The following is a 121,896-nucleotide window of genomic DNA, read 5'->3' as shown; positions in this document are numbered from 1 at the left end:
CAGTTTTGAAATGGTCTTATTTTCTAGAAATGATGCAATGAACAAACAAATAACCTTGCCCAGCTTGCTTTTAAACTCTTCCACTTCAATACAATTTACTCTCGACTTTGTTCTGCTCCGTGGAGAATTTATTTTGAAATATATTTATAGGAAGTTACATCGTTTCCAGTTCTGTGTGACTTGCTCTCAGGTCCGTTGAGCTGCAGCAGAGCAGACGAGAAACCATGGAGCGCAACAAGACGCGCTGGAGAGGTTCCACTAGGCGACGGGGAAAAGTCAGTTTGTGAGCTGTCCGTAAATCACCTTCAGCTGCAGCGGCCTGATTTTCATTTGCCAACAACTCGCTGATTGAAGAGGAGAGAAAAGCTATTGGAGTGGACACCAGCAACCAAGGAACGACAGGAAAATACGATTAAAAAACACTCAAAAAGGAGAAGCGGGATGCGCGCTGGATGGAAATGCTCTTATTTCTCACACACTTACTAAATTATTATCTTGCGCTGTCATTTGGGTCACGTCTCTGTTGAGCGCTGAGTGGAAAAAAAAGAAGAAGAATCAGACAGCTTTGATGTCTGAAGACATTTCACGGAACATTTACTTTTCTTCAAGGAAACTGTGAGCGAAGCTGAGGTTTTGTAAAGAGAGCGGAACAGTTACGAACCATGGTGAAGTTTCACAACTCGGACCTATGGATAGCCTGGATGGTCCTGTTCTGCATGGACGGTAAGTTTGTGATCCCACTCGCACCAGCACGCACATGGTACATCAAATAATAACAATAATGATACAAAAAATAACTCAAATTAGTAAAAAATAAAATTAACAAGATATATAAACATGACGACAGTAATGATAATCATAATCATAATCATATCGCAATGTTTTTGGACCAAGATGACAAACTAAAAGTACCGACTACAGCTGACTTCCGCCTGAACCCCAATAATCATTACGCCCCCCCTTGACTAAAAGTGTTGACAGTGCTCATCCAATTTACGAACAGGTTTTACGCACCAGGCACTAAATTGTTCTAGTTTGTTCAAACCGTGAACGAGCCACCGAACAACACTAAAACGTGGCACAATTGTGAGTGAGTGTAAGTGTGTGTGTGTGTGTGTGTGTGTGTGTGTTTTGAAATAGAAACGGAGCAGACGGTGGAAGGTTGCGCCGGTAATCCATCCGATTAACGAAAGCATGGTGACCAGGAGGCGCAGGAAAGGCTGGAGAGACGGGAGCGCATAGCCCCGAAGCAAAACTACATATGTAACATATCTGTGGGGATACTATTGTGTGTGTGTATATGTGTGTGTGTGTGTGCAGTATATGAAGTATGTGTGAGTTTACGTTGTGTATTCTATCTTAGTTTTTCGTAAATATTGCACAATTCCCCTCTAGTATTCAAGTTAAAAGAAACTAATCCCATGTGTTAAACGCCCTTTTTAAATATTATATTAAGAAGTTCAATCAAAGAACCTGTTTTGAGGTCAAATCATCAAATAGTTTCTGCTCTTCTGCTTAGTTTGACTGTAATCATTTCTAAAATTCGTATACTTTTTCTTCTGGAATAGAACAAAAACCAAGTGTGTTTGGCAATCAAATCCCAACTGAGCCTCATGCCGGGACACAAACATGTCCGCTGAACCATGAGACACACACACACACACACACACACACACACACACACACACACACACACACACACACACACACCACTCCTGACGCTTTAATTGAAGTGTTGAACAGGACATTTATGTGAGATTGAGTCTGTCTTTCTATTGCCAAGACGTTTCACTCCACTGCCTTTTTACTTAGCTGGAGTTCCTTCTGCGGCGAGGGGCTATGATGTCACCTTCACTCAGGGTTAAGGCCCTTAGACTGATGACGCAACCAAAAGACAATTGAAAGAAGGAGTCTATTGTTTTCATTCTCCTATTTCTACACAAGCACACCTCCATTAAACTCAAAAGAAGCAAAGTTAGATTAATCAAAAGTGCTTTTATTTGTCTTTAAAATTTGCGGCCAAGTCTTCTTCAGAGCTCAACTTGCTTCTGTGTGTTAGTCCAGCATTTCTTCCCTCTCGCCGGTTGTTGCTATAAATAAATACTGATGCAGCAAAGTCAGTATTGATTGTGGTCGCTTGTTTTGGCTGAATGTATCGACCTCCACTTTTGGCATGTCAGACATTGTCACTAACATTGATGCCGTCGGTTCATTACAGCAGATGCCCGGCCTGTCTTCGCTTATGATTACGCAACAGAGTCTTAAATCACGGGAGTTGTACCTCTCAACGCTTTGCACCTGTTCGTCATTTCTCATTGGCTGTCAGGTCATCTCATATTTAATACATCAGTGTCTCGGCGTTGACGTGCACAAGGGAGTTGAGTTGAAAGAGAAAATGAAGACTGAGCAAGATTTTGAAGAGGAAAGAGATATTTAAAGTGATTTGTAGATGCATCAGTTCATATCCGGTTCGTCTCCTCTCCTCTCCTCTCCTCCAGTCAGCATCAGTTTGAGGACACGCCACGTCCTTCTTCACGCCATTAATCCTCCCAGGTTACACATAAATATTGTATCCGTCCTTCTCAATTAGCAATGGGGCATCTTACAGGAAAAGGAGAGTCGGTGTGTGTTTGAAGTCTCAGAAAGTTGAAAAGAACATTTTCGACATTAGAATACGGGGGAAAGGAGCTCCATACTAATGAAGTTGCCGGTTTAGTCTTTGTCAGAACCAAGCTCCCCCCCCGGCAATACCAACAGAGCTGCGCTGCCGATGCCCCAATTTAACGATTTACCCAGAACAGCCCTCCAGGGTGAGGAAGGGACCCGTCCTGCGCTCCAATCAATCCAGCAAATTAAATTCATGTTGAGGTTGGTGGCCCTGAACTTTTCAACCACTGCGCCAGTGCTTGTCTGCATAATACATCTTATAGAACGTTTCACATTTGCATTAAGTGAAATTTTGTCAGGATTCACCCAGGCAGGCTCATATCTCTGCCCCCGTCCCACCACTGTGTTTTGGATATGTGGAGTCCGATGAGGAAGGGTGGAGGAATTCAAAAGAAAAAACAATATGGAACGTTTCTCAGGCTCATTGAGATTCAGGACGTTGACGTTTGCATCAAAGCTGGGTTCTTAATCCACTTTCTCCACTTGTGCTTGGGGCAAATTGCATTGCGTGCCGGGTGTGTGTGGCCTTCAGCGTTTCGCAGTCACTCTGCAACTCAAATGCGACATAGGCTGCAGGTTTTGACTGCTTTACTGCTTCTGCGCGCTCTTCAAAGTCGCTTTCTTTTGCTTTTCAGTCGGTCGTTGCAGATAATGAGAGACAAAGCGAAGAATGTGACAACAGCGAGATTGCCAAGAGGTCAAGAGAGCGTCGTAGCTCAGTGAGCCGTTTCAACACACACACACACACACACACCAAGTTTCTGTAACCAACGGTGATCTGACTCACACAGGAAACTTTTTAATGAAGTGCAACTAGAATGCCTCACCACGATCAAAAATCCTCCACTTTGCGATAATTTTATCTGGCAAATTGATGCATAAGTATCGTTTTCTCCTCCTCTTTCCGCCTGCTGCTAAAAAGGAGCAGCTGGAACGAGAAGGTTGAGCAGATGGATGTTTCCACCTCGATTATTCTCCTCCCTAAAAATAGCTTTGCAAAAAAAAAGAGAAAAAAATTGAAAGACCGTCGAGACCGCTCGCGAAATCCTATGTGTGTGTGTGTGTGTGTGTGTGTGTATGTTTGAGTGACAGAGGTGGGAGATGGAACTTCAGAGGACGGAGGGCTCAGAAGATGGACTGCGGTGGATGGCGGCGTCCTGGGGATGCAAATTAATAAATGATGGGTCAGATTCGGTCCCACGGTCTCTTAAGCACACGTTCAACTAGGCCCCCCAAAAGAGTGTGTGTGTGTACTGTACAGGCTGCACGGCAGACGGCCAAACATCTGGGGTAAACATCTGATGTGGTCAGTTCACAGAGGGTTGTGCGATTGGGGATTTGCAGCTTTGAGGTTTTGGGGCTAGATGTTACCTTTTAATCACAGCGGCAGATGATCATTAATGTAGCGGAGCAGGTGGAGGGAGACGATGCTGGAATCTGATTCGTTTTGGGGGGGGAAGTTATGGCGTCACGTGTTCCGACTGAAGCTGAGCCTGAGTCGCTTTGAATTCTGGGTCGTCCACCTTTTGAAATGAAGTGTGTTCATTTCTGATGCGTCGTCCTGCGTCGCTGCATTGTGGAGCAAAAGCAAGTGGATTTATTATGCTTGCGTCTTTTAACACAGGCACATAAATCAATGTGAGTATTGTTATTTATGCAGTGATGAAAATGAATCATAGCTGAGGTGTAACAGCCACCAGATTTGATCAGTTTGTACCTCAGCCACAGCTGGATCATTGTGTGTGTGTGTGTGTGTGTGTGTGTGTGTGTGTGTACCTGCACACAGTCACCTTATCTGGATAAAGTGATCGCAGTGTTAGATGATAGAAGCTGAACTTTGTGCTTTGATATGAGACGATTTGTCGACGATTTTGACTACAAAACACGATTCCAGTTTGCACAATCCCCGAATCTGTAACATTCAGTTACGTGTTGAAACATTTAGATCACGTAAACAACTTCTTCTAGCTTGATTTTTCTTTCTAAAGTGTGTTTGGGTGTGTGTGTGGCTGCGTGCTTTGAGCCCAGGGTTTATGCATATTTCAAGCAAAGGTCTTCTTCATGTTGTGGCACCCTGATGTTCCTCTGATTTAACAGCAGCAGTTATTTGCTTTGCTGGCACTGAGGCTTTGACATGGAACTTCACAGTCCTCACACACACACACACGCACACACACACACACACACACATATATCACATCTGTTCTTATTTGGTGTGTTTTCTTCTTAAACCAATGATGTGTACATTAGACATTTTTGATTGTTTTGAAAAAATGTAATATGCTGAATATCCTTCCAACTCTCTCCAGTTTCCAACTCTGTGTCACAACAACACTCCAATTGTTTACTACTGCACAGAAATCTGTTGTTTACTACATATTGTTTGTATGAATAAAACATCAGTTGAATAGATATGAATTGCATTTCAGTCATATTCCACCGAAGAAACTATTAGAAGAACACGAAGGATGCTAATATGGCTGGTATGGGTCTTTGAACACATCGTGAGAGAAAGCAGCTAACTACTGAGAAGAGAAGAGAAGAAATAGCTCTTATAATCATGTGCTATAATTGGGTTGGAATTGTTTTATTTGTCATAAGAAAGATGATCGACAATGATGCCCCCCTGGATCCAGACGGGCACCAAAATGAGTCCTTCCCTTATCGACTCCGCCATGATTGAGCCACTCAACTGTGGCAGCCAATTATAGCCAAATGGTCAGAAATCACACAAAATTAAAGGTACAATTTTCATCTGGTTTAATTCAAGAACTGTAGGAGGGTGATAGAAACAATTCAAACTGGACAAAATAGGCATGGACTCTTTGGATGTGTGAGTGCGGTTAGACTCAAGGAATCCAGGGATATTGATTGTATCACACAGAAGTGGTGATCACAGCAACGCAATGAGGACGGCAAATTAGTGGATTCCTTCCTGGATTCCAACCTGACCACCAAGTGAGATCCATCAGCTTTTTGTTTTTGGAGGTATGACTCAGACTGACACATACACAGACAGAGGTAATAGATCAAGCAAAGCTATTAGTGTAAGACAGTCCGTAGTCACAAACTGGGGTGTGTGACATTGGTCATTTTCTAATAATAACTATTGTCAAATCTTTACACATAAATAGATGAGTTTGAGTTTTGAGTATAAATCAGAGTTATCCATCTTTTCGTCCTTACCCTCTCACTGACTTTTCTCTTAAACAAGCCCTTCTGCAGAATTAAGTCAGTGTGCGTGTGTGTGTGCGTGTGTGTGTGCGTGTGTGTGTGATATATTGCAGCTCTCAGTCAGTGTCTGCTGGAGGCTCGTTATTACAGAGAATCATTGTAAGCCTTTATGATGTCAGATCAATGGCTAAGGTAATGTTCCTGTGCTCCCCTTATCCCACAACGGTGTATGAACCAGGTAGTGTGTGTTTGTGTGTGTACATGTGTGCAAATAAATTACACTGGGTCGCAGAGAATGGAGATTTCCCTGGGTTGTAATCGTCCTCATTAGTGTGACCAACCAATCACAGAGCGAGGAGGTTTGATCTCCAGGTCCCAGGCTGTTAGGTTCCACTAGACAAGATTCAGTGAGGTCATTGATAAGATTCAGTCTGTTTATGTGTTCAGTCTTTGCTGTAGCCAGTGAATATGTGAGAAGCCTTAAATGTGTTTTAAAAATAGACTCACTCTTATTGCACAGTGACATAGTTTTGATGTATTTTTCATTTTTACATTAGCTGAACTTTCCTATATTCAATTCCATGCCGCACTGTTTACAGAATTGTATCAAAGCTTTTTATAGCTTTGTCGCTGTGTGTGTCGTTAGATTCTGGAAAAAAGGGTTTTTACAACAAAAGAAAACATAAACAAGCTGAGAGAGCATAATAGCATTATATTATTATGAGACAACTTTCTTGTTATCTGGGGTAAACAATAAAAAAGAAAAGAAAAAGGCTGACATTGCGCTTTCTGCTTCTGTGTCCAAGTACATTTCTTGAAAGCAAATATTTGGATTGTAAATGATTCTGATGCAGAGGAAATCTCATCCATCCGTCTTCCTGCACTCACACAAAACACAACAAGAGAATCAAACGCCATGACAGACAGCTGCATGGAACGTTGAAACGGGAAATCCAGAGGAAATTGGAGTTTTTACATGGCTGACACGAGTCCTGGAGCGATGACTATTCATAGGTATTGTCACTGCCGTCCCCAGAGCGCTGTGGCCTTACATCGCTAATTTGAAATTGATTGTTAATTGATCCACTCAGCAACCAAATGACCTCACAGCACTTGATAAACCCAGCTGGTGAACCCCGCCAGTCGGAGAAATTCAACATCCTGTGATCTGCACTTGATGGCACAATGAGTGTTTTTTTTCCCTGACAGGGCCTCTAAAAATACAACAGCGGATAATTTCACATTTTGAAAGAAAAGTGCGGTTTTGAAACCTGTCGTCGTGCATGACGGCTTCGTCTCTGTGTTTCTGTAATGGTTACTGTCACTTCTAAGCGCTTGCAGAACGAGCGCTGGCGGAAATGACTTCAATGCCTTTGACTTTTAAAAGCTTGTGGAGTTCAGAGGTCTCACGCATGACGGAGGACAAAATAGAGAAGCAGTCAGCTGTTGGAAGCTCCTACAACACTTCATGATGTACTTTAATGTTCTGTGCGTCTTTGTCTTTGTGGAAATTTCTGCCATCGTCATTTCCACCCCTCCATCATTAAAGCCCTTAGAAATGTTGACACCTCACTTTTCAAGATGTATTAGATGAATTAAAGTCGAATACACTCTGCTTCCTGTGTTGACGCCACTGTTAATGGAGTGAAAATGCAGAACACTGAGGAGGGAATACAGGGAGGCAAAGTGAAAGGAGGACAGATTCTCCTGCATTAAATATGCTTCAGGCTTTTCACCTCCATAGGTAATTCATAAACTCATTTTTGCTGTTTTACATGTTTCCTTTGTTTCTTCTCTTTCTTCTGTTCTTGGCGTCTCTGCTCAAAATCTCCCTAATCAGCAGCGTCAAAATCGTTACTTAGTGTAATGATTAGACAATTGCAACTAATAACCACTATTATAATAACATCCGTGTCCATATTTGCTTTCAATTTAAAGGTTAGATTCACAAGTTCAATGCTTCAATTCCGGAATACTGGGGGAATATTGTACAAAAACAAACATTTGAAGCAAAACCTTGATGTGATTCAGGTGCAAGTGGTGCTTTAGTGCCCCCTATAGGTCATATACCATAAAATTTGAGAGGGTTTCTGCTGCAACGGTCTTGAAATGGGCAAAAAGCAAATATAGAACGAGAAAAATCTGAGAATATTAAATAAGATCTGAGAGACTGTTTGCTAAATTAGTTGTGGCTGTGCAGTTACCAGTTAACAAGCAAGCAAGCAAACAAGACAGGCAGTTTCCTTCACAGGGGTCCAGCCATGATGAATGTGTGTGTGGTGCAGCTAACACCATGAAGCCCATAGTAGTAAGCGGCGGGTCAGGACTGCACATGTATAAACCATGACAGCGTTCCCGCCTGGTTAGTGAGGGCAGCACAATGAGACGTCCCCCCCCCCCCCCAGGAGCAGAGAGGCTAACTCGGGGTGGTGACACACTTTCCCTCGCAGCAAATGTGTGTTAACTGCCTGAATCGCTCCCTGCAGGAAACGGCTGCGAAGCCCTTCTTCTTCTCCCACAGCTTCATTATCAGTCCCTCCTTTGTACGCTGCCCCGGAGCTTCTCTCACTTCTGCCATTGCTACTGCTATTGTTCGTCTGCATTCTCTCTCTTTCTCTCTCTCTCACTCTCGCTCTCAGGCATCAATCTGAGAGACTTTTGTGAACACACATCCAACATCTCTCTCTCTCTTCCCCTCCTAACTTCCCCTTTTTCTGTGTCTCTCTCCCTTTAGATTTCTCCCTGCGCTTCCATCTCCGTTTCTGCCATTTACTTCACTTCCATCATCTCTTTGTGTTCCAATTCCCCTCTCTCCCCTCATCCGCTTTGACTTGATATTTTTCTTTATCTGTGACAATCTTTCGCAGTTCTTTTCGCTGTCCTCCCACACACTCGCTAGACACACCAACAAATGGCTTTCCAGGGATGAGGCCGAGACTGGAAAGTGGTGCCCGTCCTTGTAGACAACAAATGGGCATTGAAGAGGGGGGGGGAGAGAGAGAGAGAGAGAGAGAGAGAGAGAAGAGAGAGAGAGAGAGAGAGAGAGAGAGAGAGAGAGAGAGAGAGAGAGAGAGAGAGAGAGAGAAGAGAGAGAGAGAGAGAGAGAGAGAGAGAGAGAGAGAGAGAGAGAGAGAGAGAGAGAGAGAGAGAGAGAGAGAGAGAGAGAGAGAGAGAGAGAGAGAGAGAGAGAGACCATCTGTGCATTGTTACAGCAGACTGAACCTTAACATTGTCACTGTCATATCACATAGGACAGGAGGGGGCACAGGTGGTACTCTGACAAACAGGGGAACACACACACACACACACACACACACACACACACACACACTCTTGTACACTCACTGTGCAGCACAAACACTATATGCATACACTGTTATTTATCTATGTGTGCATAAATACATATAATTATAGGTATAATTGTTATTTACTCTCATTTGAACACATTTGCGTTGCCTTTTGGAAGCTATACAGTGGGTGAGATGGATGTCGGGTGTGTGAGAGGTACAGGAGATGTAACTGTGCAATGTGCAAATGTGCAATTTGTTTGGCATGTGTGAAACTTGTGTGTGTGGAATCACAGTGACTGGAAAAGTTTCCCAAAAAGGATACTTTAAATTTGTGTCACACCACTGTCGTTCCCCACCAGTCCACCAGCTGTCACCACAGAGTGTCCTGCCTCTGCCCCATCACCTGAGCTACACACCTGTTTCCACACACACACACACACCCCAATGTCCCCCAGATGTTACCAGGTCATCTCAGCAGTCTTGTGCATGTTCTTGTCTTCTTTTTTTGTCATCTAACTGGAGTCCGAATTGGCGTCATCTCCTTTCTCGCTCATTGACCTTTAGCCCACAGAAACTTTGTATCTACCTGACAACGTGTTGACAAAAGCCAAGTGAAAACAAGAAAGGCACTTCTTCAATTTTTCCAGACGGACTTAAACTTCACCACGTGGGCGGTGTTCCTTTAGCAGCAATATAAGAGCGGTGGATATCAGGGGGGCACCATATGCTGCGTTGCCCCCTCACCTCTTAATCCATGACTGTAGTATCTTATCTGTTCAACCTCCCTGAAAGCCTGTAGAGTATGAGGGTGGGGGCAGGGAAACACTGTCCATTAGACACACACACACACACACACACACACACACACACACACACACACACACACACACACACACACACACACACACACACACACACACACACACACTCTCTCTCTTTCTCTCTTTCTCTCTTTCTCTCTCTCTCTCTCTCTCTCTCTCTCTCTCTCTCTCTCTCACACACACACACACAAAGCATAAGAATGCACGGACACACATACTTACACACATACATATGAACACTATGACCCTTCACCTCAACATCCCACAGGCATTAAAACACCAGGATATTACATGGGCTTAGAGTGACTGTTAATGCTGCATGGTTGTGTGGTCACAGACCCTAACTGTGTGTGTGTGTGTGTGTGCTTGTAGTCTACTATACAACCCTTTTATATTGTACATTTGAGCTCTTAAAGGGTCTTTAAACAAGTGTTAGACAATAATGGACTGCCCACATTACACACCACAAATACAGAAAAATCAATTCAGAAACTACTAAATGCTTTGGAGGAATTAGTTACATTTGTAGTGGTGTGATAGTGTGTTTGTGTTTGTTACAGCGAAGGAAAGCGCCGACAACACCCAGCAATGCCGGGACTCTGACAGACAATTGAACTTGAACTTGTTTCCGTTTGACACACACAGTCACACTCACTCCACTACTGATTATGTTCGGCCTATTCGATGTGGTCTGTGACCTCACCCAGATCCGTTTGGTGAAATTTTGTATACTGAAACCGAGGCAGATCTTCAGTTAAACGCCATAACGTTTCCTCCATACTGCTTCATCCTATCATCAAACTTTCTTATTTCCCTCCCTCTGTCAAATCTCTGCTGCTGACCACTGATCCTCTCTCAGCGTGCTGGCTGAGAGGTGATGTGTGTGTATAGAACAATGTGTAAACTCTTGAGCCAAGGCCCAAATCATTAGGCTTTGCTCCAGATTATGACTGTCAATTGGTGTGTGACCCTGGTTTATAGATTATAGATAGATTTGGATTTATTTCAATTGGTTCACTGAGACACCAGCAGAATGTGACACACACCATACACGTCACACACACACACACACACACACACACACACACACACACACACACACACACACACACACACACACACACACACACGCAAGCGTACTTTGTGTTGTATTTGTTAAGCATACCTTGTCGCAAAACGTCAAAATTAAGGTTTTTAGGTTAATTTAGTTCATCACAAACCTATGTTTTTGGGATTTGACTGCCTGGTAGAGCTGCGATGTGAACCTGCCCTTGCAGAGCTCTTTTCCAAACCAAGGTAAAGGAAGGAAATGTGTCTCATTTGAAATACGCCGCACTTGTATTAAAAGATTTTCACAGCTTTAATGTGGCGAGGTGAAGCTGATTTCAGCGATACGGAACTGGGGTGGAAAAATGCTCAGCTGCTTGTTCATTTCCTCTTGATTCCTGTGACAGCCTGTGATTGGAAGGCATGACGGGTATACCAGGGATGCTGAGATTAGATCAACATGACTGTGTGCACTTGTTTATTTCGGAAGCAGCAGCCCCACTAAAATATGTTGCTGTTATAATTGCTGAAGTTTCTTGGAATGGTAGTTTGTCGTAGTTTTACAGGTTTGCACTGCTGGTAGAGTGATAGCCCGAGAAATAGAGTAATACGTGATTGACCCCATGTTTAACAACTAAATTCTGGTCTTAGCAACAGCCAAATTTAAGCCAGTAATGAAAGTGGACAAATAGTTCAAATATTTCTAAAAAACAGAAGCTTTTGAGTTATATTCTCAGTTTGCAATGAGACATTTGCTAGAGTCAACTATGCTACATCAACTGTTGTGGCAATTTCTATTAATCAAAGTGGTCCAGACAGAGTCAAACTTGCAGTTGGGTTAGTTTATTGAGTCTCAATACACAGATCATACAGAGAGCAGGGCTGTCTGCAGGAGAGTGCCCCGAAATGTGAGTGTGTCATGTTTTTGTCTGTTTTTTAGTGGGTGTGTTTGATTGTGTGATACGTGAAATCAGTTGGGTCAGTCGGAAAGGGCAAAGGTGGGGGTCGACCTGCGTCAATGTCTGGCCTAAAGAGGAAGTGTGTATCTTATGAAGAAGGGTGAGTCGAATGATCTGATCAGGGATTCAGTTGGAAGTGTGTGAGTCGTTAGTAAGATAAATGTGAAAGTTGTTGTTCAGAAGATGTCTTGTGACATTCCGAGCAAGTGACAGGTCCACGAGTGTATCCAGTACATTTCTATTAGTGTATGAAGCAAAACAACAGTTAATATAGTATTTTTCCATTACACAACCAAACCAAGTATTAACAAATGCTAAATTAGGAGGTAAGGTTGTTTATCATCAACTCTGCTGTGAGCGTGTAATGCTTCATTGAGAGTGAAGAAACTTTTAAATGAGTATCTTCTTTTATTTTTTAGGAAGGTGAGTTTCTCTGTAATTATGGAGGACAAGTGGATCTCTGTTCTGTCTTTTCTCAAACCAAAAGAGCAGTGCTGTGTGAAAGTATAAAGAGTTTGCATCTTAGATAACAATTCAAATTGATGGGAAATTGCCAGGATTGAACGACACTGTTGGGCTGTTGGGCTTCAGACCTGCTGCTCCCACAAACAAAGTCTCCTGTTGTTATTTTGTTGTTGACTGCACCTACACACACACACATACACACACACACACACACACACACACACACACGGATCTACACAATGTCAAACAACCCAATTAAGTACCATCTAGTCAATTGGGGCAATTATCCCAGAGACTATTAAGTCGTTTTCTCCCTGTGCACTTTCACAACTGTAATTATGGCAAAGCAACAATAAAGTGCAATTACAGGGCGCTGCTGTTGCTCCGAGGTGATGTCAGTAAAGATGGAGAAAGGGTGCTGAGCGATATAGAGAGATTCTCGAACGCCACATTAGATTCAGATAGGTAGGTGCGAGATGGCGATATAAAAATGGGCGAGTTTAGAGAGAGAACGGGACAGAGTATCCTCAAAGGAACCTGGGGGATCTGTGAGTCTCAGTCTTCATAAACATATCTCATAATCAATGGCTGAATATCAAGTGATCCATCTTCTCTGGCCAGTAAACGCTTGACATTTTCCCTTTATTAAAGCTGTGAGATGAAATGTAGGGTTTTAACAATGACATGTCATGATCAATGACTGCATTGTTCAGGGCTGGAAGGTGCTTTATTAACACAGGCACATTGTCCAATTCCACAACGCTTCCTAGCATTTTAAAGGATGATCTGCCCCTTGAAATCTGGATCCCCGATGCCAGTTATGCGTCATCGTATCTTTTGAATGTTATAATTAAACAGAATTGGATGCGATGATGGTTTTGAGAGCTGTGGCTTTATTTCTATACTGTTGGGTGACGTGGGAGAATGCCGGTCGAGGGGAAAAACGGGAGCGATGTGTGTGTTGACTATATTAACTATGGAGCACAATGGAGAAATTGCTCTTTGTTAAAATGAGGATGAGTGTAGAATAGGAGGGCCCATTGAGACTGCCATCAGTGCACGGCACATCCTCACGAGATGCTATTCAACATTGTTATAATAAAACTCAGCTTAGATAAAAGCCCTATGAATACCGGTTGTGCGGCAGAGGCGAAGCAGCCGCTATGTAACGGATTACACTGCCACCGTGAACAGCGGGGGGAAAAAAAATGACTCCAGTTTTAATTAATCCCTGTTTAAATTAGGATGAAAAATTAATACCGCACATTTGCTGTGGAAGTGAGATGAGGCGTAAATGATACAGTGTTTTACAGCTATAGTTAGGAAAGCATCACAGGGTCGGGGATGGTGTGTGTGTGTGTGTGGGGGCGGAGTATCTCTGGAGGATCCCTGAACTGAGCGTGCGGGAAATAACTGAGATCAGTTGGAAGTAGGTGAAGGTAAAGGCGAAGAGGTCAAAGCGAAGCCGGCAGAGGATGCGTGCGTGGCTGAGAGAGCGAATCAGCCGAAAACCCAGGCTGATTTCACACCTGACTGAGCAATATACAGAGGTCTAAAGCTGAGGTCAGACATGAGAGCCGGGCAAAGTGGGGAGGGGGTCACGCAGGGGCGCGGTGAGAGGTCAACAGGCTGGGGGCTGGAGAAGAACTCGCTCGCACCGAAGACCTGAAGCTTCTGTGCCCTCCATGAAAACTGGTGCAAGACCCTTAGAGATGAGGATGAGGTGGAAGTAAAATGTACTGAGGTATCTAAAGTAAAAGTACTCCGCAAATGGACTTCTGTGTCATTATGTGTATTTTTTTACATTACAGTTGTTGAGACCTTGGAGCAAGTTCTGATGAAATGAAAAGAACTGATGTGAAAAAGAGGACTACAGAGAAAAAGGGGAAACTAATGAAGAGCTACACCTTTGATCCAACACCTTAAACCAGTAACACAACTTCAGACAAACGCTTTCCAGCAGTAGCTGTCATGCCTCAGTCAGTATGAAACAGGGCCTAAGTTCCTATCCACTTCTAATGAGGTAAGGAAACAGTAGAAGAGATTAGAAGAGATAAGAGAAGAAAGGCTGAGGTCTAGAGATAACACAGTGACGCTTGTTGACATGAAGGCCTCTCCTCTTTATCTCCTAATCATCTGTCCTAAATCCCCCGTCTCTTCAACCGTTTTGTACTCCCTCTACCCTTGCGGTCGTCCCTCAGTGTTGCGCTTCGTGTTCAGCGGGCATATAGTTCTCAAAGCCTCAAGTACTCAATTTCCCCCTCTGTTTCATTTCCTTTCTTCCTGTCCCCCCCCTCCCCTCCTCCCTCCCCTCCCTCGACGGCCTTTGGGAGCTGTGAATGAATATGAAAAGAATCCTTTATTTTTTTACAGTTCATTTGTGCTGCGTTCTCTCTTCCTCCCCTAGCCCGGTGGATACTCAGGTGGGCACGAGTATTAATAGATTTCCTCGTCCGTGACGTCAGTTGAAAATCACACATGCGCCTCTTAACGCTCAGATGGTGTTTTATGTGAGTTCGGCACATCACTCTCAGCGGTTATCAGTCACAGCTCCGATGCACTTGTCAGTAACGAAAGCAATCTCAATTTTTTCCCTCCTCTCGCCTGCATCTGTTAGACGTTATCATCCACTCACTCAGTCATTCTCGCTTGTTCTATCACTCTGTTTCTGTTTCTATCCTCCCTCTCTGTTCCCCAAATCATTCTGCTCTTTAACATGCTTGTCAGACTGTTTTTCACCTTCCCTTTCTCAAATTCCCTACATGTGTCCAACCTCTTCATTACCATCCCTCTCTCTTTCTCTCTCTCTCTCTCTCTCTCTCTCTCTCTCTCTCTCTCGCTCTCTCTCTCTCTCTCTCGCTCTCTGTATACTCTCCCTGAAAGCTTTGTGGGGTCCGAAATGCTAAATGCCAGTCTGTCTCTGCCAGGCGCCCGCTTAGTGCCGGTCGCCTTGGTGATGAGACCGGGCGATCGGGCCGTTCTGTGCCAGACACTGAGCGTTTTGTGATGATGGCCTGCGCGTTTGTGTGAGAATGTGTGTCATGGGTACATTACATTTGTGGCTGTCTGTGTATTTATGTATACTGTATGTAAGGGAGACGGGGAGAGAGGGAGACAAGGGGTTGAACGGGGGGACATGTATTCACTGGCTCATTATCATGTGAATGTTTTATGTTTCCTGTCACTGTGCCTCGGCCAAACAAGGGGCCCCCTTGTTTTCGCTGCCAGGGCTCGAGCCCCAAAGCGGCCAGGCCTCAGCGTGGTGTAGTTCTGTGCTGGCGCAATTGGACAGGAGTTTAGCTCCACACACACATCTTGTTTCAGTCCATCTGTGCTGACATCCCAGGTCGAGGATATCAACAGCCGGCAAGGAGTCAGTCACTTGGAAGGGACTGGCAGACTGATGGAGTGATTCCAGTGACTGGTGGTGGTTTTGCCTTACGCAGTGGTTTGTTCACTTTTATAAAAGAATAATCGGAAAAAATAATACATTTGGATGTGCAACACAGAAAGAATAAGTGAAACACAATGCAGTAGTTTGAGGAAATTACATCATAATCGTTGTCTTCACCACGTCGCTTTGCCAGGGCAGTTTTCTGGCGTTTGGCATGTGTCATCAGTCACGTTGCACCATTAGGTAACAGACAGAGGTGTAGAGAGGCCAGATGGCTGAGTTGCATGAGATTTTAACACTTTAACCTCCTATAGCTTTGTGTGTGAGCATGTGTGTGTGTTTGTGTATGTGATCTAGTCTGGATTGTCGCTTTGAGTATTGTTCAATCTTGTGATTTGTATCTTATTTTTATTCTCTAAGTAGGGAAAAGGTTTTTTTTGTTCCTTACAGCAGTAATAATATTGTGTTTGCTGTAATTAAAATCCCAAGAGCTTTTAGACACACAGGTGGAAGAGACCCTAATTTAAACCTGCATTCTTTGGGGAACCAACAAGCAAATGGCCTTTGCCGTCTTCATCATCATTTGCTCACTAATAGTCTTCAACAGGGTTGGTGTTGCATGGTTCTCCAGCTGTTATTGATCTGTCTGACAGAGACTAATACTCTGGTACAGCCTGTTGCCTGTGCTCTCAGTGCTCACTGGGACCAATTTAGGGACCTGGATAGCCCAGGGGTCTCACACTTACTGTGTGGTTTACCGCAGGAGCCCCTGTGGCCTTACACACACGACGTCTTCAATCTGTCTGTGTCCGTGTCTTTGTCTGCGTTCATGCCTGTGTGTGTGTACGTGCATGAATGTTGAGCTGTAAAATCTGTGAGCTGTGGAATGCATTTTAAGTGTAAATGGCTCAGTGGATATGAGTTATGATGCATGTTTGTCTGAACACTTTATGTACACGGCAGTTACCTGCAAATGGCTGCTCTCATATGTGGGGTAAGGCCTCATGTATTATGAAGGCCACCAGTTATTAACTGGGGTATGAACTCAGGTTGAGCTGGGCTGCTGCTGGGGTTGATAGGGAGACACCCTTTAGGAATTGCTACAATAAAGGCCAAACCATTTGAGGCAATTTGTTTTTACCTGTTTATTTATTTAACCTTCAGGTATACAGGATAACTCCAACATCTGGGCTGTACTACAAAGGGAATACAGACCTCATCAGGCTTAATCTGTACCACAATGCTGATAATCAACCACTTTGTTAATACCGGCCTTCTTAATGCGGTGACATGTGCGTTTCATAAAAAGGAAGTTGTCTATTGGAACAAGATGGAATGGTCATGTGCTGCATATTTCACAACAGAGGAGTAAATGATTAAATTACAGGCATATGATATGATTGATACAACACTGTTCCCTGGTAAGCTTACTCTGTTTTGATTGGTCAGCTGTGTTAGGCCTTCATTAGGTGTTGGCTGAACGTTTGCAGGCCTCATACTTAGTGGTTGGTATGTGCAGTAAGTGACGTAAACATGTCACAGAAGAAAATATAGTGGAATTTAGATCATTTAAACAATCTGGCAGACCACCAAGGGGCTTTTTACAAGTGCCATAGTTAGATAAACACTATTAAAAAAAAAAATCCCATCACTTTTTGGTTCCTGACATGGAAACTTAATAAGGGCTGATAGAAGGAGAACACTGATCTTGCTACTTCTTCTTCCAGAATAGAAGTGAAACGACCTCGCGAGAAAAGCATATGTGCATCCTCCAAGTTGGCGCCACCAGTTTCCTGCTCTTATATGTCTGTGCCAGATTGAAGAATTTGCCGCCCCAATGGCTCTTATTTCCTTCACACTTATTCCAATCAAAACACATCACGTGGTTCAAAGACAGAAGGCTCGGTAATATGAACTGTAGGTGTGAGTGTAAGCATGTTTAAAACAAACACAGAGGAAAGAGTGGTTGTGTGTGTTTGCATCGGTCAAATGTTTCATTGTCACTTCTTGATTATCTCTCTTCTCCTCACTGAGTGTCTCTCTGTGCATGTGTGTGGTTTTACATCTCTTTTATCTGGGCTCATTGGACAACTCCGCCAAGGGTTCATATAGTTCACACACGGGTTTAATTGACCTCGAGAGACGTTTCGCTCTTCAGTGATAATGAATGTCTGTATTATATTAACACCCATTACTCCGCGATAGCCATAGATTTGAGATTTTGGACACTAGAGTTCTGAGGTGGCTCATTATTTAAAAAATCACACATTAGGACCTAGTTATCCCACAAGTTGTAATATTTTTGATGACTCTTATAGATGTAGTGTGAGACACAGAATGGAAGCAACATAACAGTGCGGTTTGTTACTCACAAAGCTCAAACTTGGTCGAAGTGATGAGCCTGGGATAAACCCATTACATTTAGGTGGTTATTCCAGGATTCCAGGATTTTGTTTTTTGGGTGGGGGGGGGGGGGGGGGGGGGGTGTATTTTTGTCAATATGTAATAATAAACAAATCTTCATCAATGCAAACTCCACACAGAAACACCCAAGCTGGATATGAAGCTGTAACCTTTTGACTGTGAAGCAAGTGCACTGTCCCTTGAGTCACTTTGACATTTCAGGACCAACAAATCACAATTTGACTGTTTCTACAAGCTACGCCTATAAACCAGTGCACTTCCAGTTAAGTGAATTAGTCGAGGAGGGTACATTTAATCCCTGTCTCTTTGGCCTTGGAGGAGGTATGTGCTCTAATGACTGTTCCCGAAGTAATATCCACAACTGACACGTACAAAATGACTCATAATGACGAATTATACAAATTATGCTACTGTGAGTAATCACTCTACCCCATTTTCTTCTGGAAATTTGTTATCTCCAAAACAGAGCTCTTTGTTTGTTTTATTCACATGCATATACATTATATATGAGCATTATTAAAAGGTTTGATCATCAATGATTAATCGTCTTTGTGCTGTAATGTAGGTTAGGGCCCAAGAGGCTACCCAGCTGGAACATAAAACAAACAAATCATTCTCTATAAAGGAAAACATCTTTTAACACATTCTCCACTGTGGCTCGCATTGTAATGACCTGAGTTCCCTCTAACGGAGAGAGCTGACAATGAAAAACGATCACTGTTATAAAGTCGTGAGAGGTTTTTGGTACTTGCGTTTAATTTAATTTTTCAGCGTTCTCAAGGACAGAGCGTGTGTTTTTGTTGAAGTGAACACAAACACACTCCACTCCAGTCCTACACAATCAAACACACATACTAATGATGTTCCCCTGAAACAAACAACTTGATTAAGACTCAGGAGGGGAGAGAATCAGGTGTGAACACCGTGGGTCATGAAATCATGTGTGAACGTACGCCAGTGTTTTTTTTGTTTAAAGGTGCAATTTGTGCGGATATAAGAACGGCTCCGCCTCCTGCGGGAGATGATTTGATGTTATCTCCAGCGTCGTTTGTTCACTACCCATGATCCTCTTCGGGCTGAGCACGCAGGTTGGAGGAAATCAGTGTAGGTACAGTGTACCTGTGGGAGCCAATGCTTGTGTTTATTCTTGAAGCTTCATTTGCTCAGCTTATATTAAGCAGTTCCACTTCTCCTTAGAGGTTGTTTCCCACCAAAACAGGAGGAAAGCTGCAGACAAAAGGAATAACAGAAAAAAAACATGTTATCTGTAACTGAGTGAGCATTCACTTTGTCCTCCTTTGTCTACTCCACCTCATTTCACTTGACAAATATGGTACTTTCACTCCACTAGGTTTATCTAATGGCTGAGGTTAGAAAATAGTTTACAGATGGGAGACTTTGAAAGAGAAAAAGGGAGCTTTGAGAATTGTCTCTAGTCAAGATGAGCATGTAAGCCTTCAACTAAACTGAAAGCACAGAACTTTAGACTGCCGATCTTTGCTTAAACTCTCAAACGTGAGATACAAGATGATTCAAACTGTACCACTAATTATCATCATCGATAATCAGCTATGGGTTACAGTAGAAGGTTATTTCATGGATTTAGAGGCAAGGTCTTAGCAGTACTCTAAGACACTATTATCATTTCATTTCTTAAACTGTCATCCGCTCCCGTTTTCACATTTCCAATAATGTCTTGGGCTATGCATGCAGAACGAAAGGGGCCCTCGAAAGTTTTGTTTTATTGAAATCAGCGAGCTCTGAGAAGAATAGAGAGCAGGATGAAACCGTATCATTATAGCGCGGTAATCAGCATGGAGAGGGAGGAAGGAAGGAAGTCAGAATGAACTTGAAACTCTTTTCTACACTGTGACAGCCTCTTTACATAGATTCTCACAAATCACCTCAACCTTGATGACAAAGCAATCATGTGGCATCATCTTTGTGAATGTCTGTCTGTGTGTGTGTGTATTTATGCATGACTGCTCCTATTTGACCACATGACCAGTTTTGCAGTTTGTTGTTCCAACCAACAAATCTTGCAGAATTGTTAAAGCTGCATTTTTGTTATTTGTTTTGTGTAACTGGGAAACATCTGCTTACTCTCTTTATATTTATCCTCCAAATGCTAATGTTACAGCTTTTACCTCTACGCTTACAAACACCCCTGAAGCAGCCTAGAGCGGCAAATGAGCAGACAGTGATAGTGATGCTACCAACTACTAACATAGGTAAACACAGCCGCCGATGTTTGAACTGAGCACAAAGACACGGCGTCGCCAGACAAACAGCAAAAGGGCGATACTGTGTGAAAGGAAAACAGCGACGGAGAGTTTGTAATATATATGTCGGTAAGTGGGGGTGGGGGGGGGGGGGGTGTCTATAGCTGGGGTGGCTTAGTCTCCATGGAAACTGACATTCCCCTTGAAGGTGCTCGGCAGCCACCACCAATTGTTGAGCTTGGGTACTGGTGAGATTTTCTCAGCCAAGTGCCTCACAGGTTGAGACTAAACGCAACCTGCTCTTTATCACAAAACATGTTTATTTCCTGTATATCCATTGTGCTTTCCTCCAGACACTTTATATAACATCCCATTTTCAGTCGTGAAAGCATAGTTTGACATTTCTGCATCAATAGACGCAAAGTGCCACTTCCTGTTCTTCCTTTCTGGCCTATATGCAGTCGCCTCTGCGTCACTGTGATTCCTTAATAGACAGTAAGGGACAGTTTCTTTATATCTGATATATTGTCAGACCTGAGTGATCATCAGACCTTGTTGAGCAATAACCGACAAACGGTTCGCTCCCCTCCATCTCCAAGTGCAAAACACTGCCGTATGTGACTGGTTAGTGTGAGGGTGACGGCGTGGTGTTGATGGGACCCGTGAACGTCACCGGCTGAATGGGATCAGCGAGGCGAAACCCGGCCCACGTCGCCACCTCAAGCAGAAAATATGGAGGCTTATTACTCTGTGCTTGTTTTACCCCTGAATGCATCACGAAGCCCCATCATTGAAATGGATAACAGTCGGCTTGGAAATGAGATTGTAAGTGTGAGTTTACCAAAGGAAGCACAAGGAGGGTAATGGGTTTCCACCGAGTTGTTTGTATTGTCACATAGGAAGGTGTGTAATAGGATTTCCAATTGAACCAATGCATACCTGCTGTAGTCTTAGCTGGGTGATATACAGAATGTTATTTGTATTGATAACAAGAGATAGCAAGGGCTTAGTTGTGTGCAAATAAGCAAAAAATGCAATCATACAGTATATGAAATAGTGATACGCAACCTGGGTTCTCTAAATGACATTTGCGCCTGTGATGGATGTGTATATGTGTGTGTCAGTAACATTTGTAAAGCTTATTGGTATGCCGCAGCAGCTCCCGTTGTTTTTCCAGAGCTCCATTAACGCCAGGGTCAGCCTGTGTTCAGCTCAGGAGAATCAAAGTGTTTCAGACCTCGTCTCAGTCCAGCACAGATCGTAACTGCCAGTGTCTCTTCTTCTCACGACACTGTGAATGGACCTATAGTGCAGGATGATGAAGCAGTGTTTTGTATGAGAAGAAAAGTGATGTCCTGTTCGTGGTGAGGCACTTCTTAAGGCAGTGGAAAGGTTAACAATCGGGTGAAATCGGGATGAAAGGCCCAAGCTGGATATGAAGCTGTGACTTTTTTTTACTGCGCTGTGAGTCACTGTGTCATTTTAGGACCAAAATCTCACAATTTGACTACTTCTACAAGCTACGCCTATAAACCAGTGCAGCTGGACGACAGGGTGATGATATTGTGACATGTTTCTGTGTATATGCATATTTTATGTCCTTCTTATCACGGTGCTACGATTCACCAAGCATTCATCTAACACGCATCAAACACCCTGACTATGAAATGATAAGAACTCAATATACTGATACTGTCACACTGTCTTGAATTCTCCCATTCCTCACAGTCAAAGGTAAGCAGAAGATTCTCTGTATTCAGATGCTTGTTTGTACATTTACTATTGAAGCTGGGATGACACAACTAAAAGGTCTTTTTCCCTGCCTCAGACACACATGTCATATGCATAAATGATGTGCATTTCATTTTCTATTGATGATAATATTCAAAACACTTCCAGTGAAGAGAGCAGTAGCTGTAGCTTAGCAAAATGTCATGGATCAATCTGTAGCCGGCGCTGGACCCTGTGACAGAGCAGATCCTGTTATCAGACAGCAGATGCAGCGGGCATCTGTTCGCAGATGTACAAACCAACGAGATGTGACGACTTTCATGCTGCAGATACGAGGTGGTTAGTTCCATTTCACCAGCATCACACCGGAAAACCAATAATTTAGGGGGAAAAAGTCGTTTTGTGGCATTGGAGAGAAAAATGTTGTTTGGGGAAATTCACTACTGGCAGTGTTGGTGGGCGCTGCTTGGCACGGGGGGGCGTTAGATGCATTCATCTAATTTCCCAGTGAATACATTATTTACGACATATCAAATTTAAGATGCAGAGTATTTTCTGCCGTTCCCTCTATCGTATTTGAGCATCGCCAAACCTCTTAGCACAAAGCTGAAACAACAAACCATAACTTGGTACCATGAGAACGTGTCCTCCCACTTACATCTGTGACTTACTCACTAGGCTCTCATCCATAGTACCATTAAAACATAAGACATAAGGTGCTTTAATCACATTTTTATTGTTCTGGGGGATGCCGTTTAAACTTATAGCGTCGTAAAGCTTCCATACCGAGTGACAATAAGCTATTTCTAAAGGTTTCTCAAGGTTGAAAAGTGACCACATGCATACAAATACTGTTGTACAAATGAGTAAAGAGCTAAAACCCACCTACACTTATTGGAAGCAACACACAGGTGTTTTCACTTATGGTGCTGATGGCGTCTCCTTGACGATCTTGACGCCTGTGAGGTAACGACAACTTGCACTTTCATGATGCTACAAGACACAAGGAGGTGCTCCAATCAAATGCAACCACAGACTATGGCTGATTAATGGGAGTAATTGAAAACACCTGCGTGGGTGTGAAAAGGACTTTGATTAGAACAACCTGCTATGTGGCGAGTTTATCAGCCAAAACTCCCTCTCTCTCTCTCTCTCCCTCTCTCTCTCTCTCTCTCTCTCTCTCTCTCTCTCTGTGTTTTCGTAGTGGTTGGGCACAATTTCAGAATTTACACAGGTTGCTCAGGCAAGGAGATTAACTTTACTTCAATTTGACTGGCTTATTGGGTTCCACTCTTCCAGTTCTTGGAGAAAAAATGTAAATCTGCTCGTTTTAGGTTCATATTAGAATATTCAGTGGTGATGCATTCAGCTGTACGGAAATCAAATGATTGACGGCTTCAAAGTGTAATGACGACAGCGATGATGATGATGATAGTATTGGCAGCACATCCAGCGGCCATTTGATTTCATCTTCTTGGCAGAGGAAGAAGTAGTTTGTGTTGTTTTGCTCCCCACGTCCTACTGGGAGGTAGTGGATGTGACAGAATGCTGCCTGATCGATTTGGCACTAGACAAAGTCGCACCGGCTAAGGCGATGATGCAAAGTTTTGTGCTGGCTTGCAATCGGAATACTTGCGCGTTCAAGTGTCTGTGTTTGCATGTAAGGTCTGTCTGTGTTTTGTGTTCCAGACATATACAAATACCAGTGTGCTGTATGTGTGTGTGGTTTGGTAGATACGGATCCATGCCCAATAATTACACTCTGCTCAGTGCCGGGGAAGGATTTAATTAACTTTCCACTGCCAGTGTAGATAATTAATCAATAACACAAATGCTCACACACTCTCATATAACTCAATATGATCGGCATCCTAATACTAAATTTGACACCACAATCTACTAACAATTACTTGCTATTGCAGGAACATAACATATGAGTCCCACGTGACATGACTGAATAGGCAATTACAGTGGCGTTCTACGAAAGGTTGTCTAGTTCATCTGCCCCCAGAGACCCAAATTGGTGATTTTTATCATAAATGCATCATCAGTGCAGTCCAAAACTCTATATGCTCAGCCTTTTTATCAGTCACAACATTTTAGGGGTGGGGTGACACTAGGACAGGGGTGGCGAAAACGCGGCTCTTTGCCGGCTGACGTGGGCTCGAGAGCCGCAAGCGGGTCTTTGCCGGCTGACGTACGTAAACGCAAACTGACCCATCCCCCGTCAGACCGACTGATCGCGGAGCAAATGGACCTGCGTCTCATGTATTTTTGTTGTTGAACGCAGATTGCGCTCGATCACTTTTACTTGAATTGAATAAGCAATATGTTGGATTGTAAAACGGAGATTATCAATCAAAAGGTGGCTAGTTGTGGAATAATGCACTGCAAATCTTTGTTACATTTGTTTGTTTTCAAGCGAAGATGATTTAAGAAACTATTGAAATATTAATGATAACTTTGATATCTATTTTGGGGGCAATATTATTTATATTGCGTAATAAATATAATCGTTAGATGAATCGAGTAATCGAAAACAATTATCTGTAGATTAATCGTTAAAAAAATGATCGTCCTCCAACATTTAATATATTTTCTTCGTTTTTTTTGCAGGTTCAAGATTCGATCAACACACAGGAAAAGGTAAGAAGCCAATTTTCCTGCTCACTTCACTTCCTGCTTCTCCTCTACATGCATGGAGAGGCAGGATGATAAGCAATGCACTGGGTCTATGTGCAGCCGTGTGTATTAAGGTGATGTGTGGATGGATATAAGGCGTACTTGGGGAGATTTGTCCCTTTTTTTGCATTGCACACGCAAACAGAGAATTTGCACCCCAAACTTAGTTCAAACATGTGTGTTTGTATAAAATTGGCAACATTAGTGTCCTATCTGTGCATGTGTAAAATGTTCTAATGACTCAAAAAGATTTCTGACTTAACTGTTTTGATTAAAGACAGAAGCCTAATACAATATGAGCTGGTTGAGTCGGCAGGAAATATCAAATAACTATATGACATTATGTATCAAACGTTGAGGTATGGATCTCGTCCTGTCCTACTCACCTTGGCAGAATTTGCATACACATTTTGTTTTTTTGGGTGTTGTTTTATCGGGATGAGGATGTTGGGCCTCAAGCTACTTTCGTTCTATTCCTGGCAGATGGAGTCTGTAACGGTTTATGTCTGCGGCCTTCCCTCTGTAGATCCCAGAGTATTTTAGTCCAGAATAATCCCCACCATCTGCTGTCTCCTCTACTATGCTTTACCACTTGGTATCTGTATCACTTTAGTTTATTTCCTATTGCATTTCCTCTCGTTACTGTATCATTGCAATATCTATATTTATCCACAATCCCTCCCTGCTGCCTTCTTCATCATGATCCCGTCTGTTGCACTCCCATTCAACATCTCAATCTCTACCACTTTCTATCTCATTACGCCAGTCACTTCTAATACCTCTCTCAGACTCCATCATCCTTCTGGGTCTTCATTTTCACCCTCGTATCGCTGTTCTGTGTTTCTTTATCTCTCTGACTTACTCACGTTTCCCTTCATAACCCCTTAAATCTCTCTTGATTTTGGCTTTTCCCACTCCCATCCTGTCTCCCTCATTATTTCATTCTCTCTCTTGACACATACACAATGCCAAACCACTCAAAACAATCTGCAGAATCCTAATCTGGGTTGCTCCAACAAAATACATCTCACTGATTTTCAAATTAAAGGCCCTAAAAGTCCTCCCCAATAGACCTGTCTATTCAAACAGATTCATATTGCCACAAATTGGAAATGATTATACACCGAAAAACTCACACATCCACAAAATGTTAGACTTTCGGAGCTATTAGACACCAGAAATTTGGTCATAGTTTCAGAATTAGTCTGCTCCTGCAAAATTGGTGTTAAAAATCATTGCCCGACTCACACAGTGTCAGTATGAGCATTTCCTTTTGGAGCGTTATTACAAGTTTGCAGTGCCCTCTATGCTGAAGGATAATTGCCCTCCTGGGAAAGAAAAAAGTGTTCAATGTTTCTGTAACTTTAATTTGGGTCCCAACCTCATCCTTCAAAAAATGTGTATCAGACAGGAAGCTGTTTCTAAGTGTAGCAGAGGTTTAAAAGGTACCGAAATAGAAGGGGATGTGACTGAAATGTCAGTGGTAGAAATGTGTTTATCTTCTTATATTTTATCGTCTTGAAAAACAGGTGGATTTTTACCTGTATTTTCATTTATAACGGTAATATTTTTCTTTCAACACATGGAATCTCATGGTGAAGGTGTCTAGAACAATTGTGAGCTTTGCTGTGTTTCTGTGATGGGTTCAAGCGTTGTAAGCCAAAAAAAAACAGGCAAGCTTTAACATTGCTGCTTCAAGGGGTTGGCGCCAGACGGATGCTGTAAGTTAGACTGAGCGGGTTTTAAAGCGATCTAATGTAACCGAGGTGTGTAATCGACACTTAAGATGTTTCATTTTCCACAATGGATGCAGTGATATGTACCTGAGTGGACAGCGCAGCAACTGCACTGACATTAGTGGCAGCCAAAATACTGTCATCAGCACCTCAGTGGCTCAGATGTGAAATGCGCAGCAATATCTCTGTACAAGCGCACAACTGGATTAACAATGACTGAATGGATTAGTAAATGTGTGTGTGTGGATGTGTGAAGGAGAGAGAAAGAGAGAGAGAAAGACGAAATGATAAAATATGCTGGTGACTCTGGCGACGGGGCAAGTGGGTATTTAGTAAAGCCGGATACCTTAAAGAGATACTGGTAATACTCTGACATCATCATATTTAGGCTGGGCTGCTAATGACATCACACACACACACACATCTCATCTGTTCATGTGGGCTCAGACAAACGTCTCTCCCACCCCACACAGTACTGAGCAGAATCGTACCAGATCATCTTATCCTCAATCCTCGTCCTGGAGTGCCACATCACTGCACGTTTCCTGGTTTTCCATCCTCCCTCTGCTTTACACACACCTACCTAACCTCTTGTTACTTTTGCACACAATGTTCCTTTGTAGGGGGATGCATCCAAATTCCTTCAAACACCATACAATCCATTTAGAAGCCAAGATGGGGTGGAATTGCTTCCTTGGTCACTTTACTGAAGCGGCATTCAGCTCCATTGCAATAGTCCCAAGCTTCTTCTTTAGAGTTATCGGTAGTTGGCAACCCAGTACATATGTCGGTCAAAAGCCAGAATTAAAAAAAATACAATGACTAGAAGGAAAATCAATACTGAAAGAAAACGATGATGAAAAACACATCAGACAGACAGACGGAGTAGTAAGCAGTACAATACAATCAATGCTTTGTATTCTGGGAAGACGACCAGCCTGCTCCGGTAACCTCTTTTTTCGCTGGAGACATTAGACAATGGCATTGGGCCCTTCCGGCTGAGGAATTGTGACCACAGGACAAGTTGTGCGTTGTTGGAATCACACTGCTGTAGCAGCATAGACACCATTCGGGCTGATTTCCATAATCTTCACAGTGCTTGAAATGCAGCGCGACTGAGGAAAGAACTTGACGCAGGACTGTGTGAAGTAGCTCCTAATTTAGCTCGAAAAGCATCTGTACAGTCCTAGATCAGGGCGAATATTAACACGGACATCACTATACATGCTAAAGTTGTAGTGCTCATCTTTAACCCTGTAGATCACGTGTGGTGTTTTGCTGTCAACACCAATTGATGCCATAGATGCTATTTGGCAGACGATTTCATTCACCTTGTGTAGTTCTTTGGAGTCGAGGCTGTGCAATTTTGTCCGTGTGTGCGTGTGAATGCCAGTGTGTGATATCTGTGTGATTGGCAGCTGAGCCATTTATGTCAAGACTGAGTGCAGCTCTTGATAATTGCTTTGGATTGCTGTTAATGGCTACTTTTTGCCATCTCTCTGCAAGCCCAACAATGAAATCTGGCATGATGTCAGCCTCCTGTAGCCACTTTAGCCTCGCCGCTGTAATGTGTTTCTTGGATTACTGCATTAGAACATCGTCTGACACTCTTAAGAATGTCAGCAGTGAATATAAAGCATGCAGTCTGCTTGACTATTCAAAATGGTCCTAATTGAAATGCTGAAAAGGCAGCTCAGGCTAATCAGCTTAGAAATGTAGTCCACGGTTGATGGATAATAAAGAGGATCTTGCTGCTGAAGAGTCTGTTACCACCTCATGTAATGACAGTTATATATGTAAATAACATGCTCTGATGATAATAGACAAATTAGGAGCTAAAAGGCAGAGAGAGTGATGCTGAACTGAGGTCTCCCATTGTTAACCTGAACCATCACTGTGACACAGGCCCTTGCCCCCCCCAATCCCAAAATATCCTTGCCAGGCTGAAACATTTTGCTGAGCTGTACACAAAGGGAATTATGGGATTTAACAGGGAGTGACATGAAGGCTTAATTGCTTAATTAACAGAGATGGCGATATAACACAACGGACGCACAAATGCATTTTGTGTACTTAACATTTAGTTGTTCATTACGTATTCACACAACAGATGTCATTTTAGACTTACTGGCTCAGAGCCTAAGATGAGGTTTGCTCTTCATTGTTGGGTTTCATAGCATCTCAAATACAGCTGCTTGGAGACAAATGGAATGTGTTCAAGTTTCTGCACTGATGAAAACCAATGCACCAGATGCCTGATTGACAGTCTGAGGGTAATTCTCAGCATTGAGTTGAATTATGTGTGATTTATTGGATGCCCAGTCGAAGCTCTGATATCAGCCCATATAGTCGTGATCTTGTGAGTCAACGTAGCTGTTTGGACATATAGACATTTTGACATACAGTATTTCTATATTAGGAAAGGTTTTATGGTTGTTGGGTACTGGTTGGTCTCATATTGCCCGGCACAGTAACAATTTTCTGTTTTGCCGACAACTTTTTTTGCATCAGTCGATCCCTTCCCTATAGAGTTGAATCATGAACTTAAATTGTGACATCTCCTGTCCTGGGAAACTGATGGAGCTGTAAGTTCACCTAACAGCCGCGCACCGAGGTACACTGAGGGCCTTTCAAGGGCTTAAATGTCACCGAAAACTTTCCCCAGACTGTCAATCATCCCTCTCTCACTTTCACTCTCTCGTACTATGTCTGACCACGCACGCACAAGGCGCACACACACACGCGAACAAATGCATAGGCACGCATAGAGTTTCTCACTAATGCCTGTGTTTATGAGAGAGACAGAGGTCAGGGATCTCCAGGACACAGTTACCACATATCTAAGCACCTCTCCGCCGCTCTAAAAGAAGGCGACAGTGCGTTTCCTCGAGACCTCACTTCAGAGTGCACCAATAAGCTTTTTCCTTATTGATTCTCTCCTCATTTGGCCGGACTGTAAGGTTGGCCTTCTATAGCAAGTATTTTGAATCTTATTAAACTTGAAATAAACACCACTGGGAATTATCAGTGCATAGCTGCTGAGAGGCCCAGTGTGCTCAGATGTCCAATTTTAATTAACCTGTCCTGTCCTTGCACTGTCTGTCCTTAGCTGGCACCAGAACCATACTGTTAGAGAAACTTTCATGAACTATTATAAGGATGATGTTGTAGTTGGTGGTGTTTTGTTCTATTCTATTCTATTCTATTCTATTCTTAATCCTTTTTTCTGTAAATATGTAAGGTGGGCAGATGTCAGCCACATGAAGAAAAGGTAGTAGGACTAAAGACCTGCATCTCATTACTGTCAACAACACTATCATTAATCATCACACCTACGTACACTGGTGCTCAAAGACCTGCAGTATCTAGACTGTGGGCTGGGTTCAAAGGCAGCAGCAGGGTACAGACTCACACTTATTATATAGGCCAGGACAAAAATGAAAGCAGCCATATTTAAACTGAGGAACTGTAGAGATATCACGGATGTATAGTTATGCCTTAAAGATGAAACGCTAGACCTCAAGTTCAAGCTCCAGTATATTTTTCATAGGGTGCGATTTTTAATTTAAGTCTTGCTAATGTTGGTTCAATGAGGTGCCCCATTTTTCAGGAAATGTTAAGGGACCTATACGGAGGTTTACGTGAAGTGAGGCCAAGCTCATGGATCCGGATGAGGTCAAGCCCTGAGGCTCAGGAACTGGTTAGTGTCAGGTGGCTAATTTAGAACGTGTTGTGTCGGAGTAATTGGAGCTGAGAAGAAATGCTTGATAGACACACGCACGCATACACACACATACACACAAACACACAAACACAGGACTCACTTGACTGACTGGCGCAATTATTTTGTGAAAATAAATAATAATAAGAGTAATAATAGTGGACTAAAACTGACATGTTTGGTGGAGCAAGACAGGATGAAGGGAGTGTCAAGTTTGGACTTGATTGACAGTGCGTGGAAGGCACAAGGGGGGGAAGGGGGTGGGGGTGTGTGGTGGTGAGCAGCTGTTCTTTAGATGCCGGTCTCTGTAAGGTTAACCCTGTTTCTCAGTCTTCGCCTTTAGGACACTGAGCAGAGTGCAGGCGATATGATGAGTTGTAGTTATTGCAGAATACTACAAACATCCAAATGAATGAACTCTGAAGGGCTCAACTTGCTGGGGTCATAATTTGCTTCACCAATTACATGCTGTTAAAAATACTGACAAGGAGCTTCCTCAGCGAGATACAGGACCGTCTGGAATCTGAACGTGCTGTAACCTTTAACCCAAGCATTTTCTTTTGAATCACAAAGCTACACGCCCACTGTTTGTTACGGGAGATTCACAATCTTATGAGACCCATTGAGAACCGATTGTTGCATAATTTCATAATCGCACTGATGACCAGAGGAACATGAACCAGTTTTTTTCATCGATTTGACCCGCCAGAAGCAGCACCCTTGAGCCAAAACACACACACACACACACACACACACACACACACACACACACACACACACACACACACACACACACACACACACACACACAGAGCAACACAATCCATATTGTAACCACATAGAGTAATTGTCATAATCACACAGGCCACAATGAGGATGACTGGAGAGCGTATTGATTGCTGCTGCGGCTCTAATGTAGGTTTACTTGGCATGCAAGATGATGACTACATCACCGCTGCGTGTTCACCGCGCAGCACCAGAGGGACGTGTGGAAACGACCGGTGGCCCATCCATCTTATTCTGACCGCGTCCTGCTTTGATTTTTTGCGTCCTTGCCAACACGCATCTGCCGGTGTGGTAGTCTGTATCTCAATTCTCTGTCTTATCTTACATGAGCAGGACTGATAGCACACACACACACACACTCACAGAGAGAGACACACGCAGACTCCACACAGCTTGACGCCTCATTGATTATCAGACTATTTGTTTTAAGGATGATTTGGACCATGTCAGTCTGCTCATGCATTATGCAGAAAATATTGTGCTCCTGGCTGGAGCAGAAAAGCGTTTCCTATCATCTGTTATTCTGGGAAAATTAAAGGATGGTAATATTCATGCTGAGCCCAGACCGAAAAATATTTCCCAGTTATTGTTTTTCTTTTTTTTATTATTATCATACGAACACTTTTGAACGTGTGGCGTCACAGTTCTTGTGATCTCCCTGTGGTTTTGAATATGGCGGTGTTTTAGCCTCATTATAAAGAGAAGATATATAGGTGGAATATTCTCTTTTAAATAGAGCAATAGAACCAGCTCATTGAATGTGAATATGATTAATTGAGTGTGTTGGGGAGTTTTTGATGCAACCCCTGGCATGTCATGTCAGACCTTATAGGAAAGAACTCATTACTCAGCATGGCAACTATCTAATGTTAGATTTTTTTTTTTTTTAAACCGACCTGCTCATTTTTAATCATTTTCTGTTTTTTCGGAAGCCACGAGATATATTTTATTTACCGCTCACGGTGAATTATTCAACAGACGCGTTTCTAGATGGAGCAAGCGAGCTGTCTGCCATCTATGAATGGCTGAGTTATTCTAATGATCCTCCTCTCTCACGTATATGTGCCTACAGGCTTTACCACAGCTACTCTTTAGATCGAGTGTGAGAGTTTGCTCCCTCGCCAAATAGGTGTTCTTTGGGAGGAGATTCAGACTCCTCAATCTCTCTCTGGTGTCTCTTTTTGTCTTTAATGTTTCCTCTTTTCCCACTTATATTTGCATTTTGTCCCATTTCCACTTTTCTTTCATCCCACCAACACTTAGCCCTTTTTCATTCATTATCAGACCTCAGCCCATCCTCCTTTTCCCCTCATCCATTTCTTCAGTTCATTCCTTCATCCCTCCTTTGAAGTGACCGCAAAACCCTATCAAGTGGAGCTTCATAAGGCTCCTCAACTCCTTGTGTGCATATGTGTGTGTGCATGTGTGTGTCCTTAAGAACAAGGCATATTTGTCTCTAACTGATCTCGTGTCATGGGGACCAACCTGATGTTCAAACGGTCTCCAGTAGAAATGTTTTGCTAGAGTAGGATGGGATTCTGCAGGACTTAAGTGTTTGTATGTGAATTTCTTTGACGCACTCTTTTGTCTCAAACTTCTGAAAGGTGAACTATCTGGTTTGGATCTCGGCCAGCTGCAACTGGGTCTCCGAAAACAGCAGTCATCAGTCGCTCAGCACTCCCCCCCCCCCCCAAACACACACACACACACACACACACACTGTCCTTATTCTCCTCTCTCCGAGCCCCCAAGATTCCCTACTTACTTTCTCTGATCTTACGAACATCAATCCCTCATTCCTTCCAGCAAAAATGAAGGGAAGGGAGATGACAAAAATGAGATGACAGATTACCTGCTATATATAGAGCCGCCTCTCTTATTCATCTTCTCCCTACGCCCCCAAGACATTGGATACACCTTTTGATTTGCGACTGGTGATGCAAATAGACCCTCTCCTTCATCACTGCTCCTTGAACACTCACTGGCTTGAGCCGCGTGTTTTTGTAAAAAGCTGCCAAACCCCTCGGTTGGGACTGATCCCGGGTTCACCGTCACATGTAAGATATTGTCGAACAGGGACAACAACTGTGAACCAGAGTTGAGAAACAGAGTTGTTGCCTTTTTGGTCACAATTCAAAATGACACTGTTTTGTCTGATGAGCCTCTGACATGATTCATGAGTTGACATTATTCAGTGTCAGTGTCTCACAATGAAGGGTTAACTCTAACACCTGGAGGAACAATACCTTAACACCTTTTATGATAAAATGCTGTGCTAAATGTATGCATGCTGTATATACTTAGCACCCATGGCTCCAACACTCGTACATACATGCTTATCTGCTCTGGAGAGTGACAGATTACCGTGGTTCCTAGTGTAATATCCTCTGTTCCCTCCTGTCCATTTGTCTGTTAAGTGTTCCTATAGACTGTGTCATAAGGGAGATTTATGCTCTCCCGGCTCTGGGTGACAATATTGTTAAGTATGGATTAGAACTACAATGAAAGGCCACAGATAATCTCGCTCTTTTGCTTTATGGGTCTTTCTCACACTATTGTGCTCTCTCCCTCTCCACCCCTCCCTCCCTCATGCTTCCATTTTTGGAGAGTAAATCGCACACTTGTTTCTCTCAAGGATTCAGCCTCGGTTCATAAGATTGATTTTTATTTTTGTCGTATTACAAAACCAATACAGCTGTCTTTTTGTCCCTTCTTCTCTCCCTTGTATGAATGTATTCAAACACAGTGATGGTGCGGTTATAGATCAAAGTAACCCGGCCTTGTTTTTTGCAATCCCAACTGATTGTGGAGTTGGAGGTACAGATATTGTCAGCACTTTGAAAAATCCGTTTTTGAGTTGTTTCAACACAGTCCTCATACCCTCACTGTACGTGTAAGTTTACTCATTCAGGCCTTAACAAAATAAAACACTTTCACCAACTTGGGTTACAGTCAACTAATTCTTTAACGAGATACAGCAAAAATATAACAATATCAAAAAAACAAAAGAAGAATAAGAGGCATAAGGCTTTGTCCAGACTTATTACTTGTAAACGTATTTGACAGTATTTTGACACACAAGTTTAAAAAAACCCATCTGGGAGCATTTAGAACATAAAGAACAAATCAGCAAAACAAATCGCTTTGTGTCCTTACTGCGCCATCAGGTCTCAGCACTGTAAATGTGGGGTCTTTGTGTTTCTGGTAGATAAACAAGGCCATATAGGAGCTGTCAGTGTCGCTGTAAAACATATGCCGCTGTATAAAAAGCGTAGCCTCAATGCATATCACACGGCGTGTATATTCATTCAAAGTAATGCTCCCTCTGTCGCCCTCTCTCTCTCTTATTTCTCCCACACTTTCATCTCCCGTCCTACTCATCACCATATCATCAGCATATTGCTGCGTGGTTCTCTTTCTTGTGTCACTGTAAAGTATCACTCTGCCTTCACATCAATGCGACGTACTTTAATCTTCACAGAATGGACGGAGCGGGAAGAAAGGGATAATTTATGTTCGCACATATATTTACATCAAACCCAAAGGTAAAGCGCCGCTCTGCCCTGGTCACCCATCTACCCCCCCCGACTCTACACATGAATAAAGTATCTACATATCAAATTATCCCGCGATCTTTTCCCAGTGGCATCATTTTTTTCCACTTTTTTTTTTTTTGGTTGAGCGCAACATATGTGCCAGCAAGGGCTGCGGGAGATAAATTGGAGCCATGGCACAATTCCTTTTCATGCTCAGAGGAGAAGGAGAGCTCTGTTAGCTGAGCTGACATTCCACTTAATTTGATTCATTACTGTATGGTGACGCTATTGTCGCCACATGCAGGGAACTGGGCCAGTAGTGGAGCCCTGGAATATTCCTGATGTAGGACAGCACAGATACTATAGTACCACATCATGTATACACCCCGTCCAAGGAGTTGCACTTTTTCCTCCAAGCTCTCCTTTGATTTACTACACTGCAGACTGCGCTTCTCATTTCTCTCAAAAAAAAAAAGTTGTACTTTTCTATTCACAGCTTTAAAGAAAATGGAGGAAATGAGTTGTTAGGCATTCAGTCCAACCCAAACCAAGCCATTTAATGTCAATACATGCTGAACTCAGATGTGTTGTAATGAACAGAAGTCAGTTGAATACAATACAGTATATTCTTGTTGCACTTGATTATGAAGCTCTTCATGAATCAGATCACTAGAACTCCAAAAGAGAACGGTATGTATTCTGCAGCATCTTTCGAACTTCAAGGAACTCTGAGTAGGAACCATGTAGTCCTGATTCCAGGTAATTCCAGTTAGAGAAGTTCCTAATTTTCTTCCAAACCCTTGGTGTGAAAGGGGCCAAACAGCTTCATACCTCTTGGGAGTTCAAATGTGCTACATGTATGTAAACATGAAGGACCTTTCCTGGATTTCATATCTGGATATCTGGTGTCACACAGATTTTCTCATTCCAGTGTCACACAACAGCAAATATTCAGGTTCGGAACCTCAGTCAGCGGTTTTTCACTTTTCTTCCCCGGACAATATGTTCACTGGGAGATGACAGAACACAGCAACAATATGTAGATGAGATATCACTGACATACGAGCAAACTGAGATGGAGAGCCGGGCACAATCTGTCTGCGTGACTTGCTGTTATGTGACTCATACAGTATGCAGACAGTATGGACAACTGGTAATTGGGCGATTTTGGCCGCTACTAGTCGATCGCTCATACTGTTGTGGCTCAAACACATGCGGTGCGGTAGATGATTCATGTGACATTCATGTTATTTATGTACGGTTATTATTTCATTAAGAGGTAATAAACCGTCTGGCTCGTCTTGCGAAGACATTTCTAATATTTTGAGAGTTGAAATAGCACCATGATGTATTTAGAGCTTTTGCAGTGTAAAAACTGGAAGCGCTTCCCACTGTGACTGCAAAATGTCCGAGAGACTCCCACATGTTATTTTGTATGCGGTGTAGCACACTGGTTATTCAGTGAGCCATAGGGAGCAGCTTCTAACTGAGAGCAATACATCACAGGGGGGGTCCCTCTGCCATTGATATGTGTGATTTTATTCATGTGATATAAATATGGTGTGAATTTTATTAACATAGTAAACAAAAAGGCCTTCCTTTCTCTCTCTCGGCCATATCAGCAAAATATGGATTTAAATGAATAATTTAATATTTCTAAATGTAATAATGAATTATACATGTATTATTTACTACATGTATTATTCTGTGCAGGTCAAAGGCAAATTGTTACCGCCCATTATTCTCTACTTAAGCTGGACACAACAATAATGATGATTTTCACACACACACACACACACACACACACACACACACACACACACACACACACACACACACACACACACACACACACACACACACACACACACACACTGTTGCCTCTTTGTACGCTGATCCTTCCTGACAAATGTCTTTAAGAGAACAATAAAGAATGGGGCATTTGTCTCGACCAACTCATTTGTCACCATCAACGTCCAGCAGCCGCCTCTCTCGTCTCACTTATGTGTTTTTCCTTAATGAGTTGGACACACTGGGCTGTAGTTGTGAGCTGACAATCCATACATCCTGGAAGGCATTAAAACAAAGATACATTTGACTTGTGACAAATAGCTTCACACCGTTCAGCCTGTAGAGCAGCCGGGCCAAGATTAGATTTGTGACTTGTTTTTCAGAGGGTAAATGAGCTCTGACCACGAGCTACCCTATAAACCTTATTGAAAAAGAAACACAAGCATTCTTATTTAATTGTCTCTTTGTCAAGGTATTGTTGGGTGCAGTACCGAATGGAAATCCTTGAAAGTGAAAATTTCAGTTCCTTATTCAGTTCTAGGAGTCGGAAATACAGTTGTGGACGAAAAGCTTAGTAGAAGAGGACAGAGCCTCCGGATGGATCTTAAACCTTCTGCATGGCAAAGTGAGACCCTCTTGATTGGCGTCCATTCTACATCCATTTATCATGCCTGGCTTTCACACACCGCCACAAGTCATTTCAAACCTAGCCATCTACCAACCTCATCTCCCAAACCTCGGCTATCCTCAGCTATAAATCATCGTCCAGCCACAGGCCACTGAACGCGGAGCAAGGTGACACTCCGCCTTGCTGGAATCACTGCTGAAGGTGGGAAGTGAAGAGACACGGGAGAATTGGTGAGATGGAGAAAAAGAGGGAAGAAGAGCGAGAAAAAGGGCAATAAGGTTGAGAACACGAAGGCAACAGGGAGGCAGAGAGAGAGTGTATGTGTATCTTTCTTGTGGCTTGTAACAGTGGGAGGGCAACATTTGATACAAACTCCATTAGTGTTTGGTTTGTGGAGACAGTGTAGACTTGAGTGAAACCCTGTGGGGGTCGCTGCACTGTGAAGAGAAGAGAGTCTACCTTCAATGGACAGACATGCATAGGGACCTGATCTCTCATAAATGTATGTAGAGGAATGATATAGAAAGGATATGTGGGGAATCGTCTGATTGTTGCACATGGACCAGTTGAGACATCTTTTTCTCCTCTGTCTTTATTCTCCAGAAGATATAATCCATACACTCAACAACGGTATAAGATTATACTGCATCTTTTTGATTCCTTGTTCCATTTTACAACTTTGGTAACATTACTCCGACACGGAGACACCAAGAGAGAGACAGAGAGAGAGAGAGAGATGGAGAAAGAGACAAAGAGAGACGGAGAGAGACGGAGAGAGGGAGAGCATTTTTGTGACCAGGAACATTTACGATTTTCTGCTTGGATAGATTCTTGGGAAGACATTTGTAGGATCTTGTGGTTTGAGTGGTCCAACAGAGGAGGCACCTTCCTCGGAATGGATTCATTTTTGAGATGATTGAAATCAACAATGAAAGACCAGCTATTTTTGCTGTTTATCTGTCATTAACCTGTTGTTTTGCACATTCATCTGCTTCAAAAATGGTGTGCATACAGGCGTGTTGGCATACTTAACTTCATACATGCCTAAATTGAGACAATTACAAGATTTTTCTGAATGTTATATATAGTATAGCAACACCAATAGTACAGACTCTTCTACTATGAATCACTCGGTTTTCCTATTTCCTATTATTCTATTTATTAATCTGACCACCTGCTTATCTAACTCTCATTCAGTGATGTCCTCTTTGCAGGACTTGATGACACAGAATTTGAATTCCTACACAATCAAGTGAATTTACTATAAGAGATTACAAAAACAATGAAATCTCTTCCGCAATGTTCCACAACAAAATGTAGGTGACAGACCATAAAACTCCCATCATGTACTCTCACTGTTTGTCCAGTCTTATGACACAGGGCGTCTATGGGTTTAATTATAAACCACTAGAGCGTGAAAACTGTGTTAGTATGTTTTTGTGTCCATCCAGGACTCGTAAGCACGCCAATGAGTTTGTGCATGTATGCGTGTGGACCTATAAAAAGGCCATTGTTTACGCTGCAGGGTTGCCTTCAGTATGTAAAGTTTCACAGGGGACGTCTTGTTTTGTTCTGAAAGACATTCACTTGTGGGGAACATATCAGCTTTTTTTATTTGCCCATAACTATAGCAGTGGTTTATACTACCTTCATTAATCAAGTGTAATGAGCCCAGACATGTGGGAGCACAAGGTTATGATAGCAGCTTAACAAGGGGTCTAATAACCTTAGAGTGTATTGGGTCTAATTTCTGGAGCAAAATCATTGAATTCCCTGAAATAAAATGCATATGGTGTTTAATGAACCTGTTGTATTGGAGTACAGAATCCAATACGGCCTTCGCTCCGTGTGCAACAGTTACGCACGACACCGCTTGCATCATATCGTCTCATTCAAACAGATGAAACTATTCACACCGTCTTATTTGTCCCCTCTCAAGTGAAATGAAGCAGGCGAGCTGGACGTAATAGTATGAGAGAGACCCAGCGGTAGGTTCAGCAAGGAAGGTTCAGCCACTATTGTTTTCTTTCTTAGTACATGAAATAGACAAAGATGAGGGTGAAGTCATCCATTTATCAGCCCACAACAGTAACGAGAGTGTCCTTGTGCAGTGTTATGAGAGGAACACAGCAGGAGGTGGGAAAGAAAGAATAGGCTGTTCCTTCACTACCACCGTGTCCCGTGTGCAGCAGTAATAGCATGTGGATGGATCTATACTTTATATCTATGACTGAAAGGGAGCAGAGCGTCTGAGCATCTCTCTAAGAAGGTTAAATACACTTATTTTAACCCATGTGCTTAATCTGACCTTTTGTTAAGATGAACCAACATTGTGATGTCCAGTTCACACATCTATAATATGGGCTTAAAGCTCTAGAATGCTGATGGTGAGTGGATGGTTGCAGGTTCGATCCCCAGACTGGCAGTAGAAACCTAGTCGATGTTTCTCTAATCAGTACTCGTCCCTCTCTGACTGCTGCAGTGCCCTTGAGCAAGGTATCCAACCCCTAAACTGCTCAGTGGACAGCAGATCGGCCTGCGGTTATACTTGGCAGCTTTTGTGGACCAAAAGTGTGTGGAAGAACATTTATGATGTTTCATTTAAGGTAAAATTGTGTTTAATGAAAGGTAAAATTGGAATATCTGGCTTTTTTTGATGATTTTTTTTTCGCTGGTTAGGATTCAAACACTGGTCTTTAGGCCTTTGAAACATTACTATTAGTGTAATGTGTAGCAGTTTTAATTTAGTATCCAGGTGAAAAAGGTGATGGTTTAGTGGTGCTGAACGACTTTACAAGAATTATAACACACAATAGATTGTTAAACATTATATAAACACCCTGGCTATGTCGTACTTGTTTTTATCGACAGTATTAAACAGATGAATGTGGCCAGCTGGTAAATCATACAGTGCATAAAGAGTTCAAGTTTTTTTTTTTTCGGTGTGTGAACTCCTGTTGTACCTGCTGCAATGTCAGATAACTGCAGAAATATGAAGTTCACATTCGTATCTGAAGCTTATGCAATGATTGGCTCCCTGAGGAGGAAATTAAGTCTCCTTTAAGATAACAAGACATCTAATACTTTTCTTGTTCTCATGCAAATGGCGCCCGTGTATGCTGATTGGTATTTTTGCCTCTTTATAAAAGGGTGCTCTGTTCTTTGCAACACATGTCTGAGCAGTTATTTCCAAATGCCAGCCACAGATGGCTTGTTCCAGTTTAATGCTGTTAGAAAAAAAAAGTGACACAATACACAGTCTGAGGCAAAAGTAAATGTATAAGATATAAATATAGATGTGTAAAAGTTAAACCAAACTATTGCAAAAACCACAGAGAGTTTCACTTTAAGTGCATTTGTGTTGGTTCCCCTCGGTGTGTATTGCATGTGCGTAAAGATGCATGGGAGTGTGTAAATCTGTGTCCTGGTTTTCCGGTTTGCCCCACTAGAGAGTAATCGCAGCTCCATCTATGCAGATGGAACGGAAAAGGAAAGGCCAGGGAAAGTGTATTTTTGCTCACGTCAGCTCCCATCTCATCCCACTCCCACTATCACTCAATCAATCCATTCAATGATACGATTAAAAATACTCTTATAGATCTCAGGCTTTTTATAGCAACATTTTCTTGTTCACATGAGACTGTAGTTTGGATAAAGAGGAGAGTACCGTGCTATGCTGGTGTCTCTGATGCACACACACACGCACACGCGCACACACACACACACACACACTGCTGTCGTCTCGCTTGCTCCGGGCATTTCTTCTGCTTGGCTTGCAGTGCCTCTCGTTGGCTAAATGATTCTGAGTAGCCTCTCAGTTCACACTATGATAGCAACGTTTGACTCTCCCTCAAGCCAGAGCGCCACCAAGTATTGCTGAGCCGTGACAACACTTGTTTTGGAACGATTTATCACCACAGAAGCATTTAAAAAAAAATCCCAGTGCCGTTTGCTGTTAAACACACAGGAGTAGACCAGGGATTCGCCACCGCTTCACACTAAGGGAATTCATCATTTCAAGCTTGAGAAATGGTCCATCGCACTCATCCCCCACTTGATCACACCTATGACAGTTTGACTGTATCACAGCTCCAGCTAAATAACCAAGATATTTTTCACAATATTTAATAGAAGTCCTCCCGATTCAAGCTTAATATTTTCCACAGCGGCACGGCCTGCATCTCGGGCTTTTATTGAATATTGCGAGGTTTATATTGAATCCATATATCCTGAACATAGTCTCACAGGCTCTGTAATACCCAGTGGTAGAATTACAAGTTTTGCTCTTTAAGCCATGAGGTGTCAACATTTTGTATCTGCTAAGTTTTAGTCCCACAGCTACCAGATGCTGCCGTCTATTTCTGGCCGTTCCCTTGCTGGTATCCCAACACAGCAGAGGATGATGTGTGAATCTAACAATGCCTCTTCAAGGGGGATTTTTATTTGTAGGGTGTTGGGGGGTCACGCATCAGGTTAATAGAATGCTAAAACATTTTGTGTGCTCCGTTCAAAGGGAAATCCTTGTAGAATTTGTTCCCGGATGTCATTGTTGTCATTCTGGTTGAGTTTCTTTCGCTCTCTTTTTTTTTTTTTTTTTTTAATGAAGCCTGGAGGAACAAGCTGCTTCACACACTCTTTCCCTGTAGTGAGTGAAGCTCAGAAGAGTCAAAGCTGCTTGTCTTGAGTAATTGGTTAACTAATCAAGCGTGTCCATAATAGAATTTTTAATGCGGAAGAGGTCGTTTTTGGAATATTTTCATACTGGTTTGCATAATTAGACGCTGGCAGTAAAGCTCAGAGCCAAAGTGGCACGGGACCATCTCAACACCTGCCTGTTTAACCGCACAGTGAACATCGCACAGGGATGGATTTGGTAATTTCTCCGCTTACATTTTGAGCCGATTCCTGCTGATTGGTTTTAAACATCCTTTACTTTTGCTCTTCTGTGTTATTGCAGTGGAAAACAGTCCGTCGCTGTGTTATAATGCAAATTTACACTTACCTTAACGTGGAAGAAATTGCCTCTGCATAATACTGAAGGCTGTTTTATTGATAAATCCACAGAGTGATTTGGTTGTGCATTGTTTACTTGCCTCTCCTCTCATAAAGCACAAGCTGTCATATCCAGGAAACAAGGTCTAAACTGGACGACACGCTACCTGCCCAGCTCCAAATGACAAAGATGGAGGGGATTGGCCATTTAGAAATTGATAATGATGCCTTTTGTTAGGGTTAGGGTTATTATTTTAAAGAACAAAAGCAAAATTTTTTCAAAATAGAGTTTGGATGATCCTCGTGGCCAATTTATACCAAAATGATTACAACAATAAAGGGAAGTCTCAACTCCATTTGTCCTTTTTCCAGTTTACACACAACTGGCCTTAATCATGACCACCTTGTTCAGATAAGATCTTTTGTTCGCATTGTGCCTTTACAGATGGTGATCTTACCAAGCTGTTCATTAGCTGTCTGTCCTGTGTGTGTGTGTGTGGGTGTTTAGACTCAGCAGGTCAGACTCCAGCTTCAGCCTTTCTTTTTCTGTGCACATCTGTGTGATTTGGAATTTTTTTCATGGAAATTCAGGTCAATGGGCCCATCGATCTGCTCCAATCACTCCTTACAGTGGGATATCACCTCTCTCCCAACTAGTGTCACCTTCATCACCCCTGCAGAGCACATCACTTATTCACCCTTCAATTCTGAACCGATATCCCTTCCTCCTTCCCCTTCTCTGTTCGCTAGTGGCCTAGCTGTCTTATGTATGCGTCGATTAAGAAGAAGTTAGAAGTTTAAAGAGAAGAAGACTGGAGGAGAGAATGGATGAAATAATGGCATCTAGAAGGGGAAGGGAAAGAGGAAAAGGGAAACAAAGAAGATGAAACTACCCTGTGGCTGTTGTTACATGGCAGGGCTATAGAAAGCTTCATTGTTACAGGAAATAATAGAATGCAAAAACAAGAAAACTGTGTTGCCCTGCTGCTCTGTGAAAGTGTTGAGGAATAAGAGAGAACCTTGACACGAGTCATAAATAAGCCTGCTTGACATTTAGCTAAAAGGTTCCATGTCTCACCAGCTTTATCAGGATTTTAATCTCGACTTTGCATGTCTTTGCTAGTCTCTGGTGTATAAACTCAACATACATTTCCCAATAGCACTCAGTCTTATCACCAATCAGCACCTCGCATCTGACTTAATGATTTCTTTCGAGACGCCTCAAGATGATGCTACTATTTTTACACAGCGGCAGCTGTGGCATCTGAATGGCTGAGGAAATCATGTCAACGGTTATTTTGAGGGTTCACACACCAGGCCCGGGCCATACAGACCAACTTTGTATAGAGTACATGTGAGAGAGACGGGTGAGAAAGAAAAGGAGAAGGTGAGAGGAGCTTCTTTGACCCCAGTGAAAGTGAGGAGGAGATCAAATTGCCGGTGCTGCTAAGTGAGGAGACTATTCCAAGAGGCAGTGTAGAGTTTCATCTTTGTCATGTTTAAATAGTGAGCTCCAGTCTGGACGGAGCGTCTGTCTTTCAAAGACGCTGGTCTAATTCTGAACCGTCTTTCAGACGCTGCTGCATTCCATTGGATTCATGTGTCGATGGAGACCGAGAAGTATCCGTCCAGGCAGGTGCTATAGATTAAACAGACGTGTGTGTTTGTCTGTTGGGCGGAGGCTCTGTGTCTGAACCGAACCGAGTAGCGGTAAATGTCAGCGTAACATAGATGTTATGGTGAGAAAAGCTATATGTGTCTGTGTTCGGATCATTGCTGCTATATGTGGTTGGTGACAAATTGGAGAAATAAACCAAACTGTTCCATGTCAAACTTCGTCATTTCGACTTATTATTGAGCTTATTGAGACATTTTATGGCTGTTTTGGTGTTCCAGCTGTAGGTTGGAACAACACAAGCCATGTCTGTTACCTGGCATCTCTGAACCCTTGGCTTGTATTCCTAAAACCATACCATCACTTTCACTAATTAAAACTTTAAGACCCGTTTCCTGTGATTTATTTTCCAATAAAGCACATTTCACAAGAGACGTAGCGAGATAATCAAATAGAGTAAAACACAATTTGCAGACCGCCCTCTTTCAGTATGAGATGTGTCCGTGTATCATAAATGTCCTTTAAAATGTAATAGAGCGCTACTAGAGGACATATTGCTTGTGAGCATGCCTAATGAGCTGAAGTAACTAACGGGCAAAAATAATTAGTCTTCACCAGTGATCACCATGCTCGTTAATCAGCTTAGAGTAAACCATCAATGCATAAATAGCTTTCATACCAGTCCTAAATCCACACAACACTAGAAGCATGTAATTACCAACCGGATTACGCTGGAAATACCGGTCTGAATTCATTACCTAACCTGACGTTTAATTCGCTGTGCTTCCTTCGCAATCACGAGGGCCATTTTCAAAGCCGGAGCACACTAGTATAGTATATAATCAATCAAAGCATGTAAAGGGCTATGCAATGAATCGGCTATGATCAAGTTTCACGAGCAGTCGGAGTTACTGACAGTTGATCAGTGCCTCGCTGCGCTGCGTGTGAAGGGTTTATAGATTTGGCTCAGCTGAGGGTATTAACATATATATAAACAACAGCATATAAAGCCTCAACGCTGCTCACATCACTGATAGGATAATAGCCTCGATAATTTATTCTCTTTGTGGGCCAAACATGCCTTCCTTGTGCTACACATTCAAAGTGATTTATGACAGAAGTTGACCCACTCATTACTCCTTGGTTCCAACTCAGTTCACACACGCTCTCTGGAAGCAAGATCTCTCTCTCTCTCTCGCTCCTCTCTCCTTCGCTCTCTCCTCCTCTCTCAGACAAGGTGTGAGTTGAATCATTTGCATCCTTCTAACTGCGTTCTCTCGCTGCATATAGATAGGTAGTTCACATGTGGTATTTTGGAATCGCTGTTGTGGGTGTGTGTCGCGTCGCAACGCGTCCGTGCCTGCATTTGTGCACGTACGCATGTGCACTCGCATGTGACTGTCTGTATATTTGGTGCATGTGCGCCCCTAATCTGTGTTTGATTCGCGAGTTAGCTGATATTATGCACGTCACCTCACAGCCAATTAAGCTCCTGCTCGCTGGAGCCCCTTTAAGTGTGATTTTTCACAGGAGCGAGTGTGAAATCTCAAGGATTGGAAATTACACCAACTCTATATTCAGAGACTCAACCAGGCTTTTAAATCTTCGGGTGTAAGCAGCTTCTTCAGGATACCTGCCTAATGAATGTGATTACAGTTTTGGCAGTTTATGCCAAAATTGCAATCTGTCTTTGTTACTTTCAGGTGAATGAAAGCTTAAGATAACATCTGCTTGGTTTCTGTACCATCAGATGGCCCAGTAAATGAATGATCAAGGTGAGTGGAACATGTAGGATATGAAAATCTGAGTGTAAAACACACATTGAGGAGGGAAACATAACGGGAGTAATTAGGATTCCACCTTAACAGCAAGCTGCTCAAGGAATGAGATCCATTCCGTTCCCACCTCCCACCTCCCACCCCCCACCCCCCACCCCCATGCCATAACTTGGAGACCTTTCCACATGTATCATACTGTATATATCCTTACATGCGCTTGTCTCTGGGCAGAATCCACATGGAGCCATACTTGGCCTTGAACCTGACCCTGTTATCATAGCGAGGTGCTTATGATTCCTCCTAGAAAACATCCTGGGATGTGGTTTGAGGCCGAAGATGATTTAAACTTAGTCAGCTGCTGCACTCCCACGGGCTGAAAACGATCTCCAGCCAAGCCGATGGCAGAATCAAAGCCTCTCTGGTATTCATGTGTTAAACTCTGTGTGTGTGTGTTGAGGAAATAACTGCAAAGGACAGACTGACGGTTTGTATTTTTAGATATCAAATTAGTTAATTATCTCCCCTCCTCGTCTCTCACTCTCCCTTATGTGGTTACTGTGTTGTCAACGTCTTCATGTTCTGCCAGAAATATTAGACGACAAATACATGAATGGAGTTGACGCAGTTTTTACACCAGCCGACTCCTTGTCACAAAAAAATCCTGAGAAATCTCTGCTATGATTAGAACACGATGTGTCTTTTTATAACTACATTCGATTTCTTCCGCACTCTAATTGTGGCATAGGCCGAGGGAAAGTGTTGTTAACATGCAGGATTAAAAATACTTCTTTATTCTGGAAGGTGAGTGTCACTGTTGGATTGTCGGGTTGTTGCCTCGACGCAAAATGTCACCCAGCTACGTCTGTCGTCCCAGAAATGTGCGTGTCTGTGTATCAAAGAATCTGCTTGTTTTTCTTGTTTTTCCATCTGCGTGTCGCTACAGCAGTGCTTATGTGTGCGTGTCTGTGTATGCGCTTAAGCAGAGTAGCTGTATCAGACAGGGCTGCATCATGTGCTGATCATCCCCCCCATGTCTGTCTGCCTGTCCCCAGACCACACAACAGGGCTATTGAGTCAGCCAGTAGGGTATTGAAAGGGAGTCTCCGGGACTTTGCAAAGGCTCTCTGTCCACGTGTAATTAAGTTAGGGGGTCTATCTTTGCATATCTCCAACTTTGAAGACGTCCAATAGAAGAGTCTTGAGTTTGAACTTCCCACTGAGACCAACAGCTACTGTAACACAGAAGCATTAGACGGTAATGTTCTTCATTTGCGATGAGACACGATCGTTGCCGTTGGTTAACAGTTTTCTGACTCTCTCACTTTCAATATTCACAGCTTCTTTGTTACAAACTGCCAAATGCTTCCCCAGACACAGAGGAGAAGAAAACACAGAGAAGAAGAAGACACGAGGTCGCGCTTATTGTGCAGTTGCCTTTTTTGTTCAGTTGATCTTTTTGGAATTCGTTTTTTCCTTAAATTTGTTCTGAAGTACAGATTGATAGGGATTGCAGTCGTACACAACAACGCTGCAAGGAACCCCAACTTAATTGTGTTGACACTTAAAGTTGTGGTTGTGAAACACCACTTCAAGGGTTTTGTTTATTACCAGGCTGTTGCAGTGATAACGTCAGATCAGACAGGTGTGTCTCATATCTAAATGTCCACCTGAATCCCTGTCTTGACTATTTTAACAAGTTATGGAGTTCAAAACTTTTCCCTTTGTCTTTAAATTAATCAAGAAAGGCCTTAATTCCACCCATGGAGTTGTCAATTCAGCCAATTATTTTTGCGGTAAAAATAGCAACTTTATTGCACTCAGACAGCCCAAAGACACAAGTTCAATTTAAGCAACATGGAGATAGGCCCGCCCGCCCGCTCCCCATCCCCCACCCCCGCCTTTTATCTTCCTCTTTGTATTAAGAAGAAATCTGCATCTCCCTGAGCTCAGTTTCAGAGAATCAGCTGATACTAATTGATATTCTAAACTTGCCTGTCCATGCCTGAGGCGAGCCCGTCTCCATTAAACGGTACAGGATAACCAACAAAAACTTCTTTTCTTGTCGATCTAAGCTGATTTTACGAGCGCGCCGTCACGAGGTATGAAAGCTTCCAAGAGGACAAACTCCAGAGAGAACACGGAGCGTTTCAGTCTCAAATCCTCACTGTCATCATGGCTAAGAGCAAAGAGGTTTGATGGCTGCCTGTTGCTGTAATTGTAATTGCACAAGCTGTATTTGTATGCAAATAGGCTAATTTCTTCTCATTACATTTCCCATAATCTCCAGCGATATAACTCCTGTGTAGATAATTACTCACACTGGTCCAGAGTGACAAACCTTGCATATTAAAAAGCAAATACAATCCAAACGGAGAGAGATATAGGATGACACATGAGGATCGATAACAGTTGTGATAATTGCGGATTGTGTAATAAAAGAGCCGAGCCGTAACAGCAGTATCATGGCTTCGTCTCTCACTTTCTTGGCATTTTACTCCAGTCCCTCCTTGGCCCCCTCCTCCTCCTCCTCCATCCTCAACACCTCCATCCTCCTCCTCATCTCCTTGGTAAGGCTCAGAGCTACCAACAGCCTTTCTAGGACTATCCCCTAGACAAGGTGTGGGTACGAGTTCCAACCAAGGTCACCTATTCATTTTCCAGCCCGTGACAGTTCTGTGGTACAGATATGGGTCAAAGCTCTCAGAGTGGAGCTGCACAGCCCCTTATTCTCCCTGACCCTCCACTAAAGGGCTTTTGGAAGGGTTGGGGGGGGGCAAAGTTATAGTACATATACAGTCTAATTTTCTTCCAAGATGTCTCTGTGGAATTCTGGTATAAATTTAGACTCTCCTGCTCCCCACCAACATTAGGTGCTGAGAGGAATCCGCAATGATCTCTCATTGATTCTGCAGAGCCATGTGGAGGCCCATTATATTGACTGAGCGTTGAGCAGCGGTGGGAGTGGCAGCACGCTCCATGCCTGTAGATTTCCTCTCGTGTCATCGTCACCTCTGTGTAAAGTGTGTGTTTTATGGCCGAAACCCTCCCACATACCTGTCCTGATTGGTTTTTGTCATTGTTTGTTAATCGTTCAGCGTGTAGACAGCTAAGTAATCACGACTTCATTAGGTGTTCCACATGGGACTAATGCGAATACCAATGAGAGAACAGCAAGGGAGGGAGAGGTACACTTTGGTACCATTTATAGCCCTCGCTGGAGCGCAACAATGGTCCTCTCAATCTCATATTGTGGTGAAGGAACCTAGAGGATACGCTCACACGCAGCGAAGATTCCTTTATCCTCTCGCTCTATTGAAAAGGGGTGAATGGTGATCACGGCTCTCAAAATACACAATGTCCTGATTCCATACCCATTGTCGCCATTGCCACTTGTACAATACAAAGAAGCTGAGCAGTTTCGTTGGTGTGTGTGTGTGCTACTGTACAACGTCAACAACCATAACTCCTGCTATTTGTGTAATAACAGTACATTACAGCGCCTGCGGCTCTATCACCGCTATCTAGAACACACACAACCGCCATATTTCTTTGATCGTTAATAATACGGCGAGATCATATTAAGATGAGCACTACATGTAAATGTTCCCACAAACGGCCATATATGACGTCTCTTCCAAGTGTTATAGCGTATCGGTTCAATATTCCAAGGTTAGCTCTCGTATTAACGTTGAGTTCCTCCGAGGAAATGTTTGAATTAAACATATATTCAAATATGGATTTGACAAGATAGACGCTGCCCTCTTCCCTCATCAGAAATATCAACTTGGGACTTTTACAGGTTGTAGGGGTGTGTGTGTGGAGGGGGGTGGGTTGGAGCGATCTATTTGAGAAATCCAAACTTCCTGAAATGGCGTTCAAGATGAACGTATGAATGATTCATAATGTGAGCTGCTCCGTAAATGATGGGTGCCTTTCACTCTCTCTCACACCACCTCTCTCTCCATCTGATGGGGCCCTCACATAGGTCACTCCAAATTCTCTTACAGGTCGAGTGGGTGTGGTAGACTTGTGTGTCTGTGTATGTGAGTCGATCCCTGTTTGTTTGGCGACTCACTTGTGTGTCTAAGACAGAGAAAACTGGTGACAGATGTGTGGAAAAATATGTCAGCGTATGGCAGCGAGGCAGACGGGGGGGAGGGCAGAGTGAACGAAAAAGCCCCGGTGACATCTCTCTGAAATAGAATCGGCACTCGTCATGCGGCGGCGAAAGCCTCTCGAGGATTTGGGGGAGTAGAAGCGCTCCGCAAAACTGGAGATGGACTGTTACGCTTAAGTGCGCCGAACTCCAAAAAGAGATATCGCTCCAAATGCACGTAAACGTCCACCAATATCACCAAAACCACTCTTACTGTCACTGAGAGTCAGAGGAACTAATGGCAGCCCTTGTACCTTCCATTCCCTTTAAGAAGTGGTGATGCAGAAACATCCCTCTGAGCTCGTCTGCGTTAGGTGCACTGAAACGGTCGTATTTCTCCCTGCAACAGACGTAAAAAAAAGAATACTCTGAGGATTTGTTTTTGCTCCGTATCATCCCCCGGATCTTGGGAGATGACGTGCAGACTTTATGCACTGTGCATGACGCAGGAGGAACAAGTTTAATCCCTTTTTATCCATATGTTATAGGGTTAGAGCACGGAAGTATATATTGTCCTCGCAATCTGTTTCAACTCTTCATCCTCTGCGTGTAGAAACCCTCAGCGCTGTGCAAAATAACATCGACTTACGATCTAAATGAGATTAGAGAGTGCAGCGAAATACATCTGGGCCTGTGGCAGAACTCATTTTCTCAGGTATTTTAAACGTAAGCGTGGCACAGATGCGTGATATCCAACCCATGAGGACTCCAGTTTACAGTAAATGGAGCTAACTTTAACCCTATACTGAATTATGCCTCATTCATAATCTAACACAAAAACATTAAGCAGCGCACTCATGTCCAATTTAATTTATGCTCTGTGTCATACATGATAAGCGTTCTCCACAAATAAAGCAGATATGTCACGTATGAAGTGAAACAGCAGTACATTGGAAACTTTCATATGTGTGTGTGTGTGTGTACCTGAAGCCATGTGGATAAAGTGTATATGAGCGTCTACCATGTGTGTGCTGTAACACTTTGTATCTGTATGCATGCGTGGGAAAGAAAGTTTTGTTGTGTGTTTGTCCCAGGTGTCATAGGGAGGCATGCCTTCCAGCTCCCACAGACACACACATACACACAAAAACACAGAGAGGGAAACACACGCACCTTGTGGTGGATGACTGCACGTTTCTACTGATGATTAGATTACGTAAGGAAAAACAGCAGAGCCCTAATAGTTGGTAAACCTAGATTACGTAGGATTATTATCCCTTTTACTCTGCCTCTGGTCTGTGCGTGTGTGTGTGTGTGTGTGTGTGTGTGTGTGTGTGTGTGTGTGTGTGTGTGTGTGTGTGTGTCAGCGTATGGGAGGAGTAGACGAGGGTGGGTGGATGAAGCAGGAGGAGAAGGGCGGGAAAGGAGTGAGGCATGGAGGGGAGGAGGAGGGGGCTGAATGATGCTGCAAACACCAGAGCCAGATGGGACAGAACCCCCTAAGCAGCTTAGAGTCACGGTAATCACGCAGGCTAAGTTTGCCATCAATGGTGTGTGTGTGTGCATGTGTATGCGGGGTTTGTGTATGTGTAGTTGCTGATAGCACATGAATGTGGGACCACACAGACGCATGCACGCCCACACATGCTGATATCAGATTTTCTACATTAGAAAACACGGGAAAGACAAAGATCTCGTGCGATCGAGGTATTAGAGACAGAGAGAGAGAGAGAAGGAGAGAGAGGGAGAGAGAGCAAGGGTGAGAGTCTTTTCCAGAGTAATGTAGAGAGAGATAATAGCGATCGCAGGCAGGTCAGAAAGGAGGCATTACTCTCATCCTCATGCCACTGACATATTATAGAAACAATACAGTGGGAATTGACACACACAGCTAAAGGCCCCATGGGGACCCGCAATCAATAACCCCACGTCTATACTCATCAGCTGTAAATTCATGTATCATATCGATTACTGAGGACCTACAAGAAATCAACAACTTTGAAACACAAATGAGTAAAGAATGAGACGACGCAAAGGGGAGGAATAAAGTCGCTAAGCCTCTTAAACATTCAATTATTTGTCCCCCGCATGTCTGTATGATGCACGGACACATAATGACAACTCAAAGCTTTGCAGTCGCTTCAAAACGAATGCAAAAAAAAGAAGGGAGAGATGAAAAAGTGTAACCGAGGAGGAAGAGAGAGAGAGAGAGAGAGAGAGAGGGAGAGGGAGAGGGAGGGAGGGAGAGCGAGAGAGAGGCCTATACGAGCAGCTGCGGCAACTTCACCAAAGGACGTCATCGTTGACTTATTTATTGGTGTTTTTGACATGATGTGTGCAATTATGCCACTGCAGGCACACACACACACACACAGGCTCCCTGCCCTGCCCCGCTTCAGTCTAAAGCTCTGCTATTGATTCACACGGATCGATAGTGATGATTGTTCTGTCGCAAGCCTAATGACAAGTGCTCAGTGAGAAAGATTGATAACTGACACACACACGCTGTCAATTGTGTAGCAAATTATTCCCATATTGTAATTTTGACTTTGAAACGTCTCCGTGTTCGTTTGTCTTCCTCTACTCCCCTTTAAAGGATACATCAGATTCTGCTCCCACTCTTTAACTCATATCACCTTACTTCACTTTCACATCTCTCGCTTCTGTCTCTCTCTCGCTCTCTCTCTCTCTCGCCCTCGTTCCAGAGAAGATGGCGATGACAGCTAGCCCCGCGTCTCCTCTCATTGAACATTCAGCTTCGCTTTTGATGGAATTAATTTGAATGTAAATTACGCTTTGATGGAAAAGCTTTCATTGGCCCTGGCGGTAGGGGAAAAAAGAAAAAAAAACAACTTCACACAGCGATGCAACCGCCCGCGCTACCCCGCCATGCCTGAGCTGCTCCATAGAGAGAGAGGTAGAGGGGGAGAGAGGGAGAAAGGGGGCGAGAAAGAGAGAGAGAGGCCTTAAATGCTGCAATTGTACAATATGGAGCTATTACTTTTTCTAAAGCTATTAACAGCAGTGGTACATAATGAAATTACCTCGTCACTCAGTGGATGTAGTCAATGATTCGATCAATAAATGTCTTAATCCTTAATTTGTCATTTTAAGCGAATGCCAAAGGGGCCATTTGTGTCATGACTTATGGGCATTAAAGGGAAGGGGGGGGTGTGTGTGTTGAACAACAGGACACAATTTGCGCCATTGAATTGGCATTTAACACAGCAACATGTTGAACAAAGGGTGAATGGGCAGAATTAGATGCAAACGTGAAGAAGATGAAATGATCCGGAGAGCTTGCTCTTTCAAATCACACCGACTTCTTACACACAGATGTCACAGGTAGAGATGCTTTTGTGCAATCTGGAGATGTGTCCTTAATATCCAAATGGCTTGGTCACTTGTTTCTGTCTGCTTTACATTTCAAAGTCACAAGTGACAAAGAGGTAACGTGATCAAAGTCCAGCCAGCACATAGGAAGGTCAGATCTCTTACACTTGCTCCTCTCCTCTCCTCTCCTCTCCTCTCCTCTCCTCTCCTCTAGCATTCTTGTTATATGGATTCTGCCTGCATTGTTATCAGACCTTGTGACTTTGAATCCTGTGTTTTCCTCCTTCAATGTAGACAAACTGCATTCATTTTGCAAAAATAACCACTGCCTTTTTGGCCGAGCTGTCACTCTCTGCATTCCAGATGTGGCAACTCACAACTCACAAATCCAAATATCTGTCGATTAGTGGAAGCAGAGGTAGAAATCCAAGAAGAGGTGACCGATTTTGATCTTATCCTTTGCCTTATATACCTTTTATGCTATCTGGATCAATACATCTTGTCCAAATATACATACAATTATGAGTAAAACTAATAGCATATCAATTAACCAAATGAGAGTGAGTAGCATTCAGTGGAACTCCAAAGTCACATCACAGCTCTAAATAAAGTGACTATAAAAACATGATGAATGGAAATGTACCGTGGAAAGGAGTAAAACTGTTCTGCCGGTAGATTTCTTTTCTAAAGAAGGCCAAAGGCTACAGCAAACTGATCCACATATTTATATTCTCTGCGGTCTCTCTAAGACCCATTTATGTTCATAGCAAGGCACAATTTATATTTCCCAGCATCTGCACTCGACCTCTCCGCCACTAATCAGCGTGGTTTATTAGCTGGCTTCATCTTCTTTCACGTTCAGAGGTCTAAAATGATCTTTACCATTCCACGTCTTCCACACAGCCATTGATTTCCAGTCTTCGCCCAGTGTAAGCCTCCGGCCCGCTCACCCCGGCGTCATAGATCACCCAACATTAGGGCTTCACCTTTTATATCCCTCTCCTTACATCATCATATCCCCTTTCAGACACCTCGGCTTTTCGCAGTTCCTTCAACCCCCTCCTTGTTTCAGCACGATGCCTCTCTGAATTGCCACTTAATCTCCCCCGCCAGAAAGGCAGTTGTGTTTTTGATGATATTTCTCGCAATGAAAGAGGTCCTAAAGATTAACCAGCCTTTTCAATCATGCAAACGTCTGCCATCCTTTGCATCCTTCATACCGTACGGCCCGTGAGTGAGTAGACATGGAAACTATACACAACGTCACTCTGATGCTGTTCTTCTTTTGACTTTCCTTTAGTTGGAGGTATGAGAATCTCGTGATATCTTTTGGAAGTCTCACTGTTCTCTGTGGGGTTCTTTGAGACAGGAATAGACAGACGGAGTGTGTGACTCCCTCCACAGTAATTATGTGATGAATGCGTTCATTCTGTGGGTAGCCCCGAGCAGTGAATAGATCAACTGATTATTGAGGGGTGTGTTCTTTGTGTTTATGAAAGTGTGTGTGTGTGTGTGCACGTACGCACACGAGGATAGATAGATTGGAACAAAACATCTCAAAGACAGCTGCCTGCTTAGAAAACAGTTTGTCTCTTATTAACGCTCCTTGACTAAACTCAGGCTTAGTGCAGTATAGTACACAATAATGACGTATCTAATGAAGATCATTGTGAACTCCTGCATGTGTATAAACCAGAAATAGAAAGAGATCCATACAACAGTTCGGTCACAGATCAGGGAGGACTCAGATTTAGAATTGTTTCACAGAGGTGAGTAAGGAAAAATAGAGATCTTTACTGGGAAGAGCAGGCAGAGCAAAGTACAGTCCGTTCCAACTTCCAAAAGATCAAACTGAACCAGGCAAAGGTACAGAATCATCAGGAAAAGGTCTAAAAACAGGGAGCCAGCACAGGTCAAAATACAGAGAAGGAAAGAATATAACAAACAGGCAGGAAGCAAGCAGACAAAAACACAAACTGTGACCTGGCAACAACAAAGGCAACTGGCTAAATACTTGGGGAGGTAATGAGCAAATGAGAGTCAGGTGTGTGGCCGAATGAGCAGGCTGGGCTCTGATTGGCTGACAGGTGATGCAGAGGGAGTGCCAGTGGGTGTGACAGGTGTACGGGTTGACTGGAGTGAGAGGAGCAGCAGGAGAGCAGGCTTTAAGACCATGAAGAATGCATGCATGAAGGTGTCGTCCATCAAACATCTAATGAGGCATAAAGGGTTGATAAAGTTGTAACTAATGGCTTTATTAAGGACTAATCGCTTGTTTATTATTGCTTTAAAAACAAGTAATCGAGAATTTATACATGTTGGGTTGCCAGGTGGTGACAAATCCTTTAGTCTCGGACAGTTTAGCAACTTTAAAGGGCTGGAGAGCATCCAGATAATTTGTTGTTGTGGTAATAATCTGCAGTTATATACGCTCACTGATCTTATTCCAGTATAATTACACTTCATATCATCAATTGAAATATAAATAAATATATGTAAGATGTTGATTATGGTTTCTGGAAGCTATTCTGCTGTTATGCACCAACAAAACAAAGTAAATTTAGTCTTATTATTAGATTACTAGATAATTTTTGATCTATAAAATTTCAGTTATGCATTATTATTATTATTATTATTATTATGGTTACCACTTTAATCATATGTCTTATTCCATGTTCCTTCAGCTTCGAAGCAGACATGTATATTGTATGATATATTGAGCCAGATGCCAGTTGGCCATTCCTGTGACATCACAATTTCTCAAAGCTCTGAGTGAAACGTAAAGGCTAACACATCATGCCTTCAACATGTTGAACCCCTTTAGAGCGATGTTAAGCCCCGTTAATAACACCATAGTCTCGCTGTCCAGCTCATATGGATTTTCCTTCACAGACGGGATAAAGTGAGACAGGCGGAGAGCGACGGTGTACAATAATATATCTGACTCCTGAATATATACGGCTATACTGTATACTATATAGTGTCTTTGTTCTAAATTGGAAGATCGGGCGAGTCCAAAGCACAAAGCATGTTGGGTAGTTGAGATCCCACCTTCATCCCTCATTACTTTGTCGTCATAGCAAAAGCTCTCATGGGAAACAGCATGTATACAGCACTGACACGCATACACACTTACACACAAACATGGACACACACACACCCTCACCCAGTCTCCAACTCTTCCCCTGTCAGTCAGGCCTTTCCTGCAGGAGTCTCGGTGGACTCTTTGGCTCACGACACACACACACGAAACACAGAGAAGATCAATGGCCTTGTGTTACTGAGCAACATATTCCCTCCTCCCGCACTCAAACACACACACACAGCCCCGCCCCCACCCCCTGACCCCCAGGTCCCTCAACCTGCCCCTGCACAGCGAGTGTAGTAGAAGGTATCGATTTCCTCATAGTAACACAGTCTTCATGAAAAGCCCCGGGAAGCAGAGGGGAGGAGGGAATACAGAAGAGGGGGATCGGCGAAGCAGGAGGAAAGTGGGAGCCTGAGGAGATAAGGGTACATAAGGAGGAGGAGGAGGAGGAAAGGGAGGAGGAGGGGGAACAGCGTGAAAGGCAGTGCCTGGTGCCTCTGATACTGTGTGTCATGCTCAGTAAGATTCACATGTCAGATATGGACGAGCCCTAAACTTCAGTGCATGCTCATGCCTTTGAAATGTTAAGAAGAGAAATAAATTCCTGCTCTGTGTGTGTGAAAAAAAGAAACGTGTGTGATACGGTATGTAAATGGTCCTCTGAGGAAATAGTGATTGCAGTGTGAACGACAAAGTAACGGCCATGTCCCACACAGGAAATTGGAATATTGGGATCAAAGTGCGTGTGCCCATTATAATGTTAAATGGATCTGGTTGCTATTGCTGATTGGTTAAACTCGAGCCTCCACACCACAAGAGCTTGTTGCATTACCTCACTAGTACAACAAAGTGCTGTTTTCTTACCCAGTCTATATTTGCACAACAGATGAGATTTGATTTTAATTTGTAAGTAGATGAATGTGTTTTGTAGCAAGTTGCCATTGAGGTGAGACAGGAAAAACAACAGATCCTTTCACCTCTGCACGTCTCTTTTCCAACATCCGCTAAGAGTCACATCGTGGTAATTTATGAAGAACAGACTCGAGCTTTGTGTTCTCGTCATGTGCAAACAGTCGGTAACCGTCTGCTTCCAGGCTGATTTGGCCTAATCTTCACAATTTCATTCCAACACAAAAGCAAATGAAAGCTCTCTGTGTTCCTGATACTTGAAGTTCCTGGGAGTGTGTCAAAAAGCCTTTACTTGCCCCCTTGGACCCAGTGATGTCATCTCTCTGTCTAGGCTGCAAAACCTCCTCAGCCATCCATTTTCATGTTCAAATTAGAATACGTTTTACATCCAGGGAGATGTGGAGTTTTTGATTTGTTATTACTACGGGGCCATCTTATTGGACTCCAACTATGGAGTCTATGGATATGAAGAGCTGTTATTCTGGTGTGTTTAAAACACGTGTTAGTGTGTTTGGAATTGGAGTGAATCTGTCTGCTGAGCCTAATGGGCAGCACGTGCTTCTCCTCACTCATCAGCTGTTTCTCTCTTCTGCCTTCCTTCCCTCGCATTGTCTCTCCTCACACGCGTTCCTCTGTCATGCATGCTCACTTCTTCTCACTCATTTTCATTTCTTTTCATTCCCAAGTCTCTTTCGCTGGCTTTGTGGAGGAGGAGTAGGAGGCATGTTTGCCAGCCATATGGCAGTGCCAGGGGCATCCAGAGCAGATGTGCTCGGCATTGGGGCTCTGCTTCATCGAGCACACACATACACACACATGTGCACGCACACACACACACACACAGGCTAACGAAGTGCCTGTTACCAAGGAAGAGGTCACCGACTGACGACTGACTCCAAGAACTACAAAAAACATAATCATTCACCTCTGATCTCTCATTGGGGCAACACATTAAAGTCTCAAAGCACTGAAATACCCGCTAAATATCATTCACCAATAGAGGTTGTACAATGTAAGATATGACGTTAAATCAGTAACATAAGTACCCAAACATTTAATTGTGTTAAACAATTTCAGCACTGACTCGGTGACTACAAACACATAATCCCCTCTTCAATCCAACACAACATCCCTATAATAAAAGTGAAACTGCTGCCAGAAATATGAACGCATCATATCAAAAGATGAGGTCACGAACCCATAAAGTTGCTGTTCCATTTTTTTAAATTACTACTGAAAGATAAAATGATAATGAAAATTGTAAAGGATCTAAGTTCACTAATCAGACTCTTTTATTATGAGGATACTAATAAGTGATGAAGGCTTTGCTTTGGACTGATCTGCGTTCAAGAAAACGTCTTCACAGTGATGTGTTTGCTGCTCTTCACTTCCTGCGTTGGCTGCTGTCTGGAAGAGAGCCCTCGCTGTTGAAAGAACGCTGACTCAGCGTGTTAATGTTGATTTTTTCAGAGCTTGCTTTTTTGCTGAATCGTAGGAGAAATGTAGAAAGAGGTGTGTGTGTGTGTGTGTGTGGTTGTCTGCGTGTGTGTGCGTGCGTGCACAGATACGCGCACACACACGTGCCAAGGTTCGGACAAGTGCAGCAAAGTTTCTTCTGAATGAATCGGGATGTAAATTTGACCAGGTTGCAGAATAAAAATGGAGCCTGTACCCTCCAGTTTGCTGAGCCAGCGCTTGACCCACATCAAACACCCAAAAGTGGAATAACTTAGAAAGAAACAGTAGCCCGGCCGCTTGTCAGGGACACAATTGAAACAGATGAGACAGAGATGAGAGACAGAGACCCAAAATTAGGCATTTGGAAGAGCTCTCTGATTAATTCCCCAATTACCATTTCAAATGTACCTACAGTTTATTATTTACATCTGATTAACAGTCGAGTGCTGCTTTGATACTAAACTAAAATGAAAGAACACATAAGTGATGTTGGTAGTAATCCAGCCATTATCTGCTGGAACACAATATGTTCTCATCACCAGTAATGTAAATAAATAAAATACTGTGTTTTGCATTTATCTGTGCACTTTTCATTTGGAAGAATTCAGTGTCCCTGTAGAAACCAAAATGCAATCAGAGGATGACACAGCGGATCTATAAATGTTATTTGGGTTGGGGAAAGATTTCTAAATGAGATTACAATGGCTCTACAGAAAATCAATAGTTGTTATATCTTCGCTAAATAACAGCACACGTCACTTGGTCAGTCGTCTGTCATGCATGAGTCAGCTGAGAGCAGCTGTCCACAGGGAGACCACAAACTGTAACCTTTGAACCGGAGACATCAGGGGCACAAAGTTCAAGGCAAGTGTAGGTGCTTGTGTCTGTCTTGTGTTCCAACTGGACACTCAAAATGACTTTTTTAACATTTCCTTTGAATATAACAGCCTGTCAGTTCTGACTTGTATCGCTCATGTCTTGATTTGCTTGTTTTGACAAGTCTAGATCAATGAGGAAGAAACGGTTGTAAGTAAGAGATGGAGACCAACAGTGAAACAGGTCAAAAAGAAGAACTGTAACAATGTCAAAAATAAAAAAAGGATGCATAACCCTAGGAGAGATTTTGAAATAAGAAGCAGCAGCTCCTGTGGGGAAACGTCTCCTGTCTGTCTCTAACGCTCTCCTTCTGTTCCCGTTCCCCACAGTCCACTGACTGTCTCCGTTCGTGTCTGACTGACTGACAGGCTGCTGAAAATACATTCACTCCTCCTGCCTCCTGTGGCACCGTGTTTGGTTGACATTCGAGATGAATTAATACCTGGTTTCTGCCGACAGAATGTTGATAGGCTAAAACACAACAAAGAAGCCTGTAGATATCTGCAATAGAGGAAAAAAAATGTTTCTTAAACAGCCAATACGAGGTTACTATACTTAACCTTATTATACTTCCTTTGTATCCCTTTATAGTCGACTATCGACACCGGTGCAGCGGGTTAATCATCACAAATCTTGCTATACTGAGCTCATTTTGTTAAACTCAGTTCAGACTCACCCAGTGATGTAAAGATTTTTTTAACAGTTCCATTTAGGTGCCTTGAGGTTTCACGTCAATTTTTCTGCAAATCAAGCCTTTCCTCATAAAGTTGGAGTGACTTTTTACACTTATAGCCCTTCCAACATCGTACATTCAGGACGTGTGACCAAGTGCTGGCTGATCCTCCCATGAGTGAACGTATGATCCCACTGCGGGGAATGAACTTGTGAAAGTGAAAACATGTTATCTCCTTGATTGTTATATTGATTGACAACAAGCTTGGAAGAACATGCTGGTATACATTGTGTACCTAGTGTTCAGATTGTGGGACACAGAGTCGTGTTTGTTTGAGATTCCAGACCTCAGTTAGTTTTGGAGTAAACAGTGACCTGAACAACCACTCTGAAAAAGTCATAATGATTAGATTTTTACATTTAGAGAGAATGGAGTGCTCACTTTTCAGTTTGATATGCAACACTTTATTGAAACAATACACACCCTTTATGAATCGACCTTTAACTGTGATTTTTTATAAAATATAGTCCGATGACTTGGCCCAGTGATTTGGTCCAATGAAGTTTTATGGGTTGTGACCCATTTAAAGTTTGCATTAAGTTTATAGGTTAAAGTACGGCAATGCTGCAGGACTGGATTAAGCCATTTCAAGCGAATGCCAAAAGGCATCACACAACACCATTCCCAGACGAGCCTTGTATCTTAAAGTTGGTGCCAATATGTGAGCCTTACAAACGCTCCTGATCAAGGCTGTTTCAATGTCAAAACATGACACTGGACTTTGCCTACAACTACCTCTGAGTCACGTCTCCACCTCTCTCTGTCTCTCGCCCTCTTCTTCCTCCTGCCAGTATATATCAATGACACCAAGTTGAGCTCGAGTTCATTCTGAAGGTGAGCAGCAGAGGGACTGAAATAGGCGATAAATCATTACAGGCCGGAGCCCTGCGTTGACCAAGTCACCGGCAGAAACACTGCTAAATGGTCCTCCTGGTGCTTTGCGAGCTTGATATCAACGTCCTCACGTAGGAGAGCTATAAGGAAGAGAAGAAAGAGAGAGAGACAGACACACACACAGCGGGTGTGAGAGATGCACTAAAAGCAGGTGGAATTAGAGGTGAAAAAAGCTGTGGGAAAAGAACAAAGAATGACGAGAAGAGAATGGAAGGGAACAATCTCTGCCTACAAGCCAATTACTTACCAGGGGGCAGCAGACAGGGTTACCTTAGGCAGAAAACTGGTTCCAGGAATAGTCCTCAACTATTATCTTCTGGCTGGAACTGTTAGGCTCTGGCTTGCTAACTGAGCAGCTTAGACTGTATTTGACTGAACCTGTGCCGTGCAGACAGTGACTGGAGAGAGTGCCAAAGTCTCACTTTACCTGCAGGTCAGGGGGAAGAAATTTATCTGGTGTCACAGTAGGCGTTTCAATGAATCTCCAGATAATGCTGGATAATGCCCACAGCCATCTTCAAGGGTTACTTATCTGATATCTCATTTATTTGGATGCATTTGACAGCTGTGTAACCAGGCCATTTCCACCCAGTTAAAAAGGACATCAGGATGGTAACTGACTAACAGCAACAACAGATCCCCTTGCTAATCACATTATATTCCTGGCAAATCAGTTTGCTTGCCAGGATGTAACATTAACATGCAGACACAGTGACATCTATGCCCAACATCCACGTCTGCCAAGGAATGGAGTTAGAAGAAGCAGGAGGCTTTATTACTCATTGTATTTTCACACAATGAAATTTGTTTTCTTCAGTCTGCCCATCCCTGAGGAGCAGTTGACAGCTACAGTCCAGCGCCCGGGTACCAACTGCACATTGACATTCTAGTGCCTTGGTCAAGGGCACTAGCACGAGGACTTAATGCACTACTTACAGACATCATGGGATCTATTAGTGATTGTTGCAGGAGTCTTTTTCTGCAACTGAATCCGTGTTTGAGCATATTGAGGCCATTCTGAACAACGAGCTAGCGTGTGAATGCTATGTTAAAGTAGCGTTGTATAATATTTTCGATAGATGCTGATTGTCTTTGGACATTGTGGTGTATGTTTGTGTGTGTGTGGGTTGGGGTGGGGGTGTCCAGGGCTGCATGTGCAGAGCCATCTGTTTGCTGCCTTAGCAGTAGTCTTCCAGTACCCAGACCTATCTGTGCATGAGGGTAGTGGCCTACTTTAACCTCATACTCATGCTCACTTACACTGGCTTGGTTGATCACCCGTGAGCTTTGAGTGAGGTCAGGAATGTTTCTCATGTTGTAGGCCTGTATCGCTCTTTCACACATTTTGTGTGATATTGAGCTTTAAAAATAAGTTGTTGTTTCTGTAATATCATCATCGCAAGTAAAACAAACCTAAATACATGAAAAACCTAAACTGAAACTTTGCTCACGTCTTCTTAAAAGCTGTAATGTGTTTACCCATACATTTTCTTCTTAATCTTAATGCATTAAACTATTGTTTTTTACGTTACACAGTCCTGAGAAATTGTTTTGTTAAATTTGTTCGCACACAAACCCACTAGAGTTGCGTTATTCTCTACTTGTTCAAGGTAATTCCAATATTTACCTCTCTTTGCCACCATGTGCTGAAGTAATGTATCTGGAACTGCTCAGGTTATATTATTGTTGCTGTACTAAGTGAAAAATTGCCTTCCACCAATGTTAACCAACAATTGAAGCAATCAATCAAAGAATCTGAGACTCAAGCATACAGTAAGTTCTGTCTTCAGCATTAAGATAACAGTGTGCCACGAGAAATAATTCCGAAATTGCACAAACCTGCAATCGGACAGATTTCAATTAAGCCAGTACAAATTGGCCATGGAGCCGAGGTTCGAGGTTCTCTCTCACATTTCATATCTGCATGATGAAATGCAGAGCCGCTGAGTTGAGCTCTAAATCTTATAGGTTTGTCACAACAAGCCTTTCACAGTACAGGTCATTACATTCAAATGTTAATATTAATACACAAATAAACTTCCTCTCAGCCATTTGCCCTTGGCTTTATTAGAGTTGAGTTGATACAGTTTGAGCTATGGGTTAAGCATGTAATTGGAATGGCGCTACATGCTATAAATTACGTGACAGCGTTCTGTGTGCAGGTTCGCCTGTTACCAAGCAGGAGTGTGTCTGTTGGAGTCATCAGGGAGACTCCTGTTCACCTGCTCGCCTGGCTGTAAAGCTTTAGAAGCTGCTTGTGATCAGCTGCTTTTGCCGCTCTGGTGTTTTCAGTAAAGAGCCTCAACAGGACAGTTCAGCGGGAGAGTATTAAGCTATGTAGAGTAGTCGTGAGCCGTGTTAGGGAGTTGGCGTCGTGGTTAATAGGTCAGCTAGGAAGGCTGGGGCATGGGGATGAGGTGGGTGTGGGATGAGCAGGAGAGGAGAGGAGAAGAGATTAAATATTGAGTTGACTTCATTTTCAGTTCTTTTTAACCCAACAGAATTGCTCAAACTCCCTTGTCTAAAGGGAGTGAATTCCTAAAAGAAAGTGTGAATCTTTAGAATTCCCAAACATCAAGAGTTCCCTTTCCTCACAGAGATTTAGATCCTTGGTTAAATGTGTTGTTTTTGCACTTATTGTTATTTGAGCATATTCCTGCCATGTATTAGTCAAAGCATAAACACCTCTCCTAAACATTTTCTGTATATTCAAGACATAAAATGGCATGAAGGTGTGTTTTTAGGCTTTAGCTCCTGTTGTAAGCAGAGGTCGGTTGCCATGGCGCACAGTGGTTTTAGGGACCAACATTCATTTCTGTATGAAATATGGATGAGGACCTTTTGTAACATGGTCCCTGTGGTCTATGTTTATAAAAGAGGCCCTTCCCGAAGGTGCTGTTTGGAGTCGTGTGTAAAATATGTTGATGTTGCGTAAAGGCCTTAAATAGGGCCACACTCACAACCATCCATCAAAACCCCATTACTGTTGCTACAAAACTGGCAAACACACACAGGAAAACAGTCAGATTTGGGTGGAGGGATGTAGAAACCTGAATGTATACTCTTACGATGCTATGATGCTATGACGTTGGAACACCTGCGTTTGCGTATCACATCATTGTCGCCACGGCGTTCCATCTCTTTGATTATTGTTTGTTCACACAAAATCTGAAGTTAAGCAGTGTACAGTTGCTACGTTCCAGGACAGAAAGTGGGTTATTTCGCAAGCTTTTATTTTTACCTATGAAAAGGTATCCAGCAGCTGAGTACTCGACTATGCCACCTGAGTTTCACACGGATGTCCTCCCTCGCTCGTTGGTTCGCACTGGTGCCTCACGGGCAGCGGCGTCGTCACACGGTCCTCCCGACGAAAGCGGCTCACCGTGAAGCCCCTGGGTCCAGACGTGGAACACAGAGTGGTGCCCTTTATGTGTGTGTGTGGCACAGGTGTCAACACACACGTATGAATCCATGTGTAGATAGAATCCCGTTTCCTTTTTTTTTACGTAAACAGTCCTCAAAATGAGTTTGGATCTAAAAAGATGCCAGTTGAACTTTAATCTAAACTGATGTGAGTGATTTTGCACGCTGTCACTCATTTGGCCTTTGATTTCTTTAGAAGTCTCACACTGAGAGAAAAGGCAGCCAACAAAGGAAAAAATTAACAGTGTTTTTAGTGTGACTTTATCTATAAAGAAAGAATAAATAGAATTTAATAATTTTTTTTATAATATATAATTTTTATAATATATAATTTTTAATATAAAAATAATATAATTTTTTTATATAATATTATATAATAATTTTCACAGAAATTTTTTAAATTCTTCTGCAAAATAGGTTTTTTCTCTCCATACATATAGAGTCTTTCTGTTATCAGTCATCTATGTTAAACAAGTGCTTTGTGTGGTTTTGTATGTATGTGTGTGTGTGTGTGTCTTCAAGAGTGTGTGTGTGTGTGTGTGTGTGTGTGGGTGGGTGGGTGGGTGGGTGTGAGAGCCAGAGTTGTATTCACCCTGTATTTGTTCTCCATTCCATCATGGTTGCACTTTGGTCTCACGGCACACAGGAACGAGCACACATGCGCACACATACACACACACATACACACACACATACACACACTTCCATCCTCTCTGAGGTGTATGACTTTTTTAATGCATTAACCAACAGCAGTTTTGACACTTGGCTCCTGCATAAGAAGAGAGAGCTGTTTTAATTCAGCCGTGCAGTCGCTTCCTTCACTCCACAGGCACTGCGAGTGCTGCCTGCCGTGTCTTTATCAAGTAGGCCTCCCTGGAAACTGTAGCATCCTCTCCTCTTCCTCACTCCTCCCCAATTTCACACCTCCCCCAACTCTGTATCTCTAGCTTCTTTATTTATTCTTCTTTTTACACCACCATGCCACTCTTTCAACCCACTTATTCATTATTGCTTTAACATCTTTACTCATTTCTTTATTCTAACACCATTTCTGTTTGTCTCTTCTCGAGGATCACCTTCCAAATGCACACGTCTTTATTTTGACAACGTTTCAGCGGAAATGACATGCTTTTGCAACTTGTCAAGTTTATTTGTGCAGTCCAACATAACGTGCACTATCTCATACAAGCCCAGCCCAAGTTGAGACTTTGATAATGGCCTCGCAAAGGCAGGTGGCCATGCAGCAGTGTTTGCAAAACCCTGGTAATTATATATACCTGTGGGCTGTTAACGGTCAGCATCAGGGAAAGTGAGTTAGCTGTTTGATGTCAGTCAGACTCATCTGGGGCCTGTTGAGCTTCGCCTCGGGGCAGCTCGGGGCTTCAGGAGAGAGCAAGATGTCACCAGAGAGAGAGAGATACTTTACTGGTTAACCTGCTGAGATGGACAACTCAGTGTATCACAGCGATGCACAGCCGGGACTGGAGGAGGAGATCAAATATAGTGTTCGCTCATTTGTGGCAGAACTGCAAAGGAAATGTGCTACAAAACAGTAAAAGAAGTAAACCCAGAATGCGGTGTCATGAGATGCAATGTCCCTGAGTACTTCCTTAAAATCCGATCACAAAACTTCTTCATCAAAGTTTGCTTTTGATGGGCAAATGCAATTATTGCCCTGTAACATCACAGCAACACAGGGACATATTTTTCATCTGCTTGCTCGTATTTGACAGCGAGTCTCCAACCACCCAGTCGTCGTACATCAAACTCTTACATAGGCAATGCAAAAACACTTTACCGCTGGACACACTTCAATAGTACAGTTGAAAAGCTGGCATGAAGCTGAAGCTGGCATAAAGGCAGGAGTGTGTGTGTGTGTGTGTGTGTGCAACGATGAGGCAATGCCAAGCAATCCAACAGTTTGTGTGGTGAACTGTCAGGTCTTTCCTGCCTCTGTCTCTTAGATGTGTCCCTAAAGGCCCACCACACACACTGCTGTTGACACATGTTGACATGATACTGTGTTTGTGTGTTTGTGTGTTTGTGTGTGTGTGTGTGTGTGTGTGTTGTGGGGCTTGGTGCTCATGATAGAGGGTGGTATGATGTGCGTGTCTGGGGCTTTCATGTTCATATTTGCACTGTGCATGTAATGTACGCGTGTATCTGGTTGCTGTATGTGTGTGTGAGTGTGTGTGTGTGTGGTAGAGTGATCTTATAGGCTGTGTGAGCAGAGGTTTCCTAATCCAGTGTTTTGAAATGAGCCCTCCAGCTGTTGTGGGCTTGAGAGACGGCTGCATGGAAGGAGGCTTAGGGATAATCAGATACTTCTCCCATCTCCATCTCTTCCAGGTCTTTTCTATATCCATTCCTTCCTTCCTCCCTCCAATTTAAGCACCTTTAATGTCTCTGTTGACGTGAGAATAAAGCCTCACAATAATCTGCCATAACAATTGCACTCTGCTAAGGTCATAACCTTTTCTATAAATGTCCTCGTCTTTGGCTTTATTCCTCCTTAACGTCACTGATTGTGTGCAGGAAGTGAACAGTGTACACAGATGATAGGAGATCAGATTATTAGTGATTTGTGAGTAGTAGTAGATGATAGTTTATGTATTTCATTTGAAATTATGACCCAAGTTTGTCGTTGTCATAAAGGGCAACTGGAGTTCATTAGCTGAATATATGACACACACACAAACAAGAGAGCATGCACCGCACTCCTTAATGCACACTGTGGTCAGAATTATAATAATAATAATAATTCACAGTAAATCTTTCTTGCATAATAAACCTTTGTAAAGTGGAGCGGTTGAAGTGTTCCTCTTCGGCGAGCTCGCAGTGTGCCTGCAGAGTGTGTGCGGCGTCTGCCAGCAGAAGGAAAGCGTAGGAAGGCCAGCAGGATTGGGCCGGGCAGCGAGGGAGCAACAGGCTGTCTGTCAGCTCAGAATACCACGGCGAGGCCAAATTTGGCAGAAGTGACGTTGAAAAACTGCTGATTATTGAAAGAGTTTCATAACAGATGGAAAGTGACTTTTTTTCCAAAGCTTGGACTTGGAAGTAACCAAAATGAAAACAAAGTATCTGACTCGACTCTTACCATGTAGAAAGTACGCTGGTGACTTATGACATGATCATCATCTTGCAATTTCTCCTAATGAGGACATGATCAATTACCTGTAATCACATCACTGCCATCATCCTCTTCACCATGTTTAGATAAGATTACATGCCATTGTTTTTTTGGACATGGATACATGTTTGTGGGGGAGATCTAATTGAATTTAGGATGTAATGTCTTTAGCTGCTCTAGAAATAGGATTCAGTGTGTACACATCTGTCTCCCTGGCTCTGTTATGTCTGATGGATGAGTCAGAGGTGAGGAAGGAAACAGCCAACTAACATGGTTGCTAAACATGTCGTATGTGCGCACGGGCCACCAAGTATTATTCAGATGAATCCATTATCATCCACCCTTGTCATGTTCACTCAGAGCGTATGAGTCAAGACGTCGTCCCCATGCAACAAGCAGGGTTTCTGAGGGAATGAGAGGAAAAGCCCAAGAGACAGTTTATCCCCTTTTCCCATTTAAGTACTAAATATTTCATCCGAGTGTGGTTAGATGTTTGTGTTTTCTGTAAATGATTTGATGAAAAGGGAAGGAGGAAGAGTCAAAGAACGGACGACACAGACTCGTATAAGTGACTCTACAGCGACGACGACCTTAACGTTTCCGTCTATTAGTAAATTGCTGCATGTCAGTGTGTGTGCGTTTATTTGTCTAGTCTATAAAAACTCTGATTACTTGTCTCTCTTCTCCCTGCAGTGTGTGTACAGGCGTTGGATGTGACCGTGTCCCAGAGCAGCATCCAGGTGGCTCGTGGCCAAGCAGCCATCCTGCCCTGCTCCTTCACCACCAGCGCTGCCCTCAATAACCTCAACATCATCTGGATGGTGATACCGCTGTCCAATGCCAACCAACCGGAACAGGTACAGCACCGATTTGTTTACGTCGCAGCATTAAAGAAAAACACATTCTTGTCATTTGGGCACAGCAGGCGTAGTTCTGCAACTCACGATCCCTTCATTTCTAACGCACCATTACTCTATATGCACCATCTGGACGGTCATACTGCTTTCTATCACCACCTGTGCAGCTAAAGCAGGTATACAATGAGTTACTCTTTACACTAAGGTGTGCTCAGATCCAGCGCAAGGCAATTATTAGAGGCAGCAGAAAGTCAAACTGAGACTAACAGACACAGATTGACTTTGAATTGGCACAGACAGAGGCAAAGACCCATCTGTTTAAATTGAAAATGTTTCAACTTCAAGGGGGGGCGGGGAATTTACACAATGTTGTCGTACCCAGAAACGGCACCAGGATGTCCGGGCCTGCAGGGAACGCAGAATTACGCATCATTAATGGTGATGCTCGCTTTCTTATCGATACTAAAATGCCAAATGCCAAACTGCAAAGACGCTTCAGGAGATAAAAGTTTGCTTTCCGGTGCATCTGACCGCACCTTTACGAGTTGTGAAAGTTAGTAGCTGCTGTATATGTTAGGAGGAAGACACAGCGGTTCTCAATTCTGGTTCTGGAGTACTGCAGCGCTGCATATTTTCCATCTCCCTCTGCTCTCCCCACATCTGATGAGATAAATCAGGTGCGTTTAACCAATCAAAATGTAGGAGACACCAAATCTTGGTCAATACAAGTAATTTAGATAATCATGTGTGGGTAGAGCAAGAAGAGTTGGAACACCTGCAGTTCTGCGGGCCCCAGGAAGCAGAATTGAGAACTGCCAGATTGCTATAGTGTGTCTGTAGTCTAGATTACACTCAATGTTTCTATCCTGCTTTCAAACAAATCAAAGATGTATATATCTGCTTGTATACAGATAATAAACTCTGGCATCCTCACACAAATCAGAAATTGAACAATATCTTGGAGTACAAAATACATCGCTGAGGTAGAGTTGGAAGACAGATGTTTCTGCTTTGCAATGCAGCGTCAAACTTTTCCATTTATTCCTTGAAATAATCCACAGCTTGCCGTACACATATTGCCCCTTAGTTCCTGGTAAATGCCTACATTCAGCTGCTGCTTTCCATCTAATAGTAGACTATTATTAGAGTTACAGAAAAATAAATTCACCTCGAGCCAGCAAGCAAATTCTTTTGGTTTTTCCATTATCATCAAGCATTTTCGATTCATCTCTCACAATTTGCATACAAAGAGTTGGATGGAAACATAGCTATACTCTCTTAGTCTGTGCTTTTCGATATCAGCTTTAAGACAAAGGAAATTTAACCCAGAATTATGACTTTCTCCTGTACGATTGTTTGCAAATAATCCTCCACAGTAGCTCACCAGAAGCTCGCCAACCTGCAGTGCCAAACCCCAAAAACACAACCGTTGTAATAAATCCTAAAAGCAATGAGACATGCAAACGGAGGTGTACATGAAGTTGGATGGATGACCACAACACAGCTGCTCCTGACCCATCATAGCCGCATTACTGCAATGATGATATTTCCCATCAAATGCAGCATGTGGGCCGATCTTAAACTCAGCCAAGGTCAAAAGCCTGCAAGCTGTTAAACCCCACGTGTAGGAGTTTGGCCTCTGTTTCACACAGAGACACAGATGAACAGAATTAAGAAGTGACCCTCTTTCACTCTGTGTATATCTTACTTTAAATCTTACTTCTGCCTCTTAGTCCCCCCCACCCCCTCCCCCCGTGCTTCCTTCATCCCCTCCTGCGGGACTTCTGTGATTCCATTCGAGTTGTTTAACATGCAGCTGCAGGCCGTACAAGCTCACCTGCCTCACTTCACTTTGAACGCCAGCGCTGGTCGGCCGTCCAAATAATACAATCATCTTCTGCACTAATTACCTCACGCCTACGAAAGGCTCTGTATCGCAGCTGTTCTCGCCACACAGACACATATACACACACACACACACACACACACACACACACACACATCAGAAAAAACACACACACACCCACTCACACACCCACACACACACATATACACAGAAACTGACAGACAGTCTGCTGGTACAAGAGCAGTGCAGATTCACATGCATACATGCAGGGCTTATACATATTTACACACACTGTACACGCAAAGAGTACACAGTAACAGCGTGAAAAATAACATTCACATCCACAAATGGGCACTTAAGACAATCTCACTCTCGTGTGCACACCTGCGGGTAAATACACACATAAGCACACGAAAGTAAAGGCACTTACTTACCCACAGATGAGTGCGTGCATCTTTCAAATTATGATGGCCGCTGATAAATGCAAAAGAGTACAAAGATTGCACATTGCTCTCAGAACATACCTTCATGCATGGACGAGTAAACCACGTAGGGCATACCTGGTAACAGTACGTACCGGTGCAAACAATTAAGAACGCATCATCGCCAAGTGAATGTGGGCATTTTCTACATGCACGAGTTTACGTTTAGTAATAAAGACGTGCGCAATGGCGTACACATATTCAACAAACACACATATGGGGAAAATCAAGCACCGCCAATGTGAATCGTGCAACCATCAATTTGAATTTGAATTTTGCTGTCTAATATGCGGCATAGAACACACAACAAGGTCAAGAGAATGTGATGAGTCGTGATTGATGCTAAAATCTCTAAGAGTTATTGAACACATTCGGTACCTTGACCTCTCACATTGCCTTTTATATAGCACATACATACAAACATTAGACTGAATGTGCAAATATAAAAGATAGAGATAAGAGCAGAAAAAAGCTCAACAACATTACAACATGGAATGAAATGTGACTATGGAGCATAAAATATAAGAGAAAGTACGAGTTACGAGCATAGGACAAAACAGGAGAGCAATATTAGAGAATAAATGACTCACCACAGTGTTAATTAGCATAGATTTGGTAGATTCAGATACAGAAACAACAGATTCCACCTAAACTTCTATCACTATCATAACATTTATAGTACATGCTTCAAAATGTGGCAGTATCAGTCATATCAGCAGTGTTGCCGATTCAAATCCAATTGAACTAAATATAATTTCTTGACATATTTACTTAAGTTACAATGTTTACTTCAGTTGGTGGAAAGAAAGCTTTTTGTTGATCTTTGTAATACATATCGAACTACGATAGTGCAGCACACCCAGTAAAGTGTCCAGTGTAACAATTGTAATTGTCGTCATATTGAGGACATAAAGATGTTATCACACAGAAATAATGTTGTCATCTGTCATAATATTGTTGCTTCAGATCTGGCGGAGTAGATGCTGCATTCAGATACATTCCCCCCACACCCACATGTTATATTCTCTCAAGTATAAATCCATACACACATTGTATCTCACACGGTGGCCTTCGTGTTACCTGTGTAGTTTTAGCTGGACGGATGAAATGGACACAAAGTCAAAGGTATTGCATGTCTGAGGTTTCTGTGGTGGTAACTCCTCTGTTCAGGCTGTGATGAGGTCATATAAGCCAGGCCTGAACACACTGATGATGACACCACAATTTACACACTCAGCTTCAAATGACTTGTGTACAATAACCTGATACTTTTCATTGATCTGCATACAGAAATGCCTTTTTGTTCATCACCTGCAGGGACGTGAGAATGCAAAGTCAGCAACAGTGCCGTACACTGCCATTGTGACCAGCAGGGGTTTAGTTGTAGTGCTTTTTAAAGGCACTTTAGCAGAGCTGACGCCTGCTGAAATGAGACCTGCAGTTGCAGTCAATCAGTCAAACCTGCAGTCTTGGTAACAGGAAAGAGCTGTGCAGTGTTCCACTTCAAAGACGAAACACAAAGATCAAATGCTGATGATCATACAAATGTGCACCAAGTGACTCAGTGTGAAGGTTAAAGCTTTGGTATAGAGCTTTAGCAGCTATCGGGTCACTGAGGTCTGAACTTCTGTAATTATTTCAGAGTAGAAAATAAAAATCAGCTATATAACTTGAAAATGTCTCCCGAGTGTCTCCCCTGCAGCTGTGTGTGTCTGTGTGTGTGTGAGCGCACTGTTGGCAGAGCCGACTAAATCAACACCCACGTGAGCATGCTACAGCTCCAGGCGTGTGGCCAATCCCAGAGCTTGGAGGGTGGGTGTAGGCCCAAAAGCAGTGGGAACATAAAAGCTGAAGAGAGTCACACACCAGAGTCATGGCTTGACCCAAGTAAAGAAGAGTTGACTCTGACAACAGAGCGTTTCAAGATGAATGGACACACGCATATGCATTCATTACAACTTACAACTTATACTGTATGTTCAGAGTCGGAGGCTATACTAAACAGTGGAAACGTAAAAAGCAGAGACTAAGACATAAAGTAAAGCATAAAAAGCCATTTAGTGATGGGGAGACAGAGGGGGAGGGAGGGAATTTATGCAGCTGTACACACGCAAACAAATACATGAACTGGGGGGGGAAATGAGGCAAATCCGTCTGTCAGCTACAAGAGCAGGCCGAGCCAATAGTTTCACCATTCATTCGCTGTTTAAGTATAATTTCATTTACCACTGACAATTTTGCAAAGTTTACATTACATTTGGATTTGGTATCTTCCAGGCACACATTCCCCAACAGATCAGCATGTTTGAGATGAGTTCACTCCCCACACTCAGATGTCAAACATTTCCGTGTAGAACAAACAGTTCATTCTCTTGCCCCTGTGAGAGCAGTTGTCTCCTCTTTGGTACTTATTTGTACTTTTTACGGTACAAGTGTACAGAAAACACAGCTGTATAGTACCTGTGTCTGTACTTTACTAAGTATTTTACTCCAAAATGAACCATTTTACACTGATGTTAGTTATCATTGCAGGGCAAAGAGAGAGATGTGAAAACTTTCATATCTGCTCATTGACTCTCTCTTAATATACATCTACTGTAGTTTGTTGGATCTTGTATTGTTCTGTAAGACCTGATACAAAGAGATAACAGGCAGCTGACAGGGGGTAAATTGAAGAGTGGATGGGAGAGATGTGTTGAGGGTTTATTATTGGGACGTCGGTGTCCCAAGTGAGTGTTAGAAGACGCCGGCTCAGTGCAGCACAATCTAGTTGTGCTTTCGGTGTGGATTGGTAGAGCCAGAAACATATGGAGCTGTGCATTGTTTGAAGCACAGGTTTAGCACTCGGCCAGTTATTCACTGAGACCAGTCAGAGTTGTGAGGGCAACCTGCCAGCTGCATGTCAACAAATTTCCCTCTGCGACTCAGTAAAGACTTGACTTGAACTTGGAGTTGAACAAAGTAACGAAGCACATGGGCGGAGAATTATACAAATGCAGACAGGTGTAAGCTGCAACAATGCACGCTTGGGACACACACACACACAGGTCGGAGCCTCCTTAATCTCTTGCTTATTCATGGTGTCTCCCTCACACACAGACACACACAATATTGCCTGTGAGAGCCATTGATTGGATCACTTTCACTGAGCATGCAGATTATACTGTCAGGTCATCATGAGTGTGGAGCCAGGTCATACCGACTCACTGGTACTGTCTTATACATGTACACACACACACACACACACACACACACACACACACACACACACACGAGAGAGGTCTCATAGAAAAGTAAGAGGACAGACTACATCTAAATGAGACTGAGTCATAAAGAGTTACTGTGGCAGAATGAACACACAGACTCACTCAGATACTGCATAACTGCACACACTCCCATGAGTAAATGAAGCTATGCTGTGACTAAAAACACACAACACACACACACACACACACACACACACACACACACACACACACAGGAGATGCAGTTGTAGACTATCATCACAGCTGAGGAGCTGCCTATTCATCTGCACATAAGAGGACAAAGGGAGCGTACTGCACTCAGGAAATTGCAGCAGTGCAATTTACAACCGTTAAGCAGCAGTGGAGGACAGTCACATACACGCTCCTGCACTTTCATCAGAGCTATCACTCACATGCACACACACACACACACAGACGCACATGGACGCTCACGCAAAGCTTCACTGTGCTTGTTGTTTCCCTGCTTGGGTCTTTGAACAGTTCAATGAGGGCTCTTTCACAAAAGTGAATAGCCCCTCTGATTCCCCTCCATGCTTTGTGTGAGTGTGCATGTTGGTGTGCGAGTGGATGTGTGTGTGTGTGTGATGTGCGTGCCAGTCTTGTGTGCACATACCATGTGCCTATGTGTGTGTGTCCTCTTCATCTTTTGTGTGAGCCCAGCTGAGGGGTGAGAGCTGCTTTGCATGTGGCTCTGCCTCCCAAACAAGCTGCTCAGTCCAAGTTTGAAGCCTGAGAGAAGCTTTTCAACAATCTGATCCTTCATCACTGTTTGATCTGTAACCTCGGACCTGTGGTGCTCCATTCATTAGAAGTGCTGATTGCTCTCAAATGTGACTCTACTGTGATACAGAGTGAATTTTGTGAAAGAAACGCTTACATGATCCTGTAGGAACGAAGTCTCAGGCTGCTGGTTGCTTTAGATTACAGTTTATATGTGTCCACAATAAAATGTTTTCAATTATGCATTTCACTGACTGCTTTTATCCAAAGAGCCTCACAGAGCTACGCGCGCAGACTTTTAGTAAGGAGGCCACAGTAGGACTCAAACCCCTCACTTAAGAATCGTCCCGAAGTCACTGAGCCATGAATTCCTTACAAATGGGAATTTCCACTTCCATTTGTCAGTTAGTTTGTTTCCTTTAGCAAAAAATAAAACTTGTCTCCCCGTTCTTTCCTGTAGTCCAGCTACTGTGCAGCTTTTCTCCTTTAGTGGAACTAGGCCTCCCTCTAGTGACAGATATTCAAAAATGTTTTTCCTTCAACTATACCCAACGATCACAATCATAGTGTGAGATTCTTCCCTTTATTCAATGATATGATCAAGAATAATGACTTCTTTGTTCCCCATTCTACATTCCTCTTCCACTAAATCCTCTCCCCTCTTTCTCTCTGTCTTTCTCACTGCCCTCTCCCGTCGCTGTGGCGTCCCAAATGTAGGTGATCATCTACCAGGGCGGCCAGGTATTCAGCCTGGCCAACCACCTCAACGGTCGTGTGGGCTTCGTAGCCACCATGCCCAGTACAAGTGCCTCCATCTTCATCAACAACACCCAGCTGTCAGACACGGGGACCTACCAGTGCTTGGTCAACAACCTCCCAGACAGAGGGGGACGCAACATCGGCGTCATCGGGCTCACTGTTTTGGGTAAATAAGCAGCAAAACCGCATAATAGTTAAGGTTTATCGAGGCTATTGGAAGGAAATAATATGTCCATTACTACACTTTGCTACTTTCTGATTGGTTTATACAGCAAATGTGTGAAGCTCTAAATGATGGCAAAATGTTGAACACATGAAACCAAATTTTTCCAGTTTCAGATCTGCATGAATATAAGCTATTCTTGTACATGCCATTTCCCCTGCAATTAGGTAGACATTAGATTAATTAACATGAGCTCACCCACTCTCTCCATCTGCCAGTGCCCCCTTCGGTGCCGGCGTGTCGAATCCAGGGCACGCTGGATGTAGGCAGTGACATCATGCTGATTTGCAGCTCAGACGAAGGCATCCCGACCCCCTCCTACTCCTGGGAGAAGCTGGACGCGCTGCCCAGGCTGCCGCACAATGCCATGCAAGGTACTAAAAACAAGCTGACCGTCGGAGTGCCGTTTTGCCCAACATTCGCCGGTAAATCTCACACACACACACGTCGCGCTGTCAGACTCAGCAGCAACCCCACCTGTTATCTGCCAACACGTGTTCACCCAAAGATTCCCCTCCAATGATCCTGCTGTGGGGTGACGGATGGTTGATGGATGGATGGATGGATGTGTATTGGTGGGTGACTGGGTTGAGTCGAACAGAAGTGATGTGACAATGTGCTTGTGTGTGTGTGTCAGGATGGCTTTGTGTTAGTCTGCTTCTTATTGTTGTTCTTCCTTTTCTGGTGCTGTGCATCAACTCACCCACAATGCAACCTGATGCAAACGCTTCCCATTGTGAGAAGAGGATTGGTGTGACTTTGTCTCGCTGTTTCTGCCATAAATGGAGCAGCGAACAACACATCCAACCAGAAACTCTTCAATCTGTCAGATGCATTGGAGTTGGAGTTCAGCATTAGATCGCTCTGGTGCAGTGGCCTCTCCCCTCTTCTCCAGCTGTGCTTATTGCGCTGTCCAATAATTCTCATCACCAGTCGCTCCCTCTACCTCTGTATGGCTACTGTAGAAAATGAAACATGCTTGATTTCTCTGTCGCAAACAGTTAGATGTCTAGGATAAAACTGTGAAATGATCCCTGATCCCTGAGCCACGTAGTTCCTTCAGTTCTATGTCAGGTGTTGGGAGTAAACAGGCATTCATGGTCACCTTGAATATCAGGATGATAAATCAGGATGATATCAGGATCATGTACAGCATCAGCTACGATTAAACCCTCAAAAACTTAATTCAAAACATCCAGCAAAAGATCAGTATGGATGTAACAGAAATCAACACTACATGGCCATGGAAACTAATGTGGCTCACTCCGACTACAGTGTTTGTACTGACAATCAACTTGTCTCAATGACTTGACTTTTAGTGTGAAAGACTAAAGATGTTTACGTTTGCATTTTATCAAACTGCATAGAACTCGTGGATTGATGCTGCAAATATTTTCCAGAACTCAAATATACTCATATATTGTAGCTTTTGTTAGTAGTGTCCAGTAGTGTTGTTAGATTCTGAAATCATTTGTCCATTGTAACCAACACATCACTTGTTACAGAATGGAGTTTTTGCACATTCATCTATTCTTTAAACAAATGTGCTGTATCTTCATTATACCAATGTATTGCTCCCTCTACTGGTTATGATGAGAAGTACCTCAGAGGAAACTTTCACACACAAAAACTGCAGTGTACCTATCACACATAACTTCCTTGGATCACACATAATATAACAATAACATACGAGTCCCCTTGTGTGCGTGTGCTCAATGTGAGTGTGTATTTCTTATTGTGCTTTGGCTGTGTTTGCGTCCTCCAGACCAGATGCAGGGCACCGTGACACTGAGAAACATCAGCACCAGCACCTCAGGTCTCTACCAGTGTACCTCCAGCAACGTTATCGGCAGGAGCACCTGTCTGCTCAACCTACAGGTCGTAGCACGTAAGTACACGCATAGGAACGGCAGAATTGACGGAGGACACCTGGACTCATCCAACTCCCGTTTTGTTATTCCCTCCTCTGTGACTTGCTATTCTTACAGTATAAAACCATTACACACCGAGGACCTCAGCAGCATTCCAGATCACAACAGGAGTATGACAGGTGCTCATGAATCATACATCCGTGCTCATTATCCTGACACACGATGACACTCTCACTGTCAAAGATAGGGAAAGCTGACAGATGGCTATATTTATGGATGAAGTGTTCTAATTGGAAAAAGACGTCTCAGCATTCCGCTCTAATACAGACGGATACGAAGGTTGCAATCCCTCTCTTTGATCGACTCAAACTCCTGGACAGTAAAACGAGCAGTGATCCGCCGGAGAATAGACAGACGGGGATGAACGGAGACTTTGTGTCGAGTTCGTGCAGTCAGACAGTTTGGGCGGCTCGACAGGAGGGATGTTACACGATATTTTTACCCCGCGACTTGTCTGACACTGATTGACAGGCCGCAGACGAGCCAGACAGCTGAGGAAAGCAACGTGTTGTGGATGTAAATGCTCACAACGGCAAATTTTACATGAAGAATTCAATTGTATTTTCAGTTTTTTACTAGTTTTGGAACAAGATTCTACTCCTTTTACTTATATTACTCTTCACTTCCTCTTCATTCATTATTATGGAATACCACCCTCATTTTATAAGGCACCTTTATGTCCCTCCCAACTATATATTTAATAATTGGACTGAGAAATCTCCAATATCAGTTAGTTTTGGCATCCTATCGTCGTATACACAGTTATTAGTTCGGCAGCATTTGCGCTGCACTTTGAATAACATATATCTGTAGAAGATTAGATTATGTGCATATTTTTCATCACAGTCCTGTTACCTCTGTCCATCTAGAATGTTTTTATTGTGTTGAAAGCCTTCCAGCTCCCTCTTTTTACAGCTGGAGGAGAGCTTGGCAGAGTTACACTGTCTGTTTCACCACTGAATTATTTGGCAGACATGTAAAAATGTCCTTTTCCATCTCTCTCTGTCTCTCTCTCTCTCCCTGTCTCTGTTCTGCAGCCCAGCCTCAGAGTGTGGGTCTGATCGCCGGGACGGTCGTGACAGGAGTCCTGGCTGTCATCATTTGTTCCCTCTTAGCCGTTGTCATGCTCTTCTACTGGAGGAACAAGAACAAGTACGATGAGGAGGAGATACCCAACGAGATCAGGTTGGGCTCTTCCCCTTTACTGGGTGCTGTCATTTTGTCGGTCACAGCCAAAAGCTATAGTCTCAAATAATGTGGAGGACAGATATTATATTCATAGATATACTGGTTTAATGGCAGTGCGGCACGAGGAGCGAGGATTCAGCCCAGAGAAGCAAGGCCAAAAAAAAGGAATTTAAAGTTTTGAGCCTTCAATTTCCCATTATCTGCTGGCTTCAACGTTTGTCACCATCACAGACTAATTTGTCTCTTCAAACAGCCTGTGAAGTTTTGTTTAAACGGGCTGCAGTTTCTCTACTAAATGACTTCATGAACCAGTTGGAAGATAAATCTGCACTGTGCCGATATCGGAGGCTTTTTGGCTGACGGGGATAACATCTGCCACATTTTGTGCAGTTCCTGGATTCATAATTTAAAACGCCCGGCTGACAATGGTAAAACACAAACGGAAAAGTGGTTCCGAGCCAAAAATGTTCCATAGCCAAATTCTCCAAACCCCAAAATGACACCTCTTGTTTTTGTCCGTTAACATTTAAAAAGCTTCATCCTGTATTGACTGGGATGTGTAATAATTAAATGTTCTAGTCCTGTGGTAGTGGTTGTTGATTTGAAAGTCAAGGCAGATACAATAATAATACAAATCCTTCCTTTCCTGAGCTTATCATGACCTTTTCTGCTTATTTTACATTATTATTTTATTATTACAATTCATGGTAGTTTTCAATGTGTGATACTTTTGTTTTGGATTGCATGATCTTGCATATTTGAACCGTTGTAGTAGTTTTATTCTCATTGTTATTATTATCCCTTACTCTACATCTACTGTGCTGCAGTTTGAAGCTTAAAGAAGCTCTTTTAATAATGTATATCTAATAATTGTAGGATTTGTGCTAAATATTTAATGACGGTCTAATTGGCTCTAATCTGACTGCTATCATTCTCTGTATTATTGATGACTTAGCAGCCATCGTCTTGTCTGTGTTGAGTCAAGGGAAAAGCATCATAAATTCACACAAACATTATTTCTAGCATGGATATATTAAAGATGAAGCTGCTATTTGATTAGATTTCATTCAGGTGAAAACATGGAACAAAGAGCACAGATCCTCTTACTGCAGTGGTTGTAGCCCCGCCCCCATGAAGAATATGCTCAAAGTTTGTCTGTCTCTTTGAAATGTCTCCTCAACAGAGAAGATGACCTTCCTCCTAAGAGGTCATCATCAGTGAAGGCTTTCCATGCAGATGCCTCATCCTCAGAGAATGACACGCTGACCTCGACCAACACTTACAACAGCCGCTACTGGCATAACCCCAAACCCAACTATGATACCAACTCCTACACGCGATATAACGGAGACACCCGCCAGACCTTCGCCAATGCCACCCAAGGCTCGCACGGTCAAGGGCAACCCCAGAACACAGGACACGGCCACAGTACGGTGGTTACGGTTCCCGGCTCGGCCCCCCTGTCTCGACATGCGCAGCCCGCAGCGGTGGCGGCGGCACCCTTTGCCAATGGCAGCCACACCCTCCCACCACCCAAGACACTGGTGGTCACCACAAACTCCGCCCCCTCACCGTCCACCATGGTGCGCAGCAACGGCTCAGCGGGCCTCAAGCCGGCAGTGACGTCAACGCACGGGCAGCACACACACTCGTATGCGGTGAGCCAGGCCACGCTGGAGCGGATGGGGGCGGTGCCCGTCATGGTGCCCGCCCAGAGCAGAGCGGGTTCTCTGGTGTGAAATCAAAGCCATTAAACTGCTCTCTCAGAAAGCCGGGCTCAATGTGTGGTCCGTTGTGGTGCTGAGATCCGGTTTGTGAGACTGTATGGGCTGAAACAGCCCACTGCCCTTTACAACTGTGTCTTTCTGTACATCTCAACCTTTGTATCTCTAACTAAACTGGGATTTTACAGTGCGGAGTTCATTCAATGCCAATACCTTGATGATAGGACCCTGTGTTTTGTAGACGAGGACCACCGTGTTATCTGATCATCCTCTATTGGAACAGACTTCCCTGGTGGGTGTGGTTTTCTCTGTGACAACTTCAGCTTGTTGGAAAATCAAGTTAAATGGGAGATCTCTTGCAGGTCATTTTCAGGGCTGGATCATTGTGACTAGTGTGTTCTTAGTGTGTGCTCAAACCAGAGTGAGCTCAGATTCCCACAATAACACCAACGAATATGCATGTGACAACACCTGAGTAGTTTCTTCTCATAGATAAGTTGTTTGACAGAAAGATGATGAGGATTATGCATTGAAAAAGTGAATGTTTTACTGTCTGCTGCAAAAGAGCTGAATGATCCGGGCTGGAATGGCCCGAGGGGTTAACTGACTGAGAGTGACTGAGGGGTTTTTCAATATGGACGTGCTTGCATCATAGCTTAATTTCTGTTAAACACATTTTACGTCACTGATGGCAAACATTGTAGTTTCGTTTTTGCACCTTTGGAGTGATTTTACACAAACTGCTGTTTTTACAAATAATGGCTCAGTCTTACTAATACAATGCTTTACGTTACAGCTCACACTAGAATAATACTGAATTTAGATGGACAAGGATGAGTACGAGAGGATTTAGAGAAATAAATTGCACAAGACTTCTCCTTTGATTGAAACATAAACCTGCGGATCAACATTGTTAAAGTCTTTATCCTGGCTGTTCCTGTCCTCATGTGGTCCAGCTCCCATCAGCGCTGCTTTAGGAAGACATAGATAGAGAAATTAAACATTTTAAGGATGATTTTTTCCCTTCAAAACAAGGCAAAGGTGCCCTGCTTTCTACTGTACATACTGTAACTACAACAGTAGTAAGAAAAACACAAGAAAGACGTCTGATACAGTTTTTATACAACTTGTGTCTTAATTTGAGTCAGGTTTGTTTTTTACATTTGACAAAAATGCATTTAACAGCCGGTGTTTTTTTGTTGTTGGTTTTAATGAATGATTGTTTTTATATTTTCTTTTATAAAATGTATTGAAGCTCTGATTGAAACTATACTGAAGCACTAAGCTGCATATGATAGAAAGTATCACCGTATTATTATCTGACCTGCTGTATTTATGTTTTAACCAAATCACACCAGTTGGAAAACAGTCAGTATTAACAGAAAGCACATTACAATTAATTATTCTATTAGTATTAGAAAGTATTTCTCCTTTTTTATTTCGTACAGCACAAGTTTATACTGACATATTTTGTGTGCTATGATGACATCTACTGTTATAACATTAACACATAGAACTACACTTGGTGGTAAAATAACTAAATGTTATCTCATCCAAATGACTTCACTGACTATCAACACCTCTGTAACCGGGGTTAGTTTCCATGTTATTCCCTGTTTAAGTATTCAAAGCACTCAGCGTGTTATTAAAGATAATTGAATAAGACAATTAAACACTGTATGGGTCAGCAGGTCATTCAGAGCGCTGTGGTGATAAAGTGAACACAAATAACACAAAAGCAGGAAAGGAACAAACTAACAAATACTAGTGAAGGTTAGAGGGATTATTGTTGAAATGAAAAGTGTTAATGTAGAGTCTCAGGCCTGTGTTTGTCTTTGGAGTCCTGATGGGAACAGCTTTCCAGCAATACCTCCATCAGTTGTGGTGCATCAGTCCAGATGAGTCCAAATCATGTTTGCTCTGCAACATTCAACTACAATTTAGGAGACCTTTTGTCCTCTCATGAGCCTTGGGGATGTCGGTGAATAGCAGAGCTGCACTCTCAGCTTCCAACAAGTACACTCACACATAGACGCATACATTCATTCATAAGGAGGAAGCAGCTGAGTGACGTCAGATGATAGCTTCACCTTTGACCGTCTGACCATAAAATCTCCCCTTCCCTTCTTCATTCTCTTTTCTGTTTTGGCAGATTCATCTGAATTTCACCTGCCGTCCCACCTAGCTTCCCTGTCCGCTGGCTGACAAGGTTAGAGAACTCTCGGGCTTTATCATTCTCAGAGAGGAGAGCGAGCGGTTCAGCTGATATTATTTCCCCTGTAACTCCTTTGCCCTCCATTTCCAGCAGCGGCAACGGAGGAAAGAGAGCACAATCTGTTAAAAGGCACTCCCCAGGTTTCATCCCAGACTAAATAAAACTCTCATCTTCCACCTTGGCCATGGGTTGGCGTGGTTGTTAACAAGGTGGTGTGTGTATGGGTTGTGTATATAGGTAAATAATGACATGTAATATATTGCCAATAGCAAAATTGATCTGTAAATATGTAAAGAATACAACTTGTTCTTACTGTGGGTTTGAAATGAAATAGGAAAAATAACACTGGAACTTGTAGTGAATAAATATTGTTAATACATTCTAGCCATTCTATTTACTTGTGTGTGTGTGTGTGTGTGTGTGTGTGGGCGCGTGTGTGAGGTAGACAAAGAGAGAAAGAAAGAAAAGAAAGAGTTCCATACCTATGCATCCAGGCAAAGCATACATAATCTTAACTGTATTAAGGATGTACAGAAATACAGTACGTGTGAACTTTCTACAAAACCTTTGAATCCTTCCTGTAGGTATTGTTATCCGGAGGAGCTGCTGGGGCCCCCATTGTGGCAGAGTATTATGTAATATGAATAATACATTTCACGCTTCGTTCAGCAAACTCTCCATGAAACTAATTTAACGGCCCTTGGGTGCTGCCACAAGCCCTGAAGACAGCCATTAGGAAGGGACCTGCACAGAATAAGAATATGAAATACAGTGTATGGTAATGCGCGCTAGTGTCTGGGTTCTATTCCCCCCGGGCTAGCTTGTGCATTACTGTGAAATGACCTCCAGGTAGCGATGCAGGACCCAGTGCAGAGCAGGTACATAAAGACGTGGCTTTGCTCCGCTCTGTGCACCAAGACACACACTTTAACAATGGGGATCATCTTCTTTCTCGTGATTTGCAAAGCGAGTCTCACAGGATGGCAGGGGTCTGAGAGCATAGCTACCATAACCTTGGTGTGTATGTGGAAATCTTCCTCATTTCTCCATTTATTACTCAACCCATCTGCTCTGTATTGTGTCAGAGACATTTGATACACATGGACATTGTGAAGTAGGACTACAGCAGTGTTATCTGTCTGAGTCAGAGCTCCAGCTTGTTACAAAGAGCAAAGCAGTGGGTGTGTGTGTGGGTGTGTGGGTGTGTGAGAGAGAGAGAATGTGATAATTGGCCAGTCCATAGAGAATGATTTAAACACAGTCACCATCATTTCAGCCAGCTCAGCACATGTTGGGGAAGTAATAAGAGTCCAGGGGAAATCTGAGGAACTGCAATGTCAAAGAAAGCCACTAGAGGGCAGTGCATGTACACTCAGACTCAGAGAAAGAGGCTTTCAGGTCAAAAAAAAAGAAGGGAAAAAAAGACATTCAACTGATAGAAAATGTAGCCAAGGTCCACACATCTCAGGGTTCAGCATGATACACTCTGAACTTCTCCATTCTAAATGGCAAAGTAGCCACCATGAAAGGGCTGACGGGTAATGGAGAGTGGCTTTTCTTTTCAGAGAGCTTAATATGGGCATTTTATATTCAGAATTTCATTTCCATATTCCTCAATAAATCTTGATTTCCCTCTGACTTATTTCGCCTTGAAGGAACAACAGGAGGACCTTCAGAACACAAAGGCATAGCCGTGTCCTTTCAGGGTAGCACAGTGTGTGTGTGTGTGTGTGTGTGTGTGTGTGTGTGTATGAATGCTACATTCTTCTTCTTCTTCTTCTTCTTCTTCTTCTTCTTCTTCTTCTTCTTCATGTCTCTCCTCAGAGTAACTGCTTGAGCTCTAAAGTGCTTCTCCTTGGCTTTATTCTTAACTTCATGAACTTGTCCAGCTCAGTGAAGGCGATTAAGGCTGAGGGAGGGAATCGCGATGGTTCACAAACTGTGATAAGTGTCCCACCAGTGTTCCTCCAAGTGTCCTTTGGTTGTGGTGATAATGGATTATAGAGCTCTCTGCTGAGAATCTGAATCTAAATCTGAATAGCACCCAAGCTTATAAGGTTTTTCTCTGATTCTAATTTATAATTGATGACTTGAAATGGTACTTAGCATTGGATTTTTTCCCCCTTCTCCCACTTCTCTTAATGAGAGACAGTTTTCTGAGAGTTGAATCCTCTGCAGCTCACCTTTCTAGTGGAGCTCCCACAGATCCTTTCACAGGCATACTTCATTTCCTTTTTTACAAGCTCCCATTTGGCCACATAATTAATAGGCATGATATTAACTTTCATCGGCCCTCCTGACCCAGAACTCCATGTCAATAAAATCATTGGTGCCCAAGTAGCCTTCAGGGTTCTTCACACAAGCAGACTCAGCTAAAGTTGAGTGGACTTGTTGGATTCATCAAGGGAGTCTGCAGTTGAATCAAAGCAAACAGTGGCAGTGTTTGAAGCAGACTGTCAATAAAATGCACATTCTTATGTAAACAATAACACTATTTATGGATCCATACTCACTCAGAAAACTCCACACATTCAAGTTAGTCTCACCCCTCTGAGAATCCGATAGGCTACAATATCCATCTCAACTTAACTCAGATTGATTGATTGACACCTGTCTAGCCAACAGAAACAGACCTGAGGCGTTCAAATACCACTCAAATGTAGGAAACATCAATTTCCCCATAACAATGTACCAAAACCTATTACATGACCACTTATGTGACATTCTAATTTGTAAAATACACAAGAACTGAACAGGAATGCAAATGAAAAGAACAATATGAAAAACAAAATGTTGTTGTTGCGTTCCATTTATTTTCTTGTACTATCACTGTGAATTGTGGTAGATAAATAATGTTTACGCACGTGTTTGGGTCTTGTACAGCTCTGATAGATTTCTCTACTGTGGCTGTGATCCAACCAGCGCTGATCACAGAGGACAGCTTTTAACTTAATTGAACGGTCCAGATGTTTACACTCCACACAGGGCAACACAATTAGAGAGCTTGAAAAGATTGTTTCAGCAAAGAATTATTTTGGGTTTTATTTCTCCATCTGTGTCTCTGTTATTCTCTCTGCTTTATTTAGAATGGAACACTCCACCTTCACACTGAGAATGAAATTGACAATGACAAACGTCATATGTTTGCAGCTGCATCAGCTTGACAATTGTGCGGAAAGATGCCTTCAGGGTACCATGAGGGCAAAAAAAACGAGAGGAGAAAGAGGGAGAAATGCATTCTTTTCACATATTTTTGACCAAATCTATATACATATTCCACATTTGCCCCCATTATCTTTATACATTGACGGTAGTAGAACAAAATCTGCTGCTTAGATGACTACGGTCATACATAATGCAATGTTGCCACGAGTCCGTTACCTTCACACTTTGCACCGTATTATGAGCTTGAAAATGTAAAAGATGAAGCCCTGGATTCCATTTATTGCAGCCTTCCAAACAGTATTTTAGTTGGAAGATTTTATAATAAATGGCAATGAATAAATCTATTCCATTCTTCTGTTCACCTCTTCATCAGGACCTGATTTGGATGTCCATTTAAATAATAATGCAAACTCGTTTCAATGCCATTTCTAGTTAATCTTATGTTCAAAGGGAAGGCGCTCAATTATTAGAGTTACTTTAATTTACAGCTTATTATCAGCAACAACTAATCTTCTTCAGCAGTAATTATATTATCACGCGGAGGATACATTTGAGGTGGCACAGGGACTCCAGAGAAGCTAAACATCAGAAAATCCATCCTGTGTGAGTTTCCTGTGTCCACGTTCATTAAAGCTCACTTGTTCAATTAATCTGAGATTCATTAAGTGATGCTCAAGTGAACCGCTGAGCGATGAGATGGGAAATGTTTAGGGGAGAGAAAAAAAAAAGGCAGCGAGCCATTTCTCATGCAGGGCAGACAGGTGGCCAACCGTGGAGCTCAATACAGCAAATCAAGCCTGTGTGCTGCCCAGGCTGAAAGCATTATGCTGTTTGTGATAAATCACTGTGGACATCCATTACATGTTCCAATCCAAACTGTTTGCTGCTCTCTGCTGGTGTCTATAGAGCAGCCATCCCATAATAGCCCTGAGCAGTGGATCTGGCTGACTGCCTCCATCTCTCTCTCTCTCTCTCTCTCTCTCTCTCTCTCCCTCCCTCTCTCTCTCTCTCTCTCTCTCTCTCTCTCTCTCTGTTATTCTTGTGACTGTTTATGGGAGAATGAAGCCTGGTAGAAAATATGGATGACACTGTAGTGAGAGTCTTTCTTTCTTTCTTTCTTTCTTTCTTTCTTTCTTTCTTTCTTTCTTTCTTTCTTTCTTTTCCCATCTTTAAGAAAGAATACAGAAAGAAAGAAAGAAAGAAAGAAAAAGAAAGGACTGGATGGTCCATCCTGTGTTGCTGAATGAACAAAAATTCCATCAAATAAAGGAAGATGTGACAAAAAAGAAGGAAGGAAGGAAGGAAGGAAGGAAGGAAGGAAGGAAGGAAGGAAGGACGGGGCCTGTGTTTGATGGCAGCATTGTTCTCTGGTGTGATGGGGTTGAAGCAGCTTGAGATGTTGTTAACCTCTTGAGTCAGAGGTTAAAATGGTCCATCTGGCAGGGAATCAATGGAGAATAGAAAAGAGAAACAGAGGCGTGTATGAGGTGACAGGGTCAGATTTGGGAGGAGGAGAATGAGCCAGAAATTCGATTTCAACTTTGATGAAGCGACAGATGAAGATATTAAGTTCATTGAGACTGGAAGTATAGGCAAACTGTATTTTCTTGTAACTTGGAAATAAAGTTGCACTGCTTCCTGACTGTTGTTTCCCTTAAGAGAAACACAAGCCACATAAAACATTCATAAGCTTTTAATATAATTTTCATCTACTTTACTGAATAACTGCGTCTGATGAGCAGTCTGATGGGAGAGGCGACTAAAAGGCTTAGATTACATTTATAAGAGTTGACATTTCAGTCTATCATCTTTCCCCAGAGCTTATTTATTATTTAACCTACAGCATCCAGCTGTTGCCTCGGCTACAGAACTGAACCCTGTATTGTTAAGGAAAAGTCTCACCCGAAGATACTCAGACCATATTCATGTAATTATGATATTCGAAATATCAAAGGTGTTCCAGCGTCACAATAGCAATAACACAGTTTGCATCATTTGTCATGGCGTGAAAAGAAGAAGACTCTCTTGTAGAAAGCACCAAGAACACATAATAGAAAAAGTGAAGCAGATGAAAAAGACAAGATTAGATTTCAAATATGATCAATTACTACGGTGCAGTCTGCTGTTGTCATTTTAGAAAATGACTGATCATTTTGATGTTTATATTTCTGTTTCGGTCTGGTTATGTTGTAAAACTTGTCTTGTGCATTAACTAAACTTTTCTATTTCTTTTCACTTCGATTCAAAGTTAATTTGAGTGAAATTGTGTTCAAAATAAAATTGTGATGCTTGCTTCAGATGGAAAGGAGAAAAAATGGTGCCGGGGGAGAGGAACTCATCAAATGTATGGAAAGTTTCTGTGATGTTCCTCTAGAGAGCGAATGTGGTGACAAGCTGTTTGGATCATAAAGAAGCGACCTGCCATCTCAATCTAAATCCAGAGTGTGCAGCAACCAGGGAAGAGAAATGTCAAGCTTAGGTAAACAGGCTGTGACACAAAAATGGACATGCACACATGCACACGGTTCTGCAAATACACGTATACGCAGCTGCCTCTACCTTGCCACCTTGCTCGCCCTGTGTGTTTGTGTGTGTTTGTGTTTCAGATTTTTCATGACACATCAGAAGTGAGAAACTAGAAGCTGAAGACTCACAGAAAACAATGAATAGACAGTTGCAGGAAATATATAATTTCTTTAGCAAAATAGGGAGGCCTAATCAAACTATTCTTATCATCACAAAACATTAAGATTCCACTTCTTTGTAGCTTTTAAATGTGACATTCCTGCATGTGGCAGACGTGATTTTGTTTACGTTGTATCTTTTTTACTCTCTCGCTCTACGTTCACTGCTTTCTGATCCAGTCTCCTGTTTTGCTGTATGCAGTATTGCTCCACCAATGAGAGGACAGCCAGCAACCCACCAATCAGCCAATCCACCAGAGGACCAATCAGAAGCCGTCCAATGTTTTTTAAACGCACGGCACTTCCTGGTTCTTCCTAGTTTTGCTGTTGGCCTGCTGTCGTTTGCTGTGATTAAGGTGAGTGTTGCTCGTTTGATGTGAATTATCAGAACTGTCTGCCAACTTTGCGTGTATGTGGGTTGGGAGTTGCTATCCATTTTCTATACACACATGTAGCAATTTATTGTCTAGACCCACTAGCTCCAGAATGTGGCCAAGACTTGTATATTTTGGTTTGGGAGAGGTAATTTTGGTTTTACTTAGTTTATCCCTTTGGCATGATTAAAGATCCTTTTCCCCGCCGCCCCTCCCCCTCCCCCTTGGTTGTGTATTTTCAGAATCAATCTTGCTTATTTATCTTTGGTCGTTGTGTACTGGATTTGTCACTTATTGTGTTTGAATGTACTGTGAACTTGTTGCGGCATATAAATGAATCACAGTTGTCCGGCATTGATTCCCCTTTGGTTTATTTATTCTTGGATTACATTGAGTTATCTTTTTAGTTAGTTGCCTCTTCCGCCTGGACTTACTGGAGTCTGTGCAACATGTGCACAAACTGGTTGATGCAGTAATTGGTGTTCCATAATAAGACAAAAATTAGGTGATACACAGCCTTAACTGACTGCACATTGCATTATATTGATGTCTACATACATGCTAATTTACAGCAGACTCACAGCTACATTAGCACTCCACTGGAATGGTTTCTTTCTATGTGATGTAAATTGTAGCTTTAACCTTTCTCAACCTGAACTGTAATTGCACAATTTAAAGAGATGACGCATGATTGCAGTTTAATATGAAGTTGTAGTAGAAGTTGTCTATGTTTAAGGTGCCTCTCTTGTCAAACAATGTAGATTTTGCTCTACGTCTTCACCCAAAGAATCGAAATTTAGAAAGCATTTGTTTCAAAAGCAAAACAAAAGCTTCACCACCAACACTTTGTCATTCCAGTACATAGTTTTTTAATGAAAATTCATGTAGGCAGCCATGAATTGCTAAAAGCATATCCCATGAATATTCATTTGAATCAAACGCAGGCACCGTTTCACAGGGACATTTCGGTGCATTTTGCAGGTCATGAACATGAACAGAATTCACTGAATCTCAAAGGGAGAAGCAGCCAAACCTTTTTCACTGATGTGTAATATTTTCTGCTGTTAAACTTAACAAACCATAGCTGCTTTTGTCTCCATGGAATTTGAAATATCCACTGTTAAGCCAACACACAGATCCGTCATTGATTTAACTTTTACAAAGCAAACGTATATAGTTCAAGGTCGTATAAGATCCCGGAGCGTCTTTTTTTTTTATAAATGAAATCCATCTAAGGTGAGAATTGAAGTGACAGGATGGTCATTACTGCCACCATCCTGAGAAGAAATGCCAAAAGGATAATACCATTGCAACAGAGTGAGACTGACCCCAGAGCATTGTGGAATCAAATTTAGATCTTGTGTCAAGGGCGCTGCATGGATATCTGCTCAATGTGTCAATTTTCAGTGTCTTTCTCAATCAGTGTTTGTCTCCTCATTCTCCTCTCTGTGACACCTTATTCATTTCTCACAGCATTACTTCATTTCCTCAGAGGTGAACACAAATAAAGAGAGATGGTAAATATCAAAGTTAATTTAGTTTTTCTCAAATGCCAACAGGTTTGAGACAGGTATAGCTTCTTTGTTATATGACCCCTAACTGGAAAATACTTTGGAAAAGTATCTGAGATGCCTGTGTTGCCTGGTATCATATACTTTGTTGAATATGTATATCTTTCATTAAAAATGACCAAAATGGAAGTCATTTTGCTTAGAATTTACATAAACAATGCAAAATATTAGACAGCTCAGTGGCTATACTCTTTGCCTCAGAAGAAGGTTCATAGTTCGATTCAGGTGTGGTTGTGTTCTGACTCTACTCTACTCTTTATAAGGGCACAGATTTTCCTCCATCAAAGTTTTTGGGAGGGAAATGGGGATTCAATCATTCAGGAGTCAACAATGTAAAAATTAATCCCTTCATTCAGTTTAGTAATTTCCTTTGATGGATTTATGCACATTTTGCTCTATAATGTAACAGTGAAGTGGTATACTGACTGACTGGTCTTGGAACCAATAGCCTATAGGGCAATTACTGCTATGAAAAATCATGTGAAATGTCCAAGAAGGGGTAAGAGCTCCTATAATACAAGGAATTGGAGGTGCAGTCATAACCTTGAGTCATTTTACCTCCATTGAGCAGCTTTGTCAAGTCAAGAGCAAAGCACAAGCATCTAACAATTTTCAAGTTAAGATATGAAAGAAAGCCTGGCCAAAATGTAATAACCTGAGTGCTGTTAAGTTAAATCAATTCATCTAAGTAATGCAGTCTGAATTCGGAGCTATCATCCATTTTTACTCTCACAATGAAGAGAAAGAGTGTGTATCTGATCCCAAAACAGTATTTAGCAGGCTTACTTTGAACTCATCTTTCTCCCACTAATGCGTTCTGTTCTGCTCATATTTTAACTTTCCATCTTCTGGGAAAACATCTACGAAGCATCGATCAGGCCTTGCAGCTGGAAGGCAGAGCAATCAATGAACTATGGGGAAAGTGGTCTAGATGATGGTGCGACTCCCCTGCTTCTTAAAATACCAGTCGAATGAAACATGACTGAGCAACTGAGCAGCACATTTATTGCCTCAGATTAAATCCTATGTTTGAGAAAACAACATATTAAGAATAGCTTTCATGTTTTTACACTTTGGAAATGGAAATACCTCTGTACATTTGTCCAGTTCGGTAATTGTTGTCTGACTGAATTAGATCAACTGTTGATTTTATAGATGTATTCTACAGCATAGTGGAGAATTCTGGGCACATTCAAGATTTTTCATTATCTTCATATCACCAAAGACGATCAGGAATTGTAAATATTGGGACACTTTGTGTTCATCTACCCCCTTTCATGATGGATGAAAGGGGGTAGATGAATTATGTGGTCAGTGGGTGATTATTGTGGTGTAAACTCCTTCAGGGTGATACAAACCACCTCAGCTACACCCCAGTGACCAAGTTGCCAGAGCTCCAAGTATGTTGGATTCTATCTGTTCATTATCTACAACACAGGACACCCAATAATGCTTCTCAAAGGGTGTAAAAGGTTATTTCTTTCAGCTAAGGTGGCACTGAGGGGTGAAGTGTTTCTGCCCCCTCTTGATCTTGAAAAGGTCAACATACTTTTATTTCATCACGCTTACATCGTAATTCCTGTAAACATTCCTGTCTGACCTTCAGCTTTCACAAAAAGCTGCTGCTGCTGTTCTCCTCTTGACCAGCACTCAAAACCATGACCTCATCGCCATATTACCCTTTCTTCTCCGGCTGTATGTTGGAGTTTAGTGGGATGTTAAATCTTATAAGACTGTACCTTCGCTATTTCTGCTTTTAACTCATAGCACAGCCACCCCAGCCACATTATGTAAGCCTCTTCTGTTTGTTTTAAATTCCATTTTAAAAATTCCATTTTTTTCCCTCTTTGGCTCTTAAACACGAGTTTAAGAATCATCATAATGTCATCATTTCATTACCCTTACTCTTGTTTAGTTTTATATTTTACTTTTTTGGAGAGAGAGAGCTGTCATCACCATGATATTAATGCACTGGTCCTCTAACCCAGTGGGAAGTTTATGGATGAAGCAGTTGCCTGAGCGATCAGGGTCACTACCAATTCTACCTAGGTCCTCCTTCCCACTGACACTATGATGCTCTTTCCTGAAGCGTAGTTGACAACCGATCACCTGCTCAGCAGACTGGACAGTACACAGAGGCTTGTCCTTGGAATTAAGAAGTAGTAGAAAGTGAGGGAAAACAGCCTGGATGATGCAGGACTAGGACCCACTGCAGGTCATTTCTGCAATCTGCATATTTTATCTGACATCTCTGAATATTTATAACATTTTTGTCTGATGTTTCAGCTCTTATTTCCTGTTGAAGCTTTATTCCTTGTCGTTATGGCTGACCAATCCATCATGTTTGTGTGCAAATCTAGCCTCAAAGTGCTGCATCTTATAAGAAGAGGGAGAAACAACAAACTAGGGTGTAGACAAAGAGGGTGGTCATAAATTTCCCTTTGTCAAGATGGTCCTTATTAAATATACGCAGGCTAAATAAGCTATATCATGAACTTTTTACTTATTTATATGACTGATTAAATCAGGATATAGACGAACTACTGAGTTTCAGTGAGTCGGGCTCTGTGCGCTGCTGCTGCTCTGTCTCTGTCCATGGTGCTGACTGAAGCTGACTCTGTCCGTGGTGCTGAATCAGCCTTACTCCCCACACGCCAACACCACCATAGCTGATGTTTGTTCAGCATCCAAGACCCAAAGGGTGCAGTGCTGAATGAATGAATGAATGAATGAATGAATGAAGGAAAGAATGACCAGCTCTATGTATTTGTTACTAGCTTTTGCCTTCTTTGACATGTTTGTCTCCTCTCTGACTTTGACCTGCTGACGTCATACCTTTATTAATCTTGCCAAGTCACACATTTTAGTTTCAGTCAGCTAACACAACATTTACAGAAACATTGAGCTTTGGATTTTTATCTTACTGGCTTTTTTTTTTTAAAGGTAATTCACCAACAATGATGTCTGAGACTGCATTGAGTCAAATTAACTAATGCACACTGTGTAATAACCACTTTCCTTAAATATTAATAGCTTAGGGTAACAGTTTCACATTGGGTAATGATTAACTGTGTTGTGGAATTTCCTGAAGTTTCCACAAAGTCCCAATACAATTATTTATTGTAAACAGTAAAGGGGAAAGCAAAGCTAAAAGCGAGTGTTATGATCCGATCTGGTTTCATTACTTTTATAGTTTGTTACACATGGCCTCTGAGACAGGACTGGCACGATTGCTCTATTACTGGGCTTTTAAGAACTCTGCATTTGTAAAGATAACACACATACCCAGTGGTGATATCCAAGCGGTAGTGTCATGAATAATCTATGAAAGCCTGCAGCGTGTACGGCAAGGCAAACATCATCTACATTTCATGCCTCTGTCTCTTTTTGCAGTTGTAAGTCCAAAAATGAAATGAAACACTTGTCTTTGGAAATTCACAATCTCACTGGCTCCGGGGCTTTATTTATTGATTAACAGTGTAATATTGAACATATTGATTATTTTCATCTGAACCTTACCTTTTATCTGGGTTTGATCCTCTACCTTTCCTGACTTTTCATTGGAACAGAAATAGCAGATTGCTGATGTTCTTGGTAGCATTTCTGCTTCGATCCCATTACAAACAAAGCAAATGTTATCTATATTATTTATTAATATCTACATAACAATGCAACATATGATTGGACTCCCCATCTTCCATGTCTCCATTTTCCAACTTTTGAAGCTGGTTACATCCGTTTCCTCTTCGCAGAGTGACAAAGCCTTTTTTTCTGCCTGAATTATTCATGAATCCCTATAGTCCTCCCAACATTTACAAGCTGACTGATGGGAAATATTCACTACTTTTGTACACCATTTTCTTGGGAAAGTGTCGGACCACTTCCTTATGCTGTTTGAATTATTAAATGTTTGTTATATTGAAAATGTGGTGTTTTACTATTATATTCTGTCATGTCGAAACCAGCATACATTCTCGAGCCACAAGCACGAAGACCCGCATACACACACAGGGGAAGAATAAGAATTTCAATAGATTTAGACAAAATATCCAGTATGCGTCGCATCACATGCAGCATATAGACCTACACCCTACACACATGCAACTGTGCATCCATCCATTCACCCATTTATCCATCCATGACAGTTTTTCTGCAGCGTTCTTCTGCATATGCAAACAAGGAAAAGCAACCCCTGAAACCTCTGGTTACAGGGGAGTTACAGGAGGGGCGATATTAAACCCGGAACCAGTTTGGACCAGCGTGGACCACCGGGACCACTGTTCCCGGTTCCCGCTTTCTCGCGCCGGCGCCCCCTGTATCCCCGTATCCCCCGGTTTCAGGGTGTTTCTACCCACCTACACAGAGTCACAGATATATTCCAAGAACCTCTATGATGCATTCTAAAAACAATATCACTGCGTCCAGAAGGAGTAGACTTAATCATATGCTTATTTGTAGTACTCCTCTTGCATGACTTTTATGAGAAAGTAATAGACATCCAAAGTTATGCAGCTGAAGTTGAATTGCGTCCCTGTAATATGTATAGATTTTGAAGGTTTCATCTAAAATGATTTTGTTGATTTGCCCAGCTCAACAAAAGCTAAGCCAAGCTTGTTGAGGGCTCATGTTGGACAGATTCCATCATTTTACTTTGCCTTTCAAACTCGCACTCACACGACAAATGCGCTTAGTAGGTGGGCAGTGGGCACATTCGCTCATTGCGTTAAAAGCTGCAACTTTATCAACCTAGATACTCATTTCACGTTTATTGCATAAGAGCACAGCTGCACTCTCATCTGGTGGCAGCTTTTGTCACTTGGTCTGAAATCAATAATGCCTCTGGAAAAGTTTAGATCAAAGCCCCTGTCGTAATTCTCTGAAGGATATGCTAATTAGAGTGCAGTCCATTTGAGTGGATAGAGTTTCGGCATTTTGCTCCAGGATCCATCACCAACATGTAGCAGTATGGATGATGATCATAATAATGGTAACAACTTGGGAACTTGTGATCAAAGACAATCTGCAGAAGAGCTTCAGAGTCATATGAAAGATGTTATACAGTAAGATAGTTGTAGATATCTGTAATACCAAAGTTGACGTTAGAACTTGTAGTACACTTCTTCTATCTCTTCCTGTTGTTATGGCTGACATCTTCAGTGATCTAAGTTGCTTGAATGCTTTTCATACTACTGTTCTGGTAAGTTCAGACATCACTTAGAAAACAACTCGGTATGTCAGTACACTACAATATTACAGTTTGTTTCACAGAATCTTCCTTCAAGACTTCAGATTGCTGAGTCCTCACAGCAGGACTGCTGTTCTACAGGCAGTGGATCAAATAAACCACATGCACTGTCTGTCAATCTGGGGATAATAGGGGATATTCCCAGGACACTATTGACAATCACCATGATGCCATTTGTAACACAGTGGGGTTAAGTAATCGACCACAAAGAGAGCAGAGAATGTTGTTTTGGAGCTTGAGTGCTGAAGAAAACTCCCCCCCTTGCGCTCTCTCACATAATAGCAAGCAGCGCTGAACGGGACGCCCTTTAATTATTTATCCGGTACAAATCATTTGTTAGTCATTAATGAATATTTGATTATGTGGGGCTATTTCGATGTGTTTAACTGGGCTGGGCACGAAAACACTAAGAAATGAACTATTAAATGTCGCAACTGCTTTGCTTTTCTAATAGTTCTTTAAGTGAATATTAACTAATACATATTAATTATTAATTAAACAATGGATGCAATACTATTTTTGTTATGAGAAACAAACTAATAATCAAATAGTGTGTGTGTGTCACTACATCTGATTATAAATGATTAATTAAATAAGTTCTCGTATTTGGTAATGTTTACTTTGTACATTTAACGTGCGTGTACTTCTGCCATCAAACGCTGCTATTGAACCTTGATTTAATCACAACAAACGCTATTGAAACCCATATAACCACTACAATAAGGCTGCTGTAATGTCTGCAGCGTCCCATCAGGCGTTTGCGTTAAACGCGTGACACTGGGGTGTGTGTGTGTGTGACGCTAGATGGCAGGGTAGACCAGGACAAACCCGCACACACAGCTCAGCTCCTCGGTTCAGACAGAGTCCAGCTCTCGGTACTCCGGCACTTGTGCGGTTCGCATCAGTATCAGTCCGCTGCTGCTGCTGCTGATCTCCGGGTCTGGCACTTCACTTCCCCCCCTTCACCACCACCACCACCAGCACGTTGTCGCCTAGAGGATAGAGCTTATACATCTACGAGGTCAAGACTTTGCCGCTGGAGACCGACTTTCGCCCAAGCATCGACCCCCCCTCTCTCATCAGGAAGACCCCTCCAAGTTTCGTCTGGAAGAGCGTTGAGCTGTTGGACCGGAATAAAGGACGCCATGCATTACTTCTGGATATACAGCGTTTGGATCCCCGCAGCCGCTTTCCTCTTCGGCTTTCAAGGCAAGGGCTTCTAGTTTTCCCCCCACTTTGTTTTATTCCGTGTCAATGCTTTCAACTGAGTTTGGAATGTAAGAAGTGTAGCGGCGTGATGTAAGTGGGTTTGTTGGGCTTGTTTGGGAAACACTCCTCCACCCCCCTGACGGTGTTGATGGCTTGTTAGTGCCTGGTGGCTCACTGGGCTGCTGATGCTGATGTCTCACAGTTTGAGTTCGAGCTGTTGCACATCTATCTGTATTTCCTGCGTGCTGGAAATGGAATAAAGTCCTGTGGTGGGTGAAACTGTAGGGTAGTGGAGACACACATTTGCGCACTTGAAAGATGTGAGGGCTGGGGGAGTGACACACACACCCGCACACACACCTAATGTATGATCTCATAACCCCTATCTCTGCTTTGTAGGGAGACAAAGTATAAAAATGACTTTAAAATGTAATGTTACAGTTCAGATCTGCTTTGAGCAAATCCATAATGAGTATAAAGTGTTCTGACTCACATCTGTTGCGTTGCCTACGTTGCCCCCACGCTGAGCTGATCAACAGTAGTCTTTTTATACAGCAGCAGGCTTTTATGGGAGGGAGAGCCTCGGGGACGGATGGGCCATCCCATCTTGCCGCTATTGCTTCAAAACGATCCAAGCTCCTTATAGCCAGCTTGATTTACCCATTCAACCAACAAAACACAATGAAAAAAAATCTATCGTAATTTTTTCCGCCATCCCATGACAATGTAAGATGCAAAATTGTCACCGTATTGGTTTTAAGTGTCCTAAAGCTGTGGGTGATACAGATTGAAGCCGTTAGTGGTTTAGTTTGTATCTTCATCTGCTCTGGTCTGCATCAGCCACCTTAACCAGCTTCAGACTGGAGACCATTCAAAGTCCAGGAACGCATTTTAAGTGTTGCTGGAGGATCGGTGGGATGACATGTGAAGTGGAAAATGTACCACCGATTTAAGACTCTTATCATAAATTAAAAGTGCACTATGCAAAACAGATTGTATAACTGAGCCTTTTCTGTCATGATGGCTTTATGGTTTCTATTACAAAAAAATGAATCGCCATTCATTTACATATCTGACCTCTTCTCTTTCTCTGCAGTCCAGCCGTGATTCCACTAATAGAACTGATCTGTTCCATCTCACAGAGGCGAAAGTTGAATCAATTAGCTCCTCTTCTCTCCCAAGGGACCACACTACATAGAAGAGCCCTCACCCTGACCAAGCATATTGGATTCACTTTGACACTGCTCTGATGCTGGCGAGGAGCCTTGATAGTGTGAAGTGCCAGAAAGGGAGGGGGGGGGGGGGAGCGAGGGAGAGGGTAGAGAACTATGGGAGAGGCTGTGAAGCAAACTGATGGAGGGAGAGAAGCGACGGTGAGAGGGAGTGGAGGGAGAATAATGATGCTGTCCGCACTGTAAAGCCTTAAATTGACAATGTTCGGGTGTATGGAGCAGCTTACTGTGGGATGAAAGCTTGACAATCCATTTAGATCAAGAGACTTAAAAGAGGTATTTAAGCTGCCAAGAATATCATTTTCAATCCCTTGATATTATAGCTGTTGATGTGACAACGGTTGTATCTGTCTGTGATTACTCATCTGTTTTCATTAGTTTAATACGTTATATGTCCTTTACAAGCCGGTGTCAAAAGTTGAAAAATGGCCTTGCTTGATTTGCTGTATGCATCATTCTGGTAATGAATTTACACTAATGATGAGATACTCTGAAAAGGAGCATCTGCTAACTGCCGAGAAAATTCATTATAGTGTAATTGACCAAACTGTCAAGGGTGTTTCCTTGTCTGCTGCCAAGTATACACTGTAAAGTGCCTGTCCTGAAAGTAACTGGGCCCCACAAGAACGTGTTTTTTGATCATAGTTGGAATAAATAACTGAATTTGCATGTTTTTCCCTGAAATAAATGCGGTGCGGGTTAGGGCATTTTGTGTCTTCGGGGGACAAATTGTAGTTTTTGCTTGGTTGCGTTTGTTGGAGGTGATGCACAGCTGGGGAATATGCTCAGACTGAGACGGCTACTTAGGGGGGGAATACAACTCCACTGGCAATAACATCACTAAGAAGGTTGGCTTTTTGTAGATGGGTACTCTTATTATTTGTCCCAGGCTCTGAAATGGATTATTTGAACCAGCATTGATTTGCAACATTCACAAGTAAGCTTTCTCTGTGGCCATTTGTGTGGAAATGTGATCTGGCCAAGCTTCAATTCCAAGCTGCAATCTGCATTGTTCTTGTGACAGCAAAATAGCAAAATCCCCAGAGGGTCTGATTGAATAAGAATGTTTTCTAATGGAGAAAATAGTGAAGAGCCATGTAATACAGATGAAGTTCCCCATAGTTTATAAATCTCTCTCCTCATTTCTTCTTCTCTGGCCCTCTGAAACCTTTTAAGTGTTTGTTAAACAAGCTGCCTGTGATTCAACTGTTAACATGGTAATCGTGCAATTTCTTAGCTATTGTTGCCGGTTCTCTGCATGCCCCTCACAACGCATGAGCACAGATTTACCATCTGACTGAATTCTTGATGGCATCCTTATCCCAACAATTCCCCCAAAAACAGATAAACCCCTGTATTTCCACCAAATCACCACAGTCATCTTAGTAAGCAAACAACAGGCGACTGCAGGGAAATAATCAACACAGTCGGTGAACTGTGCGATATGGTGCTTTGCCTCACTGCTGGGAGCTCCATCCATGATGAGGAAGAGGGTGGTGACGATGATGTCACTGTGCGCTTCATTACTTCTGGACTTTATCAACTGTTTCTTTTTCCTTCTCGGCTTGAGTTTTGGAGAGCATCTAGAGGCAATTGAGACCTGGCCTGTAAACGTCTGCTTATAATCTTCAGGTGTGCAGAGATGATGTCATTAGCAGATTCTCCTCTTTAGACCGTGACTTGTGGTGTTTTACTCTTCAACAGTAAAGCAGAAATGCACAACCTTGTAGATATCATTGCTGTTCTCGTTGGTGTGAGGTTAACAGTTAGATGTGTGGAGCTGTTTTGGAGTTTTGGTTGGAAGCTTTGAAACCTGGAAGGCTATGAAGTTTACTGGGCTTATTCTTGACTTTAAAGCTTGAAGATACAAGCGTTACGTTAAATGTGTCACATCCACTGTGCTGGATCTGTGGAAAATGGACTGCATTGCCGGTGTGACCTGACAAACCCATCAACATGCCTCAGTATCAGAGTGGATATCATCTCCAATATCAAAGGAAAGAAGAAGGAAAGCACTTTTCAAGGTCAGATCATACCAACATGCAGGTGTCTTTTGGTTGTAGTGTTACAACATTACAGCCCCTGGAGTTTCTTTCAATACTCTGGACTTTCTTCTTTCTCTCCTGACACCTGCCTCACAATGCCGCCTGGCAGCCATCTGTTCAATTTTCCTGGAATAACCCAGTTGGATGGAGACCTCTGACTTTGTACTACTTTTCAAGTTGTTGCATATTTCATAGGCCTCACTCTGGCTGGCAGTGTGTTCGCACACACACGCACGCACAAAGCAGCCCCATGCGGGGAACACAAAGTTGCCCTGGTGTGTCAGAGATCAGATTCAGCATGGATCTCCAGCACTAAGGTCCTCAGAGGCAAGAAGCTACGTGATACTTAATAACAGGTTTTACTTTTTCATCCCAAGGCGGAGGATAAAAGTGTCCTTGTCTTCCTTTCCCTCGCCGCTGCTTTAAACAGGTAAAGTGCTGTAACGGTCGTGCTTCAGTGAGTCTGACATGTTTTAGCTGTCAGAGATTCAGCCACGTAGAACAGCAGAGAAATCTAAAGATGTCAGTAAGGCAGGCCGTGTTATTGTACTCGACCTAAGATTCAAAGACTGATTCATAGTTACGCTCAGTGGCCACATTTTTTCGATACAACTTTACAATCCAATACAACATAACACCCTGGTTGTAAATCCTGCCTTTCTAAAGCTGATAATGTTACATTTTGTTGACATTGTGTGAGAGCTGTTGCTTCAGCCCACTGGTAATGGTTGTAGCCATAGTGATTCTGTTCTTGTACTGAAAGGTGTTTGTTGTGCATTATCCAACGAAATCACATATGAGGGAGACAGAATGCCAATCAATAAAATATTGAATAACATGAAGACATAGAATAATAAATTAATCACCTCTATAGGACAGTTTTCAATGATCAAAATGTCACAAATACAATAACATAGCCCTGAGGAAATGACGTCCTTCTGTTGTGGTGGTATATCAGAGTAAAACTACTTTACAAGATTTGAGCCCAGAGTTTCACGATTCTATGGTTGGTGCTAGTTGTTATATGACCTGCTTTTGTCCCCAAAGAACTGTCTAAAAGCTTTGATCTCCATTTATGTATTTCCCTGTTCATCTAGATAACAGGGACTCCCTCCCCCTAATGGTTCAATTTAATTAATTAGGACTAATTGCACCATATCATTCTCACAGTTGCTTTGCACGTCATCTTCACAGTGAGAAGCGGATACATGAGGGAATGGAGGAAGACAAAGACTAGAGGACAAATGACTGTCAGGAAGTTCTCAATTTTCTCTGAGACTTATTAAATCTTATTTTAATGAATTTGTCAGTCCCAAAACACTGATGGGATGATCCGACTAGTGTGTCTGAGGAAATGTAGGACTCGCACAGTTTTGGGTGGGATGAGATGTATTTCGCAAATCACCAAAGGATGAAACGGTTAGAGAGCAGGTTCCAAACTGTTTTGGACCTTGATGTTTATCGATATGAATCAATAAAATGGCACCAATTAAGATTTAAAACACCTTAAGACCAAAGCAATACGGAGCATTGATAAGAAGAAATGGAAGTCTTTAATGTTTTCATCTATTGTATCGTATCTTGAAAGGCATTTATAAATTGAGCATATCATCATTATTTCTATTTATCATTCTCACAGACAGCTTTTCCTGCTGCCACATAAAACAGTGCTTTGTTAAAGTCTGAGGATGATTTATTAATTGTGTCAACTTACAAAAGATTTGTCATCAGTCAAAGCTGCTTTTGTTAATTTTTTTGGTAACTTCTTCTTCTACAGTTTTGCTTGTACCTCATTCCGCTCCAGGCTTCTTCATTTGTAGATATTATATTTAGTGGTGAACAGCAGCCCTGCCTACGCTCACTCACCATCTTGTTAATGTTACCTTTCCACAGAGGTAACTGGGGTCAGTCCATGGGAACATTGTGCAGCGACGGCTGTGAGGACAGCGACGGCGACTGAAAGATATATCTGTTAATAGACCATACTTACCAGTTTAATAATTCAGTTGAGATTTAAAAGCTTTTATGATTTCTTCTTTCAGAGTGGACTTTTTGACTGATAGGTGACAGTGAGTAAATGCACTTGTTCCTCACCAGGTTGTTGTCGTCTTCCCTCCTATTTTACATCAAGTACACAAATGACTAGGTGAGGCAGTGGCTCAGTGGGTAGTGCTTCCGGTTCCCACTTGGGAACCGGAGGGTCGCCGGTTCGAGCCCCTGCCGAGGTGCCCCTGAGCAAGGCACCGAACCCTCAATTGCTCCCCCCTCTGCGAAGGGTGGTAATGTAATGTAAGTCGCTTTGGATAAAAGCGTCTGCCAAATGATCGTAATGTAATGTAATGTAATGTAGTGCAGCAACAATGACAACTATGTGCTGACAATTCAGTGATAGCCTTCTTGAGAGGGAGGATGATGGTCATGATTGTTGATTTTAGAAAATCATCGTGCTGCACTAAACCGTTACTAATAAAGATGAGGCGTCGAGCTGGTAGACAACTACACATATCTGTGTATTGTTCTTGATGACAAACTGAGCTTTTTGATTATCGATCACCCCTTGCAGAAGGTGTTTGAGCTCCTACTTTTGGAGGACTAAAGGACATAAGGTGTCCTTTGTCTCTGTGGCTCTCAATAGGCTTAAGAGGAAATAGACCTTACACTTCTTGGCTTTTTCTGACACTTATGTTGATTTGTTGACTTTGCTTTTAATTGGTTGACTCTGCTTCTAATACTATATTGCACTGTTCCACTACCTCTGATGCATTTTTTTAATGTCTCCCTGTTCTTACTGTCTGGCTGGATATGTTATGTTTCTGATGTGGTCATTTGTATTGTGAATTTATTGTTAAACCAAATGTACCCTTACGGGACAATAAAGATTTGAACTTGAAGTAAAGGGTCACGATCATCACAAGTCCTGAACATTGTGCATCAGCTGGCCTTCCGAGTTCTGTCCTTCATGGTGTGTAGGTTCCTATAATGCGTTTCCTCTCTGTCCTAAGGCGGTGGAGGAAGGTTGTTTGCAACCACATAAATGATCACAGCTCTGCTTATTTCAGCTTTCTTTGTGTGCCTTAGTCCATTTGAGCCTCAATATTTTTCTCTCAGATGCTGTTTCACTTTTGTGAGGTTTGTGCCGATGCCCTCGATTCCACATTTAATCTCATTCGATTCACTATAATTTTCCAAGACTATTTACTTTTGTATTTCACTGCCAAATGACTAAAAGATGAGCTGCCTTTGGATAATGTTCAGCGTGTCTCGGATAATAATATTGGGCTGCGGTTGGAGTCTCATTTCTCTTGACTTGAAATTTGTGTTTTCATGGCCTGAAGATGAAACAATACAAAAAAATTGTTAAATGGGGAGTTTTTGAATTGAAGCAATGAATAAGAAATGATTTAGGATGTAGAGTAGCATAACATTGCTGATAGAATAGGACTATTAAAGAAATTATATTTTTTTCCTAGGGATGAACCCGGGAATTGGAGCTATCCGGATCTCTGAGTTGAAGAGAGCCATAACACTGATGCCTTGCCTTTTTATTAAATTCGACTGTTAAAGTGAATTACTGCACATTACCATTTGACAGAACAGCAAACTTTAGAGGAAATAACTTCATGTCAGCAAAAATGTGTCTGTATATCTTATTTGGAGAACTGCTATTGTAGTGGGAACCAATGCAGTGGATCAAATCAAATCAAAGTGATTTAAAGTACATTTGACACGGCAGCATCCTAGTGCACAGTAATAATACAGAACACAACAGCTTGTGGAGAGGGGAAAATAAAGACACATCGGCGATAAATATGAGGTTTGGCCACCGTCACTGTCTGGCATACTGTCTGCTTTGTGGCATTGTTGTTTTTGGAAAATGGCATTGATGCTGTTTGTCCACGCTCTGACATCGCTATTTGGCTCTGTCTTTGGCTTCTGTCCAAGAGCTGAGTGATATTGTCACATACAATTTAACCAAAACAAAAAGTATTGCTCAACAGTCCCCATCTGTTTATCTATTTACTTCCTATTCAATTCGACGTTGGAGTCAGATTTTGTTTTGGAATCCTACACTTCAATGTCTATCAAAGATTACAGATTAAATATTTCATCAAAGCATCATGCAGCCCTTCTTTGACCCTGTCTGTTTATTCCTTCTGTGGTTGTATGTGTGATGGATGATACCTTAAAAAAATATTGAGAGATTTCAATTAATCTTGTAGGTTGATCATGACCCAGAGAACATTATATGTTGGAATCGGTCTATCTGATGATGTCGCTATAATAACCATTTTTACATTTTGGTCATGACCTTTTGAACTCATTAGTCATTAGAACTATTTGCATCCACCCATATAAAAAATACTTTACGACTTTACTAATACTTTGTGTCTCATCATACAATTGTCAAATATGCAATAATTAAATATTGAAGAATAGAAATTAATATTGCTGTATCTTATGAATAAATTAGCCAAAAATATGAAATATTATATTGATTATATATGTATTGAAAGATCAATCTACCTGATAGTTGCTCTTTATACCAACAACTTTCAATTTCGACCCTGAGTCCTAACAGAAGGAGCTGTGGTGGAGGTCATGTGCTCTCCAATGTGCCCTCTGGTGTTCTTATTGTTGTTGTTTTTGGCCATTTGTATAAACAGTGTCACAAAGCGGTGGTCATCATTTTCCAGTTCAGCTGTATGTTGTCATTGGTGGGGTTTTTAACAGTACTGAGGTCAAATTAAACAGCTGATGGAAGCTCATTGTGGAAATACAATATGCGTGTGTGGGTGTGATGGTGTGGATTTGTTTTGCCAGCAGTATAATGCCAAGGTTTAATGTAGATAGTTTGCTTTCCTCAGACATCAGAAATCCCTTTAAAGATTTATGCTACCCATATACTGCAAGAAGTTTACAATTGTGGAGTTTCATTATCTGTGGGACAGACAGATGATTTCAATCTATAGAGCTTCACCTTTTAGACCAATCTGGATTTTCAAGGTTATGTACAAATACAAAGAAGCATGCCTTGTTCTTTGAGTCATAGCTAATGGAGCAAGGTCTTGAGGTGATTGTGAGGAAGAGATAGATGAGATGTGTGTGATATGTAATCTAAGATGCAGTTAATATTGTATTCAGAAACAGCTTGAACTGATATGTGCTGGGATGATGAATTGTGATACAGGCTTTGAGGAGGTAGAGCTCGGCTTTGGCGTCGGTTCAACTTCCCCAAGGTTCTGATGCACACATATAAAATAGAATCCGCCAAATCCCACGTCCTCTTAGCCGCTCCTCAGCCAAACACTTCACATTTCCACTACTGATTCACTGGCTACCTCTACTGAGAACATTGCACATTCCCTGGATTTTGAAAATCCTCTCCTTCTTTCTGTGTTTTCCAATTGTTCTTTGACACACACTTCTCCCCTCCTACTGTGCTGGGAATCTACCCAATGCTCTAATTGCGGTCTCTCATCTTTAGTTTCCCACCAGCCATCATCACATCTATTTTCCGATGTGGTCCAATGAGAGCAAGGCTTAAGAACTAGATTAGGGGTTCCTGGTTTTGTCTCTCAGTAGAAGGTGATGCAATTGTGCCGTCTTTCTATCTATGCTTACCTGCTTCCAGTAGTTTATTCTCTGTTCTTCACAGTATAACACAGATCACTGCCACGGTTATTATATTTTATACTTTGTTTCTCTGTCGGTGTGTTCTTTTTTTTTTTTCAAGCCTCTCTCTGTCACAGGGTTCATGTGTTCACCTGAGTTTGCCTGAGACCTAAAATAGGCTCTGTGCCAGTGTGTGTGTGTGTGTGCGCGCGTGCGTTTGAGCCAGTGTGGAATCCTCTGTGGGAATCTTTGTCTCCTCATTAGTTTCCTCTCCATGCAACATGGATTACAGTGGCTTTGCAGCACAGACATGCACACACACGCACGCACGCACGCACACACACACACACTCTACTAAGCCCAGCACAGCTCCCAGGTCCTCTTGTGTCTCCTGTACCGTGATAAGAGGTCTGGATGAGAAACGGGTGGATCCTCTTCAGCCTGGTTGAGCTACAATGCAATGAAATGGCCATTACTGAAGAAATATTGTTCAACTCAATCCATGTAATGACAAAACAATGATTAACTATAATTTCTGTAATTCCACATTTGGTTATAAAGCAGAATGGATCCTGTTGTTTTCTATGACACTGGGATTGACTGTAGAGGAAGGCACATCATGATTCCACAAAATTGGTGCTCTGCGCTACGATGGCATTTGAGAAATGCTCTGAATTTATTCACAAAACACTTTTATCAAGGTCCCTGAACACCAATACTTTGATCAGACATTAATTAGATTGCCCCGTAACAGATTTTGTCACAGCATCCCGGTAAAAGCTTGTGACTGTTGGGAATCCAGCAGCATCAAATATGTAACAGCCTCCAACCCAATATTCCAGGTAGTTAAGTGTGCACATGAATGTGTGAAATGGAATAAATCATCAAATTTTAACATAAATGAATTACATTTAAAATGTTGGCTGGTTTTCTTTCTTTTTAAGAGAAAAGGTTTTGGGATTATGAGAATGACCAACATTAATAAGACATTGAACCTTAATCAGATAGTAATTATTCAAACTTTAATTTTCTTCCAGTTATGGCAATAAATATGATTTGTCATGTAAAACCATAATTAGACTGAAATCAGCACAGATCAATGTTGAGGACTTTTTACAGATGTAGATTGGAGTAAATTGTGCAAAAAAAAAGTGTACCTTAGCAGCCATTTTGTGACACTAGTCAATCATAAAGCCATCATTCCCAAAAGTAATCCCGTTTGTACCTATGGGTCATTTTTCTTTTATGGTTTCCACCTAACCTGTACAATGTTTGACTGTGGGAGGAAACTGGAGCACCCAGAAGAAACCCATGCAGACTTTGATTAATCACTTCTAACTATGGAATGGTGTCGTATGAAGGACTTCAGCTCTTTGTGGGAACTCTAACTACATTCAGAATAGTGACAGATGAATAGAGTATACTGCTGATTAATTATATAAACAGGTCAGGTTGTGAAGCCCGGTCATGTTTCTCATAGAATTCGTTTGATTACAGCAAGTTTATGAAATAACAGTGCAGATTAATCCATGTGATCCCTGTGGAAATCTTTTGAATGTTGAACTTTTCTGGGTTCCCTGACAAAGGTGTACTGCTATATGTGAGTAAATGAAATGAAAAGAAATGTATGAGTCACAAAAACAGTCACAGACAAATGTGTCTTTCCCATTGCTACCCTGTCAGTCACCCGTCTGATTTCAATGGCCCTCTTAGGGTCACATGACATTAAACTAAAAATAACAGTTAATAATAATAAGTAGGCTTGCTCTATATATACATGCTTACTAAGATTCATGAAGAAGATGAGAGAATGGATTATGCAACAATCTACAAATAAACTGATGTTCTGAAGTAATTTTTCTTTCAGACATTTCATATCTGTCACAGGGAATTTACCTCTAAATAGATATGCTGTGTCATAATACGATGTACTCTTTGTAGTTGATATGCTCCAGGGGCCTGCTTTATGTGCCACGGCCATTTATGATAACAAACAATCAATATCAACACAGGGAAACTGTGCACTTGAATAAGAACAGAATAGGTTTACCAAATGATATACAGGTAGCTGTCTTCTCAAATGAGTAGAAATGGGTAGAGAAAGAGAGAATTAGAAAATCCGGGAATTAAGCTTTGATGAGATTAAATACAGAAGGTAGGACAACCGATAGGACAACAGGGAGGGGAATAAAACAAAGGAATTAGGGATATAGAGAGCTGAGATAAACTCAATTCCTCTGGGATCAGAGCTGCTCTCTGCAAAGCAAACTGTTTTTAGCCTAAAATATTTTAAACTGCCTGTTGATATCATAGTTTCAGTGACAACTGCTTTGATTAAGTATTGTTTTGTGAGAAGGGGGAAAGGGAGGTATTGGATTAAACCATTTTGCTTCATGGTTCCAGCTTGGACAACAATACAGCAAAATCAGACTAACGATTAACAGCCAGGAGATGGGGAAAGATCTCATTGTCCTGTGCCAGTTTGTGAGGAATCTGTCAGTCTAGGCAATGACAGTGGATATTTTTTAACATTTTTCTGGAAGCAACAAACGTATGTGAAAGCGCTTTAGTTGCGGGGATTGTGAAGCTGACCTACAGTGAATGCTAATGAATACTCCCCAAGCTCCGTGATTAAGGAGCGGCACTGTCTCATCCATATTCCCCTGCTCTCCCTGGGGGAGAGGCAGGCACAGAACATGATCCGGGAAAAATGCCCAGGAGCTGAAAATAATCCTCGTAACATTATCACAGTAGAATGACTATAGCTGAAAAGAAAGGTGCTATTTTAGAATCGGCTCAGCTTTGTTTTATCAGCCAGGTTAATGATTGAATTAAGGTGTTAATTAGCTGTGAATCATTGGGTCTAAATTCGTAAGGCACGATTTCACTTGGGTTTTTGTCAGCCCACTTCCGAGTAGGTTTATGTTGTTGCGACTGATCTTTTAATACTAATTCCCCATTCTGTTTCCAATATTTAAATGTTTCCTGATCGCTCCATGCAGATCCTGAACGGAACACTTGCTAATGTTCAGTTAGTCTTTGTTTCTTTATGTTCATATTACATGTTAAAGCAGCAAGGACGTAATGTATAAATCAGACTGACTTTTGTAAACATTGCCTTACTAATAGCGCAAGTTAAATGTGTTTGTCTAAACTACCTAAAATTAAAGTTTTCACAAAGTAAACTTTCTGAATATAAGAAACTAATTAAAAAACTGTGTAAAAGTTGTGAATAATGGACAAATAATTGCTAAATATGCAGCAAAATTCACGAATTTGGCACAGTTAAATCAATTTTGATTAAAATATTATCAAAAATAATGTTAACTGCCATTTACCAGTTGCTGTTTTTTTTATGGCCATACAACTGCAAATTCTTTTTTCTTTTTCAATTTGCTCTCAGGCATTCTGTGCACATCTTTGTTCAAATTAAGGCTGTGACAAATGATTATTTCATTATTGTTTAATTCATTAGTTCCTTGATCAGTCTAAGTAATAAACTTTGTAAAAGATAAGTCCTCACATGGGCCTGACGCAGAACTGACACAATGTCTTCAAACTGTCTGTTCATGTTCCAAACCCTGTTAGCCTGTAAGCGTTCCACCTCAGCAACCACAGTGAGGATTATGTCCTTCCGATGTCACCCTCTTACAAAACAGGATACTACATTTGGAAGAGTTAAATAAAAGACTCCACTGTCCAGAAGAGACAAAAGTGCTCTGGCAGTGGAGTGAATTATTACATATTTGACAGATTCAACCAATTTGTTTAGCTTCTCCATGCTGACTTAAAGTTTTATGAAATCAAACTGTGCTCTGTAGCAGGCCAGAATCTGGTGACACACACTTTTTTTTAGCTATTTTGATTCTAAACATGTCGCCTACATGGGTATTAGTGGTATTCATGTGGTCGTTTATGCACCATGACATCTCTTCTTTGCGTCAGAATAAGGCTTGTTATGCTGCTGCCACCGGCTAACCACCAACATGCTAAGTAACGTTGCTGTCATTAGCTTACAGTCGGTGAATTAGCGCTGGTTTCAAGAACAGACAACACATTACACATGTACGATGAATTAAAAATGTCCATTGTGTACTTATTGCTGTTTGTGTGCTCTCTCACTTTCAGGTGTCAGATTCTCCAGTAAATAAATATTAGACAGACAAACAGACAGATAGATGCCCTTATTTGTGTGTGTGTGTGTGTGTGTGTGTGTGTGTGTGTGTGTGTGTGTGTGTGTGTGTGTGTGTGTGTGTGTGTGTGTGTGTGTGTGTGTGTGTGTGTGTGTGTGTGTGTGTGTGTGTGTGTGTGTGTGTGTGTGTGTGTGTGTGTGTGTGTGTGTGTGTGTGAGAGAGAGAGAGAGAGAGACTTTTAATGTGAATGTACAGGCAGGGCATGAAACATCAAGTGCCAAAGCCACTTAAGGATTATTTTTCCCCATTTGTCTCTTGTACCTTTTTTGTTTTTGTTCCTATTTTCCACTCCACTCTAGCTTGTTGAACACTAATGCGCCAGTTAAATAACGCTGCCTCTAGGTGTCATCCATCCACAACTCGGCCAATCTGTTACATGTTCCAGCTGCATATTTTGTAACTACTACTATTTTTCTGTTGTCAAATTTGAGTTTTCAAATGTCACTGGGGTTGATTCGAACCAAATTTAGATTCCACAGGTTACAACTATCATAGTAAATCAAACTGTTAAATGAAAGTGAGTTGATGAGTGAAAATCTAGTTACCTAGTTTTGCCTCTGTTATTCAATTTGCATATATTTCACAGGTTTTTAGTTCTATGTTCGTGTGAGATAATCTTGCTGTCATCAGAAGAATAGCAAATATCTTCATTCAGCTCAGTATGCGTGATGACATTGCTCATCAACAAGGTTGTCTTCACCCATGACTTATTTTACTTCTAATTTTATATACACATTTAGATTTTGAGATTTTCTTACAACACTGGGATTCCAGTATGTTTTCAGAAATTTGGTATAAATGCTTAACTGGACAAGGACTTTGTTCTGGCTTTTTCTTAGCTGTCTCCATCTCTTTTGTGATGGCTGTTGAATACTGCCTCATCTTGCCTGAAGTAGGATAAAAGCTTTAACGCCTGAGCAATTTTCTCTTAAAGCACTGTCTTTGAACTCATTAAGCGGTGTTGGTAGCTGAGGTAGCATGTTGCCTTAGCGTCGGTAAATGGTTATGGATTTATTACTGCAAAAGTTATTATGATGCAGTATTGAATACTGACAGGTTGCTGTCTGTAGAAAACAATTGCATATTTCGGTCTGTCAGCTACTGTCTACCTATCTAAAGGGGTTTATACATATTACCACGTAGATATTTTAATATGAGCAGCTGTGTAGGTAGTGGAGATGGACGGTAGGTGGGGATAAATGAAAGCTTGTGTTCTGACAACTATTCACATATATCACTGATGAAGTTTGTATGTGTGGAGCATGGAGTATGAGTCGGACAGTTAGACAATACAATGAAGTAGTATGCTACAAATTAAATCATCAAATCTCTTGGAAAAAGTGTCAAGATGTAGTTAAACTATACAAATGTGCTATTGCAATGCTGTTGCATTGTATTGCATGATATTGTTTCCTTCACTCCCTGTATATGACAATACACTTGATCGTACAGAGTCAAATATTGCCATTTATTTTTAGCTTTACCCAACTGTTGCTTTATTTTACTATTTTTTGTTGTCATTTTACCTGAATTATGTTATCTTGTCCTAGTGTATTAATCTGATGGATGGTAATTTGCTACTGTTCATGCTCTGGTGGCTACTGAGTGTGGTGTCACTATGTACGCCCTGACTCAGATCAATAAAACTGGGCCAAATACCCTCTGGCCAGGCAGCTTTAGAGCTAAAAGAGCATTTAGAACTTATGCTGGTGCTATTATTTGTCACAACTTGTTACTGACTGGGTTTCTCTTACTGCCAGTTTCTTCTTTTCTAATGTGGAGTTACTGCTTTGGCTCACTCTCGGTCACAGTGGTCTGTCTGTAGCTGTGAACTGCTTCACTGGAGGGAGAATCTCAAAGGGTTAAACAGTTACTTGCATCTCTGGCTCGGTGCAACTGTGAGTGTGTGGCTGTGAGTTATTTCTTCCGTCAATCTTTGTCCAGTGCATCTCTGCATTCAAATTTATTAGGATGTCACCGTTCTGTCATTGTGTCTCTGCCTAAAGTAAGACAGAGTCAGATACTGGCTACTTCTCTCTAGCATTGACAAATAAGCTTTGTACAATGTTAAACACACAACAAACAATTCAGTCATCATGAGTCTAGTTTGCCTTTTTCCTCTTTGGGAGAAGGTGGACCCAGTTGTCCTCATGCTATTTTTGTTTTGTCTCCATCCTCTCCATTAGTCTTGATTCTCATACCTTGAATATCAGTCTACATTAGCCGAATGCCTGTTTTACTGGCTACATGAAATATTTTTAGATAATAGATTAAGCAAAAGCAGACAGAGTGTGCCCACCGGTTTGATTGAACACTAACATTTTACTTTAGTAGAGGAGTCACTGCTGGGTTTGTTGGTTTGCGTCAAGAGAAGGAGCTCATACGTAATGTTTGAGAGTGATCGAACACTGTACAGCGGGAGAGCAGGGAGAAGCATCTTATGAAATGCAAGGGAACAGCAGGTTCCCTGGCTCTGTTTTCATGCATTGGCCCGGAGTGGCGAGTGTCCAGTTGAGCTGTTTATAACCAGCATTTCCTCAGCTGTGAAGTTCGGTGGTCCAGACAGACCCTGTTGCTATTTCGTATATTTGCTATAGATGGAGCACATTCTGTATCCTGTATCCTTCATATGATTAAAAGAAAGACTAGAGGGCTTTCATCTCGCTATTGTCAATGAAACTTCAAAGACTTGCTTTTCACCTAAATGACATCGTCTCACCTTGCTCATTTCCATGAAACTCTTTAAACCGTTCCCCCTCCCTTAGTTGCCAGGTATTTCATAAGAACCTTCTTTTTTGTCACTCTCCAAACCTTTCCAATAATTAAAAGAAAATGAACAATATAAGAGAAGTAACTATACCTATGAAAATATCCCATGAAATCTCCATTGTATTTGCATTATTAAAGAGTTCCATTGAATAATTTACCCAGTTGGAGTGTGCAGTGACTCCCTCATGAGGTTTGCCTTGTGGACAGACCATTAATATGATTATGAAAGACTCCATAGAGAGCACATTTACTAGACTAGAACTCTGTGCCCACATAGATATTCATGATTGAGCCAAAGCCACGCTGCCAGAATAATACTGATGGAAAACAGCACAACCTTTCTGACAATACAGCTTAAAAGGAATTAGGCAAACTAATTTTAGTTTTAAAATTTGCAAACACTGCATTAGAACCTAAACAAAAAATAATAATACTTACGCTCCAATATGACCACTAACTATCAATTTACCACTTACTGTCATTTCAGCAGCTGGGGACTGTATTAAGTATTTAGGCTCCACCATTCTATATTTTAGATAATGAAAAATGTAAATGTCCTGGACAAGATGATTGTTGCCCCTCACAAGTAATAATAAATTATTGGATTTTAGTGATGTGTCAAGCAAACAATTTTCCTAAATTAGTAACACTGGTGTCTTCAGTCTTATAATCAGTCAGTCAACTTCTTTAAATGTGCGTTCTCCCTGTGCAGTTTCAAACGGAACATCGACAAGTGAAAGAAAAGGAGAGAGAGTTTGAGAAGATAAGGAAGAAAATAAGCATGGTGAAGGTTATAAGTGTAAGCAGCTTAATGCTCCTGTGACCTTAGTTGTCCATATTATCAGGAAGATTAAGTTCTATGGGACCGCTGCCAAGCTCCCTGGACGTGGTCGCAGGAGTAAAGTTGACCCTAGATTGAACAAGTTTGTTTAAATGGTAGAATAAGAAGCAAGGAAAACTTGCTCAACAAGCTCCAAGATCAAGATACAGCAGCTTCTAAATGAAATTGGGCTCCATGGAGGACGACCCAGGGAGACCCAACTTTTGAAAGAAAAACATTAAAAAACCCAACTGGAGTTTGCTCAAATGCATGGAAAATGCAATTACTAGGCTTCGAAGAGAATAGAAGTCGCACCAGTGCTATGTTCACAGAATAAAAATTAAGCTTTGAAAGAAAAAACACCATCCCCACTGTGAAACATGTGGCTCATTTATGTTACAGGGTTGCTTTGCTTGAATTTATGTAGGGAATAATGGAATCAGAAGATTATAAAGGTATTTCGAGCCAAACAAACTGCCAGGTGTCGAAAAGCTTTGACCTTATCAGATCTTAACCTAACTGCACTTCTATGGTTAAAGCTTAAACTCGTGGCTTGGAGAAGTTTGCTCAAGAGGCCAAACTTCCAGTTGAAGTGTGGAAGTCTCATTCAAGACAGACAGCTTGATTGCAGTGATTGCCTCAAAAGGGTGTGCTACAAAATATTAATATTGGTTTTATTATTCAAAATATGTTCAATCGAAAACTAACAAAGTTTCAATCCTACAAAATTTGAAATAACGAATGATAGATGCCTTATTTCGAAGAAATTGTGGCTTTTCTTTTTATTGGAACAGTACCAAAACATTTATCCACATCTGTACAACTCTTATCAGAGCAATACAGCTGAAGTTCCCTTGATGCAGCTTTTGGGCTGCTTCATGGAAGGCTGGCTTATTGGCAAATCGCTTGCATCCATCTTTCTTGGAATTTGCCAACCATAAAGCTTGTGAAGACAAACTATTCGGTTGACGACACGCTGTTGGTGGAGCGCCAAGAGGAAAACTATGATGTCTTGCTTGAAAGGTCCATTATTGTGCAGTGTACATCCTCTGCTTCTGGTCCGTGTTGATTCCATTACAACTACACACAGCCACACGCATTATGCTTTGCACATATGGTTCCTCAATACAGTGCTCAGGAGATGACATTTTGGAGTCCAGCCCAGATGTTTGCTTCAGCATGGGGTTTCTACAGATTTTCTATTTATTTTCCTCACAGTCCTTCCATTTTATGCAGATAATAAGCTCTCAAACAAACAAAGAAACCATGCGTTAATATGCTTGAAGAAAGTAAAGAGCTAGGGGGTACAACATATTCAAATCAATTCGTAACAAACATACAAAATGACATCTGGGGCATGAAAAAGTGGAACTATTTATTCAATTTAGAGAGGTGTATATGTGTTATGGCTGTGATTACAAAAGTAGATGTCATCCAATTTCACTAAGGATTCCTTTGTTCTTGGGTTGCCCTTGGTGATGATGGGATTAAAAAGCTCTTTATCCATAATAAACTGACAAGTTACAATACTATTGGGGAAAAAGGAAAATTAATTAGTTTCACAACTGTCCATTTACCATGTTTTATTTGCAAATGATAGCAGTGGGAGATGGGAAACTCTTTCACAGTTGTTAATGACATCATTGACACAAACACTACGTTGAGAATCGCGTACGATATCCCAGTTGACACACACACACTACTTTAAGAACACGTGGGAGAGAGGTAGGAGTGAAGGGTGTGGCTGGAGTGAAAGGGATTTCATCTCAGGTGATGACTTTGCTCTAGTTCAGTGTGATTCGCATCTCGACACTACCTTCATTTCTCGACAGATGGAAAAAGCTAGAGTCATGACTGTACCGATGATAATATACCGTCATAAATCTGAGGTGTAAACAAAACTTAAACCACTCTTGTATGCTGTATAGTGATGTCCTGTATATTGTGGCGATGAGTGATGATTACCTGGGGGAAGCAGTTGTCACGTCTGAATCATACTGCATTATTCTGGATGTGGGTGTGTCTACTGAAAGCAATATGACTGCATATGAAGCAGTAGACATGAGGTTCCGTCCAGCATGTGGTGTTCAGACTCCAACCGATGTGCGTGGGACAGCCGGCAATGATGGCTGAGTGCCAAGGACATGAAAGCCCACTCAGGTCTCAGGTGGCAGTGGTTCAATCACCGCTGTAATATGGAAGGTAGTAGAATGCAATTTCAGACATGTAAAGCTGGTTTCAAGGTCTACAGCAGCAGGCTTCGGCTCAATGGACTCCAGGTGAGCCATATCATCTGTTACCATAAGATGATGTAACTCCTTCTGATCTCACCCATCCTCTCCCTCTCAGCTGTACCACCTTTTTATCCAAAGTCTATTTGGAGATGTGAGCCAGGTTAAATTTATTCGTACTTATGTAGGACATTTTTATACATGGAAATGTGTCGTAAGCCTCCTCCACAGAGCCAAAATGATTAAGAGTAGGGTGACATCTCTTTTTGCATAGATATGATTCAGTCACTGATGGTGTACTATTGGGCCGCCAAGCCTCAATGATCTACTTCGCTGTGTTGTTGAAAGCTACAGTAAACTCCAGATTAATTGCGGTAACATTGGGATGTCTGCCTGTCTCCCTTTTATCTCACCTGGTCGACTACATGTCTGCTCTGGTACTCTTGGCATCAACGTTGACTCCCAGCAAATACATTCGTTGAGGTTGGACCTGCAGTAGGTTGTAGAAAAGAGATTATGCAGTGGCTTATGGCAGGGAATTGGTTATTTTCTTTTGTTTCTGTGTGTGCAGGTTTTTGCGGCCGTGTGTCCGTACAGTTTTTTTTGTTTTGTATCAATCAATGAAGGTTATATGCACAAAGGCTTTACAATCAGAAGATGTCGATTTGCTGCTTCAGTCTTTGCAGCATAAAAGAGACAGAAGTCTTCTCTGTGAATGGCTGATGAGCAAGGCAGACTGCCAGCCACGGCTCACATCAGCCTCAATTGTCCTCAGGTTTTAATGAAGGTCTTTTGAACCGAGGCTCTATGTATTTTTATGATAATGAATGTTAGTCCCCATAAGCTTGTTAGAACACAGAGATGATGATAAATCAAAGAGGGGGGTGGACAAGTCAACAGCGAGGAGACAAGACACAGAGATAGACAGAGGAAATGTGTATTCATGCATGCCAGTACTTTTTCATGGTGATTGGAGAGAAGTAATAAACACAGTCTCAATCCTCTTTAAATAGAACCTCATTATACTCGGTACACTAATGACAGTTACTACGTCCAGCAGGACTATTAGGTCTTCTGATCAGGTCTCCTCAACATTACTCAGTCTAAACTTTAGACCAGGAGTGCAAGAGTGTTTGCCATTGTGGCCAAATAAGTGACTACTCTCCAAAACAAGCACCAAATGAAACCCTATTTTTTGTTTTTGTGGGGGGCATGTAGGCAAACACATAACCAGCTAAACAACATAAGGAGATTATTGAATAATAAAACATGTGCATAAATAAAAATAATTGGATAAAACTAGTTTAATAAAGGACTTCTCCTGTTTTTGCAAATATGTGTAAAAAGTAATTGGCAGAAAAAGGGGTGGTATATGCAGATTGTATTCTATCTATTGATCACACACATTGATTGACAATTTATTTAGATTGGAGCCTTCTAATTTAAATTGCAAGTCATAAACCATGTTTTCTTCACTGTAGCGCCTATGGTGAGATTTGTGTTGCATGCCTAGATCTTATGCTTTATCGCAGAAGGAATAAAAAAACTTCTAGGGTTCCAGCACTTAATGACCCCTAATTATGACAATATGGTTTGACATCTCAGACATAAATTAGTGTTAAACCAAAAAGTTAATTCTTTCTTGTCTCGCTGTCAGGTCTTTCCCTATGGTTCACAACACACACACACACACACACATTGGCTAAACTTACCTTACTTTCCCTGAATATTACAGTTCACGTAATTCTTGAGCAAACAGGAGTTTTAAACAAAAACCTTTGCTAAGTAGTCAGTAAAAGCTCAGTCAGTGCGGCTCTGCCTTTCCTTTACAGTCACATTTACCCCTCTGTGAGGATCAATATTCTGACAATTATTGCAAATGTAATGAGTTGACCTACAATTCACATCGCTGCTGTGTCAATATTGTCTCTTGTAAGCAGATGTGTCTTCAGGACAGTACAAGTCCTAATGAAATATGGATTGACTATACTCAAGTCTCGTCTTCCTCTTTTCTGCCTCAAACTTTATCAATCTTAATATTACAGAATCCCTCACCAGACGAAAAGGACTCATCTCTGTTTACCATCTTTTACCCTGTGACATATATGTATTACATCATTTAACTTATCAAACCCATCACCAATCGTGCCACCATTTATAGGATTCTGTCACTTTTTAAGAATTACAGCTTGGTCAGATTCTTTTATCCTCTTTTTATAGTCATTAAAGACTCTTGGTAAACCTCACCCGCCTCCAACTACTGAGAAGGTTAATCTCAGTACTTGGACATGTTACATAAATTCCTTGAGTTTCTGTGGACCAGTGGGATCAGATCTGAGAGATGTGGTGTGTGGGAAGATGATAAGAACCAATAAAACACTGCTCTGTAGCTGTAAACCTGTAAAGGGGCGAAGAAGAATCACAGCTTAAAGTGCGCCTAAGTGATACAGCAGGGTCGCTGCTGTCAGGCAAGAACACAAGTTTTATCTACTTACGATGAAACTCAAAAGGAGATATTCTTTAATTCTACTTCAATCGGCAAAATAACACGAATTGCATTCATTTTCTTCACCAACACCCGGTCTGATGAGAACTTCAAGGCAGTTATGCTTGTTCTCTCCTGACTACATCTTTGCTTGTGTTATATCTCATATGTACGACATATGGTAAATGGCAAAATTTCCATTTTTAGAACACACCTACTAATTACACCATTTATTTGCAGCTTTTTATGACCAAACTAATTCCAAAAAATGTCCACAGTATTTTGGTCGGAGCAGTGGATCTAGATTAGAAAGTTTACCGGAGGAATGTAGGTACTCACTAAGACTAATACTAAGACTGCAAAAAATCTAATCTTTGAATAAATTACTTTGACAGACATGTTATTTAACAAATTACAACACTATTTGAGGAACACAACAGCCTCAAAATCAAAACCACAAATGAGGTCATATTTTAGAGGCATATATTTTGGAATGCTGTTTATTTTGAAATGTTCTTTCTTCCATCATCTAAGCTCATCTGCATTCTTGGCCACTAGATGGGAGCAGAGACCACAAACATGTAAGTAGGTGCCGTGATCTGAATAATTTAACACTTAACAAAATTACAAAAACCCTTATGCTGATATGGACATAGTATATATGTAATGATGCATCACTATTCTAATAATATAAAAACACCATGTTTAGGATCCTGCAATAATAAATGATTAATTAGCATGGGCAGTTATGGACCAAAACACATTTGCCTTGATTGAAGCGCCACCTTATGACTTACCTTATCTTTGTGTAAGCTAGATCTGAGGGGGGTTGTGAGGGGGGGGGGGGGGCACACTGGATCACTATGAAGTGTCGTTTTAGTGTAATTTGAGAATCTATCAGTCAGATATACATTTTTACGACAAAAGTTCAGTTCTACAAAGCTAGCATATACAGTAAGTCAAAATTCAATGCATTTTTCCCCTCTAATTTCTCTAAAACCAGTAACATGTCTGTCGATCACAAATCCAGGCACTATTTTGGTGATGGACCGATTTTTGCATTTGGCAGAATTGGGCATGGCCTAAGCAAAGAGATGCATCTGTGTTGACTGAATGCGTTGTTCACAATTGGCAAGTTATAAACCGTCACATGTTTTTCTTCATTATATCGCCCCCATGTGGTTGCCTTATGGTTTTCAAGTGTCATTTTTTTTGACATATTGATCTCATACTCCTTTATCGACATTCCAAATTTCAACTTCACAGGTTGCACCGTTTGGGCCGCAGAATCGGCAGTCTTTCTTTCTTCAATTCTAGCATAAGAAAAAAATTACAATACATAAAAATCCAACAGGGTTCCAGCCCCTAATAATTGAATTTGTGTTAATTACTGTGATTGCAATACTTTATATATTCTTGGTGTGTCTGATTAGGGACATGCTGTCTGTGTTGTGGGCTTTGCCTCCGTGCCAGTATACTGTAACTCATAGGTTAAGAGAGGCACAGTGGGCAGGAGGCCAGGAGAGAGAAACAGAGCAGCACTAATTGCCAACATAAACCCACATGCTGTTTTTGTCGAACAGTGGAATAGAAAATTATTTTAATGCACTTGCTCAGGAACACATAGAATAACAAGGAGGAACATTAGGAGACAGAAGGAGAGAGAGAGGGATGGCAAAAGGATGAACCAAGATGACAGCTAGACAGCTGGATGGTTCTTGTTAAAGAGTGTGAGACAGAGGTTAGACGAATGCGGTTTATAGTTTTGGCAGTATAATGGGTTATCACACTAGGGACAAGTACGCTATACACTATGTATGTTCCCTTGTGTGTGTGTATGTGTGTGTGTGTGTGTGTTCAGATATATGCATTTGCCTTTGTACACCGACGTAATTGGGCTTTGGTGTATGTGCACAGTGCATTTCCCTGATCCGGCCTTGTGTCCCCTCTAGGGTGACCATTTCCATAACACCAAAAAGGAGGACATTATGTGGCATATCAATAAATTACCATGGTGTACATAGGACTCTGGTATACTCTCATTTACAATACAATTTTGTGTGGTTTGAAGATGTTTGTGTAGCTGAATAGGAAAAAATATTAATGAAAAGTCAAAAAGTTTGTTCACAGTATTTCAATTTGTCCAATACATTTTGGTGTTCAAAAAATGACCACTGAGATGAATCTTTTGTGCCACAAAACATAACATGTGTAGACTCAAATGTAAAAAACAAAAAAAGGTAACATATATAATAAAAAAATGCTTTTTTGAAAAGCATAAATAACCTTTTATGTTAACAACAAAGGAGATTGTAAAGAAGACAACATTTACATTCAACTGCTCAATAAGTATAGCATTTCTAAAGTGCTTCAGTCATTTGGGGACTTGTCTTCAGTGTCTTCATCTCTCTCTGTGTGTGTGTGTGTGTCAGTATTTGGGTCTCTTCACATGTAGCAGCTCAGGAGACAACAGCACCTATGTCATCATGGCTTCCAAGCCCCCACTGTTCCTCGGCCTGTTTATATCCTGCAGGGACTGGTACAAATAACAACATGGCAAGAATACTGTTATCAACCTTCAAAAATCTGTATTGTTTTCAACCCAATAAATATGAATATTTCATGTAGCCCCTTAGTGAAATCACAAGACTAGTGTATTTACCAAAATAGTTGATTGTCTATCTGCAATACTTCTGTTCTTTCCTGGCTGCATCCAAGAGTTTTTTTTGTTTCCAATGAACTTCTTGTACACCTCTGTGCAGTAATAAGTGAAATTGACACACACTTGCGGAGCCTCGTTTACGTTTTTAACCAATGATATAGCGGATATTTATCTGACACCGCTCTTAGCCAATCAGCGGATCCGACATTGCGGGCAAGTGGACGCCGATACGGGTCCGTTTCGCGGACTGTCCGGCCACCCTAGTCCCCTCTCCACCAACCTACTCTGAGTTGCTGTTCGGCCCAGTAATGTGTACGTTAGCTACTGCATCTAAAGGCTATTTGATAACAAGAAACTAAACTACGTTTTTATGAGCATTACTAAAAGAAATGTTTGAAGTTAATCAGAGGTGCAGCTTTCAGTGTGTAGTTCGTGGCATTATACTGGATGGAAGGGCATTTTGTATTGGAATGCAAATACTGTATATTGCATTGATATAAAAGTGTGTGGAAGCAAAAATGAAGACATTTGCACATGTAAAAAATATTCATGATCTTTGTTCATAAGCGCAGCATGTTATCTTTATCCACTGACATTAACTTTACAGCCTAGCTGAGGATTTCAGATGAAAATAGAGGAATTACAATCCAAGCAATTCCCTGCCTGCTTCCTTGATATACTGTATAAAAATATGATTATATTCATTAAAAAGTCGTCTTTAATTTAGATAAAGTCATTGTGGGTTCTCTCTCTCTCACACACACACACACACACACACACACACACACACACACACACACACACACACACACACACACACACACACACACACACACACACACACACACACACACATGCATCTTTTGAACATTGACTGGCTTCGTTATTGTGGCCAGCCTGCAGAGTCTGTGGTTGGATGTGTGGAAGAAAACCCTCAGACTTGTTACTGATTGTTGTGTTTGAGGAAACATGGGAGGCTGTGTATCTA

The 121,896-nt window shown here is 42.0% G+C and overlaps 1 protein-coding gene across 1 annotated transcript; it reads left to right on the top strand.

The window, feature by feature from the left end:
• Positions 1–208: 208 nt before the first annotated feature.
• Positions 209–80,918, top strand: igsf11 (immunoglobulin superfamily member 11). Its single transcript, XM_076143187.1, has 8 exons — positions 209–723; positions 24,811–24,840; positions 68,093–68,256; positions 75,288–75,495; positions 75,771–75,926; positions 77,318–77,440; positions 78,521–78,668; positions 79,855–80,918. The coding sequence occupies exons 1-8, from the start codon at positions 663–665 to the stop codon at positions 80,408–80,410; spliced, it is 1,446 nt and encodes a 481-aa protein (XP_075999302.1). The 5' UTR covers positions 209–662; the 3' UTR covers positions 80,411–80,918.
• Positions 80,919–121,896: the final 40,978 nt, after the last annotated feature.

Source organism: Genypterus blacodes, unplaced genomic scaffold (genome assembly GCF_046128005.1).
Source record: "Genypterus blacodes isolate CSIRO-AG114 ecotype Tasmania unplaced genomic scaffold, CSIRO-AGI_Gbla_v1 ptg000003l_1, whole genome shotgun sequence".
NCBI lineage: Eukaryota > Metazoa > Chordata > Actinopteri > Ophidiiformes > Ophidiidae > Genypterus > Genypterus blacodes.
Note: the sequence above shows the minus strand (reverse complement) of the source record. Positions and strands in the feature narration are given on the sequence as shown.

Bases quoted from the DNA above. Each gene is read 5' to 3' on its own strand.
- igsf11 (XM_076143187.1), top strand. From the start codon at position 663: ATGGTGAAGTTTCACAACTCGGACCTATGGATAGCCTGGATGGTCCTG. The intron at 68,257-75,287 runs GTACAGCACCGA...TCCCAAATGTAG, and splicing joins ATGCCAACCAACCGGAACAG to GTGATCATCTACCAGGGCGG. The intron at 78,669-79,854 runs GTTGGGCTCTTC...TCTCCTCAACAG, and splicing joins GAGATACCCAACGAGATCAG to AGAAGATGACCTTCCTCCTA.